Source organism: Sceloporus occidentalis, unplaced genomic scaffold (genome assembly GCF_023333645.1).
Source record: "Sceloporus occidentalis isolate IW3139 unplaced genomic scaffold, rSceOcc1.0.p SCAF_2, whole genome shotgun sequence".
In the NCBI taxonomy this organism is placed as follows: Eukaryota; Metazoa; Chordata; class Lepidosauria; order Squamata; family Phrynosomatidae; genus Sceloporus; species Sceloporus occidentalis.
The window spans coordinates 174894948-175039126 of record NW_028316982.1 but is presented as its reverse complement, the minus strand read 5'-3'; the positions used below and the strand labels follow the sequence as shown (position 1 = coordinate 175039126).

Sequence of the window (144179 nt, the reverse complement as noted above, 5' to 3'; positions counted from 1 at the left end):
TGTAACAGGCCATTGTATTCCCTATTACCATGTATAGATGTGAGAGCTGGACAGTTGAGAAAGCGAACAGGAAGAGAATTAATTCATTTGAGATGTGGTGCTGAAGAAAAGTGCTGAGACAGCCAAGAAGTCAGACAAATGGGTCCTAGAGCAGATCAAACCAGAAATCTCTCTGGAAGCCTAGATGACTAGACTGAGGCTGCCATACTTTGGCCACATCATGAGGGGCATAACTCACTGGAAAAAACAATAATGCTGGGAAAGGTAGAGGAAAGCAGAAAGAGAGGAAGGCCACATGCTAGATGACTCTATTAAGGTCATGGGTATGAATTTGCAGGACCTGAGCAGAGCAGTGGAGCATAGGGAGTCCTGAAGATGTCTCATCTACAGGGTCGCCATGGGTCGATATCAACTCGAGGGTGGATTACAACAACAACAACAAGGCCCCCAAAGTAACTTTTCTTAACTCAAACAGAGATATGTGAAGTGAGTTGGTTTGCAGTTCAGCAGTATCTCATTCACTGAGATTTTAAGGTCAACGCCTGATACCAGGTTGCAAGTCCTTATGTTACAGTAGTAGGCCTTTGTGATGTTCCAGGAAAGCGGCAGACAGCATTGGTAGAAAGGTCAGAACTATGTCTGGTTCAGCTGATTCTAGAAATTAGGATGTGGACAGTCTGGGGAATTGGGTCCAGAATTTCAGTAATACTATAATTAGTAATATGGCAACCAAGAGCCAGGAATGGATGGGGGAAGAGGACATTTTTGGTGCTTGTACAGGCTGCAATATGCAGCCAGCAGATGCAGCAGTTGCTGCCATTCCTAACAGGCCTGACATCCTGTGTGGCCTGACCTATAGCACACATAATATGTGGGGAGTTTCTCCTGGGTTTGTAAAAAGTTCACTGCAAGCTCACAGAGTTGTTGTTTTTTACAGGGCTTGTGCTGCTGCTGCCAGAACTGATAAAACAAGGCAGTCTTACTTCTGCCACTTTCTCTCTAACTAGAATATCTTTAAAGCCATATTCAGTCATTACTTATCTCATTTTCTCCTTCATGCAAGCGGGGAAAAAGTCCCCAGGGAGCATGATTGGCCATTTTGGGCCATTAACCATCCTCAAGATATTTTAGTGGGTGACATCGCCCCCTTGAAAGCTCTTCTGAAGAAGATGAACAAACAGACGTCCCAGTGGAAAAGTCTCAGCAGATGCCTGAAGAACAACCAAGTCCTCCTTCTGTTCAAAAGTCCAATTCAGGATCAGAGGGAAAAGAAGAGCACATCATTAAATACAGCTGTGGATCGGGGCATAACCAGATATCTATGCTGATAAGACAGATAAGAACATGAGTTCACTATTTTTTTATTTTTAAATTGAGTTTATTTTAATCCTAAAACATAAAATACACACACATCTTTATATGCCCATTACATTAAATGTATATACAGTATTATCTAACACCTATTTCATAATACATTTCTACCCCTTAATATATTAAGAAGTTCCTTTCTGTCCATACTTCCTACTATCACTCTTCTATCCTTTTAAATTTACTACCATCCATTTCCTTATCTTTCTTTCTCCCTCCTCCTCCTACCTGATCTCTACCTCTTTATCTTTTCTTCCTCCTTCTCCCACTGTCATCCTTCCTACCCATTATCCCTGTTCTCTCTTCTGCCTTCTTTCCCCTTCCCATCCTACCCTATTCCCTACAACCCTTCCCACCATATTTCCACTATTGAGAGCAACCCTGTTCCTTGCTTTCAGCTCTTGGCATGGTTCTCTTGCCACTGATGGATTATGACTGGGTTACTGCATGTCTTGACTACAGATATCCCCTGAAAATTGGAAACTGTTTATGGATTTATTTATTTATTAGCAATAAAAAAACCTAACAATGTAACAATTTGTAGCTATGGTTGTTAGTAATTTTAGTAGGATTGTTTAATTGGATCTTTATTGGTAGTCCCACCCCCCTTTTTTATTTTATTTTTATTACAGTCTAGATTGGGGGTCAGAACCTTTAGAAACAGACAAAATGTACAGTTGAGATACCAACATTTATTATATAATGAAGGTTTTCCCACTGTATGGGGCCTGAGAGGTCTAGGCCACCCATGCCCTGGGGATTTTGCCATTTGTTCCTACTCTTTAGCCCTGCTGATGGCCATTAATGACAGTCTTTATCAAGGACCAGCAAGGATCGAATTTGGATCCTTCTTCTTGGAGTTTGATGGGTGGCTAACACACCCGTAGCATCTTGGAGGGGCTACACTCATCTTCCAATCATTCTGTCTTTGAAAAAAGCCCACTGCCCCCATTTAAATGTATTTGAGATGTCCTGAGTCTGTGAGCTGTGGTCAGAAGAAAGCCAAGCTTTATCTTTTGCTACTGACAACATGTCTTTCAGATATTGAACCTTCTGCCCACAGCTCACAGACTCTGGACACCTTAAATTCATTAAAGAGGAACAGTGTTTTCCACGCTCTGTTTTCAAAAATAGAATTATTGGAAGTGTGGGCCCTCCAACCTACCCACAGTAACTTGTGTAACTATCCAAGTAGTTACCCAGAGTAATTTGGCCATTAGCCATATTCTTAAAAATCAGAATATATTATTATTATTATTATTATTATTATTATTATCCTTTATTTATAAAGCTATTCTAGAAAAGGATTCATGATGCTCTTGGGGGAAAAAGAAGTATAGTTTCTAGACCAAAGAACAGTTTTCCCTCCATATCCACAGATTTTTTTTTATCTATGGTTTCTACCATCAACGGCTAGAAAATATTTTTTAAATATATAAATTCCAAGAAGCATACCTATAGTTTTGCTGTCTTACATAAGACACACTATTTCACTCTGTCATTGTATTTAATAGGACTTGAGCATCCATGGATTTTGATAACCATGGTGGCGGGTATCCTGCAACCAAACTCCAGTGGACACCAAGGGCTCACTTTATTCTGTATATTTTTTAAAAAAGTTCTAGGTAGTGCCCCTTGATCTTCCCTAATACCTGTACTTTATCTTTATTAGGACCAACAACCCCATTCCAATCAGCCATGCAAATCCGATCTTGTAGGTCTAGTTGATGCCTTTCTTAACAAATTTTCATGGAACATTGAGTTCTCATTATTGGGGCATTATCTTGCCATTCCAGTTGATTTCCACAATTATCACAACAATCCTGTTAAATCTAATGACCTTCTTCCAAAGAAACCTACCCAAGAATACAAACATCTGCATTGATGCAAGTCTTACCCTCTCAGGAGTGTGCAGTGGAATGATGTATGTATGTACCTGAAAATAATCTTTTCAAATCTGCATTGAAAGGGGCATACATCATCTGATTTAGATTGTTAATGTCCTGTAGCATGTTCAGAGTAACTCGACATGGATTTTTTCACATCACCTCTCTTCTAGGGATGTATCAGTGAATTTTGATTCAGGCAATCTATTCAGTCTACCAATAAATGCTCTAAGAAGCTGGCATTAACAGGCAGAAGATGGTATAAAGTAGAACATGGGAAAAACCTATTAACATACTTCTATCCTGTTCTTTTTTCTGAAGCAACAAGGTCAGCAACATGAAAACCATTCCCAAACTAAGACCTCACTTTATCCTTGTTCTGTAAACCTTTGACATATGGCATCTACTTTGTCCAGGTCAGCATTTTATGTGTGGCAGAATGACACATACCGGTAGATGAATAGAAGGGAATAGTAGCTATTAGAGAGTATTGGAAGTTCTACACCAGACACAGAAGGAGCTGGGTAATTTTAGGTTATAGAAAATATACTTCTAACATATACATAAAGGACATGTGCAAAAGCAGTGAACAAGCTTTCCAAATGTACCTGCTTGGGTCAGAAAAAGTTCCCTTTTTTCACTGCATCTACCAAAATCCTTTAGGTGACATGACCAGCATGTTATACTCTAAAAAATTAACTGTTCCATGTTCTCATCCAGAGCTGATCTCTCACAAATAGAAGGGCTCCTTCAATGAAGGGAAGGGGCTTAGAGGAACTGGAAACTGCTATGAGTGTATGTGGAAGGGCATATTATTATTATTATTATTATTATTATTATTATTATTATTATTATTATTATTATTGCCAGTTCTACCTTTCCTCTTCAGCTCCTACTAGTTTCCCAATCCTTCACACTAAAACTGAGGGTGTAGAAAGGGCATTGGGGAAAATTCTCTCCACTCTTTCATCACTGAGAGTATCCTGTGAGCACAACTCTACTCATGGGATCTCAGAATCCGTGTGTGTGTGTGTGTGTGTGTGTGTGTGTGTGTGTATTAGAGCAGAGACTCTGATTGACTCCCCCTATTCTCAGTGGAAGGAGAGAGTGGAGGAGGAAATGGAGTATGACTCCACTGCAAAGCAACAGCTTTTCCCCATGGCTTAATCCAGTAAATTCCTAACTCTATGTGACAGCACATTTATGCATGGTTCCCTGAAATGATGATGAACTATTTACATTAAGCATTCATATGGAAACTGGGTACACAATGTCTCATAGACTTGCCTCATTTTTCCTCTTCACAATAAAGTAAGATGTTTTCAGCATGTGGCACACTGAAGGTATAAATGTTGCTTAGACAAGTGGGCCAAATGATCTAGCTGGTGTTGGTGTGGAAACAAATGCAAAAGAGTGTTATATGTCCTACACACACTAATGAAGATAATATTCCATTGCATTGTTCTACCCTTTGCTTATGAAACTCTGCAGAATCAGGCCTTGATCTTTTAACCTATGGCCAAGCTGTCATTGCATGCATATATAGTACTGAGCAAAAAGCCACATTTTCACCATTTGCATTTTTAAAAAAGATATCAGCTCCCTGTCCCTGCAGCTATATCCCATCAAACCAACTTATGATTCTCTCCTGAAAATTCTTATCTCCATTTAACAGACAAGGAAAAATCCTGGGTTAGTGCAATGGAAATGGCAATGCACTGTGCCAAAGTTGGGGAGGGGAGAGAGGAAGGGGGGGAATCCCATGCAAGGAATCATTAGAAAAGAGATCAAAATTGAGACTGTCAACATCATATATGTCCAAAGCATGGCCGTATTTGGAATACAGTGTACAGTTTTCCTTTGGTTGAAAAGGGATGTGGTATAGCTATGAGAAAGTATATTACATGGCAGACAAGATAAAGTAAACAATTCTGTGAGGAAAGATTATAATGTCTCCAAAACCACAAGGGAGACACGGTAGAGATATGTAGAAAATTCTTCCTCTCTCTCATAATACTGGAACTGGGGTTCATCAAATGGAAGCTGAATGAGGGCATATCTGGCACAAAAGTACATTGTTCCCTGGTAACTGTCAGTACCTGAGCCTTGAAGTGGGATTAGGGCTATTGATGGTCATGTGCCATGGTGACTATAAATTCACAAACAGTAAATATTGCTGAAGCAATAAGACTGAAAAGACAAAAAAAGCAAAAACATAAAATTAAATATAAATAAGTTTTATCTATTTCTGTTGAAAAGTAACAAACACTATGTATAACAAAAGTATTCAAAACAAATATGGACAAAAGATGCAAAATGAACAAGAGCAACAATGACAAGAAAAGTAATACAAAATAGCAAACATACCAAACAATAGAAACTACACTGAAACAGGGTTAGACAAAAAAAAAAAAAATAGTGCCAAGTAAAAGGGCTAAAAGAGAGTGAGTTACAAAGAAAAGCTAGCCTTATCAAGGCTCAGCAGCTGATTAAGACAGTACATACAGCTGAAGGCCATTTCCATCTCAGCCTCTCAGCATTAACCCTTTAATGACCCAAGTTCTAGATCTTGTCCATATTTCAACAAATATAACTTTGGAAATGAGTTATTGGAGAGCAGGTGGAGGAAATGCTTTCATTTTCCACTTCCCAAAAGCACTTGGCTGGACACTGAACCATATGATAGGAGCCTTTAGAGGCCTTTGATCTCATAGAATCATAGAGTTGGAAGAGACCACAAGGGCCATCCAGTCCAACCCCCTGCCATGCAGGAAATCCAAATCAAAGCATCCCCGACAGATGGCCATCCAGCCTCCGTTTGAAGACCTCCAAGGAGGGAGACTCCACTACACTCCGAGGAAGTGTGTTCCACTGTCGAACAGCCCTTACTGTCAGGAAGTTCCTCCTAATGTTGAGGTGGAATCTCTTTTCCTGCAGCTTGCATCCATTGCTCCGGGTCCTAGTCTCTGGAGCAGCAGAAAACAAGCTTGCTCCCTCCTCAATATGACATCCCTTCAAATATTTAAACAGAGCTATCATATCGCCTCTTAATCTTCTTTTCTCCAGGCTAAACATCCCCAACTCCCTAAGGCGTTCCTCATAGGGCAAGGTTTCCAGACCCTTCACCGTTTTAGTCGCCCTCCTTTGGACACGCTCCAGTTTCTCAATGTCCTTTTTGAATTGTGGCGCCCAGAACTGGACACAATATTCCAGGTGGGGCCTGACCAAAGCAGAATAGAGTGGCACTATTACTTCCCTTGATCTAGACACTATACATCTATTGATGCAGCCTAAAATCGCATTGGCCTTGTTAGCTGCTGCATCGCACTGTTGACTCATGTTCAACTTCTGGTCTACTTGGACTCCTAGATCCCTTTCACATGTTGTCTCCTTAAGCCAGGTGTCCCCCATCCTATATCTGTGCATTTCATTTTTTTGCCCTAAGTGCAGTACCTTACATTTCTCCCTGTTGAAGTTCATTTTGTTAGCTGTGGCCCAGCTTTCTAGTCTGTTCAGGTCATTTTGAATTTTGATCCTGTCCTCTGGAGTATTAGCTATTCCTCCTAATTTGGTGACATCTGCAAATTTGATAAGTATTCCCCCAATTTTTTCCTCCAAGTCATTGATAAAGATGTTGAACAGTACTGGGCCCAGGACAGAGCCCTGTGGGACTCCACTGGTCACTTCTCTCCAGGATGAAAAGGTGCCATTGTTGAGCACCCTTTGGGTTTGGCCAGTCAACCAATTACAAATCCACGTAACAGTTGCCTTGTCTAGCCCACATTTTACAAGCTTGTTTGCAAGAATATCATGGGGAACCCTGTCAAAGGCCTTACTGAAATCAAGATATACTATATCCACAGCATTCCCTTCATCTACCAAGCTAGTAATTTTATCAAAGAAAGAGATCAGATTTGTCTGGCATGATTTGTTTCTCTGAAACCCATACTGACTTTTTGTGATTATGGAATTGCTTTCTAGATGTTCACAGACTCTCTGTTTAATGATCTGCTCTAGAATCTTTCCTGAGATTGATGTCAGACTAACTGGCCGATAATTGTTGGGATCCTATTTCTTTCCCTTTTTGAAGATGGGGACAACGTTTGCCCTCCTCCAGTCTGCTGGGACTTCTCCTGTTCTCCAGGAGTTTTCAAAGATTATTGCCAATGGCTCCGATATTACATTTGCCAGTTCTTTTAATACCCTTGAATGTAGTTCATCTGGTCCTGGCAACTTAAATTCATTTAGATTAACAAGGAATTCCTGTACTATCTCTTTACTTATTTTGTGCTGAAATTCCCCTATTCTGTCCTCTGCTCCTTTATCCTCAGGTTGAGTTCCCTTTGCCTTTTCTGAGAAGACTGAGGAAAAGAAAGTGTTGAGTAATTCTGCCTTTTCTCTGTCCTCTGTTAGCATTTTGCCATCTTCTCCATGCAGTGGTCCTACCGTTTCCTTCTTCTTCTTTTTGCTGCAGACATATCCATAAAAGCCCTTTTTGTTGTTCTTAACCTCTCTAGCAAGCCTGAGTTCATTCTGTGCTTTAGCTTTTCTGACCTTATCTCTACACTTGCTAGCTATTTGTTTGAATTCCTCTTTGGTGATTTCCCCATTTTTCCGTTTCTTATACATGTTCCGTTTAAAATTTAGCTGAGTTGAAAGTTCCTTGGTCATCCATCCTGGGTTCTTGTGACACCTCCCATTTTTCTTTCTCGCTGGAACTGTTTTAATTTGTGCCTTCAGTATCTCCCTTTTGAGAAACTCCCATCCATCCTGAACTCCCTTCTCTTTTAGTATTCCTGACCATGGGATCACCCCCAGTATTTCTCTAAGTTTACTGAAATCCACTCTCCTAAAGTCTAGAATGTGTGTTGACTATGCCTGGCTTCTCCTTTCCACTGTATAACAAACTCCAGGAGAACATGGTCACTTCCACCTAAGGATCCCACCACTTTAACCAAATAATCCTTGTTGGTTAGGATCAGATCTAAAATAGCTGACCCCCATGTTGCCTCTTCCACCTTTTGGACAATGAAATTGTCTTCGAGGCAAGTGAGGAATTTACTAGATCTAGAGGATTTGGCTAAGTTTGACTTCAAACATATATCAGGGTAGTTGAAGTCATCCATCACTACTACAGCTCTCCTTTCTGAGTGTGTGGTCATCTGTTCTAGAAAGGTATCATCCAATTCCTCCGTCTGACTTGGGGGCCTGTAGTATACTCCCACCATAACATCCTTGTTGTTTCCCTCCCCTTTAATTTTTATCCAGATGCTCTCCACCTGGCTTCCAGGATTTATGTCCTGGATCTCTTCACTGGTGTAAATGTCCCTGACATATAGGGCTATTCCTCCTCCTTTGATATTCTGACAGGTGACAATAGAAGCTTCTGTCCCAAGACTCATTGGAGCTACAAGGGTGAATGTGATAATTTTTGTCACAGTTTCAGCAAGAGAAAATGTTATCTGTCCATCATCATCTCAATACACATGACGAGTCCCCTTTGGCCAGTGGTTGTTTTAAGGCTACACTTACAGCCACTGGAAGGGTTTAGTTCTCGCTGCATCTTCATTGCAGAAATAATGCAGTTTGATGCTGCTTTAACTGTCATGGCTCAATGTTATGGAATTCTGGGATTTGTAGTTTAGTGAGATGTTTCACCTTCTCTGTCAGAGTGCTCTTCTGCCACAACAAACTACAAATCCTACTATTTGTTTGTTTTGTTTTACATCAGGTAACCATGTACAGGGCAACGATTGTATGACACCATTGTTGTAACCCCTTGGCCCTCCTGGATCCAATAAAAATAAATAAATAGCCATCCCCAATTTTTACTCCTTCAGAATGGTTCTATGAGTAGCAATGTTGCATTAAAATAAAATGCAAGACAAAACAGTGTTGCCTTGCTTTACTTTGTTTATCTCCAAATCTAAAAAAGGAAAACAAAACACAAAACTGGACATCCAACAGTTTGGGCGTTTGGTTCCTCTGGTCCTCAGGGTAAGAAAGTCCCACCATCACCAAGCCCTGTGTCCACCCTGCTTTAAACAATAGAATCATAACATCTGCTTTTGAATTTCCTCTGGATGCTTATGTGATCAGTCGAAGCCAGAATAATTTGGGAGAGCAAGTACAAACATCTGCAGCAGGAAAGAGCCAGCACATTATTACTGATTGTGGTGTATTTTATCTGAAACTGAAGCCAGTTGTTTTACCTCCATTTGTCTGAAACTGCCATGATTTTCATAGCGCTGCCCCATGGAACCCTACCTTCCAATCCAACCAGATATTATATATATGAAAACTGTGGGTTTCCCCCATTTTTATGTGCAATATGCATTCACTTGCTAGCTAAAACTGAATTTCATACAATCTTAGACCTGGAATGGACAGCAAAGACCAATCACCTGCCATGCAGAATTCTACCACTAAAGCATCCCTGAGAGGTGGCTATCTAATCTCAGTTTAAAAATCTGTAATGGAAGACAGTCCACCACCTTCATGCCCCTTTAAATTCATTGACTTGACAGTAGGTTGACATATACCCCAGTTTCATCCCAGCATGTTTTTATTTAACCTCCTCGTCTGATATTTTATAGAATACACAGAGTTATCTGACTATGTACCAAAGAACTCAGCATTTACACACTCAGTTATTTCCTGTGAGATAGCATCCATTTACTGCTTATTTTATTTCATAAGACTGATTTATCACTAGCCTTACTTATTATCATCCTATTTTTGTTTTAAAATTTGGAGAAAGGGGCTTTAGTTTGTTGAAGGCTAACACATTCACAGTGTGCTTTGTGAGACACCAGTGCAATAAAACAAACAGTACCGATGATGATGATGACGACAACGACAAGGATGATAATCAGTATCAGTCAGTATCAAGGAAATCCTGCAGTCTTGCCCCTGGTGAAAATCTTCATCTAGGTTGGCAAACAAAAAATAAAATTAGTTATGACTAATCAAACACCACCAAAATTATGGTGATGACAAAACATAAAGTCAACATATTAAAAACAAAACAGATTGAAATCAATTCAGGAATAAACAGTGTCACAAAATCACTTCCTACCACCAGGGAGCCCTGGTGACGCAGTGCTTAAATACCTGTACTGTGGCCATTCACAGCCACAAGGTTGTGAGTTCGATCCCAGGTCTCGAGGGTCAACTCAGCCTTGCATCCTTCCATAGCTCACTAAAATGAGTACCCAGCTTGTTGGGAGCAATTAGCTTACAAATTATAAACCATGACATGAGTGTTTAAGTGCGCTGATAGGGAGTATAGAAATGTACTTAATATTGCTATTGCTATGTTCATATCCACATTTTCACTGTTTGCTTACAGTGGCAATTTGTTCACGCTACTTTATAATAAATAGTCTGTATTGTTCCGTAGAAATAATTATGGTAGATCTTTCTTTTCACCCAAGCTGCATGAGATAAATTGTAGTTGTGTGCCAATTATCTCTGTATATATGTATTCAGAAATAAGAAACAATGGCGGGATACAAACCGCCGCTTTGCGGCGCTTCCCCGCCGCCGCCGTTTGCTCCGCGCGGGAGCTGCAGCAGCCAAACCGCGCAGCTCCCGTGCGGAGCAAAAAAGAAGCTCCAAAATGGAGCTTCTTTTGGAGTCGCGTTTGCGATGTAGCGAGGCGCCAGGGGCGCACTCACTACGTCACAAAGGACGCGACACGTATGGACGCTATGCGTCCAGTACATAAACATGTGGAAGGGGCGCCGCCATCTTGTACGTATAGGATACGTACTAGGGTTAGGGGGGTGCGGAAGCACCGCCCCTTCCTAACCCTAGTACGTATCCTATACGTACTATATGGCGGTTTGTATCCCGCCAATGACACCAACAGGGCCTACTGCTAGATAACCATATCATTAGCGTGAAGCACTTGCTTTAGATTAATGATAAAGTTTTATTCAGTTCTAGGTGTGAGGACACAAGTTGGCTCTTAGCAAGCCACAGTACAAGGGAGATCCTCCCACAGATTTCCTGCTTCCTTCCTAGGCTCTGAATATCTCTACTCAGCTCTATTATTCATGATACAAAGCAGTCTTAGGCGGGTTACAGACCGCCCGTTTGGGGCGGGCTGCACCCGCCCCTTTCCCCGGTGTATCAGGGCCTCAGCTGCCAGACCGGCAGCCTCCGAGGCCCTGATCCGCCGCTTTCCAGGCTGCGGGGAAGCAGCAAAAGGCCCCTTCCCTGCAGCCTGGAAAGGGGTGCCCTTGGGGCTTCAAGCCCCAAGGACACCCCGCGGCGGCGGGGAGGAGGAGAAAGGGGCTGCTTGGCCCCTTTCTCCCTTGCTTCGCTGGGCGCAGCCGTCTGAAGGCTGCGCCCAGCGATGCAAAGTGGCGCCGCAAACCAGCAATGAGCTCTGAAACGGAGCTCCTTCCTGGTCCGTGCAAAGGGCGCACTAAGCGCCCTGGCGCAGACCGATGACGTCACGTCCGCGCCGCCCCGTATAGAGGCGGCGTGGTTGTGACGTTGTCATGGTGGCCCCCATGTGGAAGGGGAGCCGCCATTTTGTACGGACTCAGTCCGTACTAGGGTTAGGGGGTGTGGAAGCACCGCACCTTCCTAACCCTAGTACGGACTGACTCCGTACTTTCATGGCGGTTTGTAACCCGCCTTAGACACACTTGTAATCTATGTATATAGGGCCAGTTCTATGACTCTCATCTCTTCAATGGATAAGATGGCCATTAGCAACCAACCTTCCAGTCTCCTGCATTGAAAAAAGAACATTTTTTTCCACTCAGAGAACAACTCAGTCTAACAGATGATTTCACCTCGAGAGGAAAATAAATACAATATATGCAATAGTTGAAGTTTCAGTGCATTCAAGGACACAGTTGCTGCAGGGAGTTTGAGGCTCCTAGAATACAGCACAACTCCAGTAAAGCTATCACAAACAACAGGCAATTCTCAATTAAACAGTATTACTGCAAATCCTAACATAGAGGGCTTGCTCATTAGCACATCTGAAAATTACTATCCTTCAGATACTCTTTTATATAGACTAGTAAGGAGATCTTCCATGAACACTGAACATCCAGAATTGTCTGAGCTCCCCACACTTGATTTCTCAGACCTGATTTGTGGCACATTTCAGTTTATAAAATGCACCACTATTCTGCCCTGTGTGGATGGGCAACATTTTATTCAGGCTTTCAGATATTTCTTGGTCTTTATTTACTATTATTATAGTAAATGTTTACTACTTACTATTTTTTTATTCTATTAAAGCATTTAATATTTTCACTATTTAATTTTTAAAAATAATCAAATACATCATGACTTTGTTGTAAAAATGAAAATAAAAATTGAGGAGAAGGAATCACAGATTAAAACTTCCCCCCACTATGGGATGAGAATCTAGCATGTGCTTGACCCTTGAGCTGCAGCTTTTCCCTTAATGATAATAACCTATTAATCACTTGCAAACTTTGCACACACATTTATCACTGCATGTAGGCAGTGGCATCACTAGGGTTGGTATCACCTGGTTCAGTAACCCATGGTGTCACCCCACCCACCCCCACTGACCTCCTCCCATTTCACACCATACAGAATACTTAGTAATGCTTTTTTTTTGCATGAATGTTACTCATAAATAGTAATTCCCACTGAATGTAATGCTAATAGTTGTGACATAAACAACTACTGTACTAAAATTAAAATTATACATTCAAATTACACTATCACATGCAAAACCTAAATATATTTACATATACATGGTGAATATTTGGTTAAAATGTGATAATTTTAAAGAAAAATTAAAAATTAAAAATAAAATTTCAATTTTTTAAAAAAGTAAAATTTTGAAATTAAAATTTTAATATCAAAAAATTCTGAGGGCTCCCCTTTCACCTCCCACTGATCTTCATTCCATTCCCACCATCTTTTAAAGGGAAGCAGATGAATGCTGCAAGCCCGTTTCTGCCCAAAGGCAGCTGTTGGGGAAGCAGTGGTTACATTCTTGCGGGGAATGTAATATTTTTTTCAGCTAGCACACCTATTGCTATTGTAGTTGTTGGGTGGAATATGACTGAATGTTGCTGAATGTTGCTTTAGAAGTGAATATTGCTGTACAAGTGATACTTTGTTGTGATGCATGTTGATATGTCATTTATAAAAAAATATTTTATATACTTCATATCTACAGCAGTGGTTCTCAAACTGCAGTGCAGGACCCCTGGGGGAAACATAAAACTTAGAGGCCCTGATTTCCCCTCTTCTTCTTCCTTTTCCTCTTCCTCCTCCCCCACTCAACTTTTTTTTTGTCCTGGAGCCTTTTTGTTTGGAGTCTCTGCTGGAGGAGGGGGAGAGGAGCTATTTCCTTATAAAATGTTAAAATATGAATATACATGAATGTGTGAATGGAAATATGCACACTAAACAATCAAAATATCTTTACTCATATACAATGACAAGTTGTGTGTGTGTGTGCAATGTCCACATGTAGATGTAAAGGGGGTCACAAAGGTAAAGGGTTTGACAACCACTGATCTACAGAGAACTATACTTCTGCTTGAAAGGAGAAAGGACTGTAAAGTACAAAATACTTAAGTTAGTGGAACATCAGTTAATGACTAAAATATACTTGTGACATATCATCAGTAACTGTGTTGAAAAACTGTTTGGTGCCAAGCACTTCAGACCTGTTTTGATATGAAGAAGCAAAGGTGTGACTAAGGAAAGAAAATCCTCCAAACCAGAGTTGGAGAGACTTCATGCTTGTTGTGGGATCTAATTTGTGTTTGTTTCGACTAAAATCTCAAGATCTACCAACCTGAGCCTAGTGCAAAAGTCCCACAATTAGGATGAAAAGAGCCTGATCCCAGGAATTTGTTCTCACCATGAGAACTGAACAAAGCCCACAGTCCTTCCATACAGAAATCCACTCCTGCTTAGTGTAAGTTTTCTTTGTTGTATTTTTCATTCTTTTTTTTAAAAAAATGGGAATCAGAAAACCTTGCTCAACTGCTGTAAGGCACCCAAAAAAGCTGCCAGGAGAACCAACTTTGCTGCTTTACCTTTTCTGTAAGATAATTTCCCTAATTTAGAAGTCTAGAGGTCTAGAAGAACTGATTTGAAATATTGGTACCCATGATGGGTTTATGTTGTTAAACTAAACGGGAAGCAACAAATGATGGCTTCCAAGTGCCCCTAGAAGAAATCTGGGAAGTCAGCTGTGCTTAGGTGCCCAGACTAGAGAAACCGGGTTTCTAAGTTGTGCAGCTCAGAATTCAGAGTAGTTTTGGGAATGCTGTTCTCTCTTAGCTTCAGTTCCCTATCGGTATAGCCTACAGGATTTCTAGAAATAAAAGATTTAGGAGTTTATTGGACAGCCATTTTTGCCCTATCTGGGCATGGGATGGGATCGGGACTGAAAGGGGAAAAACAGGTGTTATCTCACACAAAATCGCAGACTTTGTTGGAGGGTGACCACAAGCCGTCCCTTGGCTGTGTTTAGCTGGCAGATTTTGTGAGACAGAAAGCTTCCGTCCCATAAAATCTGCCGGCTAATCATGGCTGGGGGATGACTTGTGGTCGCCCTGTGACAAAGTCTGCATTTTTGTGTGCGATAACACCCGTTTTCCCCAGTTCAGCCTGATCCCATCACGTGCCCAAATTGGACAAAAATGGCTGTGCTATAAACTCTAAAGACTAGCACTTTGTACTGTTAAAATAAACAACATTGAAATTACAATGTTATTATTACTAATAATTTCTCCTGATACCCTATGGAAAAACCTGTAGAAACAGTATGGGGAAAAGACATCAAACTTGTATGGCCAATTGGCCCTGTATGGCTGCATCTTTTATCGTTATCTGCTTCATTCTTTTTGGAGAAGTGGGATACAAATTATTATTATTATCTACTCTGCAGAACTAACCCAATTTGACACCATTTAAACTGCTATGGCTCAATGCTATGGAATTCTAGGAACTGTAGTCTGTTGTGGCACCAAAGCTCCCTGACAGGGAAGGCTAAGTGTCTCACAAAACTACAGTTCCCAGAACTCCATAGCACGGCAGTTCAAGTGATGTCAAATGACATTATTTCTAAAGTGCAGATGTGCATGAATTAGAAATATAAACTGTCAAATGTAGATTACTTTTACGTTACTGTTTGGAGTGAGACATAAATCCCACGCCAGTGCTATCTTGCACTTTCTTTGTCCACCCAAATTCCTTCTCCCACCCACTGTAATTGCACTAAATGTTATCCAAGAATATAACGCTGGTTATAAACAGAATATAGGGGATAATTATGAGCAGATGAAGGCTGTACTCTTAGTGACAGACTTGGCAACGCCTGACAGAACCAAACGCCAATGAGCAATGAGCAATAATTTTGTCCTCAGGCTTGTTTGACAAACTGTCACTGTAGTTCTTTATAGACAACACAAAGGCATACATGTGTAGTATACGAATTGGCTGTATACAACTTAGATAGATAGATGGGTCATAGTTTATCAATGTAGCATTGCTCTGAAAGTATTATTCTAGCTGAAAAGGGTGGTTAATAAATAATGGATACCAAACAGATGTTTGTGTTTCCTAGTTGTGAGTGTCATACTGTAAATCTTTTAAAACATTTATTAGCTGCTTGCATGTCGACAGCCCTCACAGCAGCGCAGTGTCTTTGAATAGATGCAGAAGTTGCTCAAAAGCAAATACCACAGGACTGTGGTTTACACTCACCTGAAGAGCAATGCTGCTGGAGAGAAAATATTCAATAGCTGTATGATGTTACTGTTACAATCCTAAAGAAGAGATAGGGGATTGTTTGCTGCCAACATGCAGCAAACAATCTTTTTTGTAGCCTCAAAGTTCTCTCACAAACCATAAGACCAGTTCAGTACCAACCAGGAACCCAGGGTCGACTCAGCCTTGCATCCTTCTGAGGTGACTAAAATGAGTACCCAGCTTGTTGGGAGCAATTAGCTTACATGTTTTAAACCACTTAGGGAGTGCTTAAGGGCACTGATAAGCAGTATAGAAATGTACTAGCTATTGCTATATTCCTATCCACATTTTCACTATTGCTTACAGTATCTACTGAAGCATTTTCAAGGAGTTCCTTCAGTTCATCCATTGCCAGCGTGTAAATTATGTAGAATTTTAGGGCTGCTGATTTTCTTTCTTTCTTTCTTTGCAGAGGGGCAGCCCAGTTAGATCTGCTTGTTAATTGTAGAAAATGTTTGAACTGCTATGTTTCCCTGTCACTTTATCAGGAGCACCCCTTCAGATCTAACCAGCTGAGAGAAAGGGGTATTTCCATTGCAGAAGGCTTTGGCTGTACCAAGTAATTATTTCTCTCTTGTCTTGCAAAATGGGTTCTCTGTCTGTTCCACTGATTGTTGAGGAGTCTTGGAGATCAACAAGTCAAATGTAGAGATAAGCTAAAGCATGAATGAGCCACAATGGGAAAAAATGGGAAGAAGTTTTTCCAGATAGAGAAACTTACTGAAACTCACACATAGTGCTGAATTCACCTGAACGTCAAGATGTTTACATTTCAGCTCAATGAGATCTACAAATGTGCCAAATTTCAGATGGACCCAATAAACTGCAACAGGTAGAGCAAATTAAAAATGCTGAAAATTAGAAATTTGTATAGGTTTATCATATATATCTGTTATTCATTTATGAGAATTACTGATGTGCTTTATTCAGGTTTGTTGATGAAAGCTCCATGGGCTGTTTGGTTAAGATTTTCTTGCCCCATTAAAAATTTATGTTACGAACAGGGAACAAATTAAAATGCTACAGGCCCTGTTTCATTTTGAAGCCAGAATACTGTCAGTAGTTAATCAGTTACAGAGGAATTCTGTGTTCCAGAAGTAATATAGTGGGTTCTATATACAGTGCCTATTATAAATATCCTTATTGCCATATAAAATATAGCTAAACACTTGTTGTGATCATTGAGAATGTGGAAATAATGGAGATTCAATAAAACACCCTCATATTTTCAAATCGTAAATGTTGTCTCATAACTTTCTGCCAAATATGTGATCTAGCTCAGTTTTGTAGGGTGTTACTACTGACAGACTTGTGTTGTAAAACTTAGTTTTGTGCTTTGAAATCTTTCCTGAATTGTAGTTTCACTGACCTGGCCTTTGCACAATCATATTTTCCTAATATCATTGGATCTGCTTTTGTTGTGGTATGATCCCATACAGCTGCAGTATGCGCATGAATATCAGAACCACATGAATGAATTGTGGGTTATTACCCTTCTTGAGTGGAAATATATACACAGCCCTGGACATATTTACAGCATTCATATATCAGAGCTATTTAGTTTGACAGCATGGCAAACCATCTCCTAATAGAAACAATTCTTGTTCTTTGTGGTTAACCTTCTCCACCCCAACCAAACTTTACATTGGAAGGATTTCAGTATCATTATACTATAATAAGATTTTTTTTATCCTCTAAAATTGGGAGTATATTCTTCTTGAAACATGTGTTACATAACTGTGAATTAGCACCAGTAAAATTCTTTTGGATATGATAACTAGCTTGTATTAATTCCTCACAGGTATTCATGTCTTTTCATTTTGGGAAATGTAGAAGATTCTAAACAGTATGTAATTCATCTGTGATTCCCTTCTCTTATTAAGTCTTAACACTGTTGAATTACAGTTGGATATAGCCTGGAGAGTCACAGCAAGCATTGCTTGTCTGCTTCCATGAATTGTGACCCTCTAGACTGGTTATAATTACGGGAAATTAATTTCTTACACTTATTTTTTATTATTTGAAGCGTATGTGCATTTGTTAAAAAAATAAATAAATAGCAAAAGCAAAAAAAAAAAAAAAAAGCCTGCAAAAAAAAAAAGCCTGTATCCCGAATTTGCAGGTTCTGTTTAAATTCGAATTTTAATTTAACTCTCATTTAAATCCCATTTTCCCATGGGATTTCACTAGTGTGATAAAGCTCTTAAAGAAGCATAGTTAGAGAAGGATACATTTCTGCTACTCTGCTGATTTAAAGCTAGACCCTAACAGGCTTGGCTTTGATATTTTTGATATTTAAATGTTTTTCTTTCCTTAACAACAGCTGAAGCCTTGGAAAACTTGAATTGCCCTACAAAAGCTTGTGATTTCTTCCAACAATTTTATGGTTGTCTACTCATAGACAGGACAGATGAGTGGGTGGGGGAGTGAAAATTCCCACTGGACTGTTTTGAAAATAAAGATGATATATAATTTTGGTGAGTTTTTTTTTTTTTTAACAATAGGAAAAATTATGGGCCATGCTGAGACAGTTTTTTTTGGGGGGGGGATCAAACCCCTGACCTAGAACATGGTCTTTCCCAATCTACATGTGAAGGTTAATGCCAATAGATTAAGGCCCAATGTAGTACATTAGTCTATTTAGTGTGAACCACTTAATTCTGCTTTAGTAGATCAGGGTCATATGACACTAATGTACTTACTTTCTTGTCCCAGCCAAACTGGAAGGAAAGATCCTCAGGTTCTAAATTTAATGGTAAAAAGGAGGTTGATAGGAACCCTTTTGATACAAAACCATTTAATATCAGGTCCAGCCTGACTCAGGACAGGACTCTGACGCTGAGCTGGAGCCTTGGCCTGAACTTGAGCCTCAGCCTGTCCTAACTCTGACCTGACAGCTCCAGCAGAGGCTGTGGCTTTAAAAGACAATCCTCCCAGCAGCAGGGCTTTCTAATACTGTGGACATGGAGGAGGACGAGGACAAGTGTATACTTACCTTCAGTCAGAGACAATCTGAAAGGGTGTGCCTCCAGCGCTCAAGGAGGCTTTATGAAAAACAGCAGCTTATCAAGATCACCTGCACTAATGAGGGCTGATAATAAAAGGCTGAGAAGGATGCCAGGGCTTTCATCTGAATTCTCTGGAGAAAGCATCTTGACTTGATATTGATTTCTTGGCTTGAACCTTTTGGCTACGGACTGACCTGACCCTGCTACTTTTCTGGAACCCTTGACCTGGACTGTCTGACTTCACTCTTAGCTTGACTCTTTGGCTTATTCTCGGACTGATTCTTGACTTTATTTGCTTTTGCCTGCAAGTCTGCCTTTCAGGACTTATCTGGTTCCACAAATTCTGTGTGGAGTCTTTTTGTTTTGGACTCATTATCAGCTGGTGGCTGCTTTCCCATACGTTTGGAAGATGCACTATGTCTGTGAGACCAAAGGGGAATCATTTTAAAATTCAATTTAAGGGGCAAAGAAAACAAGGGAAGGTTCAGACTAATTTGTAAGGACATTTTGACATTCTACTACTTTTGGCCAGAATACATCTAAAAAACTCTTACCTCAGGTCTGCTGACTGAAAAACCAGAAGAATTCTGAGACCAGAATTACAGACAATCCACAGAATCAGAACAGAAATGCACCCTAGATCATTGACAGATTATTTTTTGTGGCAGGGAGAGGGGGAATAAAGCTCAGAAGTGAGATTGTGACATGATGTACTAGCACATATTCTAATTCCAGCTCAGTTGCAGTGATACGTCTCTTTGAGGAACTGTCCTAACAAGTGAAAAGAAGTGGTTTTGCTCTGTTTTGAGCCATACCTATTTAAATGACCCACATGACCAAAACAGGAGGAAATATGATCATACTGTGCAAGTGTGCCACTGTCTTGGAAGTCAAAGTAACCTTTAGTTCATTGCACAAAACTGTGCAATTATCAGTACTGTTTGAATGTTCATGATGTATTGCCGACTATAGCTTCAGTCAGTGTTTAGCAAAGGCATACTGTTGAGAAACCAAATATTGAATCAGGCTGCTGTATTTGCTGGAATCATTCTTTAACTGACATGATTGCAGTGTTGAGAACTGAAAAGCAAATATTTACATTGAATTTCTATTTTAGATCCTGAACTGATTCATCTTTTGCTTCATGTGTGACATTTACTTCATTCTCCAAATACATGCAGAAATCGGTTCAAAGTCTGTGGGTTTTGAAATTTCTCAGTCAGCTTATAAGTTTTTATTATGGCCCCTCCAAAACCCTTCATTTCTTCTGCATCTCTTCAGAAAACTTTTAATCTGTTGCAGCTATTGTCTTGCAGAGTGTATATAGAGGGACTTTAACTTACATTTCCTGTTGGTTACAAGAATTTCAAAGAAGAGAGCATTTGGTAAGTAGCTCATGATCAGAATGGGGAAAGGTGCGAGTCCCTGAAATTTGAGGGTGAGGGCCACTCAGCTTTGGTCTACAAGTTGCCTCAATACACATTTCAAGAGCTTATGCATCTGTATGATTCTTTATTTCCAGACAACACTATTAGGAAATCATCACAAAAACATTCAATGAGTTCTTCATCAGTATGTCCAAGCTCATACCAAAAAGGCTTCAAGACATCCACATGGCTCTCCCTTCTGGTTTAACTTAATGATTTCAGAGTTAGACAATGCATGTAGGCATACAGAACTCAACAGTGGTTTGCTCCAGGTCCATGAACTACTTGTCTCCAAATACCTGCCAAAAATACGTCAGTTTCGTCCATAACCAAATTCATAAAAACCCATGATAAGTTGTAATGACTTGAAGGCACACAGCAACAACAAAAACTACAGCTGGCCCTCCATTTTCATAGGGGATCCGTTCCGGACCACCCTGTGAAAACAGAGGCTCATGCTTATTCAAGCCCCATAGGCTTAAATGGAGCATGCTATGATTTATTCTCAACGGAGATAGGTAGTTCAAACTGCAAACTAGAGGCATCACTGGAGTGTATGTGGAAGGGGGGGGGGGTGCCAACTACATTAGGTGGTGTACACCTGGTCAGTCAGTACATCTGGAGGGACTGGCATAGCTACTGGGTGAACAAGAAAGGGAGTATTCCCTTTCTTGCTCACACAGCAGCTGCGCCTGACCATGAACAGGCCTTCCAGAGGCCACAGAGGCTGCTGGGAATGGGGCTGGTGCCTTCCATTCAGAGTGCAGTGTGGCTCCTGGGCAAGGAATCACAATGGACTCTGAAAAAGGCCTTTGGAAGCTGAAGCACTGCCCCCTCAACTGCAGCCCTTATGGTGAGCAGTGCCTTCAGAGTCCAGCATGGATGTCCCCACAGTAGCCTACATTGGACCCTGAATGGGTGCTCAGCAGTGGTCTGGGCGGGCAGGAGGGTCGCCTGGGGAGAAAATGCATTATGCTCCTCCTGCACCAGGTGACACTAACTGCAGTGACACTTTTCCTGAAAACTACATACTAAGAATTTACTGCCACAACAGTAATGTGCTCTCTCTCTCTCTCTCTCTCTCTAAATATCCTCATTTTAGAGAGAAGTCCTCATTCATCACTCTGCTCAAAGATCTGCTTTCACTAAATACCTCTAGAAGGCCAGCCAGTAGCTAGATGTATCACAGTGAAGGACCTGACACTGTTATTTTTGCAACCTTGGTCACCAATGGACAGTATTTCTCTTAATATTAATTTAGTTATTTTATGGCTTTAATCCATTAAACCTGTTATTTATTACATATTTTAATAGGAGTCCTACACACACACACACCATAATGCACATAAATTCAAAGACTGAATTTTTAAAATTAATATTGCCTCTCCTTTTTAAAAAAATAACTAATATAATTAATAAATAATAAAATATTTATTTATATCCCGCCTCTTCCGGTTTGAGGATCGAGGCGGGTAACAGCAAAGTTTATACAATATACAACAATAAAAACAACAAGCCCCACAAGACCCCGACCCAACCCTCCCTCCCAAGTATTAAATTAAACAATAAAACATGGTTAAAAATATATATAATAATACGACAAAATTAATAAACAAGCCACGAATGACAAAAATAATAAAAGGAGGGGGATTCAATTGGTTCTGGACATTATCAATCGGGGAAGGCCTGCCGGAAGAGAAAGGTTTTTGTCGCCTTTTTAAAAGCCTCAAGTGACTACAATTTGTTGAACACTTAAGTCTTGGGGCTGAATATACATTGTCAAAGAACATAAAATCCTGATTTATTTATTTATTTACAAAAAGAAAACAACCCAAGCATTATAATCAATGAAGTATTCATTTTCCTGGCACTGATTAATGGTTAATATATTCAGCTATGATCAATCATCTTCCACTTCCTTAGCTCATAGTATCTAGTCAGCCAAATATTAGCAACAGAAGTTGCCTTTTGTATTAGCAAACAGTTGTTCTTTTTATTTATAGCTTCTCAATCTCCATTCAGTGAGAACTGGCAAAGGTTCTGTTAATCCGGAGGTGCTTCCAAGATTTGCTGTGAGATCTAGCAAAAATGCCATTTCACATTCATATAAAACTCCACCAACCTTTGCATTTCCCTTGATTTATACCATGAACCCATATCATGATTTTCTGCTTTCTAGAATCTGTTACCTCCTGATGTGCTGAACAGGCATTAACTGGACATTCTGTGTCACAGAAATCATATATTCTTATACTTGGTATGGCTGTTGTTGTTGTGTGTCTTCAAGTAATTTCCAGTTTATGGGGACCCTAAGGCTGGGGTTTTTCTTGACAAGTTTCTTCAGAGGGGGTTTATCATTGACATCCTCTGAGGCTGAGAGTGAACGTGCCAAAGGTCACACAGTGGGTTTCATGGCCGAGCTGGGATTTGACCCCTGGTCCCAATAGTCCAACACTGAAACCACTACACTATGCTGGTGCTCTGGGTGTACCTAAATCCTGTTATAGATTGCTTAAAACATTCATTGAGAAGTGGTGTGATTCTAAACTACGGTATATTAAATAACACTCACTTATATTTTAGTTAGAATAAACATTCAGCAGGTACTCTGAATTCTTTTATTTAGCTGTAATCCTCAATTTTCCCCCTCTCTTGTAGTTTCATAAAAGTCAATATGTTTATATATATATATTTAAAAATGCTACAATTATTTTGAAGATAACTAAAGAAAACAACTTTGTTTTCTCATGCTGGGACTACCATCATTTCAACAATAAATAGCCCTAACAATACCATTTACATAAAAACATAAAAAATTATGATTTATGATTTATTAATTCAAAGGGTGAGAAATACAATAATCCTCCTAATATTTTAAGCCCTGTTGTTTTTGCTTCTGAAAAAAAGATTTGTTGTTGAGTTCCAAGGAAGCAGGAGAAAGCCTTTTGTACTAAAATTCATTTTAAAGTAACTAATCCGGCATCAAATAGTTGAGATAAAGCTATGAAAAGATGTTCCAGGCCTATTTAATTCCTCTCTATTTACTAGAAAAGAGACCCTTTATGTGTGTGTATGTGCCTTCAAGTTGCCTGTTGACTTACGGTGATATTATGAATTTCATAGGTTTTTCTTAGGCAAAGAATATTCAGAGGCGGTTTTACCAGTTCCTTCCTCCAGAATATAGCCTACAGCACTAAAGAAACCAGATCTAATCTTGGAAGCTAAGCAGTATCAGCCCTGGTCAGTACTCTGATGAGAGATCGTTTATAAATTCCGCTAAAATTTCATCTTGTGGGAAATATATTTTCTTTACAGGTATTAAAATTCTGTCCCTACATCTTGTTTCAAATCTGCGGAGGGAGGGAGACAAGCATAGAACACAAAGGATTTTTTCCCCTCTGGTATTTGAATTCATGTAGGGAATACATGTTTAAGTCATCTTACTGTGTTCTTTTTTGAAATGTAGTTGTGTTCCACCGTACCAAATGTTGCTTGGTACAGTTGCCTCTAGCTTTGGAAAGAAGCCCACAAATATTACTGACCAAAACCCAACAAACTTTATAAATACATTACTGGCTTGGTAAGGCTGGGGTTTGAGCGTTGGACTGTTACTCTGGAGACCAGGGTTCAATTCCTATCTTGGCCATGAAGCCCACTGGGTGACCTTGGACAAGTCACACACTCTCACGAGATTATTGCATAACTTTAAAAAGCAATTTACCACTCCCAAATTGAATTCTAATTCATGATGTATCCTGATATCATTGTATGGATTTTTGCCACCTATGCCACCGGACAGGTGCAGCCCGGGTAACTTCTGGCTAGAATCTGAGTTCAGCTGACTTCTTTTCAAAGCCGGGAGCTTCCCAGCTTTGCAAATTGGCAGGCTGAACTTGAATTCTAACTGGAAGTTACCTGGGCTGCTCCCGTCCAATGGCGTCAGCAGCAAAAATCTATGCAATGATATCAAGATACATTGCAAATTAGAATTCAATTTGGGAGCGGTAAATTGCTTTTTAAAGCTGTGCGATATTGTGAATAATAAATTATTGTTAATAAATGATTACTTTTCTCAATTTTTTAAAAATCATGAGAGGTAATTCTCAGTACTAACTTCACCCTTCAGGGAGATTGTTTATATTTATCCAGGGGCTGACAAGCTCATTGGGTGAGTAACCGAACAGAATTAACAGCCAGGCACCTGTATTTTCAACAGTTCTCTAGAACAGTGCTGCACAAAGTGGTGGTCTGTGGACTAGTGCTGGTCTATAAGCCATTCGCTGCTAGTCTGAGGAAGAAAGCAGTAAATAAGCTACCAGTTTCTGGCACATTTCAGAGGAACATGCCAGTCCACCACTCAGATAACCTGGGAAGCAGGAGTCTAGAAGAAGGAATTTGGATGGATGCAGCAATAGTATAGCAGTAATGTACAGGAGAGAGGGGAAAACTGCACTTTCCCAAATTCAGGATTCCACTCATTTCTTAAAGAAACAGAGGGTTGCACTCTGTTGCATTTCTGGTTGTCCTTCTCATGGCAGAATGATCACACGAGAACCCAAAGTTGGAGCTCAAAATGCATTTACTGTTTCACCACCTATATAAAGGAATAGTCAGAAGTACCATTAAAGCATCAGTGTGATATGATCCTTTACTCTCATAGAATTCTACCTCTGATGGAGGTAACAATAGCAAGTACATTTCTATACTGCTTAATGTTTCACTAGGCAGTTTACAAAGTGTAAGCTAATTGCCCCCAACAAGCTGCACACCCATTTTAGCAACTTACGGGAGGATGCAGGCTCAGACCAGAGCCCCTGGCTGGTATTGAACTTTCAACCTTGTGGTTTCTGAGTGAGTGGCTGCAGTACAGGCATTTAACCACTGCACCACCAGGGCTCCATTAGTATTAGTAGTTATATAGTTCTTGCATTGTTTTTCTAAAGTCTAACAAAACAGTTCAACAATTCTATAAACTAGTAACAGGGTATTTCTTATCAGATGGAGGACTCCAATTTCATCTTCTACACAAGGGAGAAAAAAAGCAGCAACTCCCCTTTGAATAATTCTTATTTGCACAAACCATTATCTGAATAAGTTATGTAAATAGCTCTTTTGAGAAAGGCAGATGTCTATCTATCTATCTATCTATCTATCTATCTATCTATCTATCTATCTATCTATCTCCTAATTCAAACTGAATTTCAAACTTAGCTCAGGTCCAGATGGGGACCCCAGGTTCAGAGCTGTGGAAGCTTTCAAAATACTACTCCATTTCAACCACTTAATCTTAACTGATGAGTTTTTCTATGTATACATCTCCAAAGTTCATAAGCAAACTTTCAGATATTTAGTTATCTACAGTCAAAAAGATGAAATAAAAATATAGAGATGTATCTATTTGTTGGATTGGATGACAACATTTTATTGACTAGGCTGAAGCATGAGTCTGTCACCACAGACCAAACACTACAGAAAAATCTACTTTTAGTCTTTGGCCATGTCTTGCCTTCAAATGCAGTACTTTTCCATAGAGGCTATCATATGCTGACCTACAAATCACAGGGTGAAATGTCAAAATGCAAAAGGGCATTGTTTCAGGCTGGTGTTTTCGAAATGTGTTGGGCTAGGATTACTATCATTCCCAGCCATCAGAGCTACAGAAAAGATTATGAAAATTGCAGTTATACATAGTTGGAGGCAGAGCTAACCAAGCCCAGATGTTGTTCCTTCCTTGTTCCATGTGCAAAAATGGACTGGACTGGACATTGGTAGTTAGGATTCTTGGAGCTCTTTCACACCACACAATTATAGCGCTATGGCCCAAACTGAATGGCAGAAAGGGTGGCTTGAAACCGCCCCTTCCAAAGGGGGATTGGGCTGTGGTAACTGTATGCCATAGCTCCAATTTGCCATGAAGCTGCCCAAAAAAGGAGCAGCAAAGAGCTACTCCTTTTTCGGGTGGCAAAAAGCCAGTTTTGCACCCACACGACAGCCAGAAACTGGCTTCATGACGCTCTGGTAGCATGCGGCATGTAAACGCCGAGCTGCTGGAGTGTCATGAAGCCACCCCTGTGTAATCAGGTGGATGGTTTCTGGGTGACTTCAGGATGCATGGCATATAACACCTCACTCCAAAGCTGCCCAGACAGTGGGGCAAAAGTGCCATCTGTTTCAGCTTTGATTCCACCATAAAAGCCATGGCTACATCCAATGGAATGCTGGGTTTAGTAGATTTGTGGCACACTAGAGCTCTCTGGCAGAGAATTCTAAATGCTCTTCCCCAAACTGAAAGGATGGAATCATGGCAGTTATATGGGGATCATAGTATGATAATTGCATAGTGTGAAAGATTCTGAGAAGCAGCAGGCTAGTTTATGTGGCCCAGGCTATGTGGCATACACAGTTCTTTCCTCAAATACAAAGGTGAAGGTGGGATTTCAGGAGAAAAAAACAAGAGTGTGCCAGTGCCCCACTTCTGGCCTGATGATAGGGCCAATTCATTTCTGGGGAGCAGCAGGTTGGAGAATACTTCACTGAGTGACGTAGATCTGAGTGTGACTCATGCCTTATCATCCTTCTAATTAAATACATTATACAGTGCTGCTGAGTCACCCATGAAAGTTTGCCCACAACAACTAAAAAAAATATCATTTTACAAAGTCAAAATGTCAAATGCTTTTGGAGTTTTTAACTATGGGTGGGCAGGAAACAAGGACAGCAACATTTTGATATCTTTCATATCTGTCTCACTCCGAGATTATCTCACAAACTCTTTCTGCTTGTTCCCCTAGGCTGAGACATCGCTACAGAGACAAATTACAGGCACATCAAAGATCTTCCTGTTAATTAAACCATAATCTAGACACACCACAGGTATGTCATATGGTGACATGATTTATGTGCTCCCTGTTAGATGTTAAAATATTTCCAGTGCTTTGACAAGATTACCCAGGAGTAAATAAACTATGGGGCAAAACAGACCACCCCAAAGGGGTGGGTTGAAGCCGTCCCTGAGAGATACAGGTTGGGGCCACAGCAATTGTTCTCCATGGCCCCAATATTTTTGCCAGCCCAAAAAGAAGAGCAAAATCCTGCCTCGCTGTGGCTTTATGGCACTTCTGCGGCTTCTGGGCATCTTGCGGGTATGCATCATGCATACACCACGCCCCCAAGCTGGCTGGAAGCCAGCTTTTCATGCCAGTCTGTACCGGCCTTACATCACATTGCAAGACTGATTTACTTGTGGTTTTCAGTTACTGATCCTTCTACCTGCCAGGAGCTATTAGGAAACCACAAAGCAGCTCATTGCTGACATTTCATCAAGCACCCAGTATATTTGTGGAGAAAAATCACAGAGGATAAGAGAAATCTATATTTTCCTCTCTACCAGACGTCACAAAGTCCCTTCTAATAAATTTACAATTGCTCAGTATGAACTATGCCATAGTGGTATCACTAGCCCATGGAAAGTGAATGATAAAATGTTTCTTCTAATCTTTCTTATGCTTCTGGTTAAACAGCCTCTGTTGTCAGCAGTGTTCCTCTCCCCTGATCTCTGGCCACTATATCATACACTATAACATACAAACTAGGAGAGGCTGTGGCAATTTGCTTTTTTGCTTGATCCTACTGGAAAGAGCAAGATTTCTGTCCTCCCCGCTTTCTTTTCCTTTCCTTTCCTCTCCTTCTTTCTAGGTTAACTGAGTGCACATTACTTTTGCACTTTGCATTCAATGTGCAGCAACTGAAGTAAGCTAAGAATAAATGGGGACATGAGAAGGAGGAGAACAAAAATGAGGCATTTTGAAAGCAGCAGAAAAAGTGGGATAGCAGAGGATTAATCTGGACTGTTTTTCCATCTATCCCTAGACTGGTTAGTTGAGACATTTAGAGAGTATGTATGTTGGGGAGCCTTGTGCTTCTCACTTGCTGCTTATTTTTCTTTCAGAATGCCCAGTTCTTTCCTGTGGTTTCCCAGCTGTCCTTCCTGGGGCTATTTGTTCACTCTGTCCTTGGTGGCTAAGTCTATGTGCATCATGTTGTACATGATAACAAGGTTTTGTCCCTGTATTCTTCTATGAATCATGAATCTGACTAACATGAGGTCTTAATATTCAGACAAATAATTAAATATCCCATATGTTATATAAGCTGGTTTTCTAACTGTAAAACCCTGAGATTTAAGCAAATAAATGGCAAGATTAAAAGCTGTATTAGAGATACAGTCTACTGTTTTGCATTTTGAATAATTAGCAGGGTTTCCTTTTTCCCCTCAGAAGAGGCAGTTCGTTACAAATAACTACACTGACTTTCCATGACAGAGGAGATAAATATAAGAACTACCCTCAATGGAAAATGTGATCATTGACGTTTCTAAATAAAGGCACTTTTTTCTGGTAGTACCACAATAATCATAGGGTCATAGAAACAGAAGGGGCCTAAGAGGTCATCTAGTCTGCTCTTGTTGATATCTGTTGTCACAGGATCCCTGAGAGGTTGCTATCAAGCCTCTTTTTAAAAAAATTCTAGCAAATGAGTTCACTACTTTCCTTGATATTGTTTCAACTTGCCTTAATAGTGCATTTCAGTATTGGAATAGCAGGAGATGGTCATCCAAATGTTTAGTAGATAATTATGAAGGATGTTTCGGAAGAGGGAAGAGGTGAAGCAGGTATCCTGCATGATATATGGGATAGAGAAAAAGATAGTATCCTATTGGGACAAAGCTTTTTAAAAATACATTTGCTGGGACCAAAGGTATAGCAGAGCCAGGGTTCACAGGGCTGAAGACTTGGGACATTTTCATCATCACATTTTATCCCTACACGACTGGTTGGAACCAACCAAACTACCATAAAAGTATGACACATGGCCACCCCTATATGCTTCTTGCTTAAACAATGGAACACTATGAAAAAAAGCATGGGATAAGAGAAGGATATACATGTAGCAGCTGAAAAGCAAAGGTGTGGGAAAGCAAAATTTTTCACCCATTCCTTTTTTTCACATATGCCTGAAATCAACTAATTACTCTGAAAGAGTCTCTCACACAGGATATACAGATGGGCAATAAAGGCCAGCCTGGGGACAGAGTGGGGGCATGGCGTCCACAGGACACACACTCCAACTCCACCCCTATACCAGCATGATGTTGTGTGCTGCACCACACAGCGGGCAGCATCACGGCACTCCTCTGGCGCTGCGTCTAGATGATGCAATGCTAAAGTAACGCCAAAAAGTGGTGGCGCACAAAGGAGCCGTATTTGCTGCTCCTTTTTGCACCATGGAAAGGCCAGATTGGGGCCGTGGTGTGTAGTTGCCACTGCCCCAATTTGACACTAAAAGGGGCGGCTGCAGGCCGCTCCTTAGGGTTGGTTTGTCAAGCCCCTTAGTCAGCTTGATATGCTGCCCAGTTTCCCTTTTTCCTCCCTCTGCCTTTCTTCCCTTACTTTTTTATTTTATTTTAAGATGCAGAGTTTGGGATCTAGAAATAATAATTAGGAGATAACCTGTGTTTAATCCCCAAAGATCAAAGCCAGAGCAAAGACATCATTTTAGTTCAGGTATCTGTCACATAATATTTTCCACCACTAATAAGGACAGCTCAATCTGACAGATTTCTTACCCTTCCATTGACTAGGAGAAAACACGACTGCACTGATGACCCTCGGAGGAAAAGTTACTGACATAAATGAGCAGATACAAATGGTTAGGAACAGCTGATATTTTGCTGACTTCAAGAGAATATATTACTTGGAAGAAGCATCCTGTAAGCAGAGTTGGAAAGAGAAAGGACTGTCCTTGCTTATTTGCTGCCCAGCTGCTGTATAGTGTTGTCTTTTTGTCCTCTATTTTCAAATGATTGATTATTTGCAGTGTCTTCACTTCAGGAAAATACTTCAGTTGGCAAGGCTTCTCACAGTACTAGTAAACCAAGAAACACACAAGAATGGTCATGTGTTATACTTTATAGAGGACAGCATTCTACAGAAATTTATTATTATTATTATTATTATTATTATTATTAACCTTTATTTATAAAGCGCTGTAAGTTTACACAGCGCTGTACATAAATTTTTTAGTCAGACGGTTCCCTGCCCTCAGGCTTACAATCTAAAAGACATGACACAAAAGGAGAAGGGAGTGGTGGTGGGGAATAGGATCAGGTCCAGTAGATCTTCTCCACCTCCGAGGCCTGGGCCAAGGCAGATGGACTGGAGGAAGGGCTTGGTTTCTTGATGGATGGTTAGAAGGAGGCTTCCTGGGTCAGAGAGGGGCTCACCTCTGGGAATGCTTCTCTAAACAATATAGTCTTTAATTCAGTTTTGAAACTGGGTAGAGAAGTGATGAGGTGTGCATGTGGGGGAAGAAGGTTCCAGGAGTAAGGGGCAGCAAGCGAGAAGGGACGAATTCGGGAGGGGGCAGTGGTAGTCCTACACTGTGACAGGAGACCCTGACTACCAGAGCGGAGGGTGCGAGTAGGAATGTAAGGAGAAAGAAGGTCAGATAAGTAAGGAGGGGCCAACCCATGGAGGGCTTTGAAAGTCAGTAACAAAAGCTTGTATCGGATGTGGAAGGGGAAGGGGAGCCAATGAAGGGAGGAGAAAAGAGGAGAAACATGGTCAAAGCGGCGAGCGGATGTGACAATACGGACAGCTGAATACTGGAGATTAAAGGATGGAGGTGTGAAAGAGGAAGCCCTGTTAGGAGGAGGTTACAATAATCTAGTCGCGAAACCACTAGGGCATGGACCAGAGTCTTGGCAGTAGAGATTGAGAGGAATGGACGGATCTTGGCAATGTTGTGGAGAAAGAATCTACAGGTCTTGGCGGTGGCCTGGATCTGGGGAATAAATGACAGAGAAGAGTAAAAAATGAAGCCAAGACTGCGGGCTTGATGAACCGGTTGAATAGAAGTGTCGTCGACAGAAACAGAAAAGGAATAATGAAGGGTGGGTTTAGGTGGAAAGATGAGAAGCTCAGTCTTAGACATGTTGAGCTTCAAGCGCCGAAGCCGCATCCACTGAGAGATGGCAGTCAGACAAGAAGAAACTTGCTGTTCAAGCCCCATCGAAAGGTCAGGGGTGGAGAGATACAGCTGAGTGTCGTCGGCGTACAGATGATAGGAGAAACCAAAAGAACTGATGAGTTTACCTAGAGACAGTGTGTATAGAGAGAACAGAAGGGGACCCAAGACAGAGCCCTGGGGAACTCCAACAGATAGCGGAACAGAGGATGAAGTCTGACCACCCGTGACCACTGCAAAAGATCTATCTGACAAGTAAGATTTAAACCAGTCGAGAGCAGAGTCGGCGAACCCAAGGTCAGAAAATAAATCAACCAGGAGACAGTGATCAACAGTGTCAGACAAATCTAGAAGAATGAGAATAGAGTAGAGGCCGTTTGCCTTGGCCCGCAAGAGATCATTTGAGATCTTGGTGAGGGCTGTCTCTGTAGAGTGCCGTGGGCGGAAGCCAGATTGGAAGGGGTCTAGGATGGAGTTGGCTTCAAGAAACTTAATACAGCGAGAATAAACGACCCGTTCTAGGACCTTAGAAAGAAAAGGAAGAAGAGAAATTGGACGATAGCTAGACAAAGAAGAGGGGTCGAGAGAGGGTTTCTTCAGAATTGGGGAAACGAGAGCATGTTTGAAGTCAGAAGGGAAGGAACCCAAAGAGAAAGAGAGAGATTAAAGATATAGAGGAGCGAGGGCAGAAGAGAAGGGTCTATAGAGGTTAGGAGACGGGAGGGAATAGGATCAAGAGAACAGGTAGTAGGTTTGGAAGAATTTAGCAGCTTAGAGAGTTCATCCAGAGAAACAGGGGGAAACACAGAGAGTTTATTAGTAGAAGGTACCAGGAGGTTAGTGGTAGGGGGCAAGTCGGGAGGAACTATTTCAGATCGAATAGTAGTGACTTTTGTGATGAAGTAGTTGGCGAAGTCAGTGGGGGGAAAAGATGAGAAGACAGGGGGAGAGGAAGGTTTGAATAGTGTATTGAAGCAGGAGAACAAACGCTGCGGACGCCTCTCATTAGCGAAGATCAGCGATTTAAAATAGTTCTGTTTTGCCATAGACAGAGCGCATGAAAAAGATAAAAGGATGAATTTATAATGAATGAAATCGGCCGATTCCCTAGACTTTTTCCAAAGACGTTCGGCCGCTCGAGAGCAGGACCGGAGGTACCTGATAGTGGGAGTGAGCCAGGGCTGAGGCCTAGTCATGGAGGAAGACACACATACAGATACAGGAGCAAAGCTGTCAAGAGTTGAAGAAAGAGTGGAATTAAATAAAGACATTGCTGAATCAGCAGAGTCCCCAAGATCAAGAGAAGAGAGAGATGAATTCAAAGTTTGACTGAGATGGTCAGAGTTAACAGACTGAAGGTCGCGGAAATGGCTCTGGACAGTACGATGAGGATTTAATTTAAAATGTCCTTATTTGATGGGGTCTCCAATCCAAAAGGATAAGGAATCATAGGAAGACAGAGCAGGGGCCTTGAGATCTAGGGTGTATCCAGGTTGCGGTACATACCACCCCGAAAGGGAGGGCTGGAGGCATTTGTTTTTCTCCCAGAGGGACGCCGCAGCAGCCAAACCATGCGGTGTCCCTCCACAGAAAAAAGAACCTGGAAAACAGGGTTCTTTTTAATGCACCCAGCACATGTCATGAGTGCTCCATTGGCGCACTAGTGCCGTAAACAACACGCAGCAACATCTGTATGCTGCACCTCACTTACATCATCATGACGGTGCCTGTGTGGATGGGAGGCTGCCATGATGCCACTGACGTTACATGCTAGGGTTTGGGAGTGTGCAGTTACTGTGCGCTCCCGAACCCTAGTATCAGCGGCAGCATGCCACTTTTGACCCATCTGTCCCAGGCCAACACTGTCAAAATAATGCAGCTTGCCACTACTTTAATTGCCATAGCTCCAGCCTGTGGAATCCTGGGATTTGTAGTTTTGTGAGGCATCAGCTTTCTTTGGCAGAGAAAGCTAAAGGCCTTGTAAAACTACAAATCCCAGGATTTCAGCAGATAGTGCCACAGCACTTAAAGTAGTGTCAAACAGCATTATTTCAGCTGTGTTGAATAGATGCATCCTGAGTCAGAGGTAACAAATTAACAAGCAGTTCAACTTTATTTGTTAGATTTTGTAGATTAGTTAATGTTGTAACAACGTCCAGTACTTAATATAATATTCAGCCTGAACAATACTGAGCAGGCAGACAAATCACCCAACAGTCTTCTCCACTGATGTGCGATGTCTTGAATTTCTGTCTATATTATTATAATAATTTCTATATTTGCATTTATACATATAAATTAACCAAACCATAGTTTCAAAAATTCCCTAGGCAGCAAGGCCAGTGGCTTTGTTGGCTGGGATTCTGAGAGCTCTTGTCCAAAAAGTCCAAAAGGGAGCCCTGGTGGCGCAGTGGTTAAATGCCTGTACTGCAGCCATTCACTCGAAACCACAAGGTTGCGAGTTCAAGACCAGCAAAAGGGCCCAAGCTCGACTCAGGCTTGCATCCTTCCGAGGTCGCTAAAATGAGTACCCAGACTGTTGGGGGCAAATTAGCTTACTTGCTAATTAGCTTACTTGCTGTTCACCGCTATGATCTTTGGAATAGCGGTATATAAATAAAACAAATTATTATTATTAATTATTATTAAAAAGTAACTTTTCCCAAACTCTGAAATAGGAGTGTGTAATTCTTATGCAACACTATTAGTGGTGATATATAAATATATTGCCATCCTAGAACATCTGGGTGCAGTACTGGTATAAGTGGCCTGAGCTATGGCTGTGTCATCCACCTTGTGTGTATAATTGCAAGGCTGGCCCAATGCATTTTCTCTCTGAGGCAAAGATAATGCCTCCTTTAACCACATTAGCCAATCTTCACTGACACTGGCAAGGAGAAATTATTCCCCACCAGACTTGAGGCCAAGAGGCTAGGATGTAGCTCTGCCCTTGAACACCACTTTCCATATCACAAACATCTGCTGTCTAGGCTACTGCTTCACTCTGCCTAATGGAAAGGAAGCTCTGACAGAAGATAGCTTGTTAACCCATCTCTGTCAGTCTGTTCATTTAAGGAAAATATGTTGCTCCTTCTTTTAGATTTTTAAACTTCTGATAGTCATTGAACCAAGCCTCTATGCTTGAAGCGTTTCTCCCTATGTGAAGTCCACTTGTTCCAGCAGCCTCTCCTGTCCATCCTTGTGTCCTCATCTATGTGATCTTTAATAGCTGGTTAGGACCTTAAAAAGATGTATATGGCTTAGGTCTAGGTCAGTGATGGTAAACCTTTTAGAGACCGAGTGCCCAAACTGCAACCCAAAACCCACTTATTTATTGCAAAATGCCGCATCCCTCTGGCTTTTTAGTAATGAACTCTGGCAAACTCTGTGCTGGGGCAACAGCGTGCCTGCCTACAGAGAGGGCTCTGAATACCACCTCTGGCATGCGTGCCATAGGTTTGCCACCATTAGTCTAGGTGATTTGGCTATATCTGACTATTTGAGCCTGTTCAAGTTCTAAGATCTTTGGGGGTTATCTTTCTACCTGCTACCTTCTCAGATCTATTTGGTGGGAACAATGGAGAAGGTTTTCTTGGTGGCTGCGCTCAAACTTTGGGACTCCCTCCATCAGGAGGCTAGGATGGCTGTCTCTCTGCAGTCTTTCCATTGATGAAATTTTCCTATTCCATCAGGGTTTTGGGAATTGAATATAATGATGTTTTAATGGTGTGCTGTTTTGTTGATTTGGCCCCTTCCCTGTAGTCTTTCCACTGGCAGGTGAAGACCTTTTTATTTAAAGAGACATTTGGTTTTTAGTATGTTGAAGAAATTTAAAAATGGGGATGGATAGGTTGTTTTTATTATATTACATTTTATATGTGTTTTCAAAATTGCTTTTAACTAGTATTTTTAAATTGTGTGTTTTTTTAAAAAAATACTTTTGGTTTAATTGTATTTTAACTTTTGCATTAAGTTTTTCAGTTGTATTGTGCTTTTACATGGTTGTACACTACCTTGCATTCTGTCCTGGGAGAAAGACAGGGTATACATTGAATAAATAATAAGTAGTAATTTATAAACTGCCTTAAGTCTGATTATTGAGGGAAAAATAGGCTATAAATAAATAAATAATCCATCATCATCATCATCATCCAGGCATTGGAGTTTCCATTGAACTGGCTGCTATAGATTTTTTTCTTCAATAATTGTAATTATTTTTTTCCCTTTGACTATTAAAGTGATCATTGTGTGGGGAAGGACAATGGACAAAGTGGACAAAGTGTTGGCTATCAACTAGAGCTTGTGAATTTCACTTTTTGGACCAGAATGCTCTGGCCAGACTGGTCAGTGGCTATATCATCTTCAGGGTTTACGGTGTTGCACTCCAAAACACTAAAGCTCCAGTTGTCCCTTGAAGCTCAGAGCCTTGGATGAGTAATATTTCTTGTTTTTTAGTCTCTATTACTTTGAAAGCTAGCTAAATCTCTTTTAATGTTTTAAAAACTGCAATTTGACTGTCAAAAATTTGGGGAAACCTCCCTAAACACTTTCTCTTTCCTCAGGAACAAATATTCGGTCCCCCTGACCTGTACAAAATGTTTCCTGTCAAATTGCCATGGAGGAAATGCTGTGAGTCAGCTAGTCTTTTGTCTGCCACTCTTTTCAATCTGTTCCATTTTTAGTACAATTTCTGTGTTTTCCCATGTTTGCTACAGAAAGGTTGCTCTATTGTTTATGGAAATGGAAGTGTCTGCACTTTGAATGAATTACTCAAAAGAAAGAGCAGCTATAGGCAAGGTCACCTTGTGATGCATCATAACTCTCAGGTACAGTCATCAAGTTCCAGAGCTGAAAGATGTAAAAGGAGGTGAAAGAGCAAGCAGAAATCCTGTTCTTGCAAGTGCGACACATTGAATTGATTTGTAGAATCCTAAAGTCACATAGCAGGTTTATAAAAATGATTTTTGATCTGCACAGATAACACACAGCATTATACTCTATGAGTGCAATCCAGGCAAAGCTAGTGCTACTCTTTCTTCTATTCTGCACAAACATACACATAATGGGGGAGGGGGGGGGGATACCTGCAGCAACAGTAAAATAGGAGCTATGGGTAAATAATTTGAGTTTCTCAGGATAATGGATATTGAAAAGTATTGTTTTGCAGGAGATACATTAGTCTTGACACGCTCCAGTTGAGGAGCTCCAACTGCAGCTGGGATCTAAAGCCAGAGTTTATTATACAGTGAATCCTTGTTATCTGCTGGTATTTTGGTTCCAGGACTTCCCCTAGATACCAAAAACCATGAATGTTCAAGTCCCATTATAAATAATGGTGCAGTAAAATGGTGTCCCTTACATAAAATGGCAAAATGTAAGCTTGCTCTTTGAAAAGATAACTCCTCTGCCTTGGCCCCTCCAAAACTCTCCCCAAAGCAACACTTTTGTTGTTATGTCTCCTTAAATTGACTCTGAATTATGGCCACCTTATCATAGAATTTTCTTGCCATGCTTTCTTCAGAGGAGATATGCCACTGCCTTCCTCTGAGGCTGTGAGTTTGACTTGCCCAAGGTTAGCTAATGGGTTTCCATGGCTAAACAGAGATTCAAATCCAACCCGTTCTCCTGGAGTCCTAATCCAAAATTCAAACCATTATGCCACATTGGTTCCCTGTCATCACTACTTCAGTCCCACACTGAGGTTAAAATATACATGGTCATAATTATCCCATCATGTATATTTCATATTATGTTCACATACAAAGGACAATTGAAGGTAAGACAACCCTCTCTCTGGTACAGTATAGTACAAGTCTACAAGGCTGCTTTGGGTCCTGTGCTGGGAGAAAAGCAACTTATAAAATGAATGTATCAATGAAGCATACATAATACAAAGGAAATATTGTGTTTTCCTTCCTCCTTCTGGTCCACCTTGATATTTCCATTGGGGAAACACTGGGCAATGATGTGCCTCAGCTTCATTTTGGAATGTAGGGGCAGGAGCAGCTGGTAGATATGCCATCATAGGGGCAGCAAATCCAGCCCGGATGTATTGCTTCACTTTCTGTAGCCAGTCTAAATTAGGCTGAAGCCCTGTCACCATTGCCCCTGCCATAAAACCCACAGTGGGTTCTCCATTCACTCCTTGACAGTGAATCCTCTAGCTGTCCCTTAGTAGGACTTGTCCTTGATTCATGCTGTAAACATCCATGGCTTTAAAATTGTTTCAAGCTTCGAATTAAATGCTTTCACCAAATGAGAAGCTTCTGGACTTTCAAATGTTATTGACAGTTTTGTTTGTAGTATATACCTTAAGTGTCACACCCCAGTCATCACCCTACCTGGTTATCTCCTCTCATTGTTATCCTGCATTCACTCTATTTTCAGCACTTACATTGATCCTGTCAATTTCAGCACTTGCATGGATCCAGTCAGAAATCTCAGTCAATAGAGCTGCAATTTAATATTGTGGAATTTTCACACTTTTAGAAATGGACCACAGTTCCTGTGTTTAAAATCCAGCCACAGTCTCATTTCAAGCCAGGTGATGTTATGCACAAAACAGATTCAAAACAGTTCTAGAACCTTTCACATGAATCAGTGCTTGGCACAGGTTTCCACATTCACAGTACCTGTCAGTTGTTTTCTTCTTTATAGGGAGGAATATTTGGCTTTACATCTGGGATAGAGAATCTTTGGCTTTTTTAGATGGTTTGGAATTCAGCTCCCACAATTAAGGAACCTTGGCTTACCATTGGTTATGATGGCTAAAATTTCTGGAAGCTGATGTCCAGAGTATATCAACCAAAAATAAAAATAAATGTCCAGTAAAGCAAAAACACCAAACAAGTACATCTCAAGCTATCTGATGTTAGGAACAAGAAATTTCTTTTTCCAGTTTGTCAAATTTGTGCTCATTGGCTCCAACTGTTTCTTTCTTTCCTGGAAATTTGCCAGAGACCTGCAGTGAATGGCTTGTGGACTGGTAGTTGTCCATGGACTACTAGTCTGAGTAGCACTGCACTAAAAATGTGGCTTATGGGTCCCTGCAAAATACAGTACATGCACTGGAGTCTTTCCATCCATAGTTTGATTCTGCCCACCCCTAACTGCTGATGGGAAAAACTATGGATGGTTGCACCCCATATTATTTAATGGGTGGCGACATGTGCACATCTGAATCGGAATCTGAATGCATGTCCTACCATTGGGCCATTGTGATCTACAGGTGGTCCAATCCACAGATTGCTAGATTGCCAGTGTGACAGGCCCAGTGTACTATCATAATTTGGTATTTTTTAGTGAACGTAGGTCTGCCTGTTCATGAAACAGATGCTGTGTGATGATTAGCAAATTTTGAGAGGAAATGGCATCCACAGGCTTTCCTTATCTAATAGCATCTACCTGTCAAACAGCATCTTTTACCTCCTACTGGTGAAAATTGTAGTCAGAAAATGAAATTACTATAGATGTCTATTAGAGAGGTAAGATTAGTGATATTTTTAGTACTGGAGCTGACATATGTAAAACAGATCACTTTAAATTTAAAAGCCATTCACAAGTCCTCAAATAAAGGCTAAGAAATATTTGTATGTATGTACTTTTATTTTTAAGCTACTTTTAAATGAATATGCTGTAGTAGGTATGACAGGTAGGTCCTAGATCCTTGTCAGCCAAATGTTAGCAGCTGTCTAGTGGGATAAAAAAAGGTTATTTTGTGTTTACTATACCATGCTAGATAGACCTACTTTAACCTGGCATTTAGAGGCACAGAATCATAAGACTGAAAGAGACTACAAGTCCAATGTAGTCCAACTCCCACTGTGCACAAATAACACATCTAAAGCACCGAAAGATGCCCATTCAAATTTTATATAAAGGCTTCTAACGAAGGGGAGTCTGTCACCTTCAGAGGCAGTCTATTCCACTGCTGAACAGCTCTTCCACTCAAGTTCTTCCTAATGGACAATTGTCTTATGATTGAATCGTAAAATACATACATTAATTATTTCAGCAAGGCATCCCTCTGGATTAAACACATTCTGCATTACCTTGCTTTCCATGTTCATAAATGCTAAAACACTAGACAAAATTCTATCAAAGCAATCAACTATATGAAATATGAAAAATAATAAAATCTCTTCATACATAAGTCTGCAATCTAGGGGGGAAACCCCAAAATGTCAGCTCCATCCTAAATGTTGAAACTGCACAAACAGTTTGCAAGAAAACATGTCACAGTGGAAAGTTTGTTCTGCCAAATTAAGGAGGAGCCATATTTTTGCTGACAACATTTCTCTGAAAGTTGAAATAACTTGGTTGTAGCTTGCTGGACTTCTAGAAAATTAGTGAAAGAGTAAAGTCTGGCATAAAATGTTGAGAACTGGTATTTGTCATCCTGAGTTGAAGTGTAGCACAACAGCACCATCTAATGGCTGATATCACTGTTATGTGAAGGTGTCATTAGTTTTTGTGGGTTTTTCGGGCGATGTGGCCATGTTCTAGAAGAGTTTATTCCTGATGTTTCACCAGCATCTGTTCCTGACATCTTCAGAGAAAGATGCCTCTCTGAAGATGTCAGTCACAGATGCTATCGAAACCTCAGGAATAAACTCTTCTAGAACATGGCCACATAGCCCAAAAAACCCGACAAAAAACTATGGATGCCGGCCATGAAAGCCTTCGATTTCACATTGTCATTACTTTGTTTTTAATTTCTAAACAATCTGCCTGCCAGTTCTTAAAAAAATTTCATTTGCATTGATTTCCCTTTGACATCAATGGGTATAACTGTTTCTTTTCTACAGTAATATGTATCTGTCCTTATCAACTCAGAGAAGCACTTCATTTACATGATGGACTCTGGCCCACAAAAATACATTTATTAGTATTTTGTTGTTGCTACAACAGATTAACATGGCTGTTTTCTCAAGATCTTTATAGAAAGGCACATCAACATAGACTATTTTGCATTCAAATGAATCCTGTTCATTAAATGTTTCTATTAAATAAATTCAGAGTCAAAATGTCCATTGATTGATATTTTTTTATTCTCATCATCATCACCATTAGTTAGCATCTATACTGCATATTTAACTGCTTTAACTGTTATGGTTCAATGCTATGGAATTTTGGGATATGTACTTTTGTGAGATATTTACCCTTCTTGGTCAGAGAGCTCTGGTGCCACAACAAACTATAAAACCACCAAAAGATGGAACCATGAAAGTTAAAGCAGTGTCAAACTGCATTAATTGTGTAGTGTGGCAGCAGCCCAAGTTGTCACTTAAAAACTCATTTCTCAGTATTTTATCAATGGACTGGACTCATTTTTAAAAATGGAAAAGATACCATAATCCTTCACATGTTTATTTTGTCCTACTTCTTTCTGAAGAATCCAGTATCAAAGTACTGTCATATTTTTGCACAGTGAATTATATCCCCAAAGTACAGTAAATTCTATCCCTGGCAGGAGCAGGCCTGATACTGAAGAAGACTAGCTCCTTTCACCAATCCGCTGTTACAAAGAACTGCACTACTGGATATACACACATGCAGACATTTTCCTCCATATCCCACATAAATTCGTGTTACAACAAAGACGGGCAATGTGTATGTCTAGAAACATGATATAACTGACAATGTTAGTCCGGCTTAGAATGATTCAAGTTTGCTGATGAAGACCAACCAAAGGTCGAAACGGCCTCAAAGCACTCCGGAGGTAGCCGTCCTGATAAAAACAATTTTCACCATTAAAAGGTAGAATCAAGGAAGGACTCTGCTACCTGTGAAGACCACGTGCCACATTTTCATGCCTCTTGGCTGCAAGCACCAATAATGATTTTTTCTGTTGATTGATGGGACTGGGTTGCTGCAGCTTTATTATATGGACTTGGATTATTAGAGACAATTACAAGGTTACAGTACAGTGTCACATATGCATATACGGTTGTTCTTATGTGTGTTATGAAGTGACAATATTATCAATACAATTGTATATGTTTTAGTAAATGAGACACGTCTCTGTTATAATTATTTAATCATCCACATCAATTATTAGTGTTCCCCTTCTTTTCTGGACTATTACAGTGTAAGCTTGCTGTTTTTTGGTTTGTGTTGTTATTCCATGACTGATATTTCACTGTCACCATTTTTCTTAACACTCCACAATACCCCAATGTCTGAGATCTAAGCCAATGACTAGGATGGTTACCTACAAATACTGTATGTACTATGTGGACTATTTGGGAAATTGAAGGGGGGAAAGAGTCAAGGAGACACTCTTTTAAGGTAGACTATAGTTAAACAAATTCGTGCTGCAACATTTCATAGCTGTTACATTGCTACTGGCATGATTTTTGCTATTTTAAACTAGTGAATTGGATGAAGAGCATTGGAACTATACTCTATAGTCAATGTTAGTTTACGTGTACATATGATCTAGAGCAGCAGAGACTAAATTATTTCCTTCCTAAAATGGCATCATACAGCTTCCCAGTTATCTTGATTTCAGTCTCTTGGAAACCTGCTGCTGTGAGGAGTTTGCCATACTCTGTTGCAGTCCGCTCTTTTCCTTCTGTCTGAACAAGCATATTAAGAGAATAGAGTTGGCTTTCCAGTGGTCCACTTTTGTCCTCATTCAGAAGTGTTTCAATAAGCAGGACTCCACCACCTAGTTGGGATATAAGATTCATGAAACCATCACTGTAACACACAACCCAATCTGTCCCTCTTCTCCCAAATATCTTTGCAACCTCAACTGAGCAGTTCAACACAGAGACAGCACTGTTTACCTGGGAAGTACCGCTCATTTAATGCTTAATGCTACATAGAGGTAGGCAACATGTGGCCTTCACATAGGACTCATGCCCCATCTTCTTTCATTGTTGCTTGGGACTGATAAGAGGTGCAACTCAATAATATCTGAAAGATCTTAAATTGCTCATCCTCAAGGGCCATGAAATTAAGATTATCACAGGGGTAAGGACAGGATCACTCGCCCGTCCTTATCCTGTCTTTGACTGCGATCCCACAATAGGCTTTCAGACTGCAGTGCTATTATCCGGTCATTGAAGTGGCATTACATTAATGCGAACTCCCATTAATGCAAAATGTTGGGCAATGCCATTTCAATGACGGGAAAATGATGGGATCTGCGCAATGTCGTTTGAAAGTCTTTCACGCGATCACAGTCAATCACACTTTCCAGATGGGATAATGTCTGGATAAGCACGACATCATATGAAAATTTTCTCACGACCATGCTATCAGAACAGGAAAAGGACGGGACAAGGATGTTTCGTTCCCCCGTCTAATAATCTCCTACATCATAATAAGGAACTGGATCACTGAGATGAGGATTTTATGTTATTTTAACAAGTCAAAGGTCTACTCTCAAAGTGAAATAAGTCTGGATTGTTACTCATCAATGAACTTGCAATTGCACTGGTCCCAGGTGTGAAATGTCACTGCCAGGACAACTGCAATATTAGCAGTCCCATGGTGTCAGTATATCCTCCTCTCCCCCTGTCTTCTCTCCTCCTCACTATTCCCAAGCAGGCTAATTGCCTTTGCTTTCTTTCTTTCTTTCTTTCTTTTAAACTCAAGTCATATTAACAGAATTCAGGAATTGTGTGAGAAACTGAAAATTGAAATGAAAGACATGTTGTGTAGGGAATAGGACAGGGAGATGAGGTTAAGTGGAGTCAGGAAGAGAACATAATGGCAAAAGCAGCCCCAATCATGCAGTTGAAAAGACGTTCAATCATGGCTGCTCTGAAACTGGTAAATTTCCTTTTTTATTAACTGGTGAGATTGCAGCGAGAACAGGGCTCATAAGGTAATATCCTGTTTTCCACATACATACATACCGGGTTTGCAGACCTTTTGCACTTTTGTAAGCAGCTGCACACATTTCTCATCTTCCCAGTCATGGAGGATCCTTGCTAAAATATACAGGTCAGCTTCTGGAATAGGATCTTTAAAAAAATCTCCTGTATTGAAATGTCAGGGGAAACAAACAAATTCAATACATTGATTTCTGTTGAGTCAGCACACTATGTTATTCAAGCATGTTATATATAGCAAAAGTTTTTAAAAGACCAACTGAAGAATTAATTTTGTCTCAAAAATTTGCCCTGAATTTTCATACCAACAAAATCAAAATTTGTCACACACATGGACTATTGCCTCTCAACAGCAGATCAAGTTTAAGAATGTCAAGAAAATAACTCCACTGACTTAATAAATATCTCACAATTCTTTCCTTACTGTGATTAGGACAACAGAGAACACAATGGGCAAGAAACAAAACTGTTTGTTTGTGGGGATTTGATTATATTTTACCCTACAACCACACAGATGGCATTGCATAATTGAATCAAACTTTAAAATGCTTGGGGGCGGGGGGGGGGGGGGATATTTTAATTTGGCACCAAAAAGAAAGCAAGGACAGGCTCAGAAGGGACTGTTAGTATTCATAACAAAGATTTTAAGTGTCTATTTACAAATAAATATTAACCATTCAGAACATTCAATAAATCAATTATATTCAGTCAGACCAGGGACTTCTTCACGCTCCACAATGATAGCATTGTTATGCCACATTAATTTCCATGGCTGTATCCTATGGAGTCCTGGAGTTTGTACTTTGGTGAGACACTAGAGCTCTTTGGCTGGACATTCTAAACACTTCTCCCGATGCCACCAGTCCCAGGATTTTGTATGGATGGAACCATGGCAGTTAGTGTGAAAGAGCCCTAAGATACCAAAGGATCAACTTCTGGTATAATCTACATTTAAGAAAGTGCAAATCCATCTTTGTAAAACCCCAGGGGAACAAAACAGAAGAATGAGTTACAGATCTCAAAGCTTCCAGAATTTGTGATTCTCATTTTTTTTAAAAAAAAATAATAATCAATTTTTAGCATCTGGTGGGCCAAGACCCTATAAACATGTCTCTGGGGTTCTGGAGGTAGCTCATGTTTCTGCTTCAGGTCCCACCCCTGTCCTACAGAGAGGGGAAAAGATTTTATATAGAAAGTGATGCTCTTCTCCTTCTTTCTTTCCAGCTGTAAGCCTGTGTGTGAAACAAGATGCACAGGGAACACAACCCTTAAAGAAGCTGCATTTACCTTCATGAAAAGTAATCCGGCGTTCTTCTGAAGATACAAAATGCTTTTTTGTTGTTTCTATTACTTTAGCAAGGTCAAAAATTGTGACTGCACTGTTGGGATACAGTGAAATACATTCATGGGCCAGGGCACCAGCACCTCCTTTTCAGAGAAAAATTAGAATAAGTTTAGACATAACCTACACTTGGCATAGCAGTAACTGTTCTCTCTCTCTCTCTCTCTCTCCCTCTCTCTCTCTCTGGAGTTTATCACATTAGTGAGATCCCACAGGAAAACAAAAGTTATATAACACGAAGATAACCTGGAAATGCCCAATGTTTATCACACAACGTTGCAGTTAACATGAAATAACACAAAGTTAATCCAAACGCTGTCAAGCCCCAAAGTCACCTTTTGATTTATGGCTTATTTTTCATAGGATTTTCTTAGACAAGAAATACTCAGAGGCCTTTGAACTTTCTCATGCCCATTCTCCTTTTCCCATGGCACCATTACTTGGTAGTTTCCCAGCTTCTGAGCAGTTTTTTCCTCCATTCTAAAAGCTTGAAGTGCCTCCTCTAAACTGTGGGCATTGAGCACTTTAAGCTTAAATATGATGGTGCTTTTAGTCCCACCTTTTTTACTTCTCCACCACTGGAACACAGCCTTTGAGAATTTCCTGAAATGCTATTAGGCTTTTGATCCTCACCATATGCTAGCACAACTGTAGAGCAGAACATGCCAGCCACTATAATAATAATAGGACTGGAGAACGCGCTTGATGTGCCTAGCTCTACTTGAGCTGAGGCAGTACAGAGATTGCAACTGGCAACAATATCACACTTCTGTTAGAGTGCTATTATTCCATTCTAACTGCTACAGCCAGCATGGATTGAGCATTGGATTATGACTCTGGAGACCAGGGTTCGAATCCCACTCAGCCATCAAATCCCCTTGGTGACCCTGGGCAGGTCACATCCTCTCAGGCTCAGGGGAAGGCAATGGCAAATTTCGTCTAAACAAATCTTGCCATGAAACCCCGTGATTTTGCCTTGGAGACACCATAAATTGGAAACAACTTGAAGGCACACAACACACAATCCATAAAATCAGTTACCCACAGTTGTAGTCCCTCTACTTCATTAGGCCAATTATATGTCCAAAGACACAAACTGCTGTGTGCATGGCAACTTTGGGATAAGCATCTTGACATCTCCATAGTTGAATAAGCCAGAAACTGAAAATTCTTTAGCTTACCTCCGAGATCATAAATCACAGTAAATGGAGAAAGATCAAATGCAACTAGCACATCTCTGCCACATATGCTCCAAGTGGCATTCAGCCCATACATGAACTTTATCATTTCTTCCTCTGACCTACAAATTTGAAATTGCATCATCAATATACATTGTAATAGTTATTCACACAAACTAAAATTATGTGACATTCATGAATTCACAGATTAAACACTATCATCTATGGTTCAGTATCCATGCAGACTGACCCATTCATTTCAAAAGCAGAAACAGATCTGAAAATCAATGAATTTGTTCTCCCTCTTGCATGAATGATGCATTCCTTGTAGGCAAAACAAAAAAAAATCATGTATGCAATGGTTCATTCAAACCCATAGGAAATTCCTGGATTCCTGCATATATAGAGGAATTAATTTCTTGTAAATGCAGGACTCTAAATAGTGTATGGAAACTGATCTATGAGGATCAATATACACATACACACAAACACTTTTACTTATTATATAATTACAATGGATCTCAACTCACTACCTTAGAGCTGCCTTTAATAAAACACACTGGCCTAAAGTAGAGATTGGTGACTATCAGAAGCTAGAGAGATGCAGTAATGACCCAGGTGAACTTGGAAGGTCATACCTCTACAAAAAAAGTCAAATGTTTTGCCCCCAGAGGTTCTCTAAGAGGCATTTGGGGGTGTTTGCCATACTTTGAGGGGCATTTTAGGCCCATGAATGTCTTTTTTACAACACAAAGGCCCAATACAGATTGCTGGTTTGTGGCAACCTGGGGCCAAAATTATGGCTTGGGAGTGTGGAGTATCCACACGCTCCTGAGTCATAGCGTGTGGTGGCAGCACCATCATGGCGGCCTCCCATCCACACGGGGGCCGCCATGATGATGCAGGTGCGGCACAGCGTCCACATGTCACGGCACTGCGCTTGCATCATCAATGCACCACAGTGCGCCAATGGCACACTCATGATGGTGGCCACGCACACCAAGAAGAACTTGCTTTTAGCAGATTCTTTTTGGTGCAGAGAGAGCCTGCACAGTTTGGTTGCTGCGGGCTCCCTCAGGAGCGAAAACAGGTGGCTCCAGCCTGCCCTTTCGGGATGGTCTGTTGAGCCCCAAAGTGACTGGATATTCATTTTTTTCCACCCCATTTTAAGAAAAGGTTTCTTGGGCCTAAAATGATATGGGAAGGGGGGCATAATGAAAATGCTTACATGCCTTCTATAAGCCATTTGGTAGATTTGAATTATTGACATCTGGGAGCCACAAAAATGGTCCTTGGTGCTGATGTAAAAGCCACCTTTTGCCTGCCCCTGGCCTAAATTAGAGTTCCCAATCAGGGTAGATGCATTGAATGAAAAGGATTTACATAAGTGTTGATTCACTATTCAGCAAATGATTCAGAAGGTCTACTCTAGATGGGACTATCAATAGGATTCAGGCTGGAGTAACTGATATTCAATTTTACAAGTCTGACACTGAGATTTATTTAAAAAACACACACAATATATTACCAAAGACAAAAGTTACACTTTTAATATTAAGTTACTGCATGGAGATCTTACCTGTAAAGTGCTTCAAATACATCTTTTGATGAAATGCCAAATGCTCTCTGATATTGTTTTTTCCCCTCCCTTAGGAATGAAAAGAGAAATGGGCACAAATTATCTGGCAGCCTAACTTTCAAGTGCCATTGATTCTATGTTCTTTGACTCTCGTTCAACACACACCTCAGAACAAATGTGACATTGGAGAAAGGTCTAAGAATGTTTATTCTTAGTTAAAAGAACTTTCATTAATGAATGGAAGGGGTAGGGAGAAGGGATAAAGGGTAGGAAGCCAAATTTTATAGCAGCAGATCCCATCATACCTTGCCCAACAGTATGGACAATGGTGGAATAAAACCTGGTGGTCTCTGATAATGTCCATGTTCACGGGGCAATGAATCACCAGGTTCAGAGGAAATATTTTATTTATTTTTATGTATTTAAAATTTATACCCCACATTTCTGTTGGCACCATACCCAAAGCTATCCAAGGTACTGGCCCTCATCCTGAAAATAAAGATATTTTTTATTTATTTAGTATCCCACTTTTCTTCTGGGATGGGACCAAAGGTAACCTTGGATTGCTCCTTTTAAATTCAGGCTAAACCCCAAAGTGGATTCACCTCCCATTGCCCCGGAACTGCATGTCTCCTTGCTATGTGAAACTTATTTTGGAAAAGCATTAGCTACAAAAGGCAGGGAGGACAGAGAGATGAGAAGATTTTTCAAGTCAGCTCACAAAAGAAAGTAGCCTGAGTTTGGGGGGGGGGGGGTTAAATTGAAGGAGAAATAACTGAATTTTCAAGCATCAGGCTGTTACAGTTGCGGTGAGCACCAGTCGAAATAAGAAAAGCCGCCTTATCATCAACACACATGTATGAACATGACAAGCCAGAGAGAGAACTCTTAGAAAGCAGATGTGTTTCTCCACACCCTCTGCCACCATCACAACAGTTTCCGAGGAAGGTTGCTGTTGCCAAGCAGGCTCATTCTTAATTGAGCCAGAGGGAATTATTCCCTCAATACTGCAAGCAAGGTGCTGCACTCTGGGCACTTACTTCCCTTCCATTCAGCTGTCAGATCTTATCTACCTCTTCCAGACCGCTGTGCAGGAGGAAGGGAGAGAAAGCTGGAAGTAAATGAAATCATGCCACTTCCCCCACCCCATCAAACAGCAAACTGGTGCAGTTGGGGTTTCCTTTCTTCAAGTGGGCTGTGTGGGGAGCAGTTCTGGTCATATACATATTTGAATGAACTTCAGGCAGTTTAACTCTCCTGGAATTGTAGCAGTCAAAGAATAAATACGCCAGACTCTGTTCACTTCTAATCAGCCAGCATTGCAGCTGGGGTATTAACAGTTTTCAGCATGTGAATGATAATTTAGAACCAAAGAAGGGCAGGTTTTGCTTGTTTTGTAAGCTTAGACAAGTGCTTCATGGTCACACATCAATGCAGCAGGGCAGGAGAGAGTTTGGTGGAATTTTCAATGGGAATATAGAAAAATGAACTGTTTTTGTATTTATATTTTAATTTTTATATTTAAATTTCATTATTAAATAAAAACTCCTCATTCACTAATAAAAATGAATTGGCTCTCCCATGCATAGTTATTACTAAATTGATATTTAGATGTAAAATAACCTAAATGGTGTCTAAGCTGTCTTTAATGAAATATACTGACTTTCCTGAGGAGCAGCCTGCAGCTGCTTCCAGCTGCACCAGATAGGGGCTTCAGCAACCACATGCCATTGCCCCGATCTGGCCTTTCCAGGGCACAAAAAGGAGCCGCAAAAAGCAGTTCCTTTGCCCCTTAGGGGCGGTCTGCACAGCCTCTAAGTCTGCCATCATTAATGAAATGATAGCTTGGAGGGGTGTAGGAAGTTGCAGTGTAACAACAACTGGACCATAATTTGACCACTCATGTTGTAAAACATGATAGCTTTATGAAAAATCTTATCTCTTTATGAGCTCAAATATAGATATATGGGTGAGAAATTTGTGAGACTGAAGACAGGAGTATATGCCTGTACTATTTTTGTATGGAGGCTATAACTTCCACTGGATGCTTTATACAGTACTTAAATGATATACTGCCCCTGGAGGAGATTCAAAATGTACGGGGCCTGCTAAGAAAGAAATAAACACAAAAAATATTTATCAAGCCCAATATGTTCTGAATATCTCCTTCAGGGGCACTACACAACTTCAAAAAGTTTTTTTAAAAAAAAATGATATAAAGTATAATCCTCAATTTCACAAACAGCAGTTAAAAATAAATTGCAGCCCGATATTATATATAACCTTAAAAATATCAGCATGTAAAATATAATTGGCTGTTCTCTTTTATAGTCCCTTTGTCTTTAATTTCAAATTATATAAATATATATGGAAGTTTTATACGTATATCTTCAAATGCCTAAAGATTTCCTCTCCTTGGCTTTCACCCTGTATTTCATAGTGTCCTACATTTCTTGGTTATTTATTGCTTTCTCTAGACCAGGGCCAATGATCAAGCCTGTTTTCTTTTAAAATACTGGCCTCAAAAAACCCTGAGTAAATGCAGTCTTAAATGTGTTTCTACTGTATATCTATAGTCATACAGAAAATGTCAGTTGCATAGTTCTTATTCATTCCATTTGGGATTGTGAAGTAGGGCTTTATAATAATGATGCTGATAATAATAACTTCACAGGAGCCCAAGCAGAGAACCATATGTTGTTTCTCAGTCACAAAAAAATCTCATTTCCTTTTTTGTTTTCTTCCACACAGACAACAGCATCTCAATGCCTACATGCCTGTTCTTCACTGGCAGGTATCCCAAGGGAACTATTTCCACAAATAGTGTTATTATGACTAAGTGTTCCCTAGATACTTTCTCACACCTGCAATACCTTTGTCCTCAGAGATACTGCAATTTTAGCATTTGTGTTCAGAATGAAACATGAACAGTGGAATATATCAGTAGTAACTTTGAAGCAGTCTCAAAGCTTGGAAACTTTTTCTTTTTCTTTTATGGGTGACAACTCTCCGAATCCCTATTATCACTCTGTCTGGGATTCAGGGATCTCATTCAAAATAGTAACTTTTCTCTGCTTTGAGTACTCCTTTGCAAGCAACAAGCACTTTAACATTCTTTGATCATGATTAGCAATGAATCAGTTACTTTCCCCAACTGCCTTGAATACAAAGTTCTATGAAAAGGGGGTGCCATGATTCTCTGCAAAGAGCTTTGCAGAAGTGCACTATGCTCTTGTGGAACATAAGATCACTTCTTATCCACCTTACCTTACAGCATCTGCCAGGTAGTGCCAGCACAGATAGATGGTTTTGGAGTAGTACATCAGATTATGATACTGAGACTTGGGACCCAATTTGGTGAGGTAGAGATTGGATATTTCTGTGTTTCCATAAAGAGCTAAAAAAAGAAGAAGAAGAAATGAGAGAGGAGAATCAGAACTTTACACTGTGGGTAATAATACAGCTCTTGTTATTCATCTTCATTTTAATCACAAGAAAACTGGATTTAGAAAACACATTAAAGCCAGATTCAGAACTCCCATTCAGTTTTCAGTTCTACCACGTTACAGGGCTGCATTTACACTGCAGTATTAATGCACTTTGACACCGCTTTAATTGCCATGACTCAATGCTATGGAATTCTGGGATTTGTAGTTTTGTGAGATATTTATTCTTCTCTGTCAGGCCTCTGGTGCCACATCAAACTACAAATGCCAAGTTTCCATAGGATGAAGCCAGGACAGTTAAAGCAGTATCAAAGTGTGGCAGCAGCCCAGGTTAATATTTTTATCATTTCTAGTCACATATTTTTCAGGGGCATCTTCTGGACAAATGCTAAACCCATTCAAAATTCTAGGTCTCACTGAATCCACTTGCTCCACCAATGCCAAATTTGTACACTTTCATTATATTCTTACCTTTCTCTTAAACTAAAAAAATCACAAATGTTGTAAGTATTCCCTTATAAGTGAAATTATCCATTTTCTCAATCATTCGTATTATCCCTTTCTATCCCCCTCTCAGTTCTGAAATATAATTTTTGAAATGTGGTGTCCAGAATTTTTCTCAGTAATCAAAATATAGATTTGTACAAAGGCAGTACAATATTTCAAGTTTCATTTTCAACCCTAACCCTTTCTTGTTGATCCTCAAACATGGAATCTGTTTTTAGCAGCTATACATAGGGTCAATATTTTCATCAAGCTACCTCAACCCCCCAAATCCTTTCTTGTACAATCAATACCAGATGAAAGCCCATTACAACAAGTTTGAATCAGGATCGTTGCTCCAATATCCATCTCTGTACGTGACATACATTGGAACAGGCAATGGGAGATGGTCTGGGAGCTACTTCTTTTATATACCACCTGTCTGTGGACTGCAGCTGGTCCAGAAGTGTGACAAAAACATTAAAAATCCAAACCAGAAGTGGCTGGAAGCCCATTCCTATTTCCATTCCATTTTCTTTTGTTTTTTAATGGGGGTGGGGACACTCCAACTATCCTGATTTGGCAGGGACAGTTCTAATTAATCCCTTGTTGTCTCACTGTTTTAGATGTGTGTCAAATGTCCTAGGTCCCATCCTACTACCACTTTTCCTCTTGTTACTCAGGTTACTTTGATTGCTAGAAACTAAGGACATTGTTTTTGTTAGTGTGACTATGTGAACAATTTCACTCATACAGTGTGCCCTTTTTTTACACGGGGGATCCGTTCTGGATCTCCGGCGTAAAAAAACCTACATATGCTCGAACCCCATTGAAAATAATGGGGCTCATGCATTGCACGGTGGTGCGGCGGCGTGTGCCCCATTACTCTTAATGGGACGTGCCGCCCCTTCCTCCCCGCGCGCTCCCACGGGCTCCCTGGCGGCTTTCAGGTATGCTGGAAGCGGTGTATGGTGCATCCGCGTATGACACGGGTGTACTGTACATTCCAATTTTGTTGTTCACACTATTTTTTTAAGTCGGAACCACATCTTTGCACATCTCTGTGAGTTCTGTTGTTCACATCTGTCAGCACTGCGCATAAAGATGGAGTTGATGATGCAGATGTATTCAAAACACATTGAACACATGCAGAGTTTTATCCTGGTTTATCCCAGGTCTATTTGCATTGGTTATTCACATAGCCAACAATGCAAATCTTTTAGGAAAACTTGCGGAAAAAACAGGATTGATTATCCTGAGTTAAGTGAGGGTTTGTTTACAGCCCCTTCCCCCAAGACTTAATCAGGTACATTTGAAACGCATGCAAGCAACAAAGATTCAACCCACATTCAACCAGAATTATTTTCACTGTCTGAATAACCTTTGAGTTCAAAGTACAAAAGTAGTTGGCACTCAACTAACTCAACAGGGGATAGGGTTGGTGGAAACTTGCCCTTCCCTGCAGGCTGGGACAAATGCAAATTATTGCAGCTTGTCCTTGCTTAATGCTTTCTTTTTCATTAATAAGGTTTGCTAACTTGCCCACACACTGCAGTTCCTTGGCCACATGTTCAGATTTCATATTTCAACTTCTGCATCGTGTTGATGTAATATAACCTGGTGAGTGCAGAGACCATAAGTGGAGTGGTTGGTCATGTTACCTTCTTCTTGGTTCACCTCTGCTCTCAAGAGCTTTAAACCAACACAGGCATCCAGAAGCCTCTCCATTCCATGAAGGCTGCAACCCAGCTGTTCTGCAATGACCTTTGAGGATAGGTTCTTCCCTGATTCTCTCAGGAGATCAAAAATTCCCAGTTCACAGGCAGTGAACATCACCTAAAGGCAAAGGAAGGAGCAGCAATTAAAGTCACCAACAAGGAGAGACTACACAGCCTTGGGAGATGTGTTTACACTGGAAAGGCAGAATGACAATGAAACCTTCCATTATAGAACTTTGATTAAGCTTTAATGTAGCAACAAAGCACTGCTCATATGTAGTGATTTATATGTGTCATTTACATCTCTCATATATTTTGTTGCTGCATGAAAAACCAGAACTCCCTAGTATGTTAAGCGTAGGAGTGAGCATGATGTAGTGGTTTAAACCTGCTCAGTCACTGTGTAATCTTGGGCATGTCACACTCTCTCAACTTCAGAAGGAGGCAAAGGTATACCCCACTCTGAAGAAATCTTGCCAAGATGTTAGGTTCGCCTTAAGATTGCCATAAGTCAGAAACAAATTGAAAACATAAATCATATTAAAGTCACAACTGTAAGCAGAAGTCCTTATTGTTTTGTACCAGTATGATTTCCTTATGATTTCCTACATATATACCTCACCCATGTTTTCTCCAGATACTGATAGATTAGACTAATGGCTTAATGCTTCTTGATAAGTGAACTCAGCATTGGATAAAATGGCTTAAAAGGTGATATTTAATACCAGCCCACCTGAATTCATTCTCCCAATAATTGGAATAAATGTGAAGAACTAGGTTTCTGTTAACACCTACGTTGGTCTTGTTTTCTCATTTATAAATTCTGTTTGTTTGTTTGCTTTTGGTGAGATAAATCAGATTATTGTCCATGAGATAAGACTGACTCAGATCTTGTTTTATTATCTGTGTTTTCAGGGACAAAAGTTAACCTTCTTCATAAAGCTTTAATAAGTTTTAAGTGTCATTTGGCTAGATTAGAGATAGCATAAATTTGGAAAGATGCAGGGAAACTTTCAGTAGTCAGTTGCCAATGTAGGTTGTGTTCCTTATCTCTGTTAGAAAAGCTAATATGTCAAATGCAGGATATATATTCTGGGATAGCTGTGTTAGCCATGCAGCAAAATACAACAAAGTCCAAAATCCACAAAACAGTGATATCTTTATGGGGCCAACTAAAAAAGAATAAAATATGCAATGTAAACTTTTGAAACTTCTTCATCAGACAAGGATGTTAAAAACCAGACTGGAGAAGAAAAGTGATGATATTAGGTCTACATTTGATTTCACACTAGTGAAGAATTTTAGCATGTGTAAATCAGATCTGTCTTTTGTTCTGTACATTCTTTCCATCTGAAATATTAGAAGGATATAATAGAATCCTGTAACACCTTTGGGAAAAAGACACTTCTAGCATTTCGTGGATTCTGGTCCACTTCATCAGTCATATGGAGTGAAATTTCTATGAACAGACAACTATACCAACCAATATACTAGAAGTGCAACAAGTTAACAGCCAAAGATAACAAACTTTAGGTGATAACAAGGTCAATGTAGGGGCATAAGCTCTATATTTGTATGTGTGCCTTTAAGTCACCTGTTGGCTTATGGAAACCCCATTAATTTAATGGGTTTTGCCACTTCCTCCCTCTGAAATATAGCCTAGAGCATATTTTCATTAGTGGTCTCCCATCCAACTACTAACCAGAGCTAACTCTGCTTAGCTTCCAAGATCAGACAGAAGCTGGTGCCTTTATGGCATTTAGGCCAAGCTAGGGGAAGCTAGGGGCATGAGCTACAGAAGATTTAACAAATCCTATTCATTCTACATATTAAAGCAGAAATGGTAAAAAAAAAAAATATCAAGGCATTTTAATTTAGTATAGCAAATAAATTTCTTGCCTGTCAAGTTTTTAATTTTGGATTTCCACCGACCTTGCCCCAACAGAGATTTTGGAATTTCCTAGTTCAGGGAGCTTAAACTAGTTATTTTGATACTGCTCCGTAATCTAATAACAATATCCATTCCAATGCACACTGACAACATCTGTATTTTTAATTCATATTAAAGCTGTTTCGAAAGGTAGGTTAAAAGGTTTTCCCCATTTTGCCAATAGAATCATAGAATCATAGAATCATAGAATCTTAGAGTTGGAAGAGACCACTAGGGCCATCCAGTCCAACCCCCTGCCATGCAGGAAATCCAAATCAAAGCATCCCTGACAGATGGCCATCCAGCCTCTGTTTAAAGACCTCCAAGGAAGGAGACTCTATCACCCTCTGAGGGAGTGCATTCCACTGTCGAACAGCCCTTACTGTCAGGAAGTTCCTCCTAATGTTCAGGTGGAATCTCTTTTCCTGTAGCTTGCATCCATTGTTCCGGGTCCTGTTCTCTGGAGCAGCAGAAAACAAGCTTGCTCCCTCCTCAATATGACATCCTTTCAAATATTTAAACAGGGCTATCATATCACCTCTTAACCTTCTTTTCTCCAGGCTAAACATCCCCAGCTCCCTAAGTCGTTCCTCATAGGGCATGGTTTCCAGACCCTTCACCATTTTTGTCGCCCTCCTTTGGACACACTCCAGTTTCTCAATGTCCTTTCTGAATTGTGGCGCCCAGAACTGGACACAATATTCTAGGTGGGGCCTGACCAAAGCAGAATACAGTGGCACTATTACTTCTTTTGATCTAGACACTATACTTCTATTGATGCAGCCTAAAATAGCATTGGCCTTTTTAGCTGCCGCATCACACTGTTGACTCATGTTCAACATAGTTTCCAGACTGTTTAATTCACAGCTGTAACAGCAACAACAAAATATTTTTCAGTTATTGCCTTACCTTTGATATTAAAAATCCATTCTGGTACTGTATTAGGATGTGTGGATATTCAAGGTCTTCTGCGGAGCTCATTTTTCTGCAGTGATCTGTGAGAAATCCTCTTTCCTTGTCTTCATTTAAATAAGCTTCTTTTGCTTGTGGGCACAGATCATTCTGCGTAGTCCTGTTTAACTGTACTAATACCATTTCAGACATATGCTCTGACAAATGTGCTGATATGGGGCCTCTTTTCTACAAAAACATGTTGCTATGGGTTCAGTGGCTTCTGATAGAAATGGACTGCTTGGATGGCATATGTTAAAATAAAGGTTGGCATAATTATTATATATACATATTGGGTTCAATCTAGAGTGTCAGTCTTAGGAAAGATCCAGACATTGAAATGAATGGGCAAATCAGTCAAGGATAACCTGAGACCTATTGGATTGGATAGGGGCAGCTAGTAGATTTCCCATTACAAGGGCAGTGAGTACATTTTGAGTTTTACTCCCTCCTCCTGCAGCTGCTCTTAAGTTGAACAGGAGTCCTTCCAGGGCCAAACCTCGAAAGATATAGGAGTCCAACATTGGCAGAGCTCAAATTCAACTTGGAGCATCTGTTGAAGAAGTAGAAGTAAAATCAAGAATAGATTCACACACACAATATGGCAAATACAATGGCCATCCTGTTGGATACAGATACTTCTGCCTCCACCTAAAAGCCCCCTGAAAATGCTGCTACACAGAAAGTAGAGAACCTGCTGAATGGGTTGGGATGTGGTATGGAGGCAGAGGGGGAATTCCTAAAAAATAAAAATGAAGCATGTTCTATTACTTTTCTCTCACTTCCATCCAGTTTTCCTTATCTACCACTGCCATCCACAATCCTCAAAACCCTTGTGTGCTGCTAATAGGACTACAGTTGAGGGAGGGACAAAGTCTACTTCTCGAACGCCAGCCACACCCCTAAACCTGGTTCCACCCACTGATTTCAATAGGTCTGCTCCAGGGGTAGAGAACAGTCAGTAGTCAGGGGCCATATTGCTTCTCCAGGACACCTTGGAAAGCCACATTCCTCTGTTGTTCACTTGCAAAAAAAGTCCCCCCCCCCCCCACAATTTCTAGGAGGCATTGAGGGGGATTTTTGCTATGTATTTGGGTCCCTCATGCCCATTTTATGTCCAGGAGAGGCCCCTTTTTTACAACAAGAAGTCGTCTGTTTTTTAAAACACATCCCTTGGTCCTACAATGGCTGATGTGGCTCCCCCGCACTCCAGCAGTCTACCCTAAGCATGGCTCTGATTTGAAAAATATGTTGAGTACAGGGAAGAAATCGTTTTGCATTCTTCTTGATCAGTTGTATGTGGTTTGAAGTAATTTGATAAAAGAGAAGTTTCTTTTCCTTCTCCAGGAGCCTGCTGGGATGGCTACTAAAGTTGTCAGGGTTTTTATATTTTGCCCCAAAGAGAATATAATGATACCAAAATGTGTACTTTTGTAGAGTGGCTTGTAACTTTGCTGACTGACAAAAAAATTAGATGGATTTTGAGTGAGCATGAATGATGAGGTAGTAATGGGAGACTGCATGTATTTGGGCAGTTGGTATTGCTGTGTACCTTCAAGTAATTTCTGATTTATGGCAATCCTAAGATGAACCTACCATCGGGTTTTCTTGATGGGTTTCTTCAGAAGTTTGCCACAGCCTTCCCCTGAGACTGAGAGAGTGTGACTTGTCCAAGGTAAGCCTTTGGGTTTACATGGCTGGAATTCAAACCCTGGTCTCCAGAGCCATAGTCCAATCCTGAAACCACTACACCATGCTGGCAATACCCCTGGGGGGAAAAATCAACAAGGTCTCTTGCAAAAAAGTGTTACATGTGTGAAAAATTGAATTAGTAGTTAGGCTAGAAATTGTTTGAAGAAAGGAAGCTGGTTTGAATACCAATGTCCTTGGTCAGCCAGTAACTGAAAAAAAATCTTGTTGGTCAGATTGAGGAAACTCCTTCTGGAAACAACTTGATTATGTAATCCAAATTACTCCAGTACCATTAAATGAAGTGCACATCTGATGATGCAGGAAGAAATCTATCCATTACCAGGCATGAATATTCCCCAGAGAGTTTACCTCCAGCAGGAAAAATCTGGTTTGAGAATCACATTTAGGCACCATGATCTGCTTGGGATTCTTTTTTAGTTGTTATGCTTTAACATGACTATAATGCCTTCCACCATAGGCTGGTGGATTCTTTCCCTTTTTTGTTCTTTCCCTCTTTTCCTGTCCACTGGCAAAATGAGGACAATTAGAATGAGTTTTTAAGCTAATGTGGGAGAATGGCAAGCAGGGAAGAATAAGCAAAACTCAAAAGAGATTTACTTGTCCAAAAGTTTGCATTTCAAAGCTGTTCTGGTTTTTCTGGGCTGAGTCATGCTTGTGTCTACAAGAAGGCACTTTTATAATCCAGTTTTTGTAAGAAATAGGGCCAGAACATACAGCCATTTAAAACAGCTGTCCAGGCAGCTTGTGAACGTGGTGTTTATACACTGCACACTCCCAAGCCATCCTGAAGCTACCTGGAAGTTGGGCAGCCACTAGATGTGGCTGGCTTTAAGACACTGCGGCAGTGTAGCATTAACATGTTGCATACCAACAGAGCATCTTGAAGCCAGCTTTGGGCTGTGGCAGGACTGGGAAAGGTGCCTCTTTCCCTGCCCAAAAAGGAGCAGATCTTTCCCGCTCCTTTTTGGGCCGGGTTCAAGGTGGATTGGGGCCACAACATGTGATGGCCATGGCCCCAATCCGTCTTCACTTCTTGCCAGTCTGTTCTGGCAGATACTCCCAAAATGTTGTCCTACTTTCTGCTCCTGGATTTGTTTTGCTGAATTATTGAAACAACTGGCCTAAGCCATATGCCATATTTAGGCTATTTTTCAGGGTTCCTTCTTATTAGTTATTTGTTTTATTCTTTTATGGTTTGCTATTAGTGAAGCTTTTTTTTTTTGCTCAGTGCATTCTGTGTGTGGACAGACAGATGTGTGTTCAATAAAATTCCTTTAGAAATCACTGTGTGAATGTGGGACCAGGCTCTTGAGGTGCGCTACTGTCAAGGTTCAAAGATCTCATAAAGATCTTGGAACATTTACCTTGGGAGCTTAGCCAGTAACCATCTCTTTCCCCCATTTCTATAAGGGATGGAGAAGCTTTGGAACCTAGAGTCATCCACTGAAACCATACAGTATGAGATTCAGAACAAATAAATGGAACTACAGTACCTCTTCACATAGCACATAATTAAACTTTGGAAATCATTGTCAGCTTGGTTTCAAAAGAGGATAAATTCATGGACTATGGTGCCATTAGTGACTGCCAGTTAGGATGGATATAACTCACCTCCAGTATCTGAAGCAAAATGCCTCCATGTATTAGTTCTTAGGGAGCAGGAGATGGAGGATGTAATTTGACTTAAATCCAATGGGGAACTGTTTGGCCATTAAACAACCCTTTGCCCTAATCTAGTATGGCTCTGCCCTATGCTCTTAAAATCAGTAGAAATCACAGACTAGTGTGGTCCCAAAAAGAAAAAAAAATGCCTATAGATATGACCCAATGGCTAAGCTACTGGGCTACCATGAAGGCACCAGTTTGACAGTTGCCTTTGCCATCAATGTTTTAAATTGCCATGGGAAAGTCTCTCTCATGTCTCAGTTCCTTCCCAGAAATATAATGGGGAGTGGGAGGCGGATAGTAATATGAACTTATAGAGCAGGGGTAGGCAACCTGCGGCCCGCGGGCCGGATGCGGCCCGGCGAGGCCTTGGGACCGGCCCCAGCCCGGTCCTGCCGCCGATTGCCGCCAGGGCCTTTGGCGTCTCGCGAGAGGGGCATGGTGGGGCAATTGTCTATAGAAGCCTCAGAAACATGCATTTATCTTAACATTTTTTAAAAAATCAGCAAATTTTTTCACATGTCCTCCATTTTATTTAAAAAGTACCCTCCATTTGAAAATTTTGTCCTACATTTGTCCCGGTTTATTTATTTACTTAATTTTTTAAAATTATTTAATTATTTATTTTTTGGCTTCGGCCCCCCCAGTTGTCTGAGGGACAGCAACCCGGCCCCCCGGCTTAAAAGGGTTGCCTACCCCTGTTATAGAGCTTTTGCAATGAGAACATGCATAAGCATTTTATACAATAATGCATTCAAAATGCTTTGAACCAGTATGTTTATACGTTGCTGTTGTAGATTGACCAAAACTAGGTAACACATAGCATGCATGCCCTGGATTGCTCCCATGTCACGCCAAAAATTGATAGACAATTATCTTATGTGGGGCTCATAACTTGCACTTTTCAGTCAAAAGGAAAATATTGCTCTAGTTTTAAATATGAGTCTACCTATCTAAAATCATATGGCTGATTAAACCAGATACTATAATACCTTTCTGCTACAGCTGAAATAGCATCTGTCTCTGGAAGATATCCGAGGTAATCAGCTAAAAAGATTTACTTGAGTCATGTCTCTGAAGAGGATTGAATACACTACAAGCTCTGTGTTATGCTACTGATGATTACTGGGTAACCTCTTATTAGAACATGAAAAGGATAAAACTGGTATTACTTTCACTGATGAAGAATGTTTTAAGATGCTCGAGTTTAATACCCCAAAGTGCTTATTACATGTATATGTTCCTGGTTTTGTTTTTGTTTTAAAGATCTGAAAGTGTTTCACTGTTCCTTGAAACAGAAAACAGTTGCCAAGCATGAGAACAGAATAGTAAATTCATACAAAATGTCTAAATCAGTATTTGAAATAAGGCTACAGAACAAAAGGTAGATGAGAAAAAAGGCTTTGGCTGGATTTCTGCTAGCTACCCTAGATTCTACTACTATTTCAATCATTAATGAGCAACCAGAAATATTCAGCAGTGCTGCACCTAGATATAACTAAACAATTAAACTGGGGAGGTGAAAATCCAATTGCAAGTGAATGAATCGATAGAATTTACATAAATGTTCGCTCACCATTCAACAACTGACATAGTGAGTCTGTAATATATAGAACTAGCAGTTGAATTTAGGCCGCTGTGTTTTAACATATTTTTTAAAAACCTCATCAAAAATTGTCCATGAATAGGACATTTGTAGACACCCTAATATAAATCTGCCAAGACAAAGGAGCTGGAATACTTGTGTAAAAAATAATGCAGATAAAGCAGGCATTTAAGATGCCTGGAGGAAAAAACAAGTGATATATAATTACTGATGAAAACAAATGGCCAATAAACTTTTCTGCAATTTTTTTTCCAAGGATAAATTCAGATTGATGAGGCCTGAACTGGTAGCAAGTATCAAGGTAAGATTATGTTGTCATGGTTGGATAGTTCAGTGGCAAGGTAAAGACATCTGTGAAAGACCTATGGGCTATTTAGGGATTTAAAGTATGATAAATATAAACATTTAAATTAGTGTTGGATGTAGATACCTGTGGAACACTGTGAATAACTCATATTGCATAGTCTCAAAAAGAGTACTGTAGAATTAAGGGAGGAGAGCAGCTTTCATGTGAGGAATATTTCCTCAATAGGGCAAGATCTATCCTCTACCTGTTTGTGTGTATTCAAATCACGTGTCGACTTAAGGCAACCCAATGAATTTCATAGGCAATACTCAGAGGTGGTTTTGCCAGTTCCTTCCCCTGAAATATAGCCTACAGCACCCAGTATTCTTTGTCAGATTCCCATCCCAAAACCAACTAGGGCTGACCCTTCTTAGCTTCTAAGATCAGATGGGAACTGATGTCTTCAGGCTATTTAGGCTCTATCATCTACCTGTTACAGGGTTATACCTTCTGCATAAGGATCATCCAGTTAGATAGTCTTATACTTGTGGGTAATGATAAGGAACACTTCCCCTCAAGAATACTAAAACCTAAGACTGTCCATTGAAACTCAATGGTGGGAGATTTAGGACATATAATAGTTCTTCACAGAGCATAGTTTTAACTAAGGAATTGCCAAGGCAGATTTATAAAGGACTAGCTAAATTAATGGAGGTTAAGGACATAAATGGCTACTAGTCAGGATGACTACAGATCAGCTCCAGTATCAGACATGAGCTTTAATTGTTAATCCTGAGTAAAATCGACTGAATCAATTACATTTATCTATGGCTCACCATTCAACAATTGGTTGAATAGGTCTACTCTTGTGTGGACTAATCAAAAGGATGCCATCCAAGGCCTTCCCTTGCATGCTAGTTGCTAGGGAGCAGGAGGAGGATGCTGCACAACATCCCACTTGGAAGTTTCCACATATATCTGGCGGCCATTGTGAAAACAGAATGCTGGACTAGAAAGGTCTTGGTTTGATCCAGCGTGCCTCTTAGATTCTTATGTATGACAATGCAATTCTTTTGCCTGGGCCTCTGGTAAGGTTCCTTTCCATTTATGCCACATATCAGAGTGGTAAGCACTTTGTACTAACTTCAGCAATCAACTAGGAAACCATATTCTTCCAAGGAACAGTGACAGAAGTCTTTTGAGGATATTGAAGGTAGGCTTGAATGTTTAAAATTTGCTTCATAAGAAAACTTAGTGCTACTCTTCTCAGGAAACTGAACTGTGGGACTATGTGTGCTCCTCTACAATGCAATCTAGAGAACACACACAGAGCTCATTCCACCTAATTTTTGGAAGTAAACCAACATTTTATGTTAGGAAACACAGAGGCTAACACATTTGTATTCCATCCTTCTTCCAAGTTCAATTTGCACTACATGGACTTTATGCTATTTTATCCACAGTACCAGCATGATGTTGTTTGAAATAGGCAAAACTAAGTATGTCTAAATCAAATTAACTGATTGGGCTTCCCAGCTAAATGTTGATTGAAACCCATTTTCCAAAGAAGTTGCTCTTTGTGGATTTGAATTAGAATACCTCTAATTCAAATCAAGTACAGTAGATCTACTGAAAATTGCTGATCGGTAAGTCAATCCTTATGTAAAGCCTACTGTGTCCATGGGAATATTTTAGCTCTGAATCCTGGCCTAGGCACACTATCTCAAGACATCACAGAATTTAAAAAGAATCACAAAAATCTTAGCATAGCAATAACCCACATGGACTCTATGTTTTAGGCCAAATTCTGCCTCTTCACAAAACAATACCTATGTTAAACTCAACAGGTAACGAGAAGTTCCCAATAATTGTAGAACAAAAAAAAAAAAAAAAAAAAAAAAGCATTGTTTAAAAACAAACAAAAAGTCTGGAGCAGTTTATCCAAGATCAGTTTTGACTTGCAGTAAAGTTGTTTGTAAAGAGAAATATAAAGACTCTTCATGTAAGATCTGCCTATAAATTCCTGCCTTGGAGGTGGGAGTGAGACACAGCAGTAAAAGCTGAATAAAATTCAAGGCTTCCTTTTCCTGTGAAGTGATGTTAAGATATATTTTCATATAATATTTAGTGATATTATTAAGCAACTGGTACAATAGAGTATAATAAATAATTTTTCAAACAAAACACAAAGCAAAACGTTTTAATAATGCATATGTATAGATTTTTAATGTACCGAAACATAAAACAGCAGTTTGGGTTCACTGGCAATGGCTTCTGTGGTTTTACCATGAGACGGTAAAAAAGCTGGTTTTGCACTGCAGTACTATTTGGGGAAATTCCTGAGCCTCATTTCTAGAAGCAAAGGTGTTATAAAAAGAGAAAAGTACAAGCTAAACATTGCACATAAAATACTTTATCAGGAAGGTCCCTCTTTCAAAATATAGATGTCTGCAAAATAGCATGTAGACAACAGCCAATAGTTTGAAAAAAATTAGTCAAATGTTAATGCAACAGCAACCCCTGTGTCAATTTTCTCAGAGGCTCCAAAACCCTGGCATCTTTATTTTGAACAGAATAGAAACAGGTAAATTTGCAAACACTGTGACCATTCAGGCCCTGTAACAAGCTATCAAGTATGTAGTTGTCAAAAAGAGCAAAGGCATCATTACAGCACTGTATAAAAATATGGTTGCATCTAGCACCAATTGAGATAGCAAAAAACCTTGAAAGGAATTACTGAGTTCTATGAATCAAGTACGCAGCTCCGCATCGAGTTTATATCTCTTATCAGAAACACAGACATGCCAGTTTATGTCTTATGAAAGACTGCTGTGATTGTTAAAAGGGGTCCAGTGGAAGATTTTTTTGTAAAAAAAATAAATGAAATGATGAAGGCCTGATGAGGGCTAGTTGTCAGATAAAAAGCATGGACAAGAATGACTAGAATTCCTGGGTGTCAACACAGAGTTGACAGATAAGAAGTCACAAAAATATTTCTGAAAGGTATGTTTATATGTTTCTTAACTCCATAAACTATATTCAAGTAAATTTTCCAATCAGTTTTTTCCCCCTTCCAGGGCAGAAAGGAAAAATCTACTCCAGTCCTGTCTGGCATAGCCCTTATAAAAAACAAAGTTCTCTATTACCTACTCCAAGTGCTTCTCTGGTGGCTCAAAGATCTTTTCTGGTGTTTTTGTTTCTTGCCTGTGTTCTTGTGACCATGGCTACGTCCTCTTTTATCCTGTTCCCTGTCTCTACTCAAGGACCGTCTATGTCGTGCATGTTCTCGACTTGAACTCCTATGGTGAGGACTGCTAATTTTTGTAGAGTATTTTTTATGCAGGCGTCTTTCTTTTCTGCATTTTTCATCCTCGCTACTCAAGTCTCTTTTATGCCTACTTTTTCCAATTTTGTCTTTGCTGTGATGGTTCTGTGTCTCTCTGCATGAGTCGCTTCTTCCCCTGCTGGGTTCTCTGTTACACTTGCCTTGTTCTGATATGAATTCCTTTTTGTAGATGTTCAGTTCGTGGTCTGTTGAGTTCTTATGTTGCTGATTTGCTGTGATGCATGAAAGGACACCTGTACTACTTTCATCAGAAACTGTGTCTCTGTTACTTATGTTAATCTTAGGGTTTTTGACAAGAACATCCTCATGAAGGCTCCCATTTAAATACTTGAGCTGATGGCCCAGATGTTCATTAGCTGCTATGGTGCTCTGAGGGAGCAGAACTGGTTTAGTCATGATGGACTGAACTGAGGTAGGTACCATAGAGAGAGAAAAACTTGCAGGGGTTTTCAAAGGGATACACTGCAGTGTACTAGGTACAGTCTTTTTTAGATGGGTTGCTTCTATTTTCTTGTTCAAGAGGTTACTTAACAGTTTTTCACGCAACTCCCTCTCCTTTCTCTGCAGTCCGAGAGCTCTCTCCTTTTCTTCCTCTACTCTTCGGAGTTCAGCTTCCTGCAGCACCCTTCTCTCTTCCAACTGCTGAATGCGAACTTTTTCCTCATTGTGCTCCTGTTCCAGAAGTTTTATTGTCTAAGAAAAACAAGGGAAGAAGAAAATATATTTTAATTCCTACATTCATAAGAAAACACATTTGTCCTGTAACAAAGTCAGAGAATTGCTGAAAAGAAGGAAATCTCATAAAAATACTCTAAATGAGAGAAAAACTAAAGCAACCTTTTGCATATGTGGGGCTTTTCAATTTCCATTCCTTGATTATCATCCAATAGCTTCTGAGAAATACGTTCAACCCAGGCCACTTTTTAGAAAGCAATCCTAACCACTACAATGACCTCAGGAATGAAAGGTTAATTGATACAATATATTACAGAAGTCCAGGAACACCTTAAATACAAGCTTCAAGAATTTCCTAATCCAGAAAAGTAGAAGACGAAGGATTTCATGTATTTATTCTCTTTGACTGAGCAGCCTGAGGATTCTACTAGGGTTTTAAGCTATTATCTGTAAATTACCAGAAATTAATTTATACACAGACAGTATTCCATTAAGTTGCCAAACTATGTATGGTAGAACTGGTGAAGCAGTGAGCTAAGATTGCCAAGCCTGGCAAAGCCATACATAAAATCCTCCTCAATACAAACATCAACATGCAACTGCGCTCCTGTATACTCAAATAAGTTTTGCAATCAGCCCATGGACAGCTCTATGAACGTGCCAGTGCCATGCAGTATTTGCTTGCTGGAGAAACTAAGACAATGGTGCTGCAAAGAGTGGGACACCTTCATGCTCTAGGTTACTTGCTATCAGTCTCAGACGTACAGATTACAGCTGTACAAAGGATTTTAAAGTGCAGCCTTTTACATAAATCCTCCCATATGAAACCTAAAACCACCAAATATAGTAAGATCATGATAAAATCAGAGAATGAATAATTAACTGTTGAAATCAAACAGCTTCATGTACATAGTTCCAATAGAGTCTTTACAGATCAAGATAAACAAGTGTGTCTTTAGAGCTTGCTTGTAATGATGGGGACTGACAAGTACTAATCAGAATGTTGCTCGGGGGGGGGGGGGGGTGGCAATTGCACTGGCCAATCTAACTGATCTTACAATCAGGCACAGTTATGGCTCCAGTATTGATCACAAAGTGCAGTCAAGTTAGCAGAGGTGGAAGTGGTCCTTCAAATAACACGGACTCACACTGTTTAGAAGTCCTATACAAGCATTTTAAATTGGGCAGTAGCTGCATTTGTACCAGTTGAAGTAACTAGTGCATGGATAACAGGAACCAATTCTGGTTTTCTCCAGATACTGGTAGTGCTATTAGCTATAGTGCAATTCCGACTATCGATGCACTCTAAAACACATGAACTGAATTGGCAAATTATATAACAACTGAAAAGCATAAAACCAGGGCTGGAGTCCACGTCCGTACATTCCTCCTGGAAGCAGGCATTTTGTCTGATGTACAAGCAGACACACAGCCCATTGTGGAATGCTGTCATTCATGTGAGGATTTATGCATGAAACCATGATGTAGGATAGCCATCAAGGAGTCAAAAATGACAGATGATAATACATTTCTCCATATATTTAACAAATTCACATTTTTAGCACTTTAAAACAGTACTTTTGCATGGAAACAGGCCCCCAAAGATAAGTTACCTTGGCTCTGCTCAGCAGTTCAGCAATTAGGCGAATGGACTGAAGATTTCTTTGAGCTAAGAGAAGTTTCCTCTCTTCTAGTTTTATTTTTTCTTGCAGCTTTTTTTGCTCTTCAGCTTGTATTTTTTCAAGTCTTTTTTTGTTTCTACGAATTTCACGATCCTTTTGTTTTTGCTCTCTTTTCCTCAATTTTTCTTCTCTCTTTTTCTCTCTTTCTAATTCCTCAAGTTCTTTTTGTTTCCTGAGGATGCACATTATATTAATCAAAATAGGTATAATTTCAGAATTTAACTGAATGACATAATAATATTTCCTTTCCTTGCAGTCCTCAATAACAGCTAAACACTCATTGTTCATTATAACTAATCTAATGCCTTGATAAATGAGATGGACCAAAAAATTTACAAAATGCCTGAGGCAGCAATCTTCATGCCACATACAGAAGCAAAATACCAAAGTGGATATTCTGAAATAATTATACCAGAGATTACAGGTTACTGTTAGCTCAATAGTTAGTCAAATTGCACTAGACCAGTAGCTTCATTAAAGATACTTATTCAAAGTCAATTTGGTTTTAACAGATTAGGATTTATTAGTTGTGTGTAGAATACTTTCTCCACAAACTGTTACTTTTCTGAATTTATTTTGTTATCAGAATCAAAAGCCATTAGTATAATATTGTGGTTCTTGATTATAAGGATAAGAATTTTTAACAGGTATGCTCCCATTTTATTTGCCAGCTAATGATTCCTTACAACATGCTTTTTCATGAAGTTCAAATTAAAATGTCCAAAAGATTTTGAAAGTCTACTAGTAAACTGCCTAAAATATACCAAAATCCCAACAAATATATAGATTTTACAAATACATAAAAGCCTAGTTTATCATTTTAAATGAAAGCAATAAGACATACCTTTCCTCCTCTTTTTGTCTTTCCTCTGCTTCTTTTTCTTTACGTTTTTGTTCTTCTCTTTGTTTTTCAAGCTCTTGAAGTTTTTGCCTTTCTAGCTGACGTTTCTTAATTGAAGCATCACTCAGATGTTTTGTTGAATCAAATGAAACCTTTCAATGACAAAAGAAAATTAGTGTGGGGGGGTTAAACTTAAAAGCATCAATATATTAAATTTGTTGTTGGTGGTTATTCAAGTTATTTCTGACTTATGGAGGCTCTATCATGGGGGTTTCCTGGCAAGATTTGTTCAAAGAGGGTTTGCTTTTGCCTTGCTTTGAGGCTGAGAGATTGTAACTTTCCCAAAGTGATCTAGTTGGTTTCCATGGCTGAGTGGGGATTCAAGCCCTGGACAGGTTTTGGCTCCTGTCCAATGCTCAAACCACTATACCATGTTGTCAGCTAGCCATTAAATTACCTCAATTAATTACATTTTGTAGAGTGGATTACATGTTGTTGAGGGTAAAAACTTGGGAACATCTGAGACACTAATGTTGTTTTTAACAACAACTTCTTCCATCCCCTCACTTTTCTTCCATGCAACAGCCTGGCCCCCCCTTAAGGTACTTAAAACACTTCATTTTAAGTGCTGTATTATACTCTAGAGATCAGGGTTCGATTCCATGCTTGAGCATAAAAACCACTGGGTGATCTTGGGCATGCCACACTCTCTCAGCCTCAGAGGATGGCAATGGCAAACCCCTTCTGAAGAAACTTGCTAAGAAAACCCTGTAAAAGGTTCACTGTAAGTTAAAAATAATTTGGAAGTGCACAACAGCAGATTATATAATCATCAATAGTATTTCAGAACTTCTGCATCTACATGTTTATTTTTATAAGAGCCCTGGTGGCGCACTGGTTAAATTTTACTGCAGCCACTGACACACAAACCACAAGGTTGTGAGTTCAATACCTGCCAGAGGCTCAGGGTCAACTCTGCCTACATCCTTCCAAAGTCCCTAAAATGAGTACCCAGCTTGTTGGGGGCAATTAGCTTACACATTGTAAACCACCTTGGGAGTGCTTAAGTGCACTGATAATTGGTATAGAAATGTACTTGCTACTTATATTTCTAACAACTTTTCAAGGCTGACTCCAAACAAAAACAAGAATGTTATGTTACACATTAAAAGAATGAACTATAACGTCAGCATTAACATACTATCCAAATTGAAAGTAAAGCGTAAATATCTTCCAACATGTACAAAAAGAGAATATCACCAGAAATGATTAAAAAAAACCCTAAACCCCAAACAAACAGGAACACATAAAATCTTTTTAAAAATCACATGAGCAGGACCTCTGTTGCAGTTCTAAAGTGATGGGCACATTCATACAAGTAAACATGGTCTTCAAAACAGTGTATCTGCTTCCTTAGGCACACTTGTCTTGGAGCTAGCTCCAGTAAATACAGTTGTGAGAACATTAAAGAGAGAAGTGTAATTTAGAAGTAGCCAATAACTGAAAGAAAATGATAGTGTTTTTGTTGGCTCCTTCGCATCCCTTCAAAAGCCAATACAAATGTAACCTAAAAATCCCCAGATTAGTGAAATTGAATGTGCATCTAAAGGTTTCTTATATGATATATTCTGATATTAATATAAGCATTGTGCCTTTCTCTCATGAATAAATATTAATGTAATGAATTTCTTTATGTAGTTTCATCATCTTCTAATTCTTGTAAATGTATTTATCAGATACAACAAACCAGGGATTCAAAAGAACCCTGACTTATTACAAATTAGCAGTACGGTGATACATGCTGTTTGATCACTTTCATTTACAGCAGGAGTGGCTATACAAACAACAAAAGGAATTTGAAGTGCAGGAGGCAGTGCCATGAATTAAGGTCAAGGGCTTATTCTCAGAAAAGAATGGGTGTGTTACAAATGTCAGCTGTAATTCTATATCACAGCCTATATCATGTAACTTTAAGTTTACTTAGCTCCGTAGTATAGGTGCTACAGAACCATGATAGTGAATTGCGAATATGCTTATCAGGGCACTGGCAAGATGTCCCAAGGCGAACTGGAGTGTACTAATGCACACTGGCAATCCTGATCCATTGTTTAAAAGGGCCCTGGGAGTGTCCCATGTGTACTGCCGCCTGCGGCACGTCAGCCACTTCCCCTATGCAATAACATCGTGCCAACCCCTTGCTGAATAATGACATATATAATGTTTTGTACAATAAGTACACTATTGTAAGCTATAAGAATATAAAAAATTACCATGTTTCATCAAGGCAAAGGTCCATCTAGTCCAATATCCTGTTCACACAGTGGCAAACCAGTTGCCTAGAGCAGTGATTCCCAACCTTTGGTCCTCCAGATGTTTTGGGACTTTGGATTCAAAAATTCCTGACTGTTGGCCAAGTTGGTTGGGGCTTCTGGGATCTGAGGTCCAGAACAAATGATCAAAGGTTGGGATCCACTGGCCTAGAGCGTGGAGGAGCAGGAGGAAGAGGAGGGCAGCGAGGTCTGGGGCAGAGGAAACGAAGGTGGAGGCGGTGCCTCCTGCACGCGGCCGCGCCACCTTCCCCGCCTCCCCGCGGTCGCTGGCTTCCCCCCCGGCCTGCCTGGGGCCTAGGCTCCGCTCAGGCCGAGGGAGAAGCCAGCGGGGACGCTGGCTTTCCCCCCAGCCTGCCTGGGGCCTAAGCTCCGCTCAGGCCGAGGGAGAAGCCAGCGGGGCCGCTGGCTTCCAGCCCTGGCCTGCCTGGGGCCTAGGCTCCCTCAGGCCAGGAAGGAGCGCGAGGAAGAGGAGGAGGATGAGAAAGCGGAGGAGGAGGAATTGGAAAGGTGAGTCATTTCAGGTCTGCCTTGGTTTTTTTTTATTAATTTTTAAAAATATACTTATTTTTGTTTTTTATTTCAGTATTTTTAATACTGCTTTTTTATTTTATTTCAGTATTTTTAATACTGCTTTTTTATTTTATTTCAGTATTTTTATTATTGCTTTTTATTTTATTTCAGTATTTTTATTATTGCTTTTTTATTTTATTTCAGTATGTTTAATACTGCTTTTTTATTTTATTTCATTATTTTTATTATTGCTTTTTATTTTATTTCAGTATTTTTATTATTGCTTTTTATTTCATTATTTTTATTATTGCTTTTTATTTTATTTCAGTATTTTTATTATTGCTTTTTATTTTATTTCAGTATTTTCATTATTGTTTTTTTATTTTATTTCATTTTTTATTATTGCTTTTTATTTTATTTCAGTATTTTTATTATTTCTGAAGGTGAGACAGTGTGACTTTCCAAAGTGCATTTCTGAGTATTTTCGGTACTTTTAATGCTAAAAGGCCTGCTGTAACAGTGATAGTGGTGATGAATATGATGATGATGATGATGATGATGATATCAGTCAGCACACCCCTCCTCCTTCTCTGGGGCTTCGGCGGAAGCTCTGCCTCTGGCATGTGGCTCCGCCCCTGGAGGGTGGAAGTTCCACCCCCGGCATGAGGCTCCACCCCCTTCTTCGGCCCCCCAGTTGTCTGAGGGACAGCAACCCGGCCTCCAGCTCAAAAAGGTTGCCTACCCCTGGCCTAGAGGAAGCCCACCAGCAGACCTTCAGTGCTACTGCCTCCCCCCGACCTTACATTCTCCAGCAACTGATAGACAGGCATACTACATCTGATAGTGAAGAAGATACACAGCTGTCCTGATGAGTAGTTCATCAATATATCTATGTCCATTTTAAATCTGCCCAAGTATGCAGCCCTCATTACATATTGTGACTGCAAATCCTGTAGTTAAACTATGTGAGGGTTGAAAAATTACTTTCCTTTCTATGTCCTGAATCTTTCACCATTCAGCCTCAGTGGGTGACGATAGACTCCACAACTATGAAAACGTGAGAGAAGCTATCACAGCATTTGTGATAACATAAAGATGATATAAAGATGATACAGGTACTTCTACTATTTCTCCCTTCCCCAACTCTCTGAACAATTAATCCAGTTTATGACAATACATAACACCACAAGAGCCTAAAATTGCTAATTTTGGACCAGCTCTTTCAAATACATAGGAAAATTGCATCCAACATTTTTTTCTAAAAATACATGCCAGGAATAGCTCAACAGTACTTCACCTTTATGTTGCAAGCTACTGCTTTGCCATCTTCACCTTTGTACATCAGCTTCATCCCTCGCAATGCATTCATAGCCTTGATAAAACCTGCATATTCCACATACTGAACATAAGATTCAAAATTCAAATGGCCTCCAAAACTGAACGTATGGAAGTTTCTTCCAGTCATTTCTTCCCTGTATGGGTCCAACATGGGTATGTCCACATTACGAATTTCCCCAAATTTGCTAAACACTTTAATAAGAACTTCTTCACTTGGCTTTTCTGAGCCAGAGTCTTTCAGTGCAAACCATTTACAAGGTAAACCCTCCAAGTGAATAGTGTCAGGTCTTTCCCCTGGTAGAGTTTCATTCATATCTTTTGCATCACGAAAAAAGGAATCCCAGTCATGTCGAGTAGGAAAATCAATTCTGTATTCTGCAGCACGAACTTTCAGAATGTCTGAAAAACCACTTAGTTTTATAGTTTTGCCATCTAGACACGCAAGGAAGGATTTAACCAGGCTCTTATTTTCCACTTCTCCTTCAAAGCGGATAAAATCCATGGTACTTTTGGAAATCCGTAATGTTGAGAACTGATGTGTTTGCACCATTCCTTTCAGTCTTTCCATCACCTCCCAATTCGAAATAGACTTTCCTGGCTGCTTTAACTGAGGAAGTGCCACACTGATTGTCATTTTTGTAATTGGCTTAAGGTACAGCCCATATGGAGCACATAGCTCCACAGCTTCGGAGGTATCGTGAACTATTGTAGCAGCTGCCATGGCTACAAAAATAATGAAGCTAGCAAGCTAATAATGAAAAATGCTTATCTATCTTGTAGACACTGGTAGAAAACTGTTCCTTTGTTTGAACAAATGATCATTTTAACTATATCCCAAAAGCAGCTTTCAGAGACATATTGCAAGGCCTTTGTCTTTAAGACCTGTTAAAATTTGTCACCATATATGTTCATAATATATTATCCCTCTCTTAATCGCACAGTTCTTGTTTTCTCTAATTGTAAACAATATAAATTACATTTGCAGGGCCACTGTAAAAGTGTGCAAGGCGGACCAAGAATGTCAGCTGCATTTACACAGCTGAGACTCAAAAAGCAGAAAATACAAGTCTTCCTGGAGCACTCTGCTTCTGACTGCTGCTTCTATGAACTATGACAATCTTGATAGGAATTCCAACTTTTGTAAAAGCCAGGAAAAAATATTCTGTGGAGAAATGAAATAAATGAGTTAGTTTCTTGCATAATCTCATTAAACGAGACCAAACATGGTATTTCTAGGCAATGAAACATGAATATTTCAGCAACTCCAAAGTTAACTATGAAATAATTTATATAACAAGCATCTTTACAACCTCTATATTTAGTCAAAAACAACATACTTCCCACTGAGCTCAGTGGAAATTATGCCTAAGTAAAAGTAATTGGATAACAACCTTAGCATTTAAACAAAATTTACATCTCTAACATGTATACAGAATAACTGCAAAACAAACCGAGCACACAACTAAGTTCACAAGATTTTTTTTTCTGAATAGAAAACCTCAGTAAAACAACCCCACAAAATTATACATATAGGCTAAAGAAAATGGCTTGAATATCATATCTAAAGTATTTTATAGCTGATACATTAAAAACACAGCTTTAGTGACAGCACAGTTTACACAACAAAGTTCTTTGCTTAAGATTTCATTAAAAATGAAAAATGCCATACAGATGATAAATAAAACACAGCATTACTAACCATTTTCTCAAGTTGCCAACTGTGATTCATTTATCAGAGTAACGTATGGTCATTCTGCTCATCGTAATTAAGATTTACCATAAAGAAATGAACAAAATATGAATCAACGTTATTTATAATTAAGAATTCTTTATTATAGATAATGTTCATTCATATTTTGTTCATTTCTTTATGGTAAGAGCTAAATGGTATGTCCTAAAATTTGTTTGAGAAATAAAGCTTTTCAGAGTCAGAGTTTGGAAGATATACTTTTTGGGACTGCAATACTCAGATGCTTCCAGTCAACACAGCAGCTAATTTGTTATGGCTTTGCTGAGGAAGACTGAGAAATACTCCTGCATGAGAGGCTTCGTGACTTCACCATTATGGCCAGGACCTCCTTCCTTTGGACAAAGGTGATCCTGGACTTCCTTTCTGCCAGAGATGTAAATCCACAACAGGGCATCAAGTGTAAACATGTTATAAGCTTTGGTCTTGGTGCAGTTTATAATCAGAAGAGGCCGCTGTGAAGTAAGAATACAGAGAAACAGAACCATGTGCAGTTTGCATATATATGTGTGTGTGTGTGTGTGTGTGTGAAAGAGATTTGTCTCTCATCTCATCTTGTTCCCTGTATATATACACATGCACAGACATATGAAGAGAGAGAGGGAGAGCCAGGGTGGCCTAGTGGTCTGAGTATTGGGACTGCAACTCTGGAGACTGGGGTTCAGTTCCCAGATCAGCCATGAAACCCACTGAGTGGCCTTGGGCAAGTCACACTCTCTCAGCCTACAGGGAAGGCAATGGCAAACCTCCATCGAAAAAATCTTGGCAAGAAAACACCCTTAGGATTTCCATAAGGAAACAACTTGATAAGACTTGCACAATGAAAAGACATGAAAGCATACAACAATAAGAACAACAACCCACAAAAACTATATTAAATGCTATAGAGGTTATATTCCAGAGGAAGGAACTGGCAAAACCACCTCTGAGTATTCCTTGCCTAAGAAAACCCTATGAAATGCATAGCCTTAAGTCGACAGGTGACCAGAACACACACAAACAGGTAGACGATAGGTCTAGCCCTACTGAGGAAGTATTCATCACATGAAAGCTGTTCTTCTCTCTTAATTCTAAAAGACTCTTTTAAAGAAAACACAATAAGAGCTATCGACAGCATTCATGTCCATGGGTCCAGCCTTGATGATTTCTCAGGTCCCAGAAACATACATGTAAGCCCACTTGGTGACCCTGGGCAAGTCACTCTCTCTCAGCCTCAGGGGAGGGGAATGGCAAGCCCCCTTTGAACAAATCTTGCCAAAACCTCTCCCCCAAAACCCATAACAGGTTCACCTCAGGGTCACCATCAGTCAGAAACAACCTGAAGACACAACAACAACAACAACAACAACAACAACAACACACCTATGCCACTTTTGCAGCAGATAAGTGAAGCAGACACATCTTGAACTGATTTTTCCCTTATTTTTCTTTCTCTTTCTTCCTTATTTAATTAATAATAATAAAATTTATTTATATACCGCGATTCCATAGATCACAGCGGTGTACAACAGTGGAAAAGACAGTTAAAAGCAGTTAAAACATCATAAACCCCAGCATACCCCTAACAACATTACAATACAGAAAATCACATAATAACAACAACACACAACAACACCCCATACAAGTGGCTGAAGAGATGGAATACATCGCATCACCAGGTGGAAAAGAGTGACAACAAGGCTCATGGGGGGAAAGCCTGGCGGAATAAGTAGGTCTTTAAATTCTTCTTAAACGCATCAAGGGAGGTAGTCGCACGGAGCTCTTTAGGGAGAGGGTTCCAGAGTTGTGGGGCTGAAATAGAAAAAATTTATTTTATTTCATTTTGTTTGTTTTTCTATGTGCGTGTGTATTATATAGATGTGTGTGTGTGTAGGGAGGGGGCAGACACACACACACACAGGGTGCTACTGAGGCTCTATTTCAGAGGAAGGCACTGGCAAAAACCACTCTCAGTGTGGAGAACAAAATCCGTGGATGCTCAAGTCCCATTAAATACAGTGGCAGAGCAAAATGGTGCCACTGATATCAAATGGCAACATCAAGGTTTGCTATTTGGAATTTATACTTTTTAAACAATATGTTCAAGCCATGGATGCCTGAATGCATGCAAAGAAAATCTGTGGATAAGGAGGACTGACTGTGTATATGTGTGTGCATGTGTTATATGTATATCATATGTGTGTGTATTACATACGTGTTTGTGTATTATATGTGTGTATGTATTATATATGTGTATTTTATATACGTGTGTGTATTATTTGTATGTTTTATATATATGTGTGTATTATGTGTGAGTGTGTGTGTTATACATATACGTATGCCTATTATATGTGTGTATGTATTATATATCTGTGTTATACATATATATATGTATTTATATATGTGTATAAGTGTATTATTACACATATATGTACCTATATTATATGTGTACGTTATATATATGTGTGTGTGTGTATTTTATATACGTATGTCTATATATTTATATATATATATAACTGAGGCCATCTGCACTGTATTATACACACACACACACACATATATATATAATGTATGCATGTGTATATGCATATTATAATACATATATGTATATTATAAATGTGTGTGTGTTATATATGTATTGTGTGTGTGTATTCTACATATATGTATGTATATTACGTGTGTGTGTGCTTAGATAGATAGATAGATAGATGGAATGGGAGGGCAGATGAGTGAGAGAGAGAGAGAGAGAGAGCAATAATCCCATCCTTGGCGAGTGGCCCTTGGGGAAGGCAAGCGTTGTATTCTCTCAGGGGCCAGGTTTCCATGGAGGCTGAATGGACCCCCTCCCCTCTCCCTCTCCCTCTCCCTCTCCCTCTCCCTCGGGAGACTTGCCCTGTCCGCGAAGGGCGACCGCAGAGAGAGGGTCCCGCTCTCCCTCCTCCTGGCTCCCGCCGAGGCCTCTCCTCCTTCTCCTTCTCCTTCTTCCTCGCCAGAGAGCCGCGCGACGACGACGACGCCGGCCTTCCCACAATGCTTAGCGCCACCAAAACAAAAAAGCTTCCGCTTCCCTTCGGGGAGGGAGGGAGTTAGGCAAGGAAATTCAGAAAACGGAAGTGGTTGTCAGGAGGACCGGAAGTGCAACGGCCGGGAGACCATAGAGTTAGTGATGGATAGAGCGGCACGCTGCACCCACACTGGAGAAATAAATACATAATCCTCCATATTTGCGGATTTTAATATTATGTTCTCTCTAGGAATCTCTAGGTCCTCCAGGGCAACTCTATGGTCAGTTTTAACTAAAAATTGCACGGAAAGACAAAGAGATTATTCCTAGAGAGAATACTCTGCTAGGCATCCAGGGCAGTTCTATGGTCGGCGTCCGTCGGATGTAGACCACAGAGTTGCACTGGAGGACCTATTCATTCCTAGAGAGGTGCCCTCTCAAGTAAAAAGATGGTGTTTTTGTTTTTTGCGGTTTTCCATATTCACAGGGGTTTTGTGCCCCTAACCCTAGTGAATACGGAGGGACAAGTGCATACTATTACCCCCTATATTGGCCTTCTATATTGACCCCCTACATTAGATGCATATATTGGCAGCCATATATTCACCCTCCTATATTTGGTTGCAATATTGCCCCCTATATTGACCCCCTGTATTGGCCCTCTACAGTGACACCCCCCCCCCCCGTATTGGCTCTCTATATTGTCCACTTGCACTGATAATTTTTAAAACATTTAACACATTAAAAAAAACCCCACATATAAAACATGTGAAAGTCTCTGTAGTTACTTTTTGTTTTTGGAGAGAAGGCTGGTACCAAGCATCCATGGAGTTTTCAGCTTTATGGGAAATCTTCAAGTCATCTTGGCTTCTAGGGATATTTCAGACTTGATTTGCTCTTGGCTCCATTTCTATGTCCTTTTGGTAGTCTACAGTTTCCACAGAACTCTCCTTCAGCACTACATTATCAAATGAGTTGATTTTCTTCCTATCGGCTTCCTTCATTGTCCAGCTTTCACAACCAGATGTAGATATTAGAAATATGATGGCATGGACAATCCTGATGTTGGTATTCAATTATATATTTCCTTGAATATAACATATATATTCACAAGAGACCTAAATACCCTCAAGGCACTAGATCCCATCTGATCTTGGCAGCTGAGCCGGATCAGCCCTGGTTAGTACCTGAATGGGAGACAACCAATGTTTACCATGTGCTATAGGATGTATTTCAGAGGAAGGAACTGGCAATACCACCTCTCAGTACTCCTTGTATATGAAAACTATGAAACTTATGGGTTCACCATATGTTGACAGTTGACTTGAAGGTGCATGTTTGCGCATGTGGTTGCGCGCACACACATTGATAAGCCTAGATTCATAGAGATAGAAAGGGACAAGTTTCAGAACCATCCATTTAAAAATGCGATGTTGGTGGAGTACTGTAATGCAGCGCCGCCTAGTGGATTAGTGGGTGTGAGACACTGCATCGTGTTATTTTTAATTTGTTTGTTTCCTATTCAACAGGAGATTTAAAGAACCGATATTTCTGTAGTCAGGGCACTGCTGCACCTTTTACGAGGGCAGACGCTGTGTCAGTTCCACGCAGCAAAACAAACTGAAGAGTCCAGAGACACTTTAAAGAACAGCACATTTGATTTAGCAAAAGCTTTCATGGGAGATCACATCTCATGCAGTCCAACCTTATGCTCAATAAAACTTGTTACTCTTTGATGGGTAGTTAGAATTGTATTTAGAATTAGGAGCTTATCGCTTTACACTCTTAAAACGGGGCCAGGTCGTTTTAAATGCAGTCCCTGCCTCCTGTTGCATTTGGGGGTTTGTAGTTCAGCGATGCTTAAGAGCTGAATATTCTAAATGGCCCTTCCTAAACTCCAAATCCCAAAATGCAACAGGAGGCAGGGACCACATTTAAAGTGACCTAGCCCCGTTTTAAGAGTATAAGGCAAAAAGCTCCATAGATAATGAGACTTCTTGGAGATGAGATCCAAGTCTAAACATTCTATGCTTCAGGTTTAGAGTTGGAAGAAACCACAAGGGCCATCCAGTTAGGGTTGCCATAAGTGAGGACCTCCAAACCGGGACAAATGTAGGACAAATGTAGGGCAACATTTTCAAATGTAGGACACATTTTTATAAAAATGGAGGACACACAAAAATGAGTTTTTTTTTAAAAATGTTAATATAAATGCATGTTTTTAGGCATGATCAAAATGGAGGACATTTTGGCATTATTCTTAGACAGATGGCAGAAATGGACTTGCCCTCGGGTTCAACTGTACTTCTCAGAAGTGTGTACTTGGGCAAGGGACTGTGGTTTTTCTTCACTGCGCATGAGTTTGTAAAAATCACAGCAAGTTACATTGGCCATGCCTCAGAGGCTTGTTGATATCAATATCACCATCACCATCACCATCACCATCACCATCATCATCATCATCATCATCATCACCATCACCACTATAATTGTCCAGGAAAGGCAGACTTGTTAGCATTCAAAGCACCATAAATACACAAAAAATGCACTTGCATATATTTAATAATAAAAAATAATGAAAAAATAAATAAAAAACAAGGCAGGGGTGTATATATTTAATAATAAAAATTAATGTAATAAAACAAAAACAAGCAATAATAACATTAATGAAATAAAACAAAAACAAGCAATGATAAAAATTAATGAAATAAAATAAAAACAAGCAATAATAAAAATTAATAAAATGAAATAAAAACGAGCAATAATAAAAATTAATGAAAATAAAAACAAGCAATAATAACATTAATGAAATAAAATAAAAAAGCAATAATAACATTAATAAAATAAAATAAAAACAAGCAATAATAACATTAATAAAATAAAATAAAATAAAAACAAGCAATAATAACATTAATAAAATAAAATAAAAACAAGCAATAATAAAAATTAATAAAATAAAATAAAAACAAGCAATAATAAAAATTAATAAAATGAAATAAAAACGAGCAATAATAAAAATTAATAAAATGAAATAAAAACGAGCAATAATAACATTAATAAAATAAAATAAAAACAAGCAATAATAAAAATAAAATGAAATAAAAACGAGCAATAATAACATTAATAAAATAAAATAAAAACGAGCAATAATAACATTAATAAAATAAAAAAGCAATAATAAAAATTAATAAAATAAAATAAAAACAAGCAATAATAAAAATTAATAAAATGAAATAAAAACGAGCAATAATAAAAATTAATAAAATGAAATAAAAACGAGCAATAATAACATTAATAAAATAAAATAAAAACAAGCAATAATAAAAATTAATAAAATGAAATTAAAATGAGCAATAATAACATTAATAAAATAAAATAAAAACAAGCAATAATAATATTAATAAAATAAAATAAAAACAAGCAATAATAAAAATTAATAAAATAAAATAAAACAAGCAATAATAAAAATTAATGAAATAAAATAAAACAAGCAATAATAAAATTAATGAAATAAAATAAAAACAAGCAATAATAAAAATTAATGAAATAAAATAAAAACAAGCAATAATAACATTAATGAAATAAAATAAAAAAGCAATAATAACATTAATAAAATAAAATAAAAACAAGCAATTATAACATTAATAAAATAAAATAAAAACAAGCAATAATAACATTAATAAAATAAAATAAAAACAAGCAATAATAAAAATTAATAAAATAAAATAAAAACAAGCAATAATAAAAATTAATAAAATAAAATAAAAACAAGCAATAATAAAAATTAATAAAATGAAATAAAAACGAGCAATAATAAAAATTAATAAAATAAAATAAAAACGAGCAATAATAACATTAATAAAATGAAATAAAAACGAGCAATAATAAAAATTAATAAAATGAAATAAAAACGAGCAATAATAACATTAATAAAATGAAATAAAAACGAGCAATAATAATATTAATAAAATAAAATAAAAACGAGCAATAATAAAAATTAATAAAATAAAATAAAGACAAGCAATAATAAAAATTAATGAAATAAAATAAAGACAAGCAATAATAAAAAATTAATGAAATAAAATAAAGACATGCAATAATAAAAATTAATAAAATAAAATAAAACAAGCAATAATAAAAATTAATAAAATAAAATAAAAACAAGCAATAATAAAAATTAATAAAATAAAAAATAAAAAGCAATAATAAAAATTTAAAAAATCAAATAAAATAAGTATTTTATATATTTAAAAATAATTAAAAAAACCCTAAAAACCAAGGCAGACCTATTGGCCACTGACTCAGCTTTCCTCCTCCTCCTCCTCCTCCTCCTCTTCCTCCTCCTCCTCCTCCTCTGCCCCAATTCTGCCCTGGCCCCTGGCCTAAGTTCAGGCACCCTTCCTCCGTCTCCTTGCTCCTCCTCCTCCTCCTTATGAAGGCTGGCGCGCGTGCGGAAGGAAGCAGGCAGATGTGTGTGCGCGCGCGTGCGTGCGTGGAAGGAGGCGGGGAAGGCAGGTGCGCGCACAATGAGAGAAGCGGGGAAGGCAGGCGCGTGCACGGAGGGAAGTGGGGAAGGCGCGCACGCTGCCCCTGGCCCCTACTGGGGCCTGGGCGGCGCGCAAGCCCTCCCAGTGGGGGCGCGGTGGCGGCGGCGCTTCTGCCGCCCGCCGAGGAAGAGGAGGAAGGCGGAGCCGGAGGAGGAGGTGGGTTGGCGCCGCAGCAGCTGCGTTAGCGGCAGCGGCAATGGCTGGAGCGGCCCCCAAACCGGGAACAAGGCACGGGTGGGGGCCCAAACCAGACCGGGACCGGTAGGGGCCCCCCGAAACCATGAATGGCACGGGGGCCACCGGGTTATGGCAACCCTACATCCAGTCCAACCCCATTCTGCCATGCAGGAACTCTAAGTCAAACCATCCCCAACAGATGGCCATCTAGCCTCTGTTTAAAGGATGGAGTGTGTTCCACGGTCGAACAGCCCTTACTGTCAGGAAGTTCTTCCTAATGTTGAGGTGGAATCTTTTTTCCTGGAGCTTGCATCCATTGTTCCGGGTCCTGTTCTCTGGAGCAGCAGAAAACAAGCTAGCTCCCTTCTCAATATGATATCCCTTCAAGTATTTAAACAGGGCTATCATATCACCCCTTAACCTTCTCTTCTCCAGGCTAGACATCCCCAGCTCCCTCAGTTGTTCCTCATAGGGCATGGTTTCCAGACCCTTCACCATTTTGGTGACCCTCCTTTGGACACGCTCCAGTTTATCAACATTATTTTTGAATTGTGGTTCCCAGAACTGGACACAATATTCCAGGTGGGGCCTGACCAAAGCAGAATAGCGTGGCACTATTATTTCCCTTGATCTAGATACTTTTGTCCCTCCATATTCGCTAGGGTTAGGAGAACAAGACCCCTATGAATATGGAAAACCCGCAAATAACAAAAACACTGTTTTTACCTGAGAGGAATTCATTAATATGTTCTCTCTAGGAACATATTCTCTCTAGGAATCTCTAGGTCCTCCAGTACAACTCTGTGGTCAACTTTAACTAAAAGTTGCACTGAAAGACCATTTGTAGCTACTCCAGTGCCATTCTATGGTCAGTGTATGTTGGACATTGACCACAGAGTTGCACTGGAGGACCAAGAGATTCCTAGAGAGGTGTCATCTCAGGTAAAAACAGTGTTTTTGTTATTTGCGGTTTTTCCATATTCATGGGGGTCTTGTTCCCCTATCCCTAGTGAATATGGAGGGACAACTGTATAGTCATTTGACAAAGGAGCTGTTAAAATGAGCATGCTGTCAGCAACAAGGAAAAGGCATTTCTCCCAACTTCTTCATGTTCATACACAAAAAAGCAGAAGTTGCATAATACTACATACTGTGATTTATATTTATGATGACAGCAAGCTTAGAGTGTGGTGTGACAGTTATGTTAGTAAAAACATCTGGGATATTCCACTTGTGGTTTACACTGCCCTCCTCCCCAGTTTCCAAATGGTAAAATGAGAGGCACCTCCCACTGGTGTACAAAATAAGAAAACATCCTCTCTACACTTTACATTGGACACATAGGACAGTCCCTAAGCAAGAGGCTAAATGGACACGAATCTGACATTAGAAATGGCAATAACCAAAAACTAGTTGTAGAATATTTCAACCTTCCTGGGAATACAGTATAGGATTTACTGGCTGCAGTACTTGAGCAAGGAAATTACAACGGAAGTCTAGAAAGAAAAACAGCTGAATTAAATTTAGTGCTCTTAACTGCCTTTGAGTTGATCTCAACTCATGGTGACCCTATGGATGAGACATTTCCAAGACCTCCTCTCCTTCACTGTTCGGGTCCTGCAGGCTCATGGTCTCCCTGATTGAATCTAACCATCTGGTGTGTAAGTATATCCGCCAATTCCAATCCAGCAGCTGAGGTATGACCAATGAGAATGGGTTCATGGTGCATTACATATATTGAAACAAGAATCGTTGTTACTGCACATATATCAAAAGGAATCTTCTCAGTGAGAGTTCTGAACCCTAGGAAACGGACTTTTGGTAACCAGATTTATCGCTTTTGCCTATCGACATTAACTGACTATTGTAAAGATCAAGCCCTCTGGAAATTTCAGGGCATGATTTGTATTTTTTTTCTGGCTTCTATTACATTCTGCATCTGAAGAAGTGGGTTTATATCTATGAAAACTCATGCTGAAATAAAAACAGGCTAATCTTAAAGGATCTACCACATTCTTTTTCTTACCCCCTCCCTTCCTTCTTAAGAGATAAAGAAATTCACCCTTCTCCAGGATTAGTAGGATAGGTCATGAATGTGATTAGCATGCTTGATGAGCAAAAGGAAGATAATGGGGGTGTTCCCATTCGCCTATAAAGCGGATCATGTTGCGAATTTAAGGGGTTTTGTTTCCATTCAAGCCCGAATTAGATCTGCATTACTCCGGAATTGTTCCCACTGCATTTCGAATCAGAATCGATTTAAATTGTATAAATCGAATTATCAGCCTATAAATTGGTTTAAAATAATAGTAGGTTTTAAAGTGAATTATTTTTGCTCCCGGGGTCCGATTTGTGGTATCCGAATGGGAATGACAAGGGTGTCTGATTCGGGAACCTGGAGATGGGAGGAGCAGCGCTCAAGGGGCTGACCTGGGGGTGTCACCCTCTTTGTTCTCTTTCTGCATTGCCAGCGCCATTTTCTTCAGTTCGCATAGCTTTTACCCCGGTGGATTGCAACCTCCCCTCTGCTCCTCATTCATAGACCGATGTGTGAGGAGAGCCATTGAACACCATTTTAAACTATTATTTTTTATTTTTTCGCCTCTGCCTGAGCAGCAGATGGGCTTTGCAGTACATGCCTGCTTGATCGCCCTCCAGACAGCTCAGGGAGCAATGGGGGAAGCAAAGGGATTTGGGGAAATGGAGGCTCCTTCCAGAGGAACTATGGGAAGACACAGGAGAGCCTGGACACCCAGGGATCTGTGGGGAGGATCGAGCCTTCTCTTCTCTCTTCCCCAAAGAGTCTCTCCCCACTGAATCCCACTGCCTTCTCCTCCTTGATCCAATTTGCCAAGCCTGAGCTTTGGATGCATATTCTCTACCCACTGAACCCCACTGCCTTCTCCTCCTTGATCTGATTTGGCAAACACACACGCACACACACTAGATAGATATAGATAGATAGATAGATATGTTTATACACACACATATGTTTATATATGAATACTCACACACACACACACACACACACACACACACACATATAGGTATATATACACATACATATTTGTGTCTCTCTGTGTGTGAATGCACATATATATACACATATGAATGTATATTGTGTGTGTGTGTGTGTGTATATTTCTAAAGTAAATTATAAAGTAACAACTTTTTTAATTTACAAAAAAAAGCTCATCTGTAGTTCCAAACCCATTGTAGAAATAATACAGTTTGAGACCCCTTAACCTGCCCTGGCTCAGTACTAAGGAATTATGGGAACTGTTGTGTTTGTGAGACATTTATCCTCCTCTGCCAGAGAGTGCTGGTGCCATAATAAACTACCATTCCCAGGATTCCCTAGCACTGAGTTATGGCAGCTAATACGGGGAGACACAGAAGAGGATGAATAGAGGCTCCTTCTAGTCGGGGAGACACAACAGAAGAGTCTTGGATGCAGACCCCCCCCCCCCAAGACTTGTGATGTCTGAAGCCTACACGCTTGATTGACAGCTTGCAGACACAAATGGGAATGGGGAGCAAATTAATCCACTTTAAAATAAAGCGATTTAAAATAAATGGGAACGAAAACAGGGTCTAAATGAATCGAGGTAATTTGCCCCTTTTTGTAATGGAAACGATGGGAAAAATTGAATTATTCCCGGAACATAATCTGAATCAGAATTGCACCAATATAATCCATTTTATCTGCCAAGTGGGAACACCCCCAGTGAAACTTGTGGTTTATAAATGCTTTGACAATGAACAAAATAAACCTCAGGGGACTGTTAGCAGTGCTTATATCTTCATAGAATGATAGAATCATAGAGTTGGAAGAGACCATAAGGACCATCCAGTCCAATCCCTTGCTATGTAGGAACTCAAAATCAAAGCATCCTTGACAGATGGCCATCCAGCCTCTGTTTAAAAACCTCCAAAGAAGGAGACTCTACCACGCCCCGAGGAAGTATTGAGTTATATTGTGGCAGAGCCTTGGTCTGAGAAACTGCCCACCATCCTGTTTAACACATACTCTGGACCACCTGTCCTTGCATTGTTCCAGGTATTTATGAACACCACGTCTAGGGGCCCTTCACCTTGCCCCTCAGGAAGGAGGAGGTTAACCCCTTCTTCACTATACAATTTTTAAATCAAGCCCGAATTGGTAAATGTTTTAACCCCACTGAGGGGACAACTATTGCATGATATTTGCCCCTTCCTTGGAGTAGTTAAGTCAGAGATGACGAACCTTTTGCCTTCCAGATGTATTAGCCTAGAACTTCCATGAACTACAAATAGCATGGCCAGTGGTAAGAAACACTGGGAGTTGTAATCTAAAATTTCTAGTGGAATAAATGTTACCATCGGTCATAGTAGATGAGGCATGTCTAAAGAATAACGTAAGGAGGGCGGTTTGGCCAAGAAATAAGTATGTTTCGGTTCTACACCACTTCTACTCTAATAATAATCAGAGCACCTCTCCTTTCTGTGGCTAATTTAAATTTTAAAGAGAGAATAAGTTCAATGAATTGTTGTACCCTCCCCAGTCTTCTGGGCTTTAGAAGAGATGGGGAACTTGAGTCATTGTCTTTGTAGTTTATGTATGTATGAACAAAACTAAAACAGCAAAGGAAGTGGGTGTTTTGTAATATGCCATGCACTGTACATCAAGAAACTGGAGAAAAAAATGAATGCAGTTTGACAAAAATTCAGCGTGTCAGATGTGGATGCATAATCAGGTAGATGAAACCTACTTAATCTCTTTTTAGCAAATATTTTGTTTTTATTATGCAATATTGTTTTCCATTGCTAAAGTTTTATTTAGCTTAACATTAAAATGATTGTAAGGGTCTATAATGTTGCCCAAGCAAGCTGATTTGGAGTTCAAGCTAAAATATTTAAATGCATATAGTGAATATTTATGGACGGTAAGGCAAGTGCTACATTTAAATTTTCCTTACTTGGTTACTATGTGGGTCACCACATGTAGTAATGTTGTTGTTGGTGGTGGTGATGGTGTCATAAATTTATCTTTACCTAACTACACTAGCACTAAAGTGCCAGCATTCATGGTCAGTCCAATCATTAGACAGAGTAAGATTCTGGATATCACAAAAGGATGGAAAATTGTTAGCTATTTATTTTGTTTCTATTGTATTTTTACTGAAAGGAGAAGTGCTTATGACAATGGTTCTGAAATGATGGGGTGAAACCCCTGAGGGAGTTTGATCTTGGAGGCCATTATCTATCCTTCCCCTCCTCTTCCCACATGTGTTGAGTTAAATATTGGATTTACTTAAATCTGTTCTAATTCAAACAATGTTATTTACATATAAAATGTTAAGACATGAATATACATGAATGTGTGAATGAAAATACTCAGACTAAATAAACAGAATATTTTTATTCATATACTATGTCAACTGGGTGTGTGTGATTCCATGTAGGTTAAATGGAGTCCCAAGCATAAAAAGTTTGAGTACCACTGGTTTATGGGATTTTGCAACATACAGAGAAATAATTTGCTTCATATAGCAAAATTTTATGATATAGTTATTTATTATCTATTCAGAGATCAGAGACTCAGGTTTATTCTTAACCATTAAACCATTTCCCCCTACACTGTTAACAACTTGCTTGGGTTATTATCATATTTTCATTGGGTTTTTTAAAAAAACTGTTACAGAGTGGGTTCTTTCTTGGATTCATATTTCTGCACTATAGGTCTAAAGAAATACTTTACTCCCCTCCCTCTAAAGTTTAACAATATTTAAGCCCAAAGTTATATGGCTCTTCTCTGTCATTTAAAGCATTCCAAAAAGTAGGTTCTTATTTAAACTTTAGTTTTACTACTATTCAAAGAACATGGGATTGGAGATCTGAACTGTATGTGCCACCCCCATACTCTTCTGCTCTTGACATCTGTCCATTTCATGTGAAGGACTGAGGGAAAGCTCCAGGGATGTTGTTGTTGTTGTTGTTAATTAATATTCCACTTTCTGCTATAATTGGATTCAAAGTAGAGCTATACAATTAATGATAAAATAGAATACAAAAGTGAGTATTAAAATAGAATTAAACTGTTACAGTATTAAAATGCATTACTCATCAGAAGAATAAAATGCTGCTGAAAAAAATGAAAGTGCTTAAAAATTGTATACTTTAAACAATACAACACCCCCAGTCCATTCTTTAAAGACTTTCTATTTTAAAAACCTGTCTGAATAAAATGTCTTAGCCTGTGGACAGAAGGACAACAAGGAGAGGGGCATTCTGGCCTGTTTCTCGAAGAACAGGTGTGTGTGTGGGTGGGGGGGGGGGAGCTGGGCAGCCCCATCAGATGTCAGCAATAGCAACTACATTTCTATACCGCTTATCAATGAACTTAAGCACTCTATAAGCGGTTTACAATGTGTAAGCCAATCACCCTCAACAAGCTGGGTACTCATTTTAGCGACCTCAGAAGGATGCAAAGCTAAGTCAGCCTTGAGCCTCTGGTTCATACTGAACTTACAACCTTGTGGTTTTTGAGTGAGTGGTTGCAGTACAGGCATTTAACCACTGCACCACCAGGGCTCCATTAATATTCACTTTTGAAGAGGGAAATTCACTTTGGTAGAGGCTTGAGTAACCTTTGGGCTGTGTTCACCAATATATACCAGTATTAACTGGGAGGACTCCAGATTTAGATTGAATTGGGTTGGATTGAAAGAGGTTTTATTCAGAAAAATGCAGAGTGCAACCACACACACAAGATAGCAGTTCAACTAACACAGCATACAGAGCTAACAAAAATGGAAATATGGAAAGGGGATAGCAGTGTTTTTAGTGGCTGCAGTGTGATTATAATTACCTATCCAAGGAGAAGACTCTGGAAAGCTGGAGAGGCTCGGACTAGGAGATCTGGGAGCAACACAGAACATATGGAGAGGTCTATGCCAGCTGTATGCTAGCTGTGTGCTCAGAGGTTAGGTTTTGAAACCATATTTATACCTTAAAACCAGCCTTAGGCGATGGACTGCCCTGAAAGGGCGGGCTGGAGCCGCCCGTTTTTACTCCTGATGGAGGCTGCAGCAAGCAAATGGCGCGGCCTCCGTCAGAACTAAAAAGAACCCGCTGAAAGCAAGTTCTTTTTAGTCAGCTCAGAGGGTGCCATGAGTGCGCCAATGTCGCACTTGCACGCAGTGATGACATGTGCACGGTGCAGCAACATTTAGACACTGCGACATGCTTGCGTCGTCATGGTGGCCCCCATATGGACGGGTCCGAGCCATGCTGGCGCGGCTGGCATGCGGTAGGGCTCGGGAGCATGTGGTTGCTCCACACTCCCCAGCCCTAAAATCGGCCCCAGACAGCCACTTTCCGGGCCAAAGAGCCAAAACACACTGCAGAAATAATCCAGTTTGAGATCCCTTTAGCTGCCCTGGCTCAATGTTAGTGTATTATGGGAACTATAGTTTTGTGAAACATTTAGCTTTCTCTGTCAGAGAGGTCTGGTGCTACAACAAACTATAATTTCAAGAATTCCCTAGCACTGAGCCAGGGCAGTTAAAGTGGCCTTGAACTGGATTATTTCTATAGTGGCTCAAAGACTGAATTTTGGCTCAAAGACTGAATTACTTGTCCTAGGAATTAACAATGGGATTCCGGACTGGTTAATGGTTTTAACCAAGGCTGTGACTGGATCGGGATATCCCTGAGATGGGTGGATGGAGAAGTGTGGTTGGGAACACAATGGGAGTAGACAGAGGGAGATTGGATAACTCATTGGGTGCAAAAAGATCCTTTGGCGGTTTATAGACCGCCCAAAAAGGGCGGTCTGCCGCCACCTCCGTTTCCGCCGCCAGGAAGCCTCAGCCTCCAAACGGCTTCTTTTTGCGGCACAGTAATGGCGCCAATGGTGCACTTGCGGTGTCATTTCCATGCCGCAATGTGTGGACTCTAAGCGTCCACTACATCAAAATGGCGGCGCCCATGTAAAAAGGGTGCCGCCATTTTGTACGTGCTCGGCATGTACTAGGGTTAGGCCATTCGGAAAGGACACCCTTTCGTAACCCTAGTACATGCCGAGCACGTACTATTGGTGCATCTGGAACATGCCTTTGTTTTAAGTTTAGAAGAAATGCAGATTACTTGGGGGAATGAAGGAGCAATTTAGAGTTGATGGTTTTGTTTACCTGGATGTACACTTGCCTTGGGGAAAATTATCCTTTTTTCCTGGGAACCCGACCTGGTGTTACTGAAAGGTCACAGATCTCTCAGACATGTATGAGGACCTCCAAATACAGATGCAGGGTATGCAATACTGCTTAACAGGCCTTCTTGGGCCAGGGAGTTTCAGAGTCTAGGTGCAGCCATCAAGAAGGCCCTCTCTCGTGTCCCTACTAACTGTGCTTGTAGTGGTGGTGTGACTGAGAGAAGGGCCTCTCCTGAGGACCTCAGAGCCCAGACTGGCTCATACAGGGAGATAAGGTAAGATAGGTAGCCTGGACCTGAACATACATTCACCTGAATGTGTTTAGAATCTCCTCAGTGACTCAAAACTCTGTGAAATCAGGGGTCCTCTTGTGGAGAGGACTTGATGGTATAGCTCCTAGTGGATTGTCAGGGACAGTGTGCCAATGATAAGGACCAATGGGGTGGCATCATTCAGAGTCCAACCATGTAATGTTTTTGGCCTGGAGGGGACACCTTCTAATCTGAGAAGAGCCTTGGTGGCCACATTCTAACAGTGAGTGAACCAAAAAGCTTGGGGTGAGGCCAAGCACAAATTAATCTGAGCCACAGCAAAGTAGGTAGAGCAGATGGTGTTCTTACCAATTTGGACAATTTTCACAACTCAGTTCTAAGCATGCCAAGTCAGCAGGAATCCCCAATGCAAAAGCTTTTCTGCCTGTATAAGGCAGTCATGCTAGTCACTACACTGGCTCCAAGGCACAGCTCATCTCCACAGCATACCTTTAAATGCCATCAAAGGATGCATCTACACTGTAAAAATAACACAGTTTGACACCACTTTAAGTGCTGTAGATCCATCCTATGGAATCCCAGGATTTGTAGTTTTACAAGTTCCAGAGCACAGGGACAGCCACTGAAAAGACCCTCTCCCATATTCCCATTCCTATGAGTGTGGTGGGGCAGAGAGAAGGGCCTCCCCAGCAGATATCAGAGCACATGTTGGTTTCTAAAGGAGAATATGGTCCTTCACATAACCTGGACCCCAGCTGTGTAGGACTTTAAAGGTCATAAGCAACACTGAATTTTGCCTGGAATGAACTGGCAGCCCTTGGAGTTGTTGCCTTGTTTTAATGAGGCATTAGCCACACTCTGTACACACTCAGCCAGTCCCCCTCTAGTTTAATAAGTCAGGAAGGGCAAATGGTGGTTTTGCTGTGTTAAGAGTCCAAGTTCCTCTTGCTTATTTCCCATATTCTGTGCATTAGTACAGATGTCATTCCTTCTAGCTGCTCTGCAAACGCTTTGATAATGGGACAGGAGCGAGATGCCTCAATGACGATTAAATCATGGGAGGCAAGCATGATTGGCTATCACACCCGCATTCTTCTGTGTGATAATCGCCTATATAGTACTTTTTTGTGGTTTAGAGTAATAAACCAGCTGTGTGCTTTCCTGGTGACATCCAAATTAGATTAGATTATTATAACATGTGGTACAATGTTAAGAAACTACAGTTGGCTCAAAGTACCATGATTTAAGAGAGGCTTGCTCTGTGTCTTGTATGAATAAGTCCAGTTCTGTTCTATCTTCATTGTTTAATTAATTTGCTTCCATTCAAAGACATAGTCAGGTTAGTCTGGAAAATCAGTATGCAAAGGTTGCACCTTTGAGACTAACTGAGAGAAAGAAGTTTGTAGCCTAAGCTTTTGTAGACTTAAGTCTGCTTCATCAGATGTATGGAGCGAAATGTCTATGGACATTCATTTATACCCCTGAATGAACAGTTGTATGTGTGATGATCAGATCACAAGTTTATAAATATCTTTCCATAAGCACTTCAGTCCATGCATCTGATGAAGCAGAGTAAGAAGCTTATCGTACACATTTCCCCCCTATTATGGGAATGGGAAAGGGACACTCAGGACCACACGTGACCGAGAAAAAACGGATTTTACCACACACCAAAGTGTCCTCAAAATGGCCCCATTCCATTCCCTGGCCCCAAGCCATCCCCATTCACTGCTGAGGTGCGCCATTTTGCTTGACCTGAACATTTAATGCCCCTCAGCACTGAATGGGGATGGCTTGGGGACAGGTATCAGAATGGGGCCATTTTCGGTCACGTCAGCCCTGAGTGTCCCCTTCCCATAATGGAAAAAAACAATGTGTGTGATATGCTTCTAAGTGCTTGATCAGCTGATGCTACAAACTTCCTACTCTCAGGGGCGAAATAGGCTGTTCCAAAGGGGCAGCATGACAGAGCCCCTGAGATAGTTAGGTGGGTGCCATGGCAACCACACGCCACAGCCTCCCTGCAGCTTTTTTGCCAGGGCTTTTTTTGTATAAGGTTTCTAGGCTATGCAATGTTCGGATTAACTGAATTTCCTCCATCACTGCTTGATTTTGGGCTCTCATTGTTAGCTGCCCTTGAGCTGACCTTGTGGATGGGACCCCTCCAAGCTCTCCCTGATTGAGTCTAACCATCTGGCATGTGGTCTTCCTCTCTCTCTACTGCCTTCTATCTTTCCCTGGCATCATGGTCTTTTCTAATGATTCATGCCTTCTCATGATGTGGCCAAAGTAAGACAGTCTCAATTTAATTAGCTCTCTACACCCTAATTTTTTTCCAGCAAAATTTTTGTTAGAACTTTGAAAAGCTACTTGGACTACAGTTTCTAGCTACTTGTTGGGAGTGCATTGATTGTGGTGGCTGGGGATTCTGGGAGTTGTCATCCAAAACGTGATGTTTCTAAGTTCTGTGAAGTCGAAGGCTTTCATGGCCGGCATCCATAGTTTTTTGTGGGCTTTTCAGGCTATGTGGCCTTGTTCTAGCAGAGTTTCTTCCTGACATTTTGCCAGCATCTTCAGAGAATGTTTGCCTGGAAAGGACTTGGCTATATATATTGTGTGATCTGGAAAGGCAGGAGTGATTTGCATGTGTTTTGTTGGTTGCTAATGGCAGTCCTCAGTGTGTGAGGGTCTGCACAAGTAGACTAATGTCTGCTTGATTAGTGCTCATTGTCTGCGGGGAAAATCCCTGACCCTGGGAGATTTCTCATTTGCATTTGTCTTTATCTTGCTATCTTTCAGAACTGGTAGCCAAACCTTGTTTACTTTAAGGGATTCCTCTTTCCTGTTGAAATTGTCCAGGTGTTTGTGGATTCAATGGCTTCCCTGTGCATCCTGAAATGGTAGTGGTTGGCATGGTCCAGAACTTCAGTGTTTTCAAACAGTATTTTATGCCCAGGATGGTTTGTGGCATGTTCTGCTACTGCTGATTTTTCTGGCTGGCTCAGTCTGCAGTGTCTCTCGTGTTCCTTGATTCTTGTTTGCACACTACGTTTGGTGGTCCCTATGTAGACTTGTCTGCAGCTGCATGGTATGCGGTAAACTCCTGTGGCTGTGAGAGTCTCTCTGGTCCTTGGCTGAGCAAAGCATTTGCTGGATTTTCTTCGTCGGTTTGCAAACCATTTGCAGGTTGTGCTTCCTTACCACTTTGCCTATTCTGCCTGTGACTCCTTTGATGCATGGTAAAAATACCTTCCCTTTGGGTGGCTGCTTGTCTTCACTCCTCTGGGTTTTTCTGGGCTTGACAGCCCTTCTGATGTCTGAGCTGGAATAACCATTAGCCTGTAGAGCCCAGTCTAGGTGCTGAAGATGAACTGAAGTTCCACAGCCTGGGAGCAGCCACAGAGAAGACTCTCTCACAAGTGGTCAGCAATCTGCAGATCTTAATGTACACCCTGGCTTATATAAGTAGATACAGTCTTTCACATAGTCTGGACACAAGCCTTATAGGGCTTTAAAGCTCAAAGCCAGCACTATGAATTCTGCCAAGAAACAGACAATCCAGCTGTTTCAATGGAAGAGGTGTCACATGTTCCCGACACCCAGCCCTGGTCAACAGCCTGGCTGCAGCATTTTAGAGTCGCTGAAGTGTCCGAACAGTTTTCAAAGGCAGCCCCAAATAGAGTGTGTTACAGTAGTATAGATGAGATTTTAACAAGGCATGTGTCATCATAGCCAAATATGACTTTTTAAGGAATCGGCATAGCTGGCACACTAGTTTTAACTGTGCAAATGTAGTCCTGGGTACTGCTATGACCTGGGTCTGAGTCAAGGAGCACATCCAAAATGTAAACCTTAGATTTTTGAGGAAATGTAACCCCATCCACCATAGGCTGAATGCCCCATGCTATTAAATAGTTACATGAAACTACTAGGAGAGGTCATCCAGAGTTTTGGGGTTCAGTGTCATCAATATGCTGATGACATACAATTCTATCTCTCATTTCTAGTGTCTGCTTGTCAGTAACGAACTGGATGAGGGTGAACAAATTGAAACTTAATCCAGACAAGACGGAGGTGGTCCTGGTCAGTCCGAAGGCAGATCAGGGAATATGGATCCAGCCTGTGTTAAATGGGGTTACCCTCAGGTTCGCAGTTTGGGGCTACTCCTGGACTCAGCTCTGAACCTGGAGGTCTAGGTCTCTGCAGTGATCAGGAGTGCTTTTGCACATTTAAAACTTGTGTGCCAAGTGGTACATGGACTATTGTAACACGTTGTACTTGAAGAGTGTTCAGAAACTCCAGCTGGTCCAAAGAGCTGCAGCCAGGTTACAGCGATCCTGTTAAAACAGCCCCCGCTGCCACTTTGTTTCCAAACATAATTCAAAGTGCTGATTAAGACCTATAAAGCCCTAGATGGCTCAGGTCCAGGATATTTGGCAGATCGTATTTCCTTGTATTTACCAGCCCAGGCTCTGAGATCTCCAGGAGAGGCCTTTCTCTCAGTCCCATCATCATCACAAGCATGGCTGGTGGGGAAGTGAGAGAGGGCCTTCTTGGTGGTTGCCCCTAGGCTTTGGAACTCCCTTCCAGGGGAAACCAGAATGGCCCCCTCTTTGTTCTTTTGCTAGCAAGCGAAAATCTTTTTGTTTAGACAGGTATTTAAAACAGAAAGCTTTTAAAGAATGTCCTGAGGGTGGTGTATTGTTATAATGTGTGTGGTTTTTAAGTGCTTTTATCTTTTTTATTGTATTCTATGTTCAACAAATGATCTATTTTCATATTGTAATAGTTTAATTCCATTTTAATTATCACTTTTGTAAATTTTTAATTGCATTTTTGTACGTTTTTGGACTATGGGCTGCTTTAGGTCCCAGTTTTGGGGGAAAACCAGGATACAAATTAATATAATATAATATAATATAATATAATATAATATAATATATAAAAGGAAATATATATATATTTTTCTCTTCCTAATGTTGATTAAACATAACTATATAAAGTAACTTTTCTGATTATAATTATTATACATATACTTCTTCATCTTTTTCAAATCTACCAACTGTAAATACCTACAGTTAAAATATTATTCTCTTTTCTCTGCAAAAGCCAATTAAAGATTTCCAGTCCTTCAGGAATGTCACCAGTGTTTTCTTTCTCTAATCAGTGTTGTTAATTTGTTCATTTCAGCCTACTCCGTTATTTTCAGATACCAGTCCTCTTTCGTTGGTATTACTGTATTTTACCACTTTTGTGTGTACTGTTGCTGCAGTGGTCATGTTTCTACGTTATATTTGTGATACCTCCTGCTCCTAATGTGTCTTTAGGTGTGTGCATGTGTGATGTGTGTATGTGTGTTTTCTAATATATTTTCCTGGCTTTTGTATTACTGTAGGCCCTTGGTATCCACTGGAGTTTGGTTCCAGGACACCCTGTGGATACCAAAATCTATGGATGCTCAAGTCCCTTTAAATACAATGGCTTAGTAACATAGTGTCCTTTATATAAACCAGCAAAATCAAGGTTTGCTTGTTGGAAATTTTTAAAAAAATTCAAGCTGTCGGTTGAATTGGTGGATATAGAATCCATGGATACAGAGGTCTGACTGTACAGCACGCCCACACCAAAAGCGGGCTTGCCATGTGTAGACTTGGGGTCACATGTACAGCGAGCCCTAATATGGTGAATGGGGCGTGCGCCTGTGGTGCACGCCGCAGGGATGCACCTTATTCAAATGAATGGGGCTTGATCTTACGTGGAATTTGCCTTTCGCCGGCGGGGCTGGAATGGATCCCCTGTGTAAGGCAAGGGCACACTGTATTTGATAGTTATATTTCACTCTTTTATGTAAAGGGGTAGGATAACAATATTGTAAATAGATAAATGGTGCTCCAAAGTGATCCGGAGGAGAGATGCTTCATTCTTCCTAATGGCTGAGTTGGCTCTTGTGGTAACCATAGCCAGCCATTTGAGAATGCATAGATTCTTCATGCACACAGATAGGACTTTAGCACACATGACTTTTTAGCTGCAAAAATAAATATAAATAAACAAATAAATAAATAACTTTTATTTCTTTCCCCTCTCTCCTCAAGACAGCGTACAACGTTAAAATACAAAACACAATTTTTAAAAAATAAAATGAAATATATATCAAAACATAGAAGTGTGATAATTTATTTATTTCATAGCACTTTTGGTGCTGCCTTGTCTTCCAATTGTGGTTAGCCCACACTTTGCTATTAATAGGGAAAACTTGTCAATAAGCTCCCTATCACGCTGGTATAGTGCTAATCAACAGGCGTGGTAATTTATCCTGTGGCGTTATGGTGTTAGTGTCTCCTCCTCTTCCCCACTTCCCTGTCCACTTCACAATTCCATAACAGCAAGTTTTTTTTTTTACTCTTTTTGTTTGTTTTACTTACTTTCTTATTTTACTTACTTTTTTCCTTTTTGTTTTTTGTTAAACTACATTGGCACAATTTATGAATTGCATTAAACACACACACACAGAGATGAAAGGCACACTGGATAGGGAATAATGCAGGGAGTCAGGGTTAAGGATGCAGGTGGAAGAGGTTATGTGAGATCAGCAACAGCCTGGTTGCACTAATGGAGGGACATGTGGTAGGAAGTACTCCCAATCCGATATGTATGCACTTCGATTTATCAACATGATCACAGTGAGAATGAGGCTCATGTGCTAAAGTCCTGAATGTGAGGGGTCTGAGGAGACATATGCAACACTGAGATAGTAGCTCTGTACCACACCTGTGCATGTAACTGTACATAATGTACAGCAGTTCTTCTCCACAAAGCCTGAAACACAAAGGGTTGTATTGGTAGAGGGTTTTTCATACTTTATGGCATACGCACATCAATTGTAGTGAAGCCCAGCATGGGAATGGCCTGGCATCTACACACTTTCATTGTCACTTAGGCTATTGCAGTGCTTCTCAAATAGTGGGGCGGGCCCCCCAGGGGGGGCACGAGGCTCCGTAAAGGGGGGCGCGAGGCTCAGGATACAGTGTTATGCAGAGGTGTACTTATAACAATTTTATAGACAAATGATACTATTCACAGTCGCGCGGGGGGCGCGAAATGTTTTCTTCTTCCTGGGGGGGCATGACAGAAAATAATTGAGAAGCACTGGGCTATTGTAACATGGCAGAAATAGAGCCATTTGATACCATTTTAACTGTCATGGCTCCTGCCTGTGGAATCCTGGGATTTGCAGTTTGGTGAGTCACCAGCACTCTTTGGCAGAGAAGGCTAAAGACCTTGGAAAACGACAAATCCCAGAATTCCACAGGATAGAGCCATGTCAGTTAAAGGGGTGTCAAGCAGCTTTATTTCTGCAGTGTGGATCCACCTGTAGACTTTACAGAAGAATGTGTGATTGATTATCAATTATTGTAACAGGAGTTCCCACTCTCTGTTCTACTTGCAGCACCTAGCTGATTCAACTTTTGGAAAGTCCCCTCTATAAAAATGCATCACGACACACTTCAGGGAATCACACTCATTACTTTGAGAAAATAAGAATGTGAGAAGCAAACCTCAGCACAAAGCATGCCAGGAAATACGTTGTAAGAGGAAGTGTATGTGTACAAAGAGACCTCTCAGCCTTCTCTCTGAGGGCGTTTGAGTCCCTGGAGAGCAACTGAGCCTATGGAAGCAAGGAACCCTCTTCCTTTCTCACTTGTGAAAGAGCGATGAAGAAAGATGGTCACGCACTGAAGTGTATGTTGCAAGCTAGTTCCTGCTGCCTTTATTTTTTATTATTTTTTTGTGACTTGCAACAGGAAAAAACTGTTTCCTAACATAATTAAGTCAGACACATTCCTCACATAGCCATCATCAAATATATGGTGAAAGACAAAAAGCACACAAGCAATTTGCTCCATTTTCTTCCCTAAACTCCAGCCTCCATATTAGATAGGTTGCATGTGAGCCTACATTTAAGCCAGGGTTTAGAACATTAGTAGAAAGAATTATTTCATTTTGATCATTGTTAGCAAGCTCCAAAAAAAATAATCTGCTTTGTTAGCATTAGTGGGGCCATTTAGGTTCATATGGACAATGGTTACCTTTGCTGACAATTCTGGTTTTGAAGTTTTAGGCCAAGAGCAAGAAGGCAGGGATGCTACAGCCACAGGAAAAAGGGAATAATTTTTGCTCCCTACAGTATCTTCAGCACATTTTTCTGCAAACAAATTTCAATCACACAATTTATTTTCTTCTTATTTCCTCCTCAAAGTGCATGGCTCCCTGAGCAAATTCTCCAGCTTCAAACAGCCCAAACGTCTTCCATTACTTTTTCTTTGAAAAATTCTAGATGACCGGTCTTCTCAAGGCAATTTCAAGCATTATTCTCTCCCCACATTCTGTCATGCATAATTATATTAGCAATAATAAAAGTTTAACAGCTAGAAGGTAGGGTGGAACAAAATAAAGAAAGATGATGAAGGTGAGGATTAATTTGCAGTATTGTTTATGAAATAATCCTTGCACACTCAATAAAAGTTTTGTTGTAGAAGTGAGTACAGATGTATATGGGCCATGTTGCTTTGGCAGAAAATGTAGTATTGCAGGTCTTCTATCCCTGCCCCTTCCTGTGGAAATTCCCCAAGGTCCCTATCCTTTCTCCTTTTCCTCATAGCAACCCAGATACAAACATGAAGACCTGGACCACTGGGAAAGCAAAAGGTACATCCCAGTTTCCTCATCCCATGTTTTCTAGGCCTATGTGAAGTTGGAGGCTTTCACGGCTTGTATACATAGTTTTTGTGGTTTTTTCAGGCCATGAGACCATGTTCTAAAAGAGCTCTTTCCTGACGTTTTGGCCGCAGCTGTGGCTGGCATCCTCAGAGAACACTGGCATGGAAGAGAATGGAGCATATATACTGTTGGTTGAGGGGAAATGATTTGCATGTCAATCTGTGTATTGTTCTGTTGTTGAATGGCCTCAGAGTGTCTATTTAACTAATTATCTATTGTCTGCTGGGAAACCCCCCTCACCCTGGGTGGTTTTCCTTTGCATGGGCTGGGTCTTGATTTTGGGTAGCCAAACTTTCTTTACTTTAAGGATTTCCTATTTCCTGTTGAAGTTGTCCAGGTTTTTTATGGATTTCAATGGCTTCCCTATGCATTCTGACCTGATAGTTGTTGGCATGGTCCAAAATTTCTACAAATGCTGCACTCAGTGAAGTACAGGAGAAACCCTCTCATGGCCACAGGAGTTTACTGCATACTGTGCAGATGCAGAGAAGTCTACATAGGGACCACCAAATGCAGTGTTTAAACACTAATCAAGGAACACGAGAGACACTGCAGACTCAATCAGTCAGAAAAATCAGCAGTAGCAGAACACATTATACACCATCCTGGGCATAAAATGCTGTTTGAAAACAGTGAAATTCTGGGCAACAGAGAACAGGCACCTGTACTTTAAATAACTGTGTATGGAACAAAGATGAAAGAGACAAACTACACCTCCTACAAGGGAAGGAGAGTGGATAGGATACAGGGAGAGTGGATAGGATACAGGTATTTTAGGGAGCAAGAATAAGGGAAACTGGATCATTTCTGCACTCCTCCAAAATGGGTCGCCTTCAGAACCAAAGGATTTACTTCCAAGTAAAGCTGCAGCTTCTACACTGATTATTTTGCAGTGAAATAAAATTTTAATAATAATAATAATAATAATAATAATAATTGGATGGGGGCTCTGACACGGAGGATAGATGTAGATGTGGCTGAAATGGTGAGGACAATGACAGGAGGGTAGATGTAGATGTGGCTGAAATGGATGAGGAGAATGACAGGAGGATAGATGTAGATGCGGCTGAAATGGATGAGGAGAATGACAGGGGGATAGATGTAGATGTGGCTGAAATGGATGAGGAGAATGATAGGAGGGTAGATGTAGATGCGGCTGAAATGGATGAGGAGAATGACAGGGGGATAGATGTAGATGTAGCTGAAATGGATGAGGAGAATGACAGTGGGATAGATGTACATGTGGCTGAAATGGATGGGGGCTCTGACACGGAGGACCCATTTGGATTTGGCTGCCAGGGATGGGAAAATAGAAGGGAGGAAGAAATGTGAAGCCATCATTCCCGTGAGGCTAGCATTCACGTGAAAATGGAACCAGGAAGTGGCCCCCTTCTTCACCCCAGAAGTGCAAAGGTTCACTATGTGTTCAGAGACCCACTGAGCATGTGCAAGGGTGCCAATTAGAATTGGTGACTCTGCATGGTATGTACTGGTGTGATAATTTATTTTGCACTCGCTTCACTTTGCCTCAGGAATGACCACAATTCTGCTCTTCACGTGAGATAATTAATCACATGAATTGCCTTGGACTCAAATTGACTCTATTTCCCCTTCCCTTCGGACTTGCTTTGGATTTTAATTCAAATTTCATGTGTGATAAACTCAATTGTCTTTTTTGCATCCTCTCAACTTGGATGCTGAGCATTGCCTTACAAATCTTTATATAATGTAGGGGAAAGACATCTTGTTCATTTCATCTATGATCCTGTCATCCAACTGCTTCCTCCTCATTTAACTGTTGTGCACCAATACATCTAGAGGCCCACTTCCTACATCAGGTGAGAGGTTCAGATGATACAAAGAGAGGGAAACTGTCAGTGAAGTTGCGTTTGTCTATTTTCAATGGGGACCCAAAGAGTGCCACCTGAGTAAGTGATACAGCCACCCTTTCACCTTCCTTTGTCTACTGTAGGCTGCCAGCATCTAATTTTGTATGGAAACAACCAATAAGGTGGATTAGGAAATCATGGATGGGATGGTTCAGCAGAAGATCTAGCTCAAGATTTATAGACTGGCAAAGTTTTAAAATCTGGGGTAAACAGGGGAAGGGTGTTGTATTTGGCCTGTGCAGAAAAGGCCTTCTTCACCAAGAAAATTCAGTCTACAGTTTTCATTATTGTATTTTTCTATTCCTGAACAAGACATGATAATCCTACAGAAGATTATAACCACGTGTAAACTGATCAATTGATTGTAATAATCAGATACGATAAACTGTCCCAACAGGCACCTAGCAAAGAGGCAGAATCTATTTAAATATAGAAAAAGGTAATTAAGGCGGTTTACAGACCGTCCTTTTGGGGCGGCCTGTACCCACCCCTTTCCCCGCCGGATCGGGGCCTCAGCTGCCACAGCAGCAGCCTCTGAGGCCCCGATCCACTTGGCCCCTTTCTGCTTTGCGTCGCTGACGCAGCCATCTAAAGGCTGCGCCCAGCAACGCAAAGCTGGAAGGAGCTCCATTTCAGAGCTCCTTCCGGCACTGCGGAAAGGGCGCCCAAGGTGCCCTCGCACGGCACCAGCACGTCCATTTGGTGGCGGCGTGGTTGTGACGTCCCAATGGCACTGCCCATGTAGAATGGGCGCCGCCATTTTGTACGTACTAGGTACGTACTAGAGTTAGGGCGTCCGGAAAGGACGCCCTTTCCTAACCCTAGTACGTACCTAGTATGTATTTTGCACGCATCTGGAATGTGCCTAAGTGTGTCTGAGCTAGGGTAGTGTAGTGGTTTTAATGCTGGACCAAGGTTTGAATCCTTGTGCAGCCATGGAAACAGACTGGGTGAGTTTGGGCACATTTCACTCTCTGGGCCTTAGTGGAAGGCAATGGCAAATCTCCTTTGAATAGATCTTGCTAAGAAAACTCTAGAATAAGGTCACCATAAGTCAGAGTTGACTTGCAGACATATAAAAACAACAGTTGTGTGTGTGTGTGTGAGAGAGTGCGTGCGCGCGTGCGCACACACACACACACACACACACACCACGATATCATTTTTATTTGGCTGTAGGAATAAGAGTGGGGCTCCATAACCAGTGAGAGTGACTTTATCTCCAAGTTTATTCAGAGGGTATCTCTCTCATTCATATACAATACCACATTTTGTTTGTGTGGTTTAAATCTAATGGATTTTCCCATGCAGATTAGATCCATTTATTCAATAGAATTTGGTAATTCAATACTTAATATAAGTTCCATTCATTCGCTGGATCTATTCTACCTCCAACTAGAAAATGGCTTTAGGAAGACTATAGAGATTTATTTTAGTCACTTGCTGCTGCTCCATTTGTAACTTTGGGCCCAAACAGACAGGCCAAAATAAAGCTGCTTTGGGTCACTTTGGAGGTATGCTGTTTAAATGACACACATCATTTGGAGCATGGCTTTGGTGCAGCTTCCAGCCTCTTAGGACGCATGCATCATTTAAACAGCATACCTCCAAAGTGACCCAAAGGAGCTTTATTTTGACCTGTCTCTTCGGGCCCTTTCTTCCTATAGGTATCTCTCCCTCCTCTTGTGCAGCTGTATCTTTTAGTGCCACCTCATGTCCATCATCAGTAACTGCAGACTTCTCCAATAGCCATTCTATTTCTCTTTTGGTCTATTGATTTTTCATATGCGATAACAATCTCTCCAAGCTTACCCTGAAGGGACAACCTGGCCCACTTTCAATATATGTCGAATGTACTCCTTTCAATTAATAACACAGGCCTCCTGTGCGAATTACTATCATGAATGATTCTGAGTATTTATATATTTCCATTTTATGCACAGCTGCTCTCTTAGATATTTTTAACTGGACATTTGCCTAAGAAATAATAGCTGAAGAACACATTTAATTATCACATTTCTTACAATGAAGTACAGTTTCATCAACATGTTATTTTTCATTCTTAAAATGTGCTATGTCTCATTTTAGAGCTAAAGCTCCAAGTCTCTTCCAAAGAAGGATGCCCCAAGATATCCCACTTGTCTTGACATCAAGAAGGATTTTGGAATCATCGCCTCTACTGAACAGTGGAAGAAATGTAACAGATGCCACACTGGAGATGCTTCAGAGCTCCGTGTTCAGTTTCATCTTGCCTATCATCTTCTCCATTATCTTCACCATCAGCATTCCTCTCAATTCCATCTCCTTGTGGTTCCTTTGCCGGCACTCAAGACCTTGGACACCCACCATAGTGTTCTGCATTAATCTCACCATTGCTGACTTGTTGTACAGCATGCTCCTCCCATTTCAAATCATTTACCATTTCAAGGATAACACTTGGCCCTTTGGTGAGGTTCTGTGCCGCATAGTCACTGTTTTGTCTTATGGAAACATGCACTGTTCTATTTTAACCATGATGAGCATCAGCATTGAGCGCTATCTGGGGATTGTTCATCCTTTGCGCTACAAGGTCATAAGACCCATTAGAACATCTGTCCTGACTTGCATAGTCATTTGGGCACTTGTCTTACTGCCACTCCTCCCACTCATGCAGAATAATCTGACCATTCGCTTACGAGCTCTGCCAATGGTCACCTGTTTTGATGTTTTGCCAAAAGAAATGTTTACAGAACTGACAGACTTCATCATTTACTTTGGCTCTCTGCTGCTGCTGTTCTTTTTTCTACCTCTGCTTGTCATGGGCTTTTGTTACATCTCCATCATTATAACACTTCTTCATTCCTCTTCCACACAACTCACAGAAAGTAAGAAGCAGACAGTCTATCTGATAATTGTGTTGCTGTTTGTGGTCACTATTTGTTACCTGCCTCACATTGCCATGTCTGTCACTCATTATGTCCTCCTTTACCAAAATGCTACATTTTATGTGGGATATAAAGTATCACTTGCACTTGCTGGCTTTAACTGCTGTTTTGATCCATTAGTTTACTACTTTGGCTCTAAAGAGTTCCGACGAAAGACACAGAGGAAGCTCTGCAGATGTGCAGTTGTTGGTTTTAGTGAAAATACCCCTATTTTTTCAGAATATGATATGCATGCGACACCCATACAACAGGCACCAAAGATATGAGCCACATTGCTCTGGAAATATAACAAACTTTATCATTGCACTGACTTGTTATGAACAAAATTATTAGGAGCTATCTTCAGAACTTCAACAGCAATTTGTACTGCAAAGTTTATCAAGTGGACAATGAACATCATCCATGATATTATATGCATAAAGTAAAGGCAACTGATGTTAAAGTTCCATTGGACTGATGCCATTGATGGACTCCTGTTTGATATTGTATTTCAGTAGTTCTTAAACTCGTGGGAATGATGGACCTCTTTGAGAATCTGGTTGAAGCTATGGTCTTTCTCCTCCCCTCCCCCCATGAAAAATGTACATAAAAATGCATATACAATTTTGCATGGTCTCATCTGAAGAATTTCAATGAATACTTGCCAATATGATTTTTTTTAAACCTTAAAATTCAGCATAATGGGGAAAACACATCCATGGATCCCTATGTCTATGGATGGGCTTTCCTCTCTCTGGCATGGTGAATTTGGGACCTATGAGGAGTCCATGGACTCACTAAGATTAAAAATGTCCTAGTGTTGCTATTTCTTCAGGATGTAGCACATATGAAAGTATTTTGATTAGGGGGGAAATAAATCATTTTTGATTGTACTAAACTGAAAAACAAAATAATCAAAGAAAATATTTGTTCTACTGTGTAAAGCATGTCTGAAATGAAGGTTGCCAACTGTTATATAGCAGGTGCCATTTTTAAGATCCACAGTCATATAGTTCTAATAAAGCAATAAATGTTGTTTCTTTGTTATGATATTAAGTAAAATCAGTTTAATATTATTTGACTGCCTATAGAATGTTCTAGGGATAGCAGTAAGAGCTCAGAACCAGATTACATGCCAGTTTCAATTAACAATTGGCAGTTGTATAGAGATGGAAAAAATACTCAAAAATATTTTTAAATGGTCGAAAAACATGTTTTCAAGTGCTGAGAAATCGCCACAAGAAGACTGATGAGAATCTTTACAGTTTGGGATTTATTCTGTGCAAAATTTGCTTGTGGTTGTTTTGTGCAGAAAATAGCAATTTCTGCATGAAAAATAATATTTCGGTTCATAAATATTAATTTTTACATAGAAAATGCTGTTTTCTGCACAGGAAATGCTGCAATTGTGGATTTATTTTACATACAATTCATAAATAATTGTTTTGCACAGATAGCATTTTCTGCACAGGTAACCGCATTTTTCTGTTTGGAAAATAATATTTCAATGCACAAATATTAATTGTTTAGGACAAAATGATGTTTCCAACACACAAAATGCTGTCATTGGGGGGATTTTTTTTTCTATGAAAAAATTGCACATGGGTGATTTGGATAGAAAACAGCATTTTCTGCACAGGAAACACCATTTTCTATGCAGGAATTAGTATTTATACATTGAGATGCTGTTTCCTGCAAGCACTTGCAAATTTTGCATAGAATAAGTCCTGAATTGCTAATAGCCTTCAAAAACTGTGTAGTTTTTCAAAGACATTCTTGCAGTGGGAAGAAAATTGCAGAAGTCACTCACTGCTACCTTTGAGAAGAAACTTAGAGAGGATTACATCTCTACAGTTTTCCCATCTCTGGTTTGCCTTGTGAAAAAGCTATGCTGACAGCACAGATCAGCAAATGTGAAACTGAAAAAGAGAAACTCAGTAGAAAAAGAAATGGAAAAATATGATTGATAAGAAATTGTAGTATTTACAAGAGTAAATCTTCACATCCAACTTCAGAAAAACTTAACTATGGAACACTTTGCCATAACAGAATGGCCATTTTACAGAAGGGTTTAGCTATCATCATAAAACAATATCTGTAATTGACAGCTGATTGTGTCAAATGCTACTTGCATTGACTAACATTGGTGTGGTCCATATGTCGCTTTGCACCAGCCTGGCCACGTACTAGGGTTGCGTGGGGGTGGAGCAACTGCACGCCCCACAATCCTAGTATGTGGTGGCAACGTAATAATGACGGCGCCCTGTATACAAGGTGCCACCATTGTTACGTAAACGCCACACAGCATCTGCAAGTTTCCACATGGCGCTTAAGTAACAGGTGCACCAGTGGTGCACTTGTTATGCCATCCCTGCGGTTTTAAAAGAACCCGCTTTTCATGGGGTTTTTTTTCTGACGGAGGAAAGTCGTGCGGTTTGGTGGCTGCGGCTTCCCTCCCAGGGAAAAAAGGCTGCTGCTGCTCCGGAAATTCTCCAATGTATGTACTGGGCCATTGTGTGACTTGTTAGCTTCAGTCACTTTCTGCTCTTTCAGGAAGGCCCTGGGGGCAAGATAAAAACCCTTGACCTAGATAACAGGAAAATATGTAGAACTAATATGGTGAAATAATTTGATTATTTATTATAGTGTTACTGTTGTTGTTGCTAGTTGTTTTGTTTTATTTTTTATAAATGCAAGTGTTATGCTAGAAACCCCCCCTTTACACACACACACACACACACACACACACACACACACACACAGAAAGAGCCTTATTGAGGAATACTATAAGCTAACAAAATGATTTGCTTCCAGATAATGATATGCTTTCAGATATAAAAAATAAAGAAAATTCATGATGGATTTGGATATGCTTCTGTTCCACTAATGGTTTGCAAATACAGTACTCCTCTTTCCCCTCTTTATATTAAATTACACCTTGGGAACCTTTGATGTTTTGGATATTTTGGACTTCAGTTTCCATAATCTTTTATCAATGGCATGGGCTTTGAGGAGTTCAAATCCAAAATTTCTGAAGGGCCCAAACCCCTGGTTTGACTGTTTTCACCATGATATGGCCAAGGGCTTGTCCACTAATATACCCTGACCCATTGCTTTGATTGCTTTTGGAAACTAGGACTATATGCACTGAGTAATCTCCTGATTCCCTGTAATGGGTCTCCTACCACTATGGGGCACCACTGCCAGCGACGTAGCCAAGGGGTGGGTGTCCTGACCACCCACTTCCATTAGATACAATGAATGGTGCGTACTGCTGCGCCCCCATGCCCAAGCCCAATTATAATGGTGGCACTTAGTCTGCGCCCCCTTCCCAAAATCCTGGCTACGTCCCTGCCACTGCCCCTGTGTAACAGGATCTCTGCCCCCATCTCTTGCTCTTGAGTAGGCAAGGGGATCTCTGAAGACTGTCTAGCTGCCACCACACACTAATTTATGCCATAGGATTCAGTAACTTAGGGGTAAGACAGACCACCCAAAAAGGGCTGATTGGGGCTGTCCCAAGGCAGCCACACATGTGTGGTCCCAATACAGCTAATCACCACAGTTTCCCTTTTAGGGTGACTTGTCCAGGTTGTCCAGGGGCGAGTTGGCAGTGGCTTCCAGGTGGCTTGGGGGCATGAGCCACATGATCACCACACTCCAAGCCCCCCAGAATCAGGCTTTTTTGGCCTGTCTTCTTCGTGGCTAAATGTGAAGTTACTAAGGGGATTACCATGTCAATTTCCAACTTTGCCACTGCAGAAACTCTCCCTCCTCTCCTAAGGGAGATAGAAATCCTATACATGTACACATGAACACATTAAGCAAAGACATGTGAAAAAAAGTGTGAAAAGAAGAGATCTTTAAAGGAAAGTTTTTATCTAAGCAAGCAGTGAAAGTATCTTATACATGAATGCACCTTCCTTCAGATATTACTTTGGAGTGGTAATAAAGTTACAAAACAGCCTAGGTCATATTCAGTTGAAGTTAAAACAACTGAGGAACATTTTGTCAAGCATTTAAACATCTCTTCAACAGATTTCAGTCACTTCACCCCCTCCCATGGCCTACTTATTTCTTAATATTCACATCTCGTTTATCGAAAAGCAAAACCACACAAAAGGAAGGAATCACCCCTCCCAGCAAACCCAGCCTGGTGTTTTTTCCCCAGTTTTTTCCACTTGTGCTTTTGTGACCATAATACAATCCTTAACATCATTTATTTTCTTTGTAATAATTAAATTCCCAAATATGGCTTTTTACTTAGCAAACAACTCTCGTCCTAAACAAGGAACCCAAACTGCTGGGTTCACATGCTGCATTGTGCTCTGCATGTGTATTGCAGTCATACAAGAATCACTTGCTTTCAACATGACAGGGCAATTACTCACTATGAACTCCGAGTGCCTGTGTTTATGCATTTGTTGTTTGTGTGGGATCTTTCATAGGGAAAAATCTATAAACACAAAACATTTATGTAAGAATGAGGAATTAATGAAATGCAATGTATGAGCATAAATACATTGAATCAACTTCCAGATCAAAAAATAGTGAAGAAAAAAAATCTGAGGATTGTTCTGGCTGATGATCTCTTCCAGAAGAAAGAGGTGTTGCTGCATTACTGATCCTTCTGTTTTTCTCTGTGGCTTTAGATGCTAACTACCATTAATCTATGCAACTGGACAGGCAATGAAGGATCGGAGCAGCAGGCACAGGGCTGTGCTGCTTCTGCTCTTATCAGTGGGGTCAGTTCCAAGAGTGACCATGGAAGACTCTTGTCATGTTTATTAAGCTGTGGGGTGCCATAGGGTTTCTTTCTACCCTCCATTCAGTTTAACATCAACACCAATTATGATTTTATAAATTCGTGTCATATCTTCATTCCTCTGGTTACTTTGTTAACCCACTTAGGAAATAAGGAGACCGGGCACCAGACTCTGGGCTAAATAGGGCCACTTTCATTAACTATTTATTGCAAACCTTTAAATGATAGCTGCAAGGGGGGGGCTACTTAGTGTGGGATTCCACTGAGGCTGAGGATGCCTTCCCAGCCTCCATCTTTGGACAAGACACTTAGCCCCAGGGACCAATCCAATGTCACTTGACTGCCCCCTGGTCAACTTTCCTGTTGGAAGGATTCACCTAAGCAACCCTTTTCCTCAAGTCATTCAATTTAAACTAAGGACATCACCCTAATAGACCTTAAGGGTGGTCTCCTGCCCCACAGTCCAGGTTTTAAAACCAGAAAGGGCAAATCTAAAGACCTCCCCTTCACTATAATGGAGTCTACTGCTGCTCACCAGACTTATAACTTTCTCCCCACTCCACTACTTCCCAAGTGGCTGTCTAGTTACGGACCACACCCTGACCTAATTTCCCTTAAGCTTCAGTGTAGAATGGGTGAAAGAAAACCATGGAAAAATACTATCTGGTCCAGTGCACCAGCAAAACCTTTCACTGAACTGAGAACAGGAGCATGGGCAGAGCATTACCACTGAAAAAAGGACGGCGAGGGAGATGGAGGATGCTTTTAAGCCCTTATGCCCTTCACCTCTGGCCTGGCACACAATGCCAGGTTGGATAATATTGGTCTTCTTTCCTTCCAGGACCAGCAAGGTCATTCATCTCCTGTAGCATATATACTAGATTATACTGGGATGTATGACTGAGCAGTGAATTGGACCTTGGTCTCCAGGACCATGAGAGTCAGCATGGTGTAGGACGATGACCCTGGAGACTGGGATTCAAATCCCTGCTTAGCCATTGAAACCCACTGGCCTGGGGGCAAGTCACAGTCTCTCAGCCTCAGAGGATGGCAATGACAACCCCCCTCTGAAGAAACATGCCAAGAAAACCCTGTGATAGGATTGCTACAAGTTTGAAATGGCTTGAGAATACACGACAACAACAACTCCAGAATCATAGGCCAACACTCAGACCTCTACACCACACTGGCTCTCAGCCAGTGATTATGCAGGGAGGCAAATGCATCAATGTTAGGAGTTTACTTGTATACCTGAACTATTAAAAGCCTGATGGATCACTTTTTCTTCTATAAATGATAACTTAATATGCAGTGTTTGAAAACCACACACACACACACACAATTATAGGGAACTTTAAGATTTTTCAAACTTGTCAGAATTTGTTTCCATTCTGGAACTTTTGCCACTTTTTCACTGATGCTGGGGGCCATCTTTACACATTAGCCAAGGGAGAGTAATACTCAGGGCACCTCATTCAAGGTAACACTTTGATCAAAGTATTCCCTTATCCACCAATGTCTTCTGTAAAGAAAAGTAGAACAACCATTAACTACACAGTAGCCTCATGAATAACCAAAGGAAGACTATGGCCACACTGCAGAAATAATGCAGTTTGAGACCATTTAAACTGTCCTGACACAGTGCTAGGAAATCCTGAAAATTGTAGTTTATTGGGGCACCAGAGCTCTCTGACAGAGAAGGCTAGATGTCTCACAAAATTACAGTTCCCAGAAATCCCTAGCATTGAGCCAGCACAGCTAAAGCAGTCTCAAACTGAATTATTTCTGCAGTGTATTTTGGACCTATGGCTACATCCACACTGCAGAAAAAAATCTAGAATGAAACCACCTTAACTGCCATGGTTGAATACTATGGATGTCTGGGATTTGTAGTTTGTAGCACCAGAACACTTTGACAGAGAATGCTAAATGTCTCACAAAACTACAATTCCCAGAGCCATGGCAGTTGAGGTGGTGACAATCTGGATTATTTCTGCAGTGCAGATGCAGCCTGTAATGCATTTTGATATTACTAAAATAGAAAGATTATTCATTTTTAGTGGATTTTCAGTTCTTTTTAAGCCCCTGAGAAATAACTGCCTAGCCCACAGTTGCCAACCCAGACAGAAAGGTATGACAGGCCAGCTGTGGCAATAAGAATATGTTGCAGACTTGGATGACATGGGACCTTGGCTTGGCATCCTTCAGACTCTTCAAAAAGGAGGTTGATCTGAGCTGACCAGTAATTCTTAACAGTGCTCAAAATGCAACCCTATATATTTTTCTGTGTAACTAAAACTATTCCTCTCCAATAAATGCAACCATCACGTCTGACATAATTTGAAACAAAACCATCCCACTTACTTCTCCCTCTGCTTTCACTTACTTGCTATATCCACGAATAATATTAATTTTAAAATATACAGAATTTATCCACCTGATGAGTTATACTAGTTAGAATCCAAATGGTCTGATTTTTAATCTGGTAGCATTTACTGAATCTAGAGGATGTTCACTGCCATTTCGCACAGATTCAGTAACCTAGAAAACACATGTTTTCTGACAAGGAATTATCTATCAGGGTCTTCCATTTTTGCAAACATATCTGTGGTGCAGTGTATCCAGATTTTGGTCCAAACTTTGAAGGAGCTATCCAAATTGCTGGACACTATACGCAGCTATGCTTGACTCAGCACTGTCTGTCTCCTTTAATGTTCATACTCCAGATCCTTCTGTCCATATGCATGAATCCAACATCATAGATTTACCCCTTTGGCCTTCTCTCTAATAAGTGTAGTCCCTCCTTCATTCCAGCTACAACCTGTCCTCTTGACCACCAAAGTTCTTGATTTATGTCTGAACATTTTAACATTTTTTTTTCTGTTGGAAGAAATGAAGGCAATTTTATTGTTGAAATATATTTATTACATTTCAAAAAAAAATACAAAATAAAAAAAATAAGTAACATAAAATCACATCCTATAATTTCAAAACAAGTCATTTCCATGTACATATTAACACATTTACCTCCCACAATTGAACCCATTTTATAATGACTCTGTTCCCTTAAAGTTAATGATTTCAGATTACAATGATTCTCTGAAAGTTAATTTTTGTGTGTTCAACCTTTTTATTTGACCAATTATACTTTAAATTCAGTTTTAAAATATATACTCATATATCAATGTAGTTATGACCATTTCAACTTACAATTGTTTATTACTGGAATCCAAGCCTGTTCTATTTTCTTAATCATATTTTTATCAATCTTCCAGTCAACATATCTAAACTTAGCATATCTAGTACTTTCCATAACCACTCATCTACTGATGGAGTCCTTCTCTCATTCTCTTGCTACCACCATTCTTGAAGTTGAGGTTATATACGGTAACACTCTTTCATATGATCTCTCTAAGTTTTTTGATGTTTTATTTATTATATTGCTCATATAAAGGAGATATATTTCTGGTAGTTAGTTTCAAATATTTCACAGATAATTGTGTCCAGTAGAGTCTTACACCAGGGCAAGTCCACCATACGTGGTACTATGATCCAGTAGCCTGATTACATCTCCAACATTTATTTCCATTTGTTTTGTATATCTTAGCTAATTTTACTGGAGTCAAGTACCAACGCTAGGCCATCTTAAAGTAATTTTCTTTAAAGTTTTGACACCTTAACACCTTGTAAACCTTTTTTCATTGCATATCCCCGGCTTTCTAAATTTATTTTTCTACCAATATCCAAGGACCATCTTATCATTGCATCTTTTATTATGTTTTGTTCTAATTCTCTTTTTAACAACACTTTGTAAAATTTCAGTGTTAATTTTCCTTCTTTATTTCTTATCACTTTGTCTAATTCATTTTCTCCTTCTTCAGTGTCTTCTCTGTGGTTTTTTAAAGTTATTTTTTAGTTATATTGTTCTATAAATACTATTATTTTTTTCTCTCTGTTTTGTAGCCTGATTTTTCTTGCAGTAGACTTTCTTCTGTTTTTGTAATGGTCTACAAAAAGACATGAAAAGAGATTAAACAAGAGCTTTAAAAATGGTCCAAAATGGAACTATCATTATTTGGGAGAATGGAAGTACTGTAATCAAAATAATGGGCCTGTCAAAGATTAATTTTCTTTTTCAAAATTGTTAGACATGATTGAATATTATGGAGAGAAAAAAACAATGAAAAGACAGTGGCTATGATCTTTATAGATGGAGAAAAAGCTTTTGACAGTGGTAATTGGAATTTTATGATGAAGCAATAAGAAAAATGAATTTGGGTCAAATTTATATTAATTGGATAAAAGGCATTTATACAGAACAAACTTCCCAACTACTTATAAATTGATAAAAAAAACAAGACAAATCAACATCCAAAAGGGAACACAACAAGGTTGCCCCTTGTCACCTTTGCTATTTATTATGGTTATGGTAAATCACATCTAATGCAGTTCTTATATTCTCTCTCATTTGTTTCGATGGCAGAAAATCCATCTCGTCTTCATGTATTACTTTCTTCAGTATCTTTTTCAATCTTTCAGCAATAATTGAAAGAAAGATTTTATAAGTGACATTAAGTAATGAAATAGGTATATAATTTTCTACTTTTTCTTATCTTTCCCTTCTTTTCTTCTTCTTCTTCTTTTTTGTTCTGGATCTTGAGTCTTCCTCATTACTTCCTCAGCTTCAGTTCCTGATTGTAGTTTTTTTGTAGAATTCTTTTGCCTTCTGTATCGTATTTACCCTGACTCTTCTTTGTTGAATGTCACACATTCAATCCTTTCCCAAGCATAGGTTATTTTACATTTTGACAAGGCTTCCGTTAGGAATTTATAGTCTTGACATTTTTTTCAAAACAGAAATTGGAATGCCCTTATATACATTTATCTTTTGTCCTTCTATCTGTAGATCCACTTCATAACTTCTTTGCATTATTAAATCTTTAACAGGTGCAGACTGGCACAATAAAATGGCTTGGGGGCAGCATAGGGGTGTGGAGTTTAGACAACACATGCCCTGATGCTGCCTCCAAGCTGACATCATACCACCCACCTGGCCATATGGCAGGAAGTGTTGCGGTGCTCCGGCAGCAAGGCAGTTATATAGGAGTGCTGAAAATCTGCCACCACAGCGAAAAAGCTGGCTTTTTGCTGGATCAAAAAGGACTGGCTTTCTGAAGCTTCTTTTTGAGCTGGCAAATAGCCAGCTTTTCCAATGTGACATGTAGATGCTGCAGCTGTGGCCCAGCATTCAAAGAGGCAACACTAAGCTACCCCTTCAGGGCTGTCTATTTCATTCCTAAGTCTTGGTCTGGTAAAAAAAAATTACCATATCATGTAGTAGCTTACCATTCTCTCGCTATTACAGGGTAAATCCTAAAGATTTTATCAATTCCTTGTTCTATTTCTTGTTGTGTCAATCCTATATATTCTGCAAGTATTAGAACAATTATTTTGTATGGATCTTATTTGATTTCTTCTGGTATACCCCTTAATTTTAGACACTTTCCCCTATATCATATCTCTTGCCGTAAGTCCATTTTTTCATCTTTCCTTTGTGTTTCAATTGTCACTTCCAATATTTTCTGTAAATCTTGTGTTGCCTCTTTAAAACTATTTACATCTGACTGTAAGATTTCTACTTCTTTGGTAATTTTGTCAATTTTCTTACCAAAGGCTCCAAGTTGCTTTCTTACATCCTCCTTTATCTCTCTTCTTACTTTCTTTAGGTCTTGTTTACTTTCCTTTCTTATTTCCAGTGTAACATTCCTGATTTCTTCCATCAGAGATGCTTAGATCAGTTCAGGTGGTTTTGTTAGGTCTGTTGATCCTCTTCTTTAGGTACTAGTTTGAATTTGTGTTTGGGTTAGATTTCTTCTACCTGATGTCATCTTGATCAATTGTCTTTTTCCAAATCACTTCTCTCTTTCTTCCCACTTCCATCTCTTTTATGTTCTTTTTTCGTTTTAATATTCTTTCTCCCAAGTAGTTGCTAAGGTTAGTCATAAAACTTCTTGTTTTCACTTAATTATCATAGAAATCAGCTCATTTCAGTTAAAATCATTCCACTGAATTACTAAGAAAATTGACTAAGAAAAAATCCAAAGGTTTACAAGGTGTTAAGGTGTCAAGATTTGAAAGAAAATTACTTCAAGATGGCCTAGTGCTAGTAACCTCTCATGGCCACAGGAGTTTACCGTATACCGTGCAGCTGTGGACAACTCTACATAGGAACCACCAAACACAATGTTCAAACATGAATCAAGTGACACAAGAGACACTGCAGACTGGGCCAGCCAGAAAAAATCAGCAGTAGCAGAACAAGTTATAAATCATCCTGGGCATAAAATGCTATTTGAAAACACTGAAATTCTGGACCATGCCAACAACTATCGGGCCAGAATACACAGGAAAGCCATTGAAATCCAGAAACACTTGGACAACTTCAACAGAAAAGAAGAAACCCTAATGATCAAGCTAAAAAGAGGAACCGAATATATACTGATTTTTAAGCATTCCTTCTTAAATATCTTCACAAAAGTGCAAATAGGGCTGTATGTTGTCTTCTGCACTCTTCTGCACTCCTAATGCTGTTTCACTACCCTATGACTTACCCAGCATTCCTTTCAGTTTTTTTTTAAATTGTTTTTTTTTTTTTTTTTTAAACTGAGGGGAAGCCAGTTCTGGAATAGCAAGGGAGACAGGAACAGGGAGACAGGAGAAGACACTGAGTAGACACTGACACCATGTGATTGTCCAATGGCAGAACTGCCACAGAACTTATCACTTCTGAGGACTAATGGGACAGCCGTGCATTTGTGGGCTTGTTGATGGAGTTTCCCATCAATGACAAGATATGCTCTAACTTGGACAGCAGGACAGTGATGAGCTGGAGATGGTGTCATGTGGTAAGTATCTCCAAAGGCACTATTTTCAAACTTTAAAAGTGGTTTCAAATGTTTGTGTGAAACCTAAGGCTGCAATCTTATACCACACAATTGGCAGCTATGTGCTATGGAACCTAACATGGTTAACTTTTGTGCAGATATGTACAAAATTATAATATTGATCTATAATCCTATACATACATACAGGGGTATTCCAATCAAGAAAGACCAGACTGGCAGTGACCTTCTGGAGGTCCTTCTCTGTCACCGCTCCAAAAACTTGGAATGACCTGCCGGAAGAGATTCGCCAGTTATCCTCACTTGAGGCTTTTAAAAAGGCAACAAAAATCTTTCTCTTCCGGCAGGCCTTCCCTGATTGATAATGTCCAGAACCAATTGAATCCCCCTCCTTTTATTATTTTTCTTAGTTGTGGTTTGTTTTTTAATTTTGATGTATTGTTATGTACTTTTTAACCATCTTTTACTGTTTCATTTTATAGTTGGGAGGGAGGGTTGGGTCGTGGTCTTGTGGGGCTTGTTGTTTTTATTGTTGTATATTTTATGAACTTTGCTGTTACCCGCCTTGATCCTCAAAGCAGAAGAGGCGGGATATAAATAAATCTTTATTATTATTATTATTATTATTATTATTATTATTCCTCATCAAATTCAAGTAGACTTACTTCTGAGTAGACATTGCTATTTGTTTGTTCAGGACATCATTCTGAAGTTTTATCTGCTGATTCTGTCTTTTAATTCCTTGTGTGGAGGGAGGGAGGGGTGGTGGTATGTATTGTTTGTCTTGTTTCATTTCCCCCCCCCCATTTAATTCAGTGAATTCTTTTGTGCTCTATGTGGCATATAGGCAGGATGCAAGATATTGAAGAAAAAAAGAAAGAATAATTGACTGAATAGTGGGGAGTCGACATTCCCTAGCAAGGTAATGATAGAGGCCCATGTTATATATTATTGTGGCAGTATTGTTTGCCAGTAATAACCCAGACATGTTGTACTTGAATGATTTCCTTGGGTGATGTGCCACTCATGTGACTAAGGCTCATTTTCACAAGGTCTTATTTTTGGGGATGGGGGACAGGGAATGTTGAAAATGGTCCAAAGAAGCAGTACTGAGCAGTACTTCACTTAGAGGGCCAATGTGGCCCAGTGGTTTGAATGTTGGACTTGGACTTTGGAAGACTAGGGTTCAAATCCCTGCTTGGTCATGAAAATCCACTGGGTGGCCTTGTGCAAATTGCATTCTCTCAGCCACAGAAGAAGGCAATGGCAAACCCGCTCTAAACAAACCTTGCCAAGAAAACCCCAGGATAGGTTCACCTTATGGTTATCATAAGTTGAAAAAGACTTGAAAGCACAGCACATACATCTACACTTTAAAAAGACGTCCAAAGGGATATGGAGGGTGTCTTTCTGGCACAGGGTCTTCAAATCATATGGGTTGCTAGAATCTAATGTGTAGTGAACCAAATCTCTCTTTCATCAACTGTGCAGATGTAAATAAGCCCACACTTACTATATTTCTGTAGGTGGAGATCACAGTTCTCTAAATAGTCTGTGAGTAAATAGTGTGCGAGCAGTCAGTAAGAATGCATATTCACAAACTCCTTTTCAGGGACACAAGGGCTTTTACCTCAGATTAAGCATGGTAAAATGAGAGGTTGCAAAAGTTTCTTTTCTGGACTATCAGTCCCATAATCTCCAACCCACAAAAGACTAGATTTGCTGGAGGATTCTGGGAGGTCCAGACAAAAAAAGATAGTAGTCTTAAGCTTTAGTTGGAATAAAAGCCTTGACTTTATATCTGTAAATCTTAATTATGGAACTGAGTCTATATTGTATAGACAAGACAATGCCGTGTAGTCACTGTCTTCATATATGACTCAACTTTTTTTTCTCCTAACAGGAGAAGTTCACTTCAAGGGAACAGAGCAACACTCATGCACACCTGTTGATCATGCAAGAGAGCAAGCAGTTGGGATGCATATGTGCCAACTATGTGTAACACAAATTGATTTTTTTCCTTTTCTAACCATGTTCAGTGGTACTCCAACTTTTAATTTAAAAAATCAGATGTTAACTCCAACCATGCATACTGTTTCCAATCCCACATTTAACCTTATGCAATGGTATCCTGATCTTAAAAATTAATTAAAAAAAAGATTTAATTCCTCAATGCATGATTTTTCCAATCCAGATTACGGTAGCATGTTCTTATTCTAGATTATGAAAAAATGAGTGATTTTAGCCTGCCTATGATACATTTAATGTAGCATGTATGCTCACCCTAAATCAGGTCTTAAATTAGACATGAGGTTTGCACATTGCTCTTGTACAGGAAAGGGTTAGTTTGTGCATTAGCTTCCTTCTTTCTAGTGTGAAATTGTATCAAATACTCTGATCCCTTTTGATAATTAACATTCTGTCATTTGTGGACAGACAATGTGGAGACGATCTTGCCTGATAACAGACTAACTTATTTATTTTTACGATCACACTAGTGAGGAAACAGTTAACGGTTGCATAATATATATGTATGTATGGTCATTTCCTGAACTACAAAGTACTGCCAAAACAACATCTTCTGACTTGCTTCTCATCACATGTGGCTCTTGCATGCTATGAATTACACACATCACAGCAGGTAACTACTTCTTTGTCATTCTAAGTAAAGATTTGCATTCCATGAAATATGGAACATTTATGAAACTATTGGTTCTAAATGTTGGAACTAGTATTTATACTGTATCTACTAATATAACCTGACTCATAATTAAGTGGAAATTATCAAGTTGATGTGACAGCTTGCAACCAACAACCAATCAGGGAAGGGGAAAATAGCTTTAAAATATTCTCAGCGATTATTAAAATTATTTTAGCAGTGGACTTTTTGATATATTCTCTACGGTAACTATTTTAGAGTGAACTCCTTAACATACTTTTTATATTTGAGGCAGAATATAATTCCATGTTTTCGTATAATCTTGAAATTGCTATTCTAAGAGATAAATGGTGGAAGCAGGGGGCGTTTATAAACTACAAAAATCCTGCATGAATAACTATCATGCATATGTATCAGAGGGAAAAAAATGTTTGCAGTCTCCTGTCACTATGAAAGCAGAACTTGCTGACTGCATTTTCAAAGGGAATTTTTTAAAAATCACAGAAGATGAAAGCTGAGTGTTCCTGTTGTCTTTTATATATAAGGTAAGACAGCCTGAAAATGGGTTTTAGAGACATCCAGCCTATGAAATGTAGAATTTTGCACAGGTGCTACTCTAGGGAAATGTTCAGGCGCTGGAAAACTTGTTTGCTCCTCACTGGCATCCAAAGTGCCCCCCCTACCCCATGATCTACATGTATTGGCTGAGAATTTAGATTCCTTGTTTCTTTCTCTTCTATATCTTTGTTTTTATGACTTCTGCAATATGTTCAGTACATTGTGATTAGAAACTTGAGTGGGCATAATCAGAGTTAAATCTCTACTTGAATATAAAAATTAAGCGATTCTTGGGACAGTCACAATCTCTCAACCTAACCTACCTCACAGGGTTGTTGTAGGACTCTTATGAGTAGGCAAAAAATCATGAACCCCTTGAAGGAAGGATGGGATAAATATGAAATAAAGCATTATAATAAAGGACTCTTAGTTCTAGAGGCTGGAGATAAGTTTTTAACAAGACTGAATGTCATTTGAGAGAATTATGGCTTGCTATTATGCTCTGCCATACACAGTTATAGCACTATAATTCCACTTTTATGGCTGCATTCTATAGAATATTGGTGTTTGTAGTTTGGGGGAGCTCTAGAGATCTCTGGCTAAGAATTCTAAGTGCTTCTCCCTAAATACATGGTGTGCATATGTATTTCTTTCATGACATAGTGCCCTTTAAGGAAACATGTTCTTCCAAAAGAAGTAGTACAGATGGATAATTCTATTCCTTCCCTCTTCCTTATGTTGGCAAACAAATATGTTCTTTTCCACTTCCCTTCTGTCATCCATCCAGTTCAGTGTCCCATTCCATGCTTCCCCTGTCTCTGACCCATTCTGCAATCTCTGACTTCATTGGATTCCATCCCCTACAGAAAACACAGCATAAATTTATTGGGGGCGGGTGGAGAAGTCAAATTCAAAAACACTTCTGTAGTGGTTACCTTTTAAGCAGAGCTTAAGAACAAATCAAAAATTTGTAGTAGTTCTTTATGATTGTAATTATTTTTGTCATCTTCTGCAATGCATTTTAGACTTGATCAAAGATGATAATCTGTTTTTCAAATATAGGTTTAGTTGGATTTATTCCAGCAGACAAGCGTGGGGTGTGTGTGAAAAGTAGCAGGTGCACTGAAAGTTGTGGTAAGACTCTGATTTAACTGTACTCGGTTTCTCTTGAACAATAAAGGAGAGTCAAATAAGTCTGAGTATGGATTAGTGAAAAGTACAGCTATAGGAAACTATAAACGTGAGAGTCACCTTCTGGGCACTGAAGATGGAGCAGAGCAGCTTGCTGGAGAAAGATCAGGAGGAACTAGAGGTTATGTCTCCATTTCTGCCTCATCCAGGTCCTCTATAAAAAACTGTAATTCTTTCACAGGAAAAATGAGGTTGTGTGGTCCAGTGTTGTCATACTGTAGTAGTTTGAAAATGGAAATTTTTTTTGTGCATACATGCAGTGGTGTGCCAATCCCTGGTGTTTACTGGTGGTGGTAGGGCAGCCAAAAGGGTGTGCATAGCTTCTTCCTTTGCTGCTGCAGCAGAAGTTTCCTCATGAGGCAGCTGTCACCGCTGCAGCAAGCTGGGAGAAGGATGCTTGGCCTGTTCCTTTGCTGCAGTGGTGGTGGTCTTCTTATGAGGAGGCCTCTGCTGCTGTGGCAAGCCAGGAAAGGTGCAGGAGAAGGAGCATCCAATCAGGTATCATTGAGGTATCACCTGGTATGGGCCACATTCCCTGCACCTCCAGTAGTGGTGCTACTGCATACATGTGATTGTTTATTAGGGTAAAGAGAGTACTGAAAAACACATTAAAAGCAAAAAAATGGTAAAGGACAAGCTTCACTGTGCTCTCAGAGGGTCAACTGTTTGTTTTAAGAAGCCCAATACATTTCGGCCTTGATGAGAAAATACCTTCTTTAAAGGCTTTCAGCAGAGAGTGTTCTCAATTGCAGTGATTTCTACTAAAGACTCCTGAGGAAGACCTTTTCACATTGAAAAATTCCACTTTTAAAACAAATAAACAGATTCATTCAGCACTGGAATCCTAGCCAGCAGCACTATGGATGTCATCAGTTGTGCTGCTGCCTCATCAACAGTCAATTATTGTCCATACCAGTGCAATATAAGGGCACTAGGCCAGCACCAACAGAGAGGAGGTACAACAGTAGCTTTATAGGATGGCATTCTATAGGCTGTGGAAGCCATGAATGCCACCCCAACAAGGTGGCTTGCTTTCACAAAAATGAATACTGAGAAAGGGGCTTTACTCAACTGTCCACAGATAAGCTTTTTTGTAATGACAGCACAAACCATATGAAAATATTTCCTGCATCATCAGTGGGAGTGGCTGATGAATACTGCAATATTTACATATATAATGGGAACATATCACTGTTTTAAGATCCATACAATTCAGTACTGGTGATGCTCATCATGCTAAGAGATAAGAATAGACCTGCAGATCACAGCCAAAGCATGGATAACAGCTGATTAAATTAAAATGTTGTAAATGACATAGTGTTGCAATTATATCTCCAATGCAGACTTAAACTAGATTTAGAAGATACAATCTTTGTTTTGATGATAGTAGAATCTAGGACCGCTAGACTTCTGTGTAATAATTTTGTGAAAGGAATTGAAAGTGCTTATCTAAAATCTGATTGTGCTATTTTATTTGGAGCTGATATCCTAAAGGCATCATATCTCATCAGATAATTTTCTACAAGGAGCAGATTAGGTGGATATTCATTTGGATACTATGACTGCGTACTATGTAGGGTGGATAAAAATCAATGGTTTTTTAAATAAAAAAATAGGACTTTTAAAAACTGAAATCTGATTTTTAAAATTAAATGCCGTTTAAGGGAAAAATCTATCTAAAACTGTTTTTTTTTAAATTTCAGATACATTATGGTCCCAAGATTATTCATCATGAAATTGGGATTAGTTTTTAATTAAGTGGCATGAGACTGTATATTTATGCAATGTTTAAATTTTTTGGTAAATGAATTTCATTAATCCATTCACAGTGTCATGCTCTTCCAGAGGTTTCTGTAAGATTATTGGGCAATTTTTCTATCTAGAGGATATTACAACAGATGCTTCATTTTACAGTTCTCAAAACTGTGAATTTGTGTCTGCAGAGCTCACAATGCTATGGTTCTTTTGCAAATCAATATACACAGAATCAACACCTTACCTCTTAATTGGTAAGTCTCAAAACATGCAATGAATAGACTGTAGGAAGACTGGGAGTGGAACAGAGCTGCAGAAGAAGCCGAGTGTGAGGAGGGAGGGGAAAGCAATAAAAATCAAAGTGAAACTTTTTGAACAGAACTTGACATGTCTTTCAATCTCTGTGTGTACTGCCTGAGTTTTATCATATTATTCTTCTCCTGGAGGAGAAAACTGATAAGGGCATTGGCAGCAATTGTCCAAATATGAATGATTAACTTATTAAACTGGAGATAGTTCACTTCACAATCATTTCATAGGCCTGGTTCAGACCGGCAGGAAGGGATAGTGAGACTCCACCCCTGTCTGCCCCAGATCGTTGTTGCAGCAACCGCATGGGCACAGCAACAATCCACCCCAAAAAGAAGCTGTAAAAAGCAGCTCCTTTCCACGCTGCTACCAAGGCGCCATTAGCACCCTGGGGTGTCGCACTGATGTCACACATGCTCTTCCCTGTTTAGAGGTGGCGCACAAGGCATGTCATTGATGTGCACATCGTGTGGATGGTGCTGCATAAAGATGACACTGCTGTGATGTGCTAGGGTTTGGGAGCGTGCGGTTGCTGCACGCTCCCGAACCCTAGAATCGGCGCCAGCATGCCGCTTCTCGTCCATGTGTACCAGGCCATATTAGCAACTTCTTTCTCTCAGGCTGCATCTGTACTGCAGAAACAATGCAGTTTGACACCACTTTTAATTGCCATGGCTCAGTGCTATGGAATTCTGGGATTGTGAAATATTTTGCTTTCTCTGTCAGAGAGCTCTGGCACCACAACAAACTAGATGATACTTAATATATGATACTTATTATAATCTATATCAACTGTTGGTTTCAAGAGCTTGCATGAAGCTAGTTGGGAGTTGAAATGACACTTGAACTAAGTCCAGTTCCTTGAAATGGTTTGCTTTCAAATAGATATGTTTGGGGTTGCAATCCCAATTTATAATCCTGTACTCACTCTGGAATAAGACTAATAGAACATAATGGCCAGATCAAATTGTGTGTCTCTGCAAGGCATGTGTCTTTATCAGTACAGTAGCTTATAGCTACAGTTATTTAGCAATAGATCTATACAAGCTGAACAGGGTTAAAAGGTTTGAGGGTTGCTTTCACATTTCCACTTTGCTGTTTTGTACACCATGTTGATGTCTGAGCAATGCACCCTCCGATTTGCACTACCCTTTGATGCAAATCCTTTTCAACCACTTCCTCATTTCTCCTGACTTCTGTTTCACAGTTTGAAAGTCTCCTTCACAATACCAGTGTTTTAAGGACTAATGTTCATGCCGCTGCTGCATGAAGCCTCCGTTCATTCACTCCACTTGGCCCCTGTTTTCATATGGCAAGCTGTTTGTATACCATGGTGCTCTTCTCAGGCCAGTTTTCTCTGAACACCCCTGCACCTTAAAGAGGAGGTCTACGGTTCTGTGTGAAGGTAATCCAGCAACCACTGTGGTGAGCCTCTGCATAGGAATAGTGTACTTCATGGAGACAGAGGCCACAGAAGCAAAAATGGCATTTGCCTGATAGCTGTGATGAAGAAATATCAGCCTTTTTGCTCAGACTTTTCTTCTCTGGTTGGCTAATGGGTTTGGGTAGTTGGGAGTCCATTTTTGTTTTTGTTTTTGTTTTTTGTTTTTCCAGCTGAGAAATGAGACAAGTAGTGACATTATTATTGACAAATCTCTACAATCCATTACAGCAGTGTTGAGTCTAGCTAAATGTTGCATGCAAACAAGTAATAACAGAACCCAGTTTTGTTGGGACAGAAGAGGGCATATCTGAGTGATACAATGGGCCCTTGGTATCTGCTGGGGACGGGGTTTGGACAGAGGTGCTGTCTGTGCAGAGCCCACACATCATGCAAAGGAAGAGATGTCGTAAGGGCTGCAACGCTCTAGGTGGCTCATTTTTTGGTCCGCAGCTTTTCCGGGCGGTTTGGTTGCAACCAAAAATGGGCGCCTAGAGACCACCCTGAAAGGGGTGGTCTGTACTGCCCTTTAGTAACGTTTACTTGCACAACTACCTTTTCAGATATTGAACAAGAAGGTACAGTATCTCCTTGTGAAATGGCTTTCCCCAGTGCTACAGATGCTACCATGGTGCAGTTCCACCCCTCCATCCATGTACAGACATGGATGGGCTAGCTGTGTCTTCCATAAGAGCTCCCTCACCTTTTCACCCAACTTGACATCCTCCTCATATATCTCCTGCATAAGAACACTGGAATGTTGGAAATATAATGAGATGCTTTCTAGAAGGTGAGGGAGGAGGACTTTCTTGGAGAAATGTATTGTGAGTCAGCAGAGAAGAGACCAGGAAGCTGCAATCTTACTTTATCACTCCTACAGGAATTCTGTGGCCTGAACTACTCCAGGGTTCCAGTGTGCAGGCTTCTCACAAATAACATGATAGAAAAAATCCTGGTCTACTTGATTTAAATTCTGTTGATGTTCTAGAAGAGGAATGAGGAATCAGTAGTCCTACAGGTATTGACTCATTCAAGTCCAAATCAACCACAGACAGCATGGACAGTGATGAATAATGATGGGAGTTATAGTCAAGCCACATTTGTAGGGCTACAGGTATCCTATTCATTCTGGACACTATGGATAATATCACACTACACTGTTTTAGTGCTATTATTCCACTTTAACTATTATGGCTGTCTCCTGTGGAATTCTGGGATTTGTAGTTTAGTGAGGCCTAAGAGCTCTGCAGCAGAGAATTCTAAATGCTTTTCCCTAAGGTGCAAATCCTAGGATTCCAGAGGAGGAAGCAATAGAAGTTAAAGTGAAATACAGTAGACCCGCCCCTTACGTGGGGGAATCCATTCCGGACTCTCCCACGTAAGGGGAACCGATCGTATGCTCAAATCCCATTCAAAATAATGGTGCATGTTCCCGCGGTGCACTATGGTTTTAAGGAGGGGTATTTAGAATTCTCAGGCACAGAAGTTCTCTGCCTGAGAATTCTAAATACCCCTCCTTAAAACTGCCAATCCCAGAATGCAGCAGGAGGCAGCTAGAGGAGTCACACTGGAATCATGGCTCGTTAAGAGTATAGTGTGATAAACCTCAGTGTAATGTGATATCCTCCATGGCAATCCAATATCTTGGTCGTGAACTCAAATCTTACTAGAGCTGCATTTACACTGCAGAAATAATGCAGTTTGATACTGCTTTAACTGCCACAGCCACATCCTGTAGAATCCTTGGATTTGTAGTTTGATGAGGCACCAGAGCTCTCTGACAGAGAAGGCTAAATATCTCACAAAACTACAAATCTCAGAATTTCATAGCATTGAGCCACAGCAATTAAAATGGGGGTAAACTGCACTATTTCTGCAGTGCAGATGCAGCTGTTTCAGCCTGGATTTAGTTCCTATTTCCCCGCCTTCCTTTTGCCCAGATTCACATTCATTCTACTGTGCAGTTAATCTGATTATAATATAGGCAGCTGAAATAAAATAAATACTTTCTACATTGATATTTTATTGAAAAATCTTATTTTCTTTGGTATTAACAGTGACACCACTATCTGCAGGTCAACAGTCTACATCCCAGCTAAAAGACAAAGAGGCAATTTGATAGGGCTGTGTTCCCATGAAAAGTTTATATCTGAGAAAAGAAATGAAACTGAGTAGGTCTCATTTCTCTCCACTCCAAAAGTCCAGGCCAGCACACCTCTGCACCCTAAAAATGCCCTTGTGGCTAGCATGCAATGAAAAGGCAGACAAAAAGAGGCACTGTTTGCTTCACTTGTGTGTGTATGTGTGCACCTTTAAGTCGCCTGTCAACTTATGGAAACTTATGGCAACCCCATGGATTTCATAGAATTTCCGTAGGCAAGGAATACTAAGAGGTGGTTTTGCCAGTTGCTTCCTTTGAAATATAGCTGACAGCACCTTGTATTTGTTGGCAGTGTCCCATCTAAGTATTAACCAGGACTGAGCCTGCTCCAGGGATCTGGTGCTTTTAGGGTATACAAGGCAGATGTATATTAGTTTGCTTTTAAAACTGTACACCAATCAGCTTGCACTTTTTATGGTCTGTAAAAAGGAAGTTAATTATATGCTCAGCAGTCAAAACAAGTCTCTTTGTCTTGTGATGCTCTTTAGAAATATTTCCTGTTGCAATTATTAAATATACTAGCATATATTAGGGATTTGCCAACAAAACTGTAAGAACATGACTCAGAATGTGGCCATATGATGGACTGTGGTTGAAAAAGTGGATGAATAAAACAAAGGAATTTTCCTCACTAAATGCCTATGCCTCACATTGTTTTTCTTTATCTGTTTCCTTACAGTGGTCTCTTGGGATCCTTGCCTCTGTCTGCTGCTTTGTCTGCTCTTTCACTTGAGTGGTCTTCTTCTCTTTTATCTCATATACAGTTCTCTTTTATCTCATATACATATACAGCTTTATATTCTACAGATGTAAAGTACTTGCTTCTATAGGCCCTTCAATTTTGCTTAGTTCTTTCCTAGTTCTTTATCCAGAGGACCAAAAGTTCCCTTTGTTGTTGATAACTGCTGCAAATTGACTTTGACATATGACACCCCTAAGTATGAGAAACCTCCAAGTCACCTTATCATTACTTGCCTTGCTCAGGTCCTGCCGAGTCAAGGCTGTGGCTTCCTTGATTGAGCCAGTCCATCTGGAATATGAGCTTCCTCTTTTTCTACTGCCTGCCAACATACTAAGCACTATTGTGTATGCCATCTCATGATATGGCCAAAGTGTGATAGTCTCAATTTAATCATCTAAGGTTGTGGCACAACCATTTCTTTAAGAGCAATCTATAATTTTTCATGACCTACAAAATAAAGTCTTGACTATAATCTATAAAGCACAAATTGATTTTTCTTCTGAAATTATTTGGTATGTTCCATTATCTAACATATACACTCTTACCTCGGGATACGAATGCGCCGGGATACGAAATTTTCGGGTTACGAAAAAAAAAAAAATATTTCCGGGTTACGAAGGTTATTCCGGGTTACGAATAACCTTTTGGTGCTTTTCGGCGCTATTTCGCACCAAATCGCGGTTTCTCTCCATTAGCGCCTATGGCTTTCTCGGCTTACGAAGACTTCCGGGTTACGAAAATGGCGGCGGAACGGATTAATTTCGTAACCCGAGGTAAGAGTGTATTTGCAATGTGATCCCTAGTGCCTCTTCCTTTCCTGAACCCAGCTTGCCCCATATATGCTAAAAGTCTTTGTTGCAGAATCTTGAACATCATTTTGCTTGCATGGGAAATTAATGCAATGGTCATGTGGTTACTTCAATCCCTGGTGTCCCCTTTCTTGGGGACTAGAATGTATATTGAGCATGTCCAATATATAAGCTATTGTTTTATTTTTCATATTTGTTGACAGATTTTACTTAGAGCTAAAGTAGATTCTGTCTCTGTAGGTTGAAGCAACTCTATTAGCATGTCATCTGTTCCTGGTCATTTATGTCTCCCAAGTGTTTTGAGTGTAGCTTCCACTCCACTTTCTAAAATTATAGGTTCATCTTCACCTGGTTCTTCATTGAACCAATCTCCCTTTCATCCCTTGTATATATTAACACAATATATTGTTTCTATTGGCTTTTTATTAGTACTTGATCCTGTAATGTATTCCCATGCTGGTTGTATAGCACACCTACTCTTAGTTTAAATTTCCTTTGGATTTCTTGGATCTTGTGGAAGAGGTTTCTTGTTCTTTTTTGTTGTCTTCTTCTCTTTCTCTGCATTGTTTGTTATAATACAGTGATGTTGAACCTTTTAGAGGCCGAGTGCCCAAACTACAACCCAAAACCCACTTATTTATTGCAAAGTGCCATGTCTCTCTGGCTTTCTAGTAACCAACTCTGCCACACTCTGTGATGGGCCAAGGGCACATGTGCCCACAGAGAGGGTTCTGAGTGCCACCTCTGGCACGCGTGCCATAGGTTCACCATCACTGTTATAATAGTTCTCCTTGCCCCTGCACACAAGTTGTTTAACTTACATTCAGGGTTTTGATTCTATTTCTAATTATCTTTAAATTGTATCGGGATGTTCTTTAGGTTGTATTTTGGCATGATGATTGGCTTAGTGTTCTTATTTAGTTTTAGTTTAGTTTTTGATATTAGTAGTTAATGGTCTGTGATATAATCTGCTACTTGTCTTGTTTTTGCAGAGAGAATGAAGCTTCTCCATATTCTGCTTCTAATTATGTAGTCTATTTGATTTCTCTATTGGACATCAGGCAATGTCCATGTATATAGTCCCCTATTTGGTTGACCGAAGAATGTGCTTGCAATGAAGAAACAGTTGGCTTCACAAAATTCAGTCAGTCAGTCTCCTGCTTCATTTCTTGATCTTAGGCCAAATTTTCCTACTATCTTTGATTCTGCTGTTTCTTACTTTTGTATTCCAATCACCTATGATTAACAAATTGGCGTATGATCAAATTTGTCCTGGACTCCAACATAGAATCTTTTGATTTCTTCTTCTTCTGCCTCTGTAGCTGAAGCATAAACCTGGATTATGGTTATACTTACGGGTATAGTCTCTTGCCTCACAGGAGTATGCAACTCCATCACCACTGAAAGATAATGCCATTGGTCATCTTTAATGTCTTCCTTAAGGTCATATACACACACTTGTATCTTTCTGTCACTGCCTTTTTTGCTCTCTTGAGCATATTAAGTATTTTATCCCTCCCCACCGCAATTTAAAATGTGATATAATATCTCCTATGAACTGCCTTTTAAAGAAGTTTTTAAACCTGTTAGGTTTAGCTTTCAGAATTCATATTATTAATTTTTCTTCTTTTAAAAACCATGCTGTTTTGGTCTGTTGTAATTGTTGATACTGAATTGGAGTTTATCAATCTGCTGTGTTCTCTTGTGCTATTGTTTTTGATTAAAGTTTTACTTTTCGTATATGTTAGGTGAAAACTAAACTTAATGTCTGTACAAATGGTTGCATGTTAGGGTGTGGTGCCACTGAGAAAACCACAACTAAATTTTCCTTCACAGTTGCTTTTTTTTTCTTTCACTATGGCTGTAGTGTAGCAAGAGTTACGCTTCATTTCTCAACTTTTTTATCTTGAGGGGCATCTGTACAGATAAGAAACTAAAGCACACAGAGCATGTTGGGGTAGGGCCAGGCAGAAATAGATGATAGTCTGCACCTGGTCCGTGGTTGTTTGTCTGCCTCTTCTTCTGAATTTTGTGGAAAGAGGTTATTAGGGATGTAATGATTTCTCCTAATGTACCTCTTTGCAATGACAGAGGTTTTATGAGGAGAACATGGTTTTATAGCAAGCAAATACATAAGGAGACTGGGCTCTTGTAACATTCATATCTGCATAGAAACAGAGAAATTTGCACACCACAACTGACTAGCCAATATTTTCTCTTCTACACAACAGTTGGTATGGGCGTCCTGTTTCTTTTTCACATCTCAGAACCATATATGGTTTCTGCGATTGAAATAACAAGATGGTGTGCCTTCCTGCAACTAGAATTCACAGGAGGGAATAGTCTCTTGGGTGGTTCAGGTTGCATCCACAGTGAACACTGATAGGACTTGGACTCCACTTTAACTGCCATATCTCCATCCTGAAAACTGGGGATTTGTAGCCTGGTGAGGGATTTAGAATTCTCTAGCACATTCCCTGCACTGCATAATTAGTGTCCTCTGGTTGAGAATAGTGATTTGACAAACCATTGTTTTTCTTCTTGTCCATTGAGAACTTGACGAGAATTTTTTTAAAAAATATTCATTTCACAAGTCCCACTTTCAAAAGGTTATTTTGTCTCTCCCTGTCAGCAGCTAGAGAAGTATTTTTTTTACAGATTTCCCAAATGACAATGAAAGATAATTCGTACATTTACACTAATTGCGTGTGTTGGTGCTAATTTAATTTGCGTTTCAGACTCAGTTACCATGTCAAAAGGAAGTTTGGCAGATGTTTAAAGAACATACCTCTGCTTGAAAAAACCTGAAGGCACACACACAAAAGGGAAAAAAACACCCAATCTCAACAAATAAACTTTGATTGAAAACCCAACAAGAAATGGTAAGTTGGGGGGACCCTCAAGGACCATCCAGTCCAAGCCCCTTCTCCTATGAAGTAATACATAGGAATACATAGAATCCTGGAGGACATGTAGTCTGATCCCTGTTCAACATCAGGATGGCACTGGAAGATGGAACAAACCTAGGGTTTTCTTGGCATAAATAGTTTTGCCATGAGCTGCCCCTGAGGCTCAGGCAGTGTGAGCCTCCCACTTCACCATAGAAATTCACTGGGTGACCTTGGGCAAGTCACGTGCTCTCAGCTTTAACTCCAACTCCTAGCTTTGCCTTCATGATAGAAGGGGGGTTGGATGACCCCTGGAAATCCCTTCGAATGCTAGGTTTTATCCATGGCAGAATTCCTGCCATTGCACCACAGCCCACCCCGCCCCTTCTTGAGAATTTCTGCTTGGCAGAAGAGCCTTGCCATTTGCCACCCCACTCCTCCCCTTCTCATCTGTGAGGGTCACACTGTCTGAGCTTCAGGGGCAGCTCATGGCAAAACTATTTATGCCAAGAAAATCCTAGGTTAGTCCCATCTTACAGTGCCATCCTGATGTTGAACAGGGGTCAGACTACATGAGCTCCAGGATCCTATGTATTCCTAAATAGGAGAAGGGAGTTGGACTGAATGGTCCTTGAGGGTCCCCCCAACTTTACCATTTCTTGTTGGGGTTTCAATCAAAGTTTATTTGTTGAGATTGGGTTTTTTCCCCCTTTTGAGTGTGTACCTTCAGGTTTTTTCAAGCAGAGGTATATTCTTTAAACAGCTGCCAAACTTCCTTTTGTCACCCCCACCCCCTTCTTCTCTTCTGTGAGAATTTGAATGGCAGAGCCTGGTGTAAAGGGGAGAAGGTCTGAAAGTATCCACCACCACCTACACACAAAATGCTCCCTCCTTTTGTTCTGTTTTGTTTTTCAAAGCAAAGCTGTGGGCAAAGATGGGGGGGACATCACCCTAACAAAGGAAATACCCTCTGGTAAAACCCAGTATGAATGGTAGCTTTTCTTACACAAAATACGCAAATCCTGGCCATTGAATTGTCAGCTGAAAGGTCCCGTCCCTTCACTTCATTTGGAAATGATTAAAAATCAAAATTCTTACTCGTTCATCGAGAAGTGCTCAGAATTTCTTCTCTTTAAAATGCTTTCGAAATCTTCAAATAAGAGATATTTCTACTGTTTTTCGAATTTTGAAGAATATTCTTCACATCACTAGTTGAGAATTATAACTACTACAATTCTCAGGATTTCATAGTGTGGAGCCAGAACAATTAAAATGGTATGATAATGGAATCATGATACTGGTATAAGAATGTGGTATGGATACATTCTCAAATGCTATTTACAAAGATCTACAGTGGCCCCTTTGAACTCATGGGGGATCAGTTCCAGACCCCCTGTGAGTTCAAAATCTCGCGCATATTCAAGCCCCATAGGCTTGAATGGGACATCTGCACCGTTAAGGTTAATGATGGTCACCCCTCTGCAGATTTTCAAGCTCACAGATTTCAAGTCCATGGACTTGGAAGGGCGACAGTACTTTGTTTTAAGAAACATGCAACCTGCTTTACAGAGGATAGTCCCACATTTGAAGGGTTATCAGAGGGATGTCCCTAATTTGAAGGCAACTTCTATTTGAAGAGCTGCCTACCCTGACTGGTTTTAAATGAGCCATGAAAAGGGACAGTAGGGGCCTCAAAGCTGGCCATTCAAAGTTAGGACTAGACAATAGATGGAGCAAGCATACAAATCCCCTGGCCATAGTCTCTTTCACTATGGCAGGGGAAGGAATCATGGCAATGGACTGCATCTCCCTGTACTGGTCTCAACTGGCTATGTTGGCAAGGGTTGATGGGAGTTGCAGTCCAACGACATCTGGAGGACTACATGATCCCCCCCCCACTTGGTGCATGGAGATAAAATGTATTTCTAGTTAAATTGAAGTAAGTATTTATAAATGTACATGTCTGTGGTGATTTTATGCAAATTTGTGCCCTCTTCTGTCCTTTTTAGTGATGCATTTCCTCTTTCTTTCTTTCTTTCTTTCTTTCTTTCTTTCTTTCTTTTTACAATGGGCTAAAAGTGGCCACTCAAAGCAGCAAACACTTTTGTGGGAAGGTATGCTTGTGAAGAGATATCAATCTGTGTGCTGTTTCAGACAATAAACTGGCAAGCCTCTTCTTGCTTATGTCAGCAACTATGATAATGATTTCTATTACTTTCCTAACAGTTTATAGTAATATCAACATGTGTGACAGATCCAAGCTGTAGCACAAAGGTACACCACTTTTATCAAAAGACACTGTGGTCGTGAGCTCTCATTCTTAATTCATGCTTAACTCAAAGCAGATAATTAATCACTGGATGACTTTCTTCCTTCTAGTTTGATTTGCAGAGCTAATGCCCAAACAGTGGTCACCTAAAGTCATAGGCATGGGATAGAAGTATCTGCCTTTGATACCTTTCATTCAGGACCTGAAGTTCCTGCCCAATAATTAGCAGTGCATTAAAATAGTCATTGGCTGTATTCAAAACTAGCCATATGAAGAAACTGGAGAAAAAAGCAAACTATTTCTCATTTACTAAAATATTTGAGCAACAGGAAAAAAAAAACCATCACAAGAATGGGGTGTTTTTTAAAGGATTATTGCACAGCTAAATAAATCTTCAGGTTGCATGCTGGTGTTATCACATGGTCTTTCTCCTCAAAACCACCATCTGGATACAGCCTGGCTCCAGTCCTGGTCCCTGAACTAGCTTCGGTGGCCATTTTTCAAAGGTGGAAAGCTCCCGACTTTGAAAAATGGCCATTGAAGCGAGTTCAGGGACCAGCACTGGAGCCGAGCCATACCCAGATGATGGTATGGGGGAGAAAAGCTGAGCGATAACACCAGGGTGCAGCCCAAATGAAGCTTGAATTTGGCAGCGGTAAGATGCTTTTTTCAGCCACGCAATAATCTCCTTTGGCTCACTGAATTTATTCCAGTTCTATGATTCTTTGATTCTGTAATAATACCTAGAGTATTGTTGCAGAATCTAACATTTATTCTCCTATATTGGGAGAAAGGTATTATAATAATTAATTTAAATAAATAAATAAATACTTTCCCTCATAGTCACATTATGGCTGGTAATGTAGGTGTGGCTACGCTCAAAGTACTCATTTCCCAGAAAGCAAACTGATCAGGCTAAAAGGAAACTAACTTATCGAAGAATAAATATAATAGAGAGGTAGAGTCTGAGTAAAACACTTTTTCTTGCTCTGCATGACTCTCTCTAGCTCCCACGGACTCTCCATATCTCTCCTCCATCATCTCCCCCTCCCATTAAATAGATAGGTACAGTCCAAAATGAAGTAGTGGTTTGCAGCCACCTACCATGTTTATTTTCAAATAATGCCACTGGAAGCAATGTGTAAATAAAAATGGTTTGGTTCTGAAGGCATCAGCAGGTTTGGTATCAACCGCTGCAGTCTGAACCCTTATTGACATAGCTTACATTTGTTATTTTTAGCCCACAGTCCCAGAATTCTCTAGTATGCTAAGCATCCATACACATTCAGCTTTTAAGTATTCACATAGACACAGTTACATATGCAGCTGCTGCTACTTCCAAGGAGGGATCATCCAGAAAGAATATAGTAAAGTAATTATAAATCAAGGTGAAATAATTGATACAATTATTGTGACCTCTTCTTTGTATTCATCTTTTTTCTTCATCTGTTCATTTTCTAGATTGCAAAATTAAGCCTGGTACAATCCTGCAAACCTTCAAGAGTCAAGAAATCAGTCATACAAAAATGAATAAAAACATGAGCAACTTGGATAATGCAACACTGGACATGCTCAGAAATCCAGCCATTAGGATCACCTTGCCAATTGTGTACTCTGTGATAGCTGTTATCAGCATTCCTGGGAATATGTTCTCCCTCTGGATTCTCTTCTTCCACACCAAGCCAAAAACAAGAACCGTCATCTTCATGATTAACCTGAGCATCACAGATCTTGCACTGGCCTCCTGTTTTCCCTTCCAGATTATCTATCACATTAATGGGAACCACTGGCTTTATGGCAAGAACCTCTGTAGCTTTGTCACAGTGATGTTTTATGCAAACATGTATTCCTCTGTTGTGACGATGACCTGCATCAGTTTGGAGCGCTACTTAGGAGTAGTACACCCAATGGTGTCCCAAAAATGGACAAGGAAGAGATATGCAGTTGCCATCTGCTTTGTTACTTGGCTTCTTGTGTTGCTAGCTCTGTGGCCTCTGATAGTGACTGACCTCACCTACGAAGTGGAAGAACTGAAAATTACAACTTGTTTTGATGTCCTGAAATGGAGCATGCTTCCCAACATTAAGGCATGGACAGCTTTCCTCCTAATGCCATTTTTTTTCTTTTTCTTGATTCCATTCACAGTGACAGTAGTCTGCTACATTGGCATCATTTGCAAGCTCATCCAGGCTTCTCACAGCTATGGCAACGGACAAAAGACTAGATCTATCTACTTGGCAGCAATTGTTCTCTTGGTATTCATCATTTGTTTTGCTCCCAACAACTTTGTCCTGCTGGGACACATGCTCAGCCGTCTCAGGCACGAGGAGGGCTACTATCATATTTATAAACTCACTTTGTGCCTCAGTTGCCTCAACAACTGCATAGATCCATTCATTTACTACTTTGCGTCCAAAGAGTTTTATCAAAAGTTCAGACAACTGATAGGCCAGAAGGCAGTGCTAAGTGATACAACAGAAACCAGAAGGGAAAGTGTGTTTTCTGCCAGGGCAATGTCAACAAGATCAATGTCAAGTGGACACTCAGGCGGGATGGATGGGCTTAGACCATGTTTGCAAAGACATGAAAGTGTTTTTTAACCCACATATTCTTATGAAATTATGGTTTTTGTTTTGTTTTGTCTCTCTCTTTCCATGGAATGAATGATCACCAACAACAAGGGTTATAGGAGAGTAGCAATATCTTAAAACAACACACTTACATGTTACTGCAGTAATGGGACTCCTCCTCCCAATGGCATCTGAATGCCTAATTTTCTCCCAGCCTCTCAAAACATGCTCAAACCCATATGAAGTAACAAGAGCCATATCATAAACTTCCTAGCTTTCAGCAGCACTCAGTGATGTAGTGCTGGGATAGAGAATCCACCCCTTACCACATATTATATGAGATGGATCCAGACTTAAATCACTTAAATCAGTGTGTCTTAAATTAGCGTAACTAACAAGTCCCATTGATTTCATTTGCTTTTCTCTAAATATGACTAAATCTGGATCTAAACCAGAGCTGAAGAGCTGGAGGAGGACTGAATTTAGCGTTTATCTCTTTGTTGGCTGCTCAGATCATACAGTCATGTAAATCATCATCTGAAGGAATCATAATTTTGAGGCGTTTGTTCATTTGCTTTTAAAAATATATTATCCATTTCTTCTCTCTTTTCCCATACATAGCACTCACGTTAGTGAGCTGCCTTTCATTTCTCTTCATGTCAACATGTGGCTATATCAACTGTGACAAGGATAACAAGCTGTGGTCTTCTAAATGTTGTCAGACTGTACCTCCCATCATCCTGCTATGCTTATGCTAGTTAGAACTGATGGAATTTGTTGTGCACACATTAGGGATGAAAAAAAATTATCATGTTTTGTGAGCATCAACAAACCCTGATAAGAAGAATCCTGGATTGACAAAAGTCTTTACAGTTTAGGACTAGTTCTGTGCAAAATTGGCACCTGATGGTTTTGTGCATAAAGCATTTTCTCTGCAGGAAAACCAGCATTTTCTGTGTACAAAATCATTTCATACACAGAAATATTATTCCCTGTGCTATATCTTTTGCATAACCCTAGTTTATCTTTGGATGTATGCAAGAGATTAGATTTTCATGTGTTTGTATGTCTATATTACTAAGAATTTAAATTAAGATATTATATTTTCATATTAAACATATCACTGATGACTTTGTCTAGATCTGTAAAAAGGAGTTATTGTTTTGGAGATCTTATTTTCAGAACTAAACCTGGGAAAGTGAGTCTCCTGCCTGGCATACGGTAATTATTTCTAAAGCTACTTTATAAGGCATTCAAAGTGGTAGCAACCTTAATTTAAGCACCATATGAATATAGCTTAGAAGCTAGGCATATAAGGACATAAGCCCTTATTACACTTCTCCTTCATATCACATTAATGTGCTCCAGCCATTTGTGGTAGAGGTACTGAATTGTACTGCACCTTGCTTCTTTCCTGCAGTAATCTCAACATAGACTTCTTTTCTGCAGTACCCATGTCATAGCCTCCTCCCTATCCCGCCCCCAGTTTCACGATTGGTCCCATTTTTTACTTATTTGTTTAGCCATCATGACAGAAAGATGTCATGTTAATGCCTAGTTCTACGCAAGACCTTTTCTCATGAGAGGTTGAACAGGAGAGGAAGGTGCCACATTGTCTTCACCATTTTTTTCCATCTTGTGTAGAAGAAACGTCCTATTTGAACTTGCATAGTGGGATGTACTTTGGCATTTGAGCCATTTCCTTGCCATCTTGGCATCATAACATTTTTGCATCATGGCACTAAACAGTAGGATGCTGTAGGGTGCTTGATCTTTTCAGACCAAGCACTGGCAGCAGTCTGTGGATTCCCTGTACAAAACCCTTGGGGAATTATGAGGAAGGAAATAGCAGGCCACATGCCAAACCTACCCAAAGCCTACCCTGTAATGGAGTTTTCATGGAAGGAAGGAGAATCGGAGTTCTACAGCAAAAAACAAACAAACAAACAAAACCTGTTTGGTGGCCCAAAAGGTGTTAATTGACAGATTATTTCCAACATGCAAAAATGCACATTTGTGATGGTGCTACAACAGGACAATGGCAGGACACCAATGATGTCATGCAGTAGGGCATGATCGCTGGCTGTGTTGCTGCATCACTATGGTGATTATCACACGGAGCCTTACTATCCCTGAAACATGGCTAAATCGTCCATAAAGCTTGTGGGTGTGATAGCCAATCATGCTTGTCTTCCGTGATTTAATCGTCATTGAAGCGTCCCGCTCCTCTTCCGTTATCAAAGCATTCACTCTCCAATAACGGAAGTTCCCGTTGTTGAAAAATGGCTGCTCCATGAACGCTTTGTTGATGGGAGAGGAGCAGGATGCCTCGATGATGGTTAAATGATGGGAGGCAAGCGTGATTGGCTATCACACCCCTGCGCTTTACAGACGATTTAGCCATGTTTCAGGGATGGTAAGGTTCCGTATGATAATCCCTTATGTTACCATAGTGCCATGACACAAGAAGGCCCTAAGCACTTGGGATCCTCTGTGTGGATGGAGAAATCTGTTTTACTTTTATTTAACTTTCTCATGAAAAAAAGTCTCAGTTTGTCAAATGCATAGTATTGTCTTATTTGACAATTTTTCAAAATTCCTGCAAAAACGAATCTATTCCATTTGTACATCTACAACCCAGTGTTTTGACATCTGTGTCCTTTGGTTCACATAACACTGCAGTGCTGACTGTTACTGAAAAATAAATAATTTCTTCTGTATTTTGACCGTTGAATTAAATATATGTATCTGCATATATTTTAAAAATACACACATCATTTACAAGTACGATGGACCCTTGTTATCCACTGGAGTTTGGTTCCAGGATCCCCCATGGATAACAAAATCCGTGGATGCTCAAGTCCCATTAAATATAATGGCATACCAAAATGGTGTACCTTATATAAAATGGCAAAATGGAGGTTTGCTATTTGGAATTTATACTTTATAAAATATTTTCAAACCGTGGATGCTTGAATCTGTGGATAAAAAAAATTCATGGATAAGGAGGACCAACTGCAGTGAGATGTTCAGGGCTGCCTTTAGTATTAGAAAGAGAGCTGTATTGCTTATGTAGGAGATGTTGGATTTTGAGTGTTGGGATGAAGAGAGAGGTTGTTGTCACCTTCCTAGTCCTGCTGCTGATAGAAAAACCTGGTATATCTAGACAAGAGCTCACCTGTCCCCTAAAGAGAGCTTCAGAACTAATACTAAGTAATAGACATCTTCCTTGCAGTACTTGGATTGTCTTGTAGCAAGATGTTTATTGAACAGATAATGTTTTATTTGCTTTGAGTGTTAATCAGGTAGTTACTTGGTTTCTCAGCTGACATAGTGAATACTAAATTGCAGCCTGCAAATCATGTAGTAACATCATTTGCTCTACCTCATTTTCTTCCTGTCTTTGGATTCTGGCTTGTGTAAAAATTATCATCTGCCTCCAGAACCACAGCATCTTTTCTATTCAATTGGAGCCCTTCCTTGTGGTCAGTGCCAGAAAAATGTTTGTGATAATAATAAGAGCTGTCTCTTGGTAGGTGAATGATTCTATCCCTACTTTTCTAAGTCATCATCACATCATTTGGTCCTTCCATACCCCATCATTCTCCACTGCTTGGGGAGTTGGCTCATCCTATTTTATAAGCACTTGTACCTTAGTATTCCACCCCTCCCACTCTTCCTCTGCTACAAATCCTTTTCTTAGTAGCCATGTTATTTAAGGAAAAAATTGTGCCTGTGAAATCAGTAGCACCCATTGTACCAGACCTCCATTGTTGCTCAGTCCTCCTTTCTGTAACAAGACTGCATTATTAAGAGTTCTGTTGGTGCAATTGCTTTTAAAGGGAATCAAAAGTATAGTTTACTTTCTCCTCTTCCATGGTAACTTTTGAATCTCCTGATGTGTATAAATTGTGTTATACTTGAGTAATTGAACATGTTCATGTGCACATACATACAAGCATGAAATCAGAGTGTTAATTTCACTGAAGTTGCAGGTCTCAAACTGGGTTTCCACTTAAAGATTTTATACAGCATACTCTACAATAAATCGACCTCATGTATAAATGGAGGGCAGGTTTGGAGGCCAAAATTATGGATTTTGATTTGACCTGTGGATAAATCAAGGTTAAAACGTAGGAGCATGTAGCAAAGGATCTATAGGATGAAGAAAAGGAAAACACTGCAAAAGAATTTATAAAATTCCAGCAGGCATAACTGCTGGTGATCACACTAAAGGCTGGATACATTAGAGAGGAGAGCAGAGTGCTTCCAGGACATCTTACATTCTTGCCTTTCAGCTGGGTGTGATTCCTTTTTCATAAAAGTTAAAGTATGGTACTTACATTGACCCATAGATTTTTGCAGTCAATTATTTGACTAAAATTTCTAGACTTATACATAAATATATACAGTATTTATTCACAAATAGATATTATCACTCCTAGAATAGTTCTCTCACACACAGCCCTAGTTTTGAAACTGCTCCAGGAGTTCAACTACCTCAATCCTGCCTGGGCCTCTAGGTATATTAAGCATGTTTTGTTTTTTTAATGAGTCTACGGTTTTTGCATGGGCACTACTTTTACAAATTTCAGACATGACACAATAATTGTGTTCTTCATGAAGGAGTATTGGAGGTCCGTCCCCCCCCCCCCCCGCTTCCAGGCTATCAAAACACATTCTATTGTTGAATACCTGTTTCTACTTCCTTTACATTGTCTTTTACCCATATTTCTTCTTCTTCTTTTTGGATAAAACTCTGAATGTGTGTTGTTTTACTGTACCTCCTGCTGGGGTGCACTGTAAAAGTGATATCTAGAGAAGACTTGCAACAGGTCAAGGTCTATATTCATGTCATGTGGCCCTGGGTAAATAAATCTGACTTAGAGAGAATGGAGAGAAAACACACAACCTTTATCCTGAGTGGTTTTGAGGAAGTAAACGGTACATTGTCACCAGACAGGAAGAAACGGCTGATGAGTGGCTGTACTCTCTTGACCTACATCTTGGAGGTACTGAAATGAACAGTGTGGTTAAACTATGCCAAGACAGTGCTTGAGAACAAAATGAAACATTTCTCCTGTTTGAAAAATTCACTGCCTGAACCTGATTGCTAGGTCACTATCAACAAAACCAGACACACAATAAAAGCAATATTTATACCCCACTTGGACAACTTTGTTTCACCAAGTCATTTCACTTATTCTTCAGCATGTTTAGCTGGGGTTCAGCTCCCTTGAGTAAAATGGGACTGATTTCTTCTTAGACATCCACAGGACTACAGTATTACTCTCTGATTATCCCCGTCCTTAGCATATACATCTTTTAAACTTTGGGATCTGCTTCTGAATACAGAATACTCAGGCTGATGGTGGTAAAAGACATTTTATCTTAAAAAGAAAAAATAAAGGTGTTTTCCCTTAGTAATTCAGGTTTATTCATGGGATTGAATAGAACCGCACACTGGACTTAATATTTTATCAAACAGGCTTCAAACAGTGCCCTATCTTTGCTGTACATCACAAATAAAGTGAGCCTTTGGGAAATGCTTTGCTTACTTTGTAAATGTGCATTTTTCTAACATATCTGGAGAAATGGATAAATTAGTACTGACAGATGCCTGATTATGTCTGGACATGTTTCCTGCTAAAGGCTGGTGAAAAAGTAGAGGGTGGGGTTTCATTTGTCACATATGTCCAGACACAGAATCAGAGTGTTGACATGTTCCTTTTTTAAATACAACTCCCAATATCTGAGGATTCTGGGAGTTATGACGCAAAAACGTAACTTGACCAAGGTCACTAATGAGCACATAATGAAGGGACACAACCCCTCAGCACGCACATCATTATAGCACACAAGATGATTATAGCGTGCTAGATGATTCTACAATATCATCATTCTATCAGCTCCAGGTTGATCCCAGATATTTTTTGGGGGGTTCCAGAGGTACCAGTCAAAAGGCATTGTAGAAGCATTCCATGTTTCTTTCCTTAATCTGTTTTTCCTCCCTTACAAGAACCACTGCTCCTGAAAATCCAGCTGGGTTACCAACTGATGATGATGATGTTTTGATTGTCCCATTGCAATTTCATAAATGGAGAAGAATGGTAGCAAAATAAAAACTTTGGGCCTGAACGGACAAGCCAAAATAAAGCTGCTTCGGGTCACTTTGGAGGTATGCTGTTTAAATGACACACATATCTTAAGAGGCCAGAAGCTGTGCCAAAACTGTGCTCTAGTCCTTAGGACTGGAGCGTGGCTTTGGCGCAGCTTCTTGCCTCTTAGAATGCATGCATCATTTAAACAGCATACCTCCAAAGTGACCCAAAGCAGCTTTATTTTGGCTTGTCTGTTCAGGCCCTTTAGTCTGTAACTGCTTCCTTTTGAGGAGCTCAGCCAGCAACACTGCAGATTTTCACACAGTGCTTACTGTCGGTTAAATTCCTGTTAATAGGAAATGGCTGCTCTGTGAACGATTCAAGGATGGTAGAGGTGAGGGGACACTTCAGTCACGTTTCAGAAGCATGACCGGCTTTCACACCCTTGCACTTCAGGGATATTTTACCAGCACCTTACTGGTGCTTAACCCATGGTAAACACCAATGTGAAAATCTTCACTGTCTCTCCCCAAGCAATCTGACAGAGATTATCAGACATGGGGGGGAGGGGAGAGAAAAAGGCATAATCCTGGCTAAATCACATGATTGCACAGCAGATTTTCAGACAACATTGCACTCATCCAGGACTTATTCCAGGATGCTCCAGCAACAAACCATTCATGAGGAAATCTTATGAATGACTTCTCAATAGTGCAAATGAAGCGTGATTACAAGAGTGTGAAAGGTAAACACACTTTATTCACACTATTGAGGTAGCAACAAGGGATACTCAGAATGTACTGTGGTGGAGGCAATCCATTCACTTTTCCGGGATCAGTTTGCAGTGGATTTCAGTCTTCTTTTGAGCTATCGGGAACAATTTTGTTTACACTGGATTAAAACAATGTGGTGAAGTAATAAATTTGATTGTGTTGTCTTTTATTCTGTGCGAGACAGAAACATGATTTCAAGACATGCACTGTAGAGCTGAAATGGCTCATGTGCGAAATGATCAATTCCAACGTACCAACTATTCATTCCTGGATGTGTGAGAAATGTGATCGTGATATTATATGGTAATGTCGCAATAATAGTGCGATTACATGACTGTGCAAAAATATTGAGTTACTGCTGCATTAGCTTTCATACTGCGATTATTGCTGAATTAGCCCTGGTGTGATAATCTCCAAAAAGATTCCAGAGTTTAGGAATAATTTCACTAAAATCTATTTTGTCACCTATATTCACTCATTTTTTCAACAGCAAACTTAAAATGCATTGTTTTGATTATTAAAATGGAAAGCACTGTTATTTTAACATTTTTCTATGGAGTTTATCGCACAGGCCCCTTGAACGGGCCTTGTGGGGTACACAAGGGGCCGGGATGGAGCCAGAACGAGTGGGGAACACATTTTACCGCACACAAAAATCCCCATTCCGTTCCGTTCCCTTCCGTTCTGCTCCCCATCTGTCCCACAGGAGGCAATTTTGAGAACTGTTCAGTTCGTAACCATTCTCAAAAATTGCCTCCTGTGGGATGGATGGGGAATGGAATGGAAGGGAACGGAACAGAATGGGGACTTTTGTGTGCAGTAAAATGCGCCCCCCACTTGTTCCGCACTCATTCCCAGCCCCTTTCATTCCATTCCCAATCCATCCCGGTGCGATAAACTCCTATGTGTTGTGGAGGCATTCATTCTGACATTTCAAAGTTTAATGATTTAATAAGCTATTAATATGTTAACTAATTAATTAAATAATTCATGCTTCAGGGGGACAGCTAACTAAATTCTCTGATTGTAATTTAACACTGATGTGTTGGTGCTGACACTGATCTTTACAACAGCTGGTTGAATCTCGTTAAATTAGAGAACAACATACAAATGGAAGTAGGGGGAGACAGCACAACACAGAACTCACACAGTTTAGGAGAGTATGTGGACTTTCAGCAACATGGATTCAAAAACATGAGGAGGAAATCTTTTGCATGTCTGATGCAACACACGCTCACACATAGGATGTGAGTCATGTCACAGCAGAGCCAAACCAGATGTTTAGCTGCTTGTGGTGAAGGACAGACTGGTACCTCCTCTCTACTCCATATACAGAAGCTCATTAGATTTGCAGTAGAGTCTCACTTCAACAAGGGCTTGTTCCTATGATGTTATCTGGACATGTCCTTTCTCCACCCTCAAGCAGTAGGGCAACCATCTATACTGGTTGACAATAGGAATTCAGCTTGCACTGCACACATGCCAAAATAAACTTTTATACTATAAGGCAGTGGTGGCCTACACCAATCTCAGCCCAACAGTCTGCAGCTTGGGGGTACTCCTGGATTCGTCGCTTCAACTGTCTTCTCAGATTGATGCAACAGCCAGGAGTGCCTGTTATCAGCTTTGGCTGATACACCAGTTGCGCACCTACCTGGAGCAGTGGGACCTAGAAACGGTTGTACATGCTCTAGTACCCTCTCGTCTTGATTTCTGCAATGCGCTCTACATGGAGCAACCTTTGTGTGATTTGCAGAAGCTCCAATTGATACAAAATATGGCAGCCAGACTGGTTGCTGGAAAATCCAAGTTCGACCATATGACACCTATTTTAAAATCACTACATTGGCTGCCATTAGCTTCTGGGCACAGTACAAGGTGTTGGTTATCACCTATAAAGCCCTACATGGCCTGGGTCTAGTCTACTTGAAGGAATGCCTCCTATCATACAATCCTTCTTGTACACTCCGATCCTCCGGGAAAAACCTCTAACAATCTAGAAAGACCAGACTGGCGATGACCTCCTGGAGGTCCTTCTCTGTCACTGCTCCAAAAAACTTGGAATAACCTGCCAGAAGAGATTCACCAATTATCCTCACTCGAGGCTTTTAAAAAGGCGACAAAAACCTTTCTCTTCCGGCAGGCCTTTTCTGATTGATCATGTCCAGAACCATTTGAATCATCCTGTTTTTATTTTTTTTTTCTTATTTGTGGTTTGTTTTTTAATTTTGATGTATTGTTATGTACTTTTTAACCATCTTTTACTGTTTAATTTTATAGTTGGGAGGGAGGGTTGGGTCGGGGTCTTGTGGGGCTTGTTGTTTTTATTGTTATATATTGTATTAACTTTGCTGTTACCTGCCTCGATCCTCAAAGCGGAAGAGGCGGGATATAAATAATAATAATAATAATAATAATTATTATTATTATTAACAGGGCATAGCTGGTTGTCTTGAACCCTGAAAGCTATTCAGATCTGTTCAAAGTGCCTTACTGGATACTTACCTGAGACAGCACCAGCCTTAATAGCTCTGAATGCCCTCATGTCAATGGCACTGAGTACTAGGAGAAAGCTAATCTCACACATTTGCCACAGGCAAAGTGAACGCTTGTTCCAAACCAGGAGTCTTACCCTCTTGGGACTGCACTATATGCAGCATGCTCAGGGTGGATTGTTACATATCTGCTGAGAAAGCTGCCAAGCTCTTCATAAAGGCACAGTGATCATTTCATCACTTATATGTGAGCTGTGGTCATGCTTTCCTCAGAGCCTTACTCTCCATGGAAGATTTCTCAGCACTATATCAGTGCTTCTTCAGCTCCCTAACAATGCTGTC

At 40.0% G+C, this 144179-nt stretch overlaps 4 protein-coding genes across 5 annotated transcripts; 2 read left to right on the top strand and 2 right to left on the bottom strand.

The window, feature by feature from the left end:
• Positions 1-41544: 41544 nt before the first annotated feature.
• On the bottom strand, positions 41545-56109 carry LOC149319364 (acetylserotonin O-methyltransferase-like). Of its 2 annotated transcripts, XM_089508049.1 has the most exons (8): positions 55923-56109; positions 53027-53201; positions 50704-50833; positions 47437-47505; positions 45861-45979; positions 44625-44765; positions 43362-43484; positions 41545-42163 (listed from the first exon to the last, which is right to left on the bottom strand). In XM_089508049.1, the coding sequence occupies exons 1-8, from the start codon at positions 56106-56108 to the stop codon at positions 41952-41954; spliced, it is 1155 nt and encodes a 384-aa protein (XP_089364175.1). In that variant the 5' UTR covers position 56109; the 3' UTR covers positions 41545-41951. The 2 variants fall into 2 exon arrangements, with proteins under 2 accessions (XP_089364175.1, XP_089364176.1); XM_089508050.1 differs by lacking the exon at positions 44625-44765.
• A 7323-nt stretch (positions 56110-63432) lies between these two features.
• AKAP17A (A-kinase anchoring protein 17A) lies at positions 63433-76749 on the bottom strand. The gene is made up of 5 exons (XM_089511551.1): positions 76575-76749; positions 71916-73118; positions 67782-67930; positions 66869-67109; positions 63433-65273 (listed from the first exon to the last, which is right to left on the bottom strand). Exons 2-5 carry the CDS (start codon positions 72675-72677, stop codon positions 64377-64379), a joined length of 2049 nt encoding a protein of 682 aa, XP_089367677.1. The 5' UTR covers positions 72678-73118; positions 76575-76749; the 3' UTR covers positions 63433-64376.
• Positions 76750-82838: 6089 nt separating this feature from the next.
• Positions 82839-104446, top strand: LOC149319362 (P2Y purinoceptor 8-like). Its single transcript, XM_089508047.1, has 2 exons — positions 82839-83071; positions 102635-104446. Exon 2 carries the CDS (start codon positions 102666-102668, stop codon positions 103734-103736), a length of 1071 nt encoding a protein of 356 aa, XP_089364173.1. The 5' UTR covers positions 82839-83071; positions 102635-102665; the 3' UTR covers positions 103737-104446.
• Positions 104447-117715: 13269 nt separating this feature from the next.
• LOC149319361 (P2Y purinoceptor 8-like) lies at positions 117716-135452 on the top strand. Its single transcript, XM_089508046.1, has 2 exons — positions 117716-117757; positions 133360-135452. The coding sequence occupies exon 2, from the start codon at positions 133425-133427 to the stop codon at positions 134496-134498; it is 1074 nt and encodes a 357-aa protein (XP_089364172.1). The 5' UTR covers positions 117716-117757; positions 133360-133424; the 3' UTR covers positions 134499-135452.
• Positions 135453-144179: the final 8727 nt, after the last annotated feature.

Excerpts from the sequence above, each read along its gene's own strand:
- LOC149319364 (XM_089508049.1), bottom strand. The coding sequence starts at position 56,108 with ATGGTATTAGTACAGTTAAACAGGACTACGCAGAATGATCTGTGCCCA. Across the intron at positions 45,980-47,436 it reads GTATTTGAAGCACTTTACAG|GTCAGAGGAAGAAATGATAA; the intron begins GTAAGATCTCCA and ends TCAAATTTGTAG. Across the intron at positions 43,485-44,624 it reads CCGGATTACTTTTCATGAAG|GAGATTTTTTTAAAGATCCT; the intron begins GTAAATGCAGCT and ends ATTTCAATACAG.
- AKAP17A (XM_089511551.1), bottom strand. The coding sequence starts at position 72,677 with ATGGCAGCTGCTACAATAGTTCACGATACCTCCGAAGCTGTGGAGCTA. Across the intron at positions 67,110-67,781 it reads AGACAAAAAGAGGAGGAAAG|GAAACAAAAAGAACTTGAGG; the intron begins GTATGTCTTATT and ends GTGCATCCTCAG. Across the intron at positions 65,274-66,868 it reads AACTGCTGAGCAGAGCCAAG|ACAATAAAACTTCTGGAACA; the intron begins GTAACTTATCTT and ends TGTTTTTCTTAG.
- LOC149319362 (XM_089508047.1), top strand. The coding sequence starts at position 102,666 with ATGCCCCAAGATATCCCACTTGTCTTGACATCAAGAAGGATTTTGGAA.
- LOC149319361 (XM_089508046.1), top strand. The coding sequence starts at position 133,425 with ATGAATAAAAACATGAGCAACTTGGATAATGCAACACTGGACATGCTC.